This window comes from Coffea eugenioides, chromosome 6, assembly GCF_003713205.1.
Source record: "Coffea eugenioides isolate CCC68of chromosome 6, Ceug_1.0, whole genome shotgun sequence".
NCBI lineage: Eukaryota > Viridiplantae > Streptophyta > Magnoliopsida > Gentianales > Rubiaceae > Coffea > Coffea eugenioides.
Window position 1 is genome coordinate 4,792,925 of NC_040040.1, and position 126,678 is coordinate 4,919,602.

General features: G+C 36.7%; 9 protein-coding genes across 21 annotated transcripts; 7 read left to right on the plus strand and 2 right to left on the minus strand.

Annotated features, from left to right (window-relative positions):
* Positions 1-9,142: 9,142 nt before the first annotated feature.
* LOC113774943 (serine/threonine-protein kinase D6PKL2) lies at positions 9,143-14,160 on the plus strand. 2 transcript variants are annotated; one of them, XM_027319608.1, is made up of 4 exons: positions 9,143-9,363; positions 10,535-12,725; positions 13,055-13,935; positions 14,029-14,160. In XM_027319608.1, the coding sequence occupies exons 2-3, from the start codon at positions 10,747-10,749 to the stop codon at positions 13,899-13,901; spliced, it is 2,826 nt and encodes a 941-aa protein (XP_027175409.1). In that variant the 5' UTR covers positions 9,143-9,363; positions 10,535-10,746; the 3' UTR covers positions 13,902-13,935; positions 14,029-14,160. The 2 variants fall into 2 exon arrangements, with proteins under 2 accessions (XP_027175409.1, XP_027175408.1); XM_027319607.1 differs by having other exon boundaries at positions 13,055-14,160.
* Positions 14,161-21,720: 7,560 nt separating this feature from the next.
* Positions 21,721-33,350, plus strand: LOC113773064 (double-strand break repair protein MRE11). 2 transcript variants are annotated; one of them, XM_027317591.1, is made up of 22 exons: positions 21,721-22,077; positions 22,312-22,447; positions 22,820-22,977; positions 23,398-23,488; positions 23,885-24,004; positions 24,101-24,169; positions 24,248-24,339; positions 24,460-24,562; positions 24,646-24,753; positions 24,856-24,918; positions 24,989-25,060; positions 25,761-25,838; positions 25,926-25,988; positions 26,078-26,138; positions 27,258-27,340; positions 27,811-27,924; positions 28,046-28,123; positions 29,133-29,204; positions 29,316-29,545; positions 30,907-31,024; positions 31,923-32,120; positions 33,015-33,350. In XM_027317591.1, exons 1-22 carry the CDS (start codon positions 22,061-22,063, stop codon positions 33,045-33,047), a joined length of 2,157 nt encoding a protein of 718 aa, XP_027173392.1. In that variant the 5' UTR covers positions 21,721-22,060; the 3' UTR covers positions 33,048-33,350. The 2 variants fall into 2 exon arrangements, with proteins under 2 accessions (XP_027173392.1, XP_027173393.1); XM_027317592.1 differs by lacking the exons at positions 21,721-22,077; positions 22,312-22,447; positions 22,820-22,977 and having other exon boundaries at positions 23,434-23,502.
* Positions 33,351-34,514: 1,164 nt separating this feature from the next.
* LOC113776228 (BTB/POZ domain-containing protein FBL11) lies at positions 34,515-48,054 on the plus strand. Its single transcript, XM_027321342.1, has 19 exons — positions 34,515-34,733; positions 34,869-34,919; positions 35,057-35,177; positions 36,364-36,505; positions 36,632-36,681; positions 36,795-36,883; positions 36,972-37,065; positions 40,539-40,575; positions 40,673-40,824; positions 41,074-41,608; positions 41,965-42,243; positions 42,358-42,503; positions 42,626-42,976; positions 43,624-43,867; positions 44,061-44,116; positions 45,341-45,421; positions 47,067-47,111; positions 47,220-47,288; positions 47,672-48,054. Exons 1-19 carry the CDS (start codon positions 34,555-34,557, stop codon positions 47,843-47,845), a joined length of 2,895 nt encoding a protein of 964 aa, XP_027177143.1. The 5' UTR covers positions 34,515-34,554; the 3' UTR covers positions 47,846-48,054.
* A 1,826-nt stretch (positions 48,055-49,880) lies between these two features.
* On the plus strand, positions 49,881-57,496 carry LOC113774640 (ABC transporter G family member 39-like). 7 transcript variants are annotated; one of them, XM_027319218.1, is made up of 20 exons: positions 49,881-50,239; positions 50,330-50,450; positions 50,763-50,851; positions 50,936-51,020; positions 51,139-51,429; positions 51,515-51,605; positions 51,900-52,800; positions 52,955-53,115; positions 53,342-53,445; positions 53,554-53,719; positions 53,828-53,932; positions 54,270-54,403; positions 54,610-54,942; positions 55,049-55,339; positions 55,447-55,530; positions 55,680-55,813; positions 55,900-56,127; positions 56,310-56,481; positions 56,713-56,967; positions 57,092-57,496. In XM_027319218.1, the coding sequence occupies exons 1-20, from the start codon at positions 49,881-49,883 to the stop codon at positions 57,359-57,361; spliced, it is 4,374 nt and encodes a 1,457-aa protein (XP_027175019.1). In that variant the 3' UTR covers positions 57,362-57,496. The 7 variants fall into 7 exon arrangements, with proteins under 7 accessions (XP_027175019.1, XP_027175021.1, XP_027175022.1 ...); XM_027319220.1 differs by having other exon boundaries at positions 54,309-54,403; XM_027319221.1 differs by having other exon boundaries at positions 54,312-54,403.
* Positions 57,497-57,907: 411 nt separating this feature from the next.
* Positions 57,908-60,316, plus strand: LOC113774641. Its single transcript, XM_027319225.1, has 4 exons — positions 57,908-58,588; positions 59,242-59,309; positions 59,469-59,648; positions 59,827-60,316. The coding sequence occupies exons 1-4, from the start codon at positions 58,042-58,044 to the stop codon at positions 59,995-59,997; spliced, it is 966 nt and encodes a 321-aa protein (XP_027175026.1). The 5' UTR covers positions 57,908-58,041; the 3' UTR covers positions 59,998-60,316.
* A 2,014-nt stretch (positions 60,317-62,330) lies between these two features.
* LOC113774504 (dnaJ protein ERDJ2A) lies at positions 62,331-69,621 on the minus strand. 2 transcript variants are annotated; one of them, XM_027319032.1, is made up of 11 exons: positions 69,472-69,621; positions 67,861-68,116; positions 67,659-67,754; positions 66,970-67,090; positions 66,748-66,854; positions 66,421-66,638; positions 65,738-65,915; positions 65,536-65,655; positions 65,105-65,191; positions 63,749-63,856; positions 62,331-63,424 (listed from the first exon to the last, which is right to left on the minus strand). In XM_027319032.1, the coding sequence occupies exons 2-11, from the start codon at positions 68,044-68,046 to the stop codon at positions 62,588-62,590; spliced, it is 2,058 nt and encodes a 685-aa protein (XP_027174833.1). In that variant the 5' UTR covers positions 68,047-68,116; positions 69,472-69,621; the 3' UTR covers positions 62,331-62,587. The 2 variants fall into 2 exon arrangements, with proteins under 2 accessions (XP_027174833.1, XP_027174832.1); XM_027319031.1 differs by having other exon boundaries at positions 67,861-68,129.
* Positions 69,622-73,004: 3,383 nt separating this feature from the next.
* LOC113773378 (1,4-alpha-glucan-branching enzyme 2-2, chloroplastic/amyloplastic-like) lies at positions 73,005-92,914 on the plus strand. Of its 3 annotated transcripts, none has more exons than XM_027318007.1 (22): positions 73,005-73,442; positions 74,299-74,456; positions 75,341-75,633; positions 76,678-76,776; positions 77,427-77,469; positions 78,472-78,531; positions 79,890-79,970; positions 81,735-81,851; positions 82,215-82,298; positions 83,045-83,166; positions 83,342-83,461; positions 84,828-84,957; positions 85,066-85,176; positions 85,734-85,862; positions 87,265-87,368; positions 88,204-88,348; positions 89,190-89,337; positions 89,450-89,550; positions 90,817-90,894; positions 91,198-91,353; positions 92,084-92,158; positions 92,255-92,914. In XM_027318007.1, the coding sequence occupies exons 1-22, from the start codon at positions 73,304-73,306 to the stop codon at positions 92,360-92,362; spliced, it is 2,601 nt and encodes an 866-aa protein (XP_027173808.1). In that variant the 5' UTR covers positions 73,005-73,303; the 3' UTR covers positions 92,363-92,914. The 3 variants fall into 3 exon arrangements, with proteins under 3 accessions (XP_027173808.1, XP_027173809.1, XP_027173810.1); XM_027318008.1 differs by having other exon boundaries at positions 73,007-73,442; positions 74,353-74,456; XM_027318009.1 differs by lacking the exon at positions 76,678-76,776 and having other exon boundaries at positions 73,007-73,442.
* A 250-nt stretch (positions 92,915-93,164) lies between these two features.
* Positions 93,165-95,856, minus strand: LOC113773432 (growth-regulating factor 4). The gene is made up of 4 exons (XM_027318081.1): positions 95,601-95,856; positions 95,185-95,409; positions 94,507-94,870; positions 93,165-93,697 (listed from the first exon to the last, which is right to left on the minus strand). Exons 1-4 carry the CDS (start codon positions 95,854-95,856, stop codon positions 93,265-93,267), a joined length of 1,278 nt encoding a protein of 425 aa, XP_027173882.1. The 3' UTR covers positions 93,165-93,264.
* A 14,873-nt stretch (positions 95,857-110,729) lies between these two features.
* Positions 110,730-112,741, plus strand: LOC113775061. 2 transcript variants are annotated; one of them, XM_027319790.1, is made up of 4 exons: positions 110,730-111,146; positions 112,002-112,112; positions 112,225-112,314; positions 112,420-112,741. In XM_027319790.1, exons 1-4 carry the CDS (start codon positions 110,898-110,900, stop codon positions 112,492-112,494), a joined length of 525 nt encoding a protein of 174 aa, XP_027175591.1. In that variant the 5' UTR covers positions 110,730-110,897; the 3' UTR covers positions 112,495-112,741. The 2 variants fall into 2 exon arrangements, with proteins under 2 accessions (XP_027175591.1, XP_027175592.1); XM_027319791.1 differs by having other exon boundaries at positions 110,733-111,146; positions 112,225-112,305.
* Positions 112,742-126,678: the final 13,937 nt, after the last annotated feature.

The window sequence follows — 126,678 nt, forward strand, 5'->3', positions numbered from 1 at the left end:
TCGCAAACCGTAAAATAATTGCGAATACCTGTGAATTATATAAAAAAAAAAAAAAATAGAGTCACGTTGCTTCATAAGACAAGAACAACAACATTACTTCACACAGTACTAGCATCAAATTACTAATAATGGACCATTTTACACATTCATTTGATTTGTATAGGTTAAAATAAAATAAAGAATATTTTATCCTTCCTCAATTGAACGCGTGGTAATATTAATATACATAATCTATATAACAACATTAACCATCATCATTTACACATTTAGTACATAAGCATACTTGTATGATTCTAGGCACCCAGCATCCAGCCTCAAGCGCGGCAACATGAGTCGGCTTGATCATTTTGAATGATAACAACAAAAAAAAAAAAAAAAGCATTGAAGTTGTCCGCTACCAAGTCACGATTGCTTACCCTTGTGGACCTTGTAGTACCATCCATGTCCCCTTTACTCGTAAACTTAATCATTCAGGTCCCTCAACTCTTTAAGAATTGCTTTAACTGTAAAACCTTAATGAAAACAGTTGTTCTCACTCGCTTTCCCACCCCCCTTTGCAACAATTGACCTTATACAAAATTGGTTTGGAAGAAAAAACATTAATGCAGATTTGCACCGTCCCTTAATTTCTAAGAAAACTTGGAAGCTAATGCGATGGTACCATCTCATCTGAGGTCTCGGACCCCTGACATTTTTGGTCATTCTACCATCAATCCCAAGGTTTTCCGATTTCCGTTGTGGATTCAAGAACCCTTTAAAAAAGAAAGAAAAAAAAAAGGTGAAGGCGTGAAAGCAATTGGCTTGGGATTAGTCAAAAAACATGAAAAGATGTTAGGAAGAGGGGACCAATTTGCCTATTCACTTCCAACCTGCGCTCCAAAATCATTTTCTGTGAGCATGGAAGTTAGTAGTATTTCTATTTCTTTATATCACGCACAGAACTTCCTATGATACACGCACATTCCATTAAAGCTTTGACCGACTTCTAAAATATCTCCATCCGTCACCATCATAACTACCATGAGCCACAATTTTTTTTTTCTTTCTTCCTTTCTTTTTTATTTTCCCTTCTTTTTCTCAATAATTAACACGTTGAGTTGGTCCTCGATGATCACCTTTGGTATGAATCCTAACATATGAGGCTCTCACACAGGACCAGGCACAGGGAATTACTTTTAACTAATTATTTTATGCTAATCCAGGGTTGTTCGTGAGTTGCAAGTAATTAATTAACTCATAAGTTCTTATAAGGTTCATAAATTTCCTACTCCAATTTAGAGACGGAAAAGAGCATAAGTACCGTTAGAAGAATCTAAAACTTTGAATATACTAGTATTATTGCGATCATGTTCTTCATCGGGAACGCGCAATTCAGAAGTTAGAACATACTTATTTTCAATCTTTTTTCTATCTGTACATTTTATGTGTAGAATTTGCTTTTTGAAAAGTCCAAATGCCAGAAGAGGTAGGGATCCATTTCAATCCCAAGCTTGATATGGGCAGTATTATCACCGTGCAACGAAAAAAGAAAAAAGAAAAATTGCTATTTGTATTAAGTTACTCCCTCCGTCCCACTTTGATAGTCCTGTTTCACACAGTTTAAGAAAAAGTAGTTAACTTTGTTGGAAAAGTAAATTTAGATTGCTATTTTCCTAAAATACCCTCACATTAAATAGAGTACAACTTTACGGGAACTTTAATTGATGGTAAAAAAAAAATCAACTCTCATTAAATGTGGTAGGTTTATAGTAACAACAACTTACATTGAATAAGGGTATTTTAGAAAAATTAAAATACAATTACATTTTTCAATTGGAAAGTGAACTATAATTTGGGACAGACGAAAAAGAAAAACAGGACTGTCAAAGTGGATGGGACGGAGGGAGTATTTTTTTATCGTGAAATCAGATACGTTGCTTCAAAATGTTGTAGACGTAAATAATAACCAGAAGTAGTTCACTATTTGCCGAAAGGGACATATGGTCGAACAAGATTTCTGAAACATGTACTGTGCCACCAAACTTTGATGATAATGAACCCGTCGAAGACCTCAAATTTTACACCGGGCCCCTTATTCCTGACATGTGGAAACAGAGGGCAGGGAGTAGGGCTGAAGGAGCAAGGAATTTGGTGGCCCTTGATAAATGCACGGCCAAAGGTCCAAGGTCTCTCTGCCTCTACACGTGCTTAAAGCATATAGAGACGCTAGCCTATTATCATAGTGGATGGTAATACATATATATCTCTCTGAAATTATTTGGATTTCCCTTTTGAAATGGAGCGTATATATTTTTCTTCAAAGCCGCCAAAAGTGGGAAACACAGAAAAAAAGGAAAAGGTTGTAAGAAATCTAATTTGAAATCTGCTGCGACGAGAAATTTTGATTTTTATGAAAACTCAGGTTCTATTTGATAATCTAATTTAGTAATTAAATTTAATGGATTCAACATATTCAGACGTGTTTGTTTTAACAAAAAACATTAAATATTTAAATTAATTAAATGGTATTAAATTTTTTAGACAAAACTTATTTTAAAAAATAAATGATAATTTATTTACTTATCAGTTAATATGATATGCACTCAAATGTATTATATCTATACTTAATAATTTAATAGATTTATATTTCAAACTTCAAATTTAAGTTTTATCAAATGTATCCTCGTTCTATCTCTAAATGGGTAAATATACATAAAATGAAATTATTTTGAAAAGTCACTAGGATACATTTCAAGTCGTGGAAGCATAGATCCCGAGAAATAGAAATTCTTTGCTTTTTTCCTTTTGTGAATACAACTTCGGACCAAATTTTGCGACGACGGATGGGAGACATGCGAGGAAGGAATTCGTTTTCCTCGATCCACGTTTAGAGTTTTATGTACCAGTTTTTTCTTTTAAAATAAAAGATTTTAAATTTAGAAGAATATTTTATTTACAATTCCTCTTTCAAGTGTTGTGCTTGTTTATGGTGCTAATTATCATCACAATCACGCGCCTTTCTGCATCAGCCGATAACCAGCAGTACATGTGCATGCTCCTGTTTTTTTGTTTTTTTTGTGACTCGAAATATGTCCGACTTGAGTTACTTTAGACTCAAGTCGGCACACCAAATCATGAGATATGCTGCGATCCCTCACAATGTACCCAAATTAGATAGAAGGATTCAAATCTAAAAAAAATTTCAAACTCACGATCTTATTCAGCTCAAGAGCTCGCTTTACTGCCAAACTACCCCTGGGCATGTGCATGCTCCTTGTCCACGTCGTACGTTCCGAGCCGCCAACCATTACTTGGAACCAGCCGGCTGCATGTGCTGAACAAATCACGGTTTACGTGTTCCTTTTTCTCGCTCCTTGAGGATTTAACTGCGTACAAATAAAATTCACCCTCACAAAGCACAAGACCGCCCAAGGATTGCTTGCTTTGCTTCGCGGCCCGAAAAGTGGATCTAATCCTTCGATCCCGATATCGATTAGGATCTCTAATCATTTTGTAGCACTCTCAATTTGTGTATGGATTAAGTCTCTTTTGTCACATTAACAACTTACAAGCATGCATGATGATAAGTGCCTAATTCCACCTAGTCACTGAATACGAAGTCATCCTCCTATGTATAATTTTATCCCCATTATCAGTCATCTCATGATAAGCAATTGCACATCCCCTTTGCTTTCGCGGAACAGTAATTTATTATGCAAAATTATCAAATGTCATGCCAAAGACTATCCAAACATTTTTCTCTCCATTAGATTGATTCTCGTTAGTTGCTAGTCGTACATTCATCAGTATTGGCGTATGGCTATAGTTATTAAACCCGATCCGGAAAGAAATCCGATGAAAAATGTGGGTCAACGGATTACTGGTTCAATCAGAGAATGAGTGGTCCAACCGATGGGTCACAAATATACTTAAATATTATGTCTCATTTTAAATATAATCTAAATTTAATTAGTAATCCACCAAATTTTAAATATAAAATTTTATCTAATTGTAATTATCTAGTTTATTTATAAATTTTAAGTGCAAAAGGTTATTAAGAATAATATTTACCTTTAAAATGAATTATGTAATATGTTACTTTTTAAATCCATTTCATAACTTATAGAATTTGGGAAATAATAAAATTTTATTAAAGAATTTCAAACAAATTTTGTTTTGAAGAAATAAAATAAGAATAAAAGTCTAATATATAACGTAGAAGGACTAAATAAACATCAAATGGGTTGTTGGTCTAGTGGTGAGTACACTTTATTTCTATACTTGAGGTTTGAATCACCAACACAATAATCGGGTTCCTTACAAAACCGTCTAGCCGGTTGAACCGTCGATTCGTTGACAAATCAATGGATTTTTTTGCTCAAACGATCAAATTAGCAACCCAATTCGATTTTATGGCCGATTCACCGGATTGACTGGTTAAACTGCCGGCCTGGTTTCGTAACAATGCGTATAGCCTTCCTTGAAGCGATCTGCAATTCGGCGTCCACGTTTCATCACTAGGTTTATCTCTCGGTCGAATCTCTGGTTCTAGCTTGGAGGACTTACCCCACTATTTATTGTCTCCAAACCTAAATGGATTTGTCTCTTTATTCATGTGGCAGGCATCATCAGGTTCTCAGCTGCCTATCTGGTACAGATTGAAGATGACCTTCTCTCCTTTTGCATCTTGTACAAAGATCTTTTCTCGTAGTTCCAGTATTGGCATGTAGCCCAGTGGTCCTCATCTGTTATTTCACAACTAACAGATTTAAGTATTTTATGTTGGGTTGATAATATAAATCGAGATTTTGACATTGAAAGTTTAAATGCAAAAAATTGTTGTAATCTCACTTTGTAATTAAACAAAATCAAATCTCATGTTCACACTTCACAAGTAAAGCTCTTGAGTTTAAGAATGACGGCAGGTTATCAACAATACATGATAATTGCACTAACTTTCTTGCGAGGCTAAATTGCTAGCATCAAATTCAAATGGTATTGTCATTATCACTTTCTATAATTACTTCATGTCCCAAAAACGCAAATCCATGAATCAAGATTCCTCTTTTTTTGTTCAAAAACCAAATCCCAAATTCCAGATCATATCTCATCTGATTGGATCTTGAAGTTTTAGTATCAAACAAACAAACAAACATGACGAATTCTAAGGCCTGCAAAACTTTTCACAAACACAGCGGCAACGAGATCCATATTCCTTTTCCTTGTAAGATCTTCTTGTAGAGAAAACGAGCAACCTCCTCATAGGAACATATTATACTAATTAAAGATGAAGCAGAGAAGACATAACGACACATTATTGTCACCTTGACTATTTTGAGAAGGCACGACCTATTTGGAAACTCGAAGTTAAAAAAAGCCCAGATCAGTTATTTGGACCCAAATAAATCTTTCTCCTCCTCTGTTCACCCTCACAGACCCTCAAAATCGAAACCCTCCAGAAGAAGAAGAAGAAAATCAAATTTGGTTTAACTAAGTTATGGATTATGGAGCTGGGAAACAGAGGATTGTAGCATCTGATTTGCTCTCTTTGGTGTCCCTAATCATCACATGCGGGAAGTGAGAGGTGAGGAGCTACCCGTCCGGGAAGAAGGTGGTTTTAGGCTTATGAACTGAAAAGCTTCGAGCAAAACTCTTCAGACGATTTTGCCCCGGAAAAGTACGCCTGAAAGCCATATAATGTTGTTGATTCCATCTCCGTCCACGGCAGAATTAGACAAAATTATCCAAAATTTACCATTTAATTAGTTCAATAACATTTTTGTCTACAAATTTTGTTAACCAAAAGTGATATAAATTAATAGTTTCTCTTCTTTAAATATTAAGGTTTTGATTTTCCTAAACAATCTCGACCATAGATGATACCATTCTTAGAGTGTTATACATAGCAAAGACTCTTTTTTTAACTCGTGGCAATCATTTGTACAGCATAAGACACTACTGTCTACCAACATGTACGTATGTAAATAAAAATCTTACATATCCAAGTTCTTACGTGGGTTTGACTTGGAAAATATTTTAGTACATGTTCTTACTTCAAATATTTAGAATTCAAATTGTAATAATCCGTTTCATAAAAAAGATAAAGGAAAAAAAGGTAAACATATCAAAGAATTCAAAGGGAATTGGCGTTGCCAAATTTTCAGAGCAAAGTAGCTTGCAATAAAATTGTTTCTTTTTTTTTTTGGATTGTTTTGTGTCTGTGTTGGGGGGGGGGGGGGGTTCAAAGTAGCTTGCTATATTATGTAGGAGCTATTGTTCATTTGCAGCCGTGGCTTTGAATTATTGTACCAAAGTAGGCAGGAAAAAGAACACCGATTATGTGGACGGTGGATGTGCTGATGTGCAGCAGCAGATGTCATTCTCATCGCTCAGGGGAAAATGCCAAGGGAAGGCAGATCTCGGCCAGCCAGATAGTTATAGCGTGATACTACCCTCTTTCCGCATCCGGCCATACATGCACCTCATTATGCTGCCCACGCTGACATGTGTGTTTCTTGGGTACCATTTAATCGTCCCAAAGTCCCATCAAAATTCCTTTTTCTCCCGAAATAATCCCTAGGGTTTGTTGTGCGGGTGGGGGGAGTCATTGGTACTTTCAAAGAACTAGTATTATTGTTGCATGATATGTATAGTTACTTGTTCACGACTTAGGAATTGGCAATACGGAGTTTCACGTACCAAAATTTCCTTTTGCCAAATTTTTTTATTCAAATGAATTAATCCACCTCCATAATTAGCAGCGAAGCGATGAGTAGTAGTCGAAGGGATTCTTGAGCTAGAATCATAGTTATATAACCCGGTTCAGTCCGGTCTAGCGATCGAACCGGTCAATCCGATGACCCGATCATAGGATCAGGTTGAGTTGCTAGTTAAAATTAATTAAGCAATAAATTCGTTGATCGGTCAATGACTTTGACGGTTCAACTGATGAATTGAAAAATAATCGCCGATTGAACAGTCAATTGAACCACCAACTTAAAAATTTTATTATTTTTAAAATTTAAAATATATTATAACATTATATAATATAACCATTATGCAATCCCCGATTGAACTGCTCAGCCCGCAATTGAACTAATGACCTGATCACATGTTCAGTTGAGTTTCGAACCGGATTTAATAATTATGACTATAGTACTAGATCGAACTTTTGCACGTCAAAAATTAATCCAGCTTGCTCTACCCCATGGGCCACGCCGTGAGCTACCAACCGATATTACGTTGACAATTACTAAATTGTTGTTTAAGAAAAGAAAATATTACCCTAATGATGATTAATGTGGTCCCAAATAAGAGTGATGGCTTTTTCTTTTCCCCAGTTTAATATTACACTGAGATTTGTGCTTGATTTGGAGAATCTTTGAGGTGACCCCCGAAGAATTTTCAGCAAATTATTTCCTCTTCTGGTTGATGCTTTTTATTTGATGGTCATATTGCATTAGGCAACAGCAATCACTATGTATATACAACTGTTATTGCCATTGACACCCAACGACATCGGAGTAGTTTGTTGTACTTCCCGTTGAGCGTAACCGATCGCAGTTTGTACGTCGTTGTCCTTTTCATGTTAAAAAACAATGCTGGCCTAATTTTTTTTTATTTCTGTTGGTGCTTATCGATTTCAGAAACAAAAACAGAGTATCATCTATTCATTTTAATTAAAAATTTTAACTTACAATTTCCTTCAAGTCATAACCCGAAGAAAAGCAACTGAGTAAATCTGCCATTCTTCAAGCTTACCTTGCTTGCTTGTCCAGCTGCAGAAGGAGGCCGTATAATTGACGGTATTGTGATGGTTTTCATTAATTAAGAATCGTGACATACATAACACAGGAATTTTCCAGGATTAGATGTTTAAAATGCGGATGAAGCTTTTAGTAATGGGGTGTAAGTTACTGTTCATAAATGGTAAAAAAACTTTACTTTGAAGACAAAAGTATGATGTTATCTCTGTGTACATGCTAGCACTTGTATGTACACATTTGAGCACAAATACATCGATTTTAACGTGCACATTTAGGTGTCTATATGCATTTATTAAAGTATATATTTTTTGTCCATTGAGGCGTACATTATGATTCGATGGAGAGTACGCGATAGTAATTTAGTCATTTAATTATAAATTTATTACCTTTTTGTTAATCTATTAATAATAACCCATATCCTGTTTATAAGTCATATAAAAAAATTGCACCTACCTATTTCTAAAATTTGTTCAAAGAAAAATAATGCCAATTTATTCAATACCATTTTTATGTCACTTTTGTTTGTTGAATTTGATGGATATTTTAGGAAATGACAAGTGAAAAAAAACTATTGAAATTCTTATTTTTTTTTCAAAATTGAATAAATCTTATATATACTTATAATGCACACAACCATTGAATGCATGATACATATATAAAAGTTGCAGTTAAAATTTAAAATTTTTATAATATCATTCATCTAAAATTGATACTGTATTCACATTCAGAGTCAGTGCAGGAAAAATAATCATTTAAAATTATCACACACCACATTGCGTCTTATTCATCAACTTTCTGCTCTCATCTAACTCTAAAATCCAGGCATGGTGGTCAAATCAAAGACAAGATTCTAAACGTCTAATCAAATTAGATTAATCTACTAATGATTGTGGGAAAAATATAGCGTGAAGAAAAAAAAAACCAAAAGTGAGCGGGCAATGATATGTTCTTCTACCAAATTAATAAGCGGGCAGTGGGTTTATTAGTACGTGCTGAGTCTGCTGACACTGCATCTTTAATGAGTGCATGCAGACAACTGAGAAGCGGTAACCGGTGAGTCGTCAGAATGGAGTAAATTGTTACTAATTTCGTACCGGTAAAAGTTTAGTATGTGCGGATTCTCCTCGTCTTCTCTTCTCTGAAGTTATTAAGAAAACTAAATATGAAAAAAATAAACTACTATTGATAAAACAACCAATAATATAAAAACAGGAATACAGAATCCAAAGGCTTTTTCATGGGACCCATACCCTCATCATGTCCCTATACAATTACAAAACGGCGGTCCCACTTTCTCAACAGTGTCGTATCCCCGGGAAGAAAGGAAAAAAAAAAAATGTAATTCACGAGGCTCCTCCTGAGTACTAAGGTCTAATCTAAGTGGTAAGAGAAGCGGAGGCTCTCTCCTCAGTCCCCAGTTCCCCACTCTCTCTCCCCACCGAATGCTCACCAGTTCCTTCTCCAGAATCATTACAATACTCACTAGGGTTTTCATTTCAGTGCTGTATACCAAAACTTTTTTCTTTTTCTTCTTTTCTTTCCTGCGGTCGAGTACATTTTCATGTTTTACTTGCAAAGTGCTCAGATCTTCGAATCTTTTGCAGCTCCACTTATCAAGGTAGGAGGTGGCCGCTTTTTTCTTCTTCTTTTTTTTTTCCTTTTTGTTTTTGGGCGATCTACTTTACTTTGATGTTGATCACAGTCTAACTAATCTACTCATTGCTTGCAAATGTCTTTAATTTAAATTCGTTTTAGCTGTAAATTTTTGGCAAAATTGTACTGATTACGTCAAGATCAATACTTTTCATGTTATTTGAGCTCCGAGATTATATTATAGTGGTGGGTTTTGGTTCTTTGGGATAGTTGGAGACGTGTTGAACATATAACTTTTGAATTTTTTTCTTCTTTTGCTTGGAGTGATGTGGGCTGTGGATCTTGTTAAGGTCATTTTAATTTTTTGCTCTTTGATTAGTAAATAAAAGTACAAACGACGTTCTTTTCTTCTTCCTGATTTTGTTTTTTTCGGGTGGGAATATGAGTAATGGTATGCAGCCTGGTTAATATGTTACTATTACTAATTGATAAACTGTAAAATAAAGTTAAAAGAGGAATAGTGGTAAGGATGGATTGCTTCTATGTACTTGAAAGACTTGGCCTTAGGTACCAATATTATTTATGGTATTGGGCCTATCCGTTGGCACTTGGAAGATAAGCTTCGACAAAATTTTGGTTGTTAAGATGAAGCTTAAATTGACAATGATTGATATAGGTTGCGCTTCAGATATTTGGATAGTGATGTTATTAGTCCGTTCTGGTCTATTGCACCATTGGATATGGATGGAGGCACCTTTGCTCATATAATGATAAGTATCTTGCTCATTTTTTAGGGTTACTGTCAGAAATTATTGATAATTAGAGGATTACTGTTACAATCTTTCAAATATTCAACTGTGTGTGGAGGCAACAAAGATGATGGTGACCAAGCAGATGAAATTGGTGCAGATAGGAGTTTCTTTTTAAAGTCTAAATAGTGATGATTGAAACAGCCACTTAATTTATGAGGCACTATACTTTATTATTTTTTAAAGATATGCCTAGAAAATCTTATTCAGTTTTTTCACTTATTACAAAAAGATAATCAAGTTCTCAATCGATTGAATTGACAACTTTTATTCCTGATGTGCTTTTTCATTATATGAATTGTAGTGTGTCTGTGCACAACTATATGTTTGAGAGAATAGAATCAATTGTTTCTGGCTTAAATAATGAGAAATGTGGTGTTCTTACAGGACATGGGTGGGGCGGCTTGCAGTGGCTCAAGTTTGGGTATTTCATAGAGCATATACGGTGAAGCTCCAGTTTTATTTTTAATGCTTTCATTGAGGTAAAACTTGATTTCTTCCAAAGGATTGGAGAAATATGGTCCGCAGTCAATCTGCTGTTCTGTCTTGTCCTTGCTGTGGAGTTAAGTCGATGTGATTGGCGAGCTTTATCAATTGTTATGGGTTCTTTCAGTCGTAGTTGTGAAATTGTTGAATCAAATGAAGAGATGTGCTCAACTCGGCATCCTCAAACATGTTATCAAGCAAAAAGACATGAACGAGAGTGGCAACCTCCAGTAAAAAAAGGATCTAATAAGTCTTTAGAAGATGATATCAATAGGCTTTTTGAGGGAATCAATATTAGGACTTCAAAGAGTCTGGATCTCTCAGACCGTGCAAGTGCAGGGTTCTCCAGAAAAAATGCCTCAAAGAAGCCAATGAAGGTAGGTGTTTCTTATTCACCAGGAATTGGATTTTCCGATCCAGTGTCCTTGAAGCAGGCACTGAGGGGACTTTGTATATCTCAGGCAGCTGAAATGGCTGCCCTCAAAAGATTATCAAAGCCACCAGGATCTCCAGGGGTATTGGAACCTGGAAGAATTACAAACTTGTATAGGTCTGTTGTAATTGAAGCTGGGGATTCTGGTCTTCCCTTAAGTGATGTTAGAGAAGGCAAAGTTGAAATATCTTTGAAGCCTGAAGAAAGCACTTCGAATTGCATTGAGAGGGTCCACAGATCCCTTCAAGAGCCGAAAATGCCGTCTGCAACCCAAAGTGCCTACTCGTCCCCCCGTTTTGGTGTTAAACCCACCATGAAAAGTGTAGAAAACTCTCCACTGCACCATGCAATTTCCCTTGCATCAAGAAAAGTTGAGACCCAAGCATCAGGAAAAATGCGTATTAAAGCAGAAAGCCAAGAGCCTAAGAATGAGTCAGCTGGCCAAAGCACCCTTCCTTCTTCACAACCTGCTGTTGAGCCAATCATAGAGAAGATGGGATTAACTCAGAGAGAAAATGAGATTACATCTACATCCAGGGAAATCGAGGTTCAGCCATTGGAAATGGTGCCCTCTCAGGGGGGAAACCAGATTTTAAGTTCTTCTGTTCCTTCTCCTAGTTATGCTGATGGTAAGTCAAAGCTTGACAAGAACACTTCAGGCACTAACAATGTTGCTAGTGGTCCAAATAGGAAAGTTGGAACTTCAGTGAAAATACTGGGCAAATCAACACCTAAGATAAGACGGAAGGGCAAGTTGCAAATGGTTCCTCCATCTAATGCATCAAAAACCAGGAAAGAAAGCAAGTCAACCAGAGCCACTGCCACTGCATCGAAACCTGTTACCAGGAATAAGAATCTTGCTTTGAAGAAAACAAAGCAGGAGTCATTAATAGCGGCAGCTAAATCCGACGCAGCTTGCGGAGTATATGGTGCTTTTGGTGATAATTCCAGCCAATTAGTTTGCCAGAGATGCAAGTGTTCCTTGAAAGATGTGAAAGAGGAGCTGAGTAAGGAGTCTTCATCACTTGCACATTCAAATTCTGCCTCCATGGTTACCACAAATAGTAGGACCTGTGATACAAATAAGCCTGGTCTCATTTCAAAGGACTGTCAAAATGCTAGCACTCCTGCTGGAAAAGGCAACATGATACCAAAAATTAAAGAGAAAGGGGATTTCTCACAAAGCTCAAAGAGTAGCATGGGTGAGTACAGCAGTTGTACAAGCATGAGTGAGGAGAGCACTGTAAGCGGGTCTAGTTGTGGCAATAGACCGCACATGTCAAAAGATGTAAGGTGGGAAGCCACCAATCTTGTGAAAAAGCAGCATGGCTTCCTTGGTTTGAGCCATTTTAATTTATTAAAGAAGCTTGGCTCTGGTGACATTGGTACTGTATATCTTGCTGAACTGGTTGGAACAAACTCCCTGTTTGCCATTAAAGTTATGGATAATGAATTTTTGGCAAGGAGAAAGAAGATGCCGAGGGCACAAACTGAAAGAGAGATTCTGAGAATGCTGGATCATCCTTTTCTTCCTACTATGTATGCACAGTTCACCTCAGATAACCTGTCATGTTTGGTTATGGAGTTTTGTCCAGGTGGAGATCTTCATGTTCTCCGCCAGAAGCAGCCAGGCAGATATTTTCCTGAAAATGCAGCAAGGTAGAAGAACCAAAGTGTTTCCTTGGCCTATATTTTAAACCCTTAAACCACATCAAACAAAAAGTAGGTACTAGTGGAAGAAGTCATCTATCAGCCATAAGTGGTAATTAATTTTCTTGTAGTACTTGGGTCGGAAATCTGTGCTCAATAGGTCACTATAAATTTCTTGTTTTTTATACAAGGCTTGGACTTTTGTGAACTGCCGACCTGTTGGAAATTAATATAGTGGGTATGCCGTTATTCTAATAGCTCATTTATAAGTGATATTTTTTGAATTGTGCGAGCTTATTGTGGAACCCCTGACCATTACTGACACGTATTGCATACAGGTTTTATGTTGCTGAGGTTCTTCTTGCTCTGGAATACTTGCATATGCTTGGCATTGTGTATCGTGATTTAAAACCAGAAAACATTTTGGTGCGAGAAGATGGCCACATCATGCTTACGGATTTTGACTTGTCACTTCGATGTTCAGTAAACCCTACCCTTATAAAGTCATCTTCACTTGGGTTGGAGCCGCCAAGGATATCTGGTCCATGCGCAGGATCAAACTGCATTGATCCTTTTTGTGCTGCACCATCATGTAAAGTTTCATGCTTTAGCCCTAGAATTTTACCTGCAACTGCAAAAACAAGGAAACAGAAGGCTGAACAAGCAACCCCGTGTAGATCTTTGCCACAGCTTGTGGCCGAGCCAACAGAGGCACGATCCAACTCCTTTGTTGGTACTCACGAGTATTTGGCTCCAGAAATTATTAAGGGAGATGGCCATGGGAGTGCCGTAGATTGGTGGACGTTTGGTATATTTCTTTACGAGCTTTTGTATGGAAAGACTCCCTTCAAAGGTTCTGGAAATGAAGAGACATTAGCCAATGTGGTTTTGCAAAATCTCAAGTTTCCAGACAGCCCAATTGTTAGTTTTCAGGCAAGAGATCTGATCAGGGGGCTGTTAGTTAAAGAGCCAGAGAATAGACTGGGGACAGAAACTGGAGCTGCGGAGATCAAGCGGCATCCATTCTTTGATGACCTGAATTGGGCACTGATACGCTGTGCTATACCACCTATAATACCCGAGTTTTGTGATGTTGGAGTTCCAAAAGTAGTCTCTCAGGATAAAGGAAAGAGATTTCTCGAGTACAATGCTACAGGAGAGCACTTGGAGTTTGAATTGTTCTAGAGCAACTCATTTCTAGGACATGCTGTCTGTTTGGGTAATAATTTGTTCCTCTACTTTGCTGTAACTAATGTTAAGCTCATAATGTATATCCGGAATATCACGGAAAATTTTCTCCTTCCTGATCCAGAAATGTTTAGCAACATACTGAAATCGGCTGTGATATTTATCTGGTCAATATTGCTCTTTCATGGCCAATTATGCGATGGCGAATTCTTTGCCTGTATAAGCATGTCTCGCAGAGTGGCTACCTTGTTCAAAATTGCGGTAATCTGAAAATACATTTTCTTTTCCTTTCTGATAAGTGTTATGATTTGCATCTTTTAGTCACTCTTTCTAAAGATAATGCAACATTGATTAATGCTTCTGTTGCATTCATTTCTTGAAGGTCTGATGTCGATTTTACTTATCAGCCTTTGAAAGCAGGTTAAATTAGACCAGTTATTCATCAGAAATTGTCTCTGCATTCTTGGTGCAACCAAGCTTAGTTGACAATTAAGGAAAAAAATTGTTGGAACATATTGCGCGCTTCAGGAACCTGGTTAGTCTTCAGCATCTTATAAGTTTTAAGTAGTTCTTAAATGATTTTGTGTTTCACATTATAATTAGTTTAGTTGAGGGTGCTTATTGAAGTTGGTAATTTGTAGCAGTATTGTTGATTAAGCTAGTCAAGGTTTGGGCTTGAAAATATGTTGCATATTTTAGTTCTCCAACTTCTGTCGGTACTTGGTATCTAAGAGTTAAAATGCCCTTACAGAAAAGTAAATATTCCAAAGTTTCTTTAATACATTTATTGAGGTCTGTGCATTACCAACTTTTTAAGTGGATTTTTTTCGGGGGTGGGGTGTGCAAGGAGTATTTATTGTATAACGTATTGACAAATTATTCAACGGTCCTCTCTGCCTAATTAACCACGAATTAGCTGCTGAATGTGCAGCTTTTCCATTGAATGCTACACTTGGTTTGGGAGATAGAAGTGTGCTACTCTTGGTTATATCCTATTTTAGGGAAGAGTAAAGATGAGAAAAGGGTTCCTCCAGCTGCTGTACCTTCTTTTATTTGACAAATTTAGATCGAAAGACTCTTCTCCGTACCAAAGCTTCAAAAATGGTAGAAGCATAAACTTGAGATTTTACAATTTCTCCATGAAGCTCCAGAAAAGTTGTTGTCTTTCTTCTTCTATTTCATCATGGTCGAACTTCCGTCGTTTCTGGGATCCAAGTCATCTAACCAAACTTGCAAACTGTGAAAGAGATGCCGCATTGAGCAGAACAAACCCTCCTGTTTCTCACTGTCCTCGACATAATACAGCCTCTGCATCATTATGCTGTCTATTAATTTGCTTGTGTGTCATCTTTAATTCGAGCATGTAGCAAGGCTGCCACTACATCAAGGCTCACCTTTTTCAATTTCAATCTGGGACGATATCTGAAATGCTGCTAATTAGGGAGATTTAGATCAGCTGTCTGGATTGATTTCTTTCATCCGCAAGTCCTGTGTGTTGTGTGTGTTGAACCGTACATATTCCGTCCTAGATGCCATTAGTGGCCCGTGTATGATTGACTTGACAAAACTTCCCATGATGCGTAACAGAAGAAGGTGCTGGTCCTGCATCGGTCATCTCCCGAGTTGTATACCTATGATAATGTACCACATGCTCGTTGCCGGGGTTTTTCAATGGGGTAAAACGTTAGACCATTTTTCATCAGCAAGTCTAGAACAGACCGCCTCATCCTTTTGCCGGAAAGGAAGAAGAGTTAGGACCCGTTTGTTTCGGGTGAAAATCTTTTCCGGAAAAACATTTCCCTAAGTTCCGGTGTTTGGTTGCAGAAAAGCTACTGAAGATACTTTTACCATGTAAAAGATTTTAGCTCGTTCTATGTAAGACAGCGCCCGTCCAAAGTTACTTAAAAGTTGTTTCGTCCCACCGGCGCCGACTAAATATTGTAGGCATCCGTCGACTTTCAAATCTATATGTTTCAGATTGTGGTGAGTGCAAAATCAAGAAAGGCCTGACCCTGCTCGTCACTTTCCCTCTAATCTCTGTGACATCGATCAATTCGCCTTTAACGCCGACACTACAAATTTGCCAATAAGTTGGAGCATTGTCAATTGCGGCTGTCTCTCTTCAATCATTTTAGTTTTCTTTGTAGAGTTTTGTTAAATCAAAATTACATATCTTTGCCTCAGATTTGCCTTGATTTTGGTGCCCGGAGGTTGTTGTTTGATTGTTGGTGTACGGGTTTTAAACCAGATTTTATTTATGCACGACTCCATAAGAGCACCCAGGCACGGATTTAAGGGGGGGCTGGTGGGGGCTTAAGCCCCCCCCAAGCCGCCGGAAAACCCCCTATATATAGGGGATTCCGGCGGCCAGCCCAGCCCAGCCCTTGTTTTATTTGTTTATCGCTGAGGCCTGCATAGACTTCCCCTTGTTATGCCAATTGACACATTTCTATGGATTCAAGGGTGGATGTGGTTTCTCAACGACTGAAAATCAGTTTGTTCTTTGTTTTTAGTACTTGTTGCTTTTAGAACTAAACTACCTACGTCTTCTTCATTCAGGGATGCAAAGAAAAGCCAAAAAGGAAAACTAAAAGTCTCCTCTTAAAGGGGGAGAAGTTTCCAGTTATGTCCAATTATGCAATGCCAAGATCTCCGATCTCCATTTATTTGTGTGGAAGCGAATTTGTGTAGTAGAGACTAGAGACAATGCGGATCAAAGTTATGCACGGAAACTGAAACAAGTACCTTAGATGTCAGTATAGAACTATTATATGTCAGCTCAGTTCATAAACCTGATACAATCAGATTTTACCAAACCAAATAACCAATAATGTTGGACAAAGATACTCCAGGACAAACCACCAAATCTGATGTTAAAAATACTACTGATTTCACAAAATGTAATTAAATTAGATCTTCCACTCAGATAAGAAATCAACGAGATGGTACACTAAATTTATCTCCATATTTCCCCCTGAACATAGATAATGTATACTCTATTTATATAATTCTAGGAGCATATATAGCGATATTTGTTTCCTACGTGTGCCACTGGTGTTAAGTGTCTTGTTGTATTCAGCAGCAACAATTAACAAGCCGTTTGATCACAATTAACAAGTTGCTAAAAAATTTAGCAGTGATTCAATCATAGATGAATTTAGTTCTATGAAAGAGCGTAGAACTCAATTTACTTCTAAGAAAAGATGTTGAAATTTCAAAGTATGTTAACATAACTTTTATCTTTTTTCAATTGAAAATAGTTACATTTAAATTACATGGTTATATATATATATATATATATATATATATTGCATAGATGACATATTGGAGAGCATCTTCTCATAATGTGCAAATTGGATGGTTTGTGATGTTATAAGATATTTAATCAAAGGTTATCCTTTTTGTTAATTTTGTTATGACTGTACCGCATATTTATGAATAGACATACCTTTATAATTAAATTTAATATTTGATATTTTTAGATGTCATATATTTCAATAGAAGAAAATTATTTTGAACATAATATATTAAGATAATTTTATTAGAAAAAATTTTGGCCCCCCCAAAAAAAAAATCCTGACTCCGTCACTGAGAGCACCTAATCATATGGAGAAGAGCTGCGCCTATTTCTTGAACTCGGGAAGATATTCATGCCTTCTCTTCCGCGCTTTCATTGCTTGACATTTTAATCACCAGCCGTTTCACGGTATTGATATGTCTAGCCTGGTGACGTCAATGGACTGTCTTTTTCTATTTTGAGTGATTATGCAATTTTAAGTGGTGGGAACAAGGAATATGGCTTTTCGGGGGTGGGGAAAGCACCTGAAAATCGATGATCCTAAGGTACTTAAAACTAAAAATTTCAACAGAACACAGAAATTATTGAAAAAAGTGAATATTTTCCAGGAAAAAAAATGGTTCCTTGCATGGAAAGTACTCTCTCAAGGAATTAAGGAAAAATATTTTACGTCTTACCAAACAGAGCCTTAACGTGGCTGGTTTTGCTCATCTGAGCATTTCATTGCCTATAAAGAAGACCATTGACTAACCGAAAGAAGCAACCGAGCCAGCTGAAAATGACTGGAGTTTTGCCGGTACAAGGCTGAGACACAAAGAGAAGCTTCTATTTCTTCTTTAATAATACTACATAAGACCCAAATGAGCTTTATGTGTCATCAACATTCTACACAAATACGATGTGATATTTGACAAACTTTTGTGTACTAAAATAGAGAAACTAATTTCTCCTTTGAATAACTTTTGATATACAAACAAATAGTAGTATAGGTTAGTAGGATCTTTTAGTATGAAAAACGTTCCGTTTTCAGCATGCTCCGCCTTCGGCCTTCAAAGCTTTTTTGTTCTTTTTTCTTTTTGACTATTCTGAGGTCCCTGTGAAGTTAATCCGAACTACTTAACCCGAAGTTAATTTTTTTTTCCCTGCGTTTAAGACGGCGAGAGAACTATGACCTTAACGTAATAACAAAAAATTTTACAGCTCTAAGCTATATTACACAAGTTTCCTTTGCCGTTTTCGTCTTAAAGTGACAAGATGATTCAAATCAACAAGAGAGTAGATTCAATTTTTGAACCCAAAAAAAAAAAAAAAAAAAGTCCGATATCGCATTTACATCACCCAATCGATTAGCAGTTAAGCAAGTGTTTGTCTAGCACCGACAGACTAATGGTCCTATTGGAGGCTTCCGTTGTATACGTTTAGGCTTAAGTTTCACAAGTGTGTGTGAAATTCAATATGTCTGTTAGATCTTGCTGATTTACTTGTGACTAAAGAGAGAAAATATAAAAGGAATAAAACTAAACTCTATTGTATCGTGAGAGCTTTCAGGAACTTTGTTGGAAAACAATAGAGTTTAGTTGGCCACCAGAGGAGGGACTAAATCCCCTCCCCCCTCTCCCCTAGCATAGATCAAGGGATCGAACTTTCTTAATTATCTTTTCTCTCCCGAATTTCCTGAAATATGGAATTAAATAGGTTTATCTCTATTCCCTCTCTCCCTACACGACCAATTGTAAGAATATTATAGGGAAAATGATCGATTTCATCCTTCATATTTCACAAAAATATTCTTTTCGTCCCTCACTTTTGAAATGAAGCAATTTCATCCTTGACATTTAAAAACTGAAATTATTACATCCCTAAACCTAAATTTCAGTCTGAATCAAACCACCAATCAACCTGATTACAAATTTTGGGGGTGTAATTGGAAGATCACTTGGTTAACTCAACTTGATATTCATGTGAAATTTAATGAACTTAAAAAGAAAAAAGAAAAAATTATAACATAAAAAAGAAAGATTAATCTTTTCTACATTATCATTGTATACACTGACAGTTTTATGTACCGCCATATCATTTTAATTTAAATTTAAACACCAAATTTTATATTTATGATACACATTTAGATTCGCAAGGGGATATACTAATGGTGCATGAAAAGATTTATCAAAAAAAAAAAATTCTACTATTCCAAGACAAAGAATGGCCTTTTATGTTATCATATTTATTTTTTTGGTTTAATAAATGTCATGTGAATATGATGAAGTTGACCGAATGATCTATCAATTCTATTTTCAAAATTTATTGCTGGGTTATTATATGGTTTGATTGAAAATTAGGTTCAGGGATGTAATAGTTTTAATTTTTAAATGTCAAGGACGAATTTGCTTCATTTTAAAAGTGAGGGATGAAAAGAATATTTTTGCGAAATGTAAGGGATGAAATATGTCATTTTCCCAATATTATATATAGTACTACATTTTTTTTTTCCTATACAAGTATCATACTACTAATAGAAATTAATAAATGAAGGATAGGCAGCATTATTATATCTTCAACTAACAGCGTAACAGGAAACCTACCTTTTCATTCGGCGGCCTTTTATATGAATTATACTTATTAGCTACCAAACTGGAGGCGAGGTATGACTTCGCCTTTTCACTCTCGTCCATTGCACATCTCCTCTATAAATTGTCATATTGAAGTGCTAACGCATGTGGAGCTTGACATCGACGCCCGCCCAGAAAATTTAATAGGGATTAGGACAACAATCAATATCCACCGGAGCTAGCTACCGCGCGCGTCTCTGTTCTGGCCTGGTGGATAATGCATATATCCTACCATTTCATGCAGCCTCGAACAAGAAGCAGCTTTGTCCAAGTAGTCCAAGAAGGAAAACAATAATAATTAATATTACTAGGACGTGCTGCTCCAGGAAGGCGAAAACTACAAGTGTAATGATATTGTATAGAGATTGCCGGAAGAACCATGCAGTGAGTACGGGTAGATATGCAGTAGATGGTTGTTGTGAATTCATGCCGGCCGGAGATGCGGGGAGCCCCGGTGCTCTTCTTTGCGCTGCATGTGATTGCCACAGGAATTTCCATAGGAAAGACGTCCTCCTCCGGGGTCATGACGATGCCTTTCCCTGCGACTGTTCGTCCATGTCCACCACTCCAAAGTAGGGCTCCTGGTGCTTAAAACCTGAGCAATCATTTCCAATTCAGTAACCATATGATGCATCATATTTACTATAATATTTTGTCTCTTAATCTATTTAAAATCTTTAAAAGAAAATCTTTTGCAGTAGTTTTACGGAGTAGCGCCAAATTAAAGCGACGAGAAACAAAATGCTTACTTGGAGTTTAATTTCTTTGTTGTAGTCTTTGGTTAACTTTAACTCATCAGGCATTGGAGTTTGTTGAGTCTTTCTTTCTTTCTTTGTTTTTGCTCCCTTCCCTACTGAATTCGTAATACTTTGTTATATCCACGTAAATATCCGCTTAATCTACAGAAGCCTTGAGATTGCCTATACAAGATTGTGATGCAAAAAAGGGTAATTGGTTTTAAATCAGAGGCAGCTGACAGAAAATCACAAACCCAAAAAGAGAAGAGTATCTAAAGGCACAAATTTAGGACACTAATTAGAACCCTTGTTCTATCGACCAAAAAAAAAAAAGGAAAAAATTAGAACCCTTGTTCTTGACTTTTTATCTGTTATAATTCATAAAAAGGTACAGATGTTATTTGATGCAAGGTATATAGCAGGCGATCACTATGGAATAGAGTATGTTTTTTAACACAGTCAACATATATCCTACAGGCTACAAGTAGCAAATTTTAGCGTTGAAAAATGATGCTTACTAATTTAACAAGTTACATCGACACAGAAGGGAAGGGATGAGTTGATTAATATGAGGAAGATCCACTTACACTTAAAAAATAAAAATGAAGTTACATTGGCTCGAGAGATACATATGAAAATAGCATTTACAATTCAACTAAATTACATTGACAAATTGCAGGGCACTTTTGTCTAGATTTCATGAAGTTAAGATGAAGCATATTTATTATAGAGAAACAAATAAGGCAGCTGATTTCTTGGCAAATATAGCTGATTTCTTGACAAATTTGTTAGATGATGTAAGGGGAGTCTGCTTCCCCTTGAATATTGTACTGAACAATTGTCTTAAGTAGTTATTTAATTGAATATTTGTCCTTTTTCTACTAAAAAAGACATTTTTTTGGGTCAAAATTCAACTTAACTTTTAATTAAATTGAGACGGTTTACTCGAAAAACAAAAGCGGAAGTTGATTTATTCCTACATCCGTCTAGTGAAGACAAAGGTCAGCGGTGATAAGCACGATCGGGCCTTTTCTCTCTGTCGTAGACCTAGACCATTGGGCCCAATTTTGGGTTAGGAATTTGTCAAGACCCATGAATGAAAAGTGCTCGGCCTCCGCGCCGCGACCGAGGATCTTTCTCTTGTCCTGAAACTTTTTCAGTACACTTCTGACTTCCCTTCACTTTTCAGCGTCACATTTTCTTCAACTCTCTGGAGTCTAGACATCGCTCGTTTAAATTCCCCGCCACTCTTCCGACCAGTCTGTCCTCACCGGCTTCCACCGCCGCCGGACACTAGTTTTTTTTTTCGCCATGCACTTCTTTGCCACTTAATTTTGACTCGCTTTTCTTCTTTAGGTACTGAGTAACTCCGTCACTACCATTACCGGCGTTGAGCAAACTGATTTTATATGAGAGTTTAGGCGCCATAGGCCTAGGGTTCAGTTGGTCAGCTGCGGTTGTTTTTTGATTTCTTGGTTAATTTTGCTGGTTTGATCTTGAAAATTGTTGGAAATGAGCGGCTCTTCAAGGTAAAACAACAATTTCCATTCTGTCCATGGTTTCCTTACTGAGTGTCACTTTTGGCAGGTATTCATATGGTGTGCTATTATAGCTTTTTCGAGATTACTGCTTACTAACCTTTTTTTTTTTTTTTTTTCTCTTTGCTTATTTGACTTGTTTGAAAAGAATAGGAGGATTTTGTTATTGTGGTTATGCATGCTAATAAGGAAAGGATTTTTTTCCCCTTTAAATTCTTATTTCAGTGAAGACGCGAGCAATACGCTGCGTATACTGGTTGCTACTGATTGTCACCTTGGCTATATGGAAAAGGATGAAATACGCAGGCACGATTCGTTTCGGGCATTTGAAGAAATATGCTCCATTGCGGAGCAAAAACAGGTATTACCATGATTTGCTTCTGCGACGTGGTGTCTATGTATTGAACCTCAAGTAATATTTTTCTTTTAATGGAACTGTGGTTAATGGCTGGTCTCATGTTTACGTTGGGCAAGTTGATTGTCTCTCATAACAGCTTTGCTCGGTTTAATAATAAGTTGGAGGTTCTAAACCGATCTTCAATATCCTAAAGAATGATTTACTTATCAAAGCTGTAATTGAAACTCTTCTAATGGGAAAGGAGGAACTAAGAAGGCATTTAGCGTCTGTTCCATCTTATGTAACCTTATCAAAGCTACCAGTTTAACTTTCTGTTTTTTTTTTTTTTGTGTATTAAGTGTTACGGCTACTGTTCACATCTTCTATCTGCCTCAGGTCGATTTCTTACTCCTTGGTGGTGATCTGTTTCATGAGAACAAACCCTCCAGGTCAACCTTAGTAAAAGCTATGGAGATTCTCCGTCGTTATTGCCTTAATGATCAGCCTGTGCAGTTCCAAGTAGTCAGTGATCAGACAGTGAATTTTGCCAACTCGTAATGATCTATCTTTGCACTAGGATTTGCATTTGTTTGAATTCAGTTTTTCCTCTTTCTTTGCTCGATCAACACCTTTAAGAAAAGAAGTTGAAAAGTTTGAGCCACTGATCTTTTGCACTTGATTCACTGTGTATCTGCCTTCATACTGTGGCAGTAGTGAGAAATTATTTCTTAAATGTTCTGTGTTTCAAATATCTACTTTCTGCAGCTAGTTTTAGAATGTCGGACTTCCAGGAGTGCTTTGTTTTCAGATATTTCACATCTTTTAGTAGTTTGCACATTTTGTACTTCTTCCTGGTAGAGTATAATACTTTCAATTTGGTCATTATATATTGAGTGCATGTTTTCGCATGAATTGTACAGTATAAGTTCTATTTACATTTTCCATCTTCCTTTTGTACTTGTTGATCTCTCCAGATTTGGTCATGTAAATTATGAAGACCCCCATTTTAATGTTGGTTTGCCAGTTTTCAGCATTCATGGAAATCACGACGATCCTGCTGGAGTGGTATGGAATTTATGGTAAAATGCTACATATTACCTATATTTGCCATTGCATAGAAATGTGGAGTTGATCTATTTGTAGGGAAAAAGTGTGTTATTAAGGAGCTTCCTTGCAATTTGTTTCAAGCAAAATCTGTTGTCTGAGTCTAAGAGCTGATGCATAGCTGTAACTCAGATGCTTTTGCCAAATTTCTATAATTCCTATTCCTTTTGCAACAAAATGATGATCTTATCTGGATATCCCGTTCATATTTGATAGTTTATTCTAGATTTGAATGCTGCCTTTTCTCTTTTGAAAAATTTTAGGTGCAATCCAAAGCCTTATCTTAATATGCCACTTACATATGTATCTTCTTAAACACTATTTTCTGTGGGCTATTATTGTTGTCCACTATGGCAGGACAACCTTTCTGCTATTGACATACTTTCGGCGTGCAATCTTGTGAACTACTTCGGAAAAACGGTCCTTGGTGGTTCTGGAGTCGGACAGATCACCCTCTACCCCATTCTTATTAGGAAGGTCTGTCAGTGTGTCTATTTAATGGATGATACAGATTTGATGCATGTATTTTTTGGAGATTTTGATAAAATGGTCCTCTAACTACATGAATTGTAGGGTTCGACTTCTGTTGCCCTTTATGGCCTTGGGAATATTAGAGATGAACGCTTGAATAGAATGTTCCAGGTACACTTTTTGGGTGCTTTTATTTTTAAATATTCCACTGCGACTAGCTATCCGCTCTGACTTCTCTTGATACTGTAGACACCACATGCAGTACAATGGATGCGACCTGAAGCTCAAGAAGGTTGTCAAGTATCAGACTGGTTCAATATCCTTGTACTTCATCAAAACAGGTTTTTCTGAGGGCACGTGGTATATAATAGTGACGAGAGAAAATATGCTTAATCTTGTTGGTTCATTTTTTCCAGTATCAATTTTTTCTATAGTGATGGAGGTTGATTTCTTGCATTCAGAGTGAAGACAAATCCTAAAAATGCCATAAATGAGCATTTTCTACCACGGTTTATGGATTTCATTGTCTGGGGCCATGAACATGAATGTTTAGTTGACCCTCAGGTAACCCTGGTGTGGAGGTTTTGTATTTGGTTTGCCCAAAATATGTTCTGTATCATGTATGGTTGATCTGCATCAATGTGCAGGAAGTTCCGGGTATGGGATTCCACATTACTCAACCAGGTTCTTCTGTTGCTACATCACTAATTGAGGGTGAATCAAAACAAAAGCATGTACTTCTTTTGGAGATTAAGGTTAAATTTTGGGCCAATTCCTAGAGTTCTCCTGCTGCATATATTCTTATCATTTCTACATTTCCAAAAGATGTTGTAATTATGTGTCCATCTGATGTATAGGGAAATCAATACCGCCCAACAAAGATTCCACTGGCCTCGGTCAGGCCATTTGAATATACCGAGGTAGTTTCTTTTCATGCTGTGTTCATGATTGAATGGGACTTTTACTAACTGCCTAGATTTCCTGGTGCAGGTTGTATTGAAGGATGAACCTGATATTGATCCTAATGATCAAAATTCAATTCTTGAGCATTTGGACAAAGTGGTAAACATCTTATTCTACTGTTTTTTTCTGTTTCCAGACATCCTGATTTGTTAAGAGTTTATTTTATATTTTATTAGGTTTGACCTGAACTCACTTTCTGATGCTCTAATGATGATGACTTCTCACTTACTAGTAACTTATCGATGTAGGCTTCAAGCCTCTCATAGTGCCACATGGTAATTTGATAATTTTACTTTTTCACTGTTAGTTTCATTTTCTAACTTACTAAGAGTTGAATCTTGATCTAAGACAAACAAATTGGGCATAAATATCACTTCAAACAAGTTAACATTTATCAACTTTTAGGCCAACTCCAACCTGCACTTTTTTGTTTTTTTGGTCAATCCAGCTTATCAAGGCAATTTGAGTTGCTTATGGTTTGGGGTTATGCAATGTGTTTGTACATCTTATGGAGATATTGATATCCATAATGTGTAATGTGTAATATGTATGGTTGGTGGTCAACGATATATTTTGCCTATCGCAGTCTTCAGCATGGCACAATTTTAAGATTCATAAATGTTATTCTTGTAATTTTGGTAACTCTTTTGGTCTTCACATATATCAAGCTGTATTGGAGGTTCAAAGAAAAAGTCTGTTGAAAATTTCTTTTAGTTTTCTTTCTTTAGATAGTATTTGTCTTCTTCTTTAACTTTCCCACTAATCTTGCACAAACTTAAATGAAATTTTGATGGAGCAGGTGAGCAATCTGATAAAGAGGTCTGGCCAAAAGGCTGTTAACAAGTCAGAACTCAAGCTTCCTTTAGTTCGAGTAAAGGTGACTCCCATCTTGTATGTGGTTCTCGTTTCGCATTTGTCATTCTTTATGTACTTCTTATCCATCCTGCTCATTTGAGTGTGACAGGTAGACTACTCTGGTTTTATGACGATAAATCCTCAGAGGTTTGGACAGAAGTATGTGGGGAAGGTACCTTCTTCCATTTATTATATTGAGAGAGGAAATAGTATTCTTTTCTTCCTGAACTCTACAGATGCATAATTGTTTTGTGATTATAGGTTGCAAATCCCCAGGATATTCTCATATTCTCTAAAATTTCAAGAAAAGACCAGAAGGAAGGTATTTATAGTCTTATTTGATGTCAGATTATTGGTATTCCGTGGATACTGCATGCCGTCTTAAAAGTGTAACTTCAAGGATGTTAATCTTTATTCTTTTGTTTTAGTTGTAAAAGGTTCATCTATTTATGTCAACTTGCAGGATACTATTATATTATTTCTTGAAAAAGATAATGAGAAGATACTAGATGTGTAATCTGTTCTTACACTATATTTGAAAGTGTAATTGTTACATGAAAAATGCTTAATGGCTTGCTACAAGCTTATGTAGACTATTTACAAAGTAGTTGTATTGTGTTATACTTTTAATCAAAAAGACTTTTTTGAAATTAACTTTCACCATCAAATAGTTGTATTTAGATGTTTTGCCAAATTGACTTGTATACTCATACAATAGAGGTGATGGTTTTGTTCCATATAGTAGGTGAGAGTAAACAATGTTTACCATGAGAGGAACCTTCTCGGTGGCTAATTTTATTATCAACTGAATTTTCTTTCTTCAATACACAATGGTCTGTTTTGTAAACTAAAGTTGTAACGTTTAATATAGCCATAGATACTAAATATAGCTATTGATTCTGGAAGTTTGGTTCACATCAGAATTAGATGTCTATGAATGATAAATATCTACTGCAGATGCTAAATGGCCCATTTCTATGAACCTTCATGTCCTAAATATGTCACCTTAGCATTTTGCTGACTTTTTGAGCGACATACTTAGCTGGTTGCTTGTGTTGTGGAGGGTTAAACATTCAATTTAACTTATTGTTGATAATAAGTTTGTGGCACATGTCAAGGCTCAATGGCAGAACAGGAAGAGAGATAAAATTTGGTTGTGAAAACTTTTCTAGACATTGGAAAAAAACCAAAGTTGGAGTTGAATGCCTTGGTAAATGAAAGTACAAGAGTATGTTCAATTGGTGGGCTGCTCAAAATTCAACCATAAATTTAAGAAATTTTAGATATGCCTTGGGTGCTATAAAAAATGTGGTGTAAGTTATTCAAATAGAATCCACTTTCTTCCTCTCGTGTCCTATCACCTACGTATCTTATATCTGTGATCCAAGGTTACTCCATTTTTTTTGGTGTTTGATTAATTAAGTTTCTCATGTATTACCAGCTAAAATTGATGATTCTGAGCGTCTTCGACCAGAAGAACTAAATCAGCAAAACATTGAAGCTTTGGTTGCCGAGCATAATCTGGTATTAGTTCAATTCTGAATCTTATGATACCTGTTTTACTTCTTAGGTTCAATATAGATTAATCCAACAACTGAGCCTTTTAGTACCTTTCTACTTCTAATTGCAATCCATTCTCATTGCTGAAAGTGGGCTTGTTTCACCTCACAAAGCGTGAAGTATCCCCTCGTCTCTGCTTTATCTTCACTTGCTGCAAAGAGTTGAAGAAATATTCTAACAGAGCAGAGTTTGAACAATGTGATGAAGTTTTCAATTATATTTTACATTCTTTACTCTCATATATCAGCTTCTTTTCATTGATACAGAAGACTTTTATTTTCTTTCCCTCTTATGATTTTTCTTTTTGTTCGAATGTATTACAGAGTAAATTCAGGGTTAACGGTGTTGTGAATTCTTACACTACCTGTTTCCCTCTTTTTGTTAGGTTTTTCCTTTCATCATTTTGTGGTATTTGATGATAACTGTTTACACAGAAAATGGAGATTCTTCCTGTTAATGACTTGGATATTGCATTACACAACTTTGTTAGCAAAGATGACAAAATGGCTTTTTATTCTTGTGTCCGGTACAATCTTGAAGAAACTCGTGTAAGTATTCAATCTGTTTCATTGGACATTGAATTGTTTTTGTTCTGCAAGGTTGCACTGTAGGAAATTTCTTCTCAATGTTCTTTGTACTCTAATACAATGATTTGGTATTATTCAACAGAACAAAATTGCACGGGATTCAGATTCGCTGAAGTTTGATGAGAAAGATATAATTGTCAAAGTTGGAGAAAGTTTACAGGCAAGAAACCTTTATCCAACTTAAATTAAATTGCTGTCATGACCTTTTCATTTGACAAAAGCATTTGCATGAGGTCATTTGCTTTGGTCATAAATTTATCTTACGTTAGTAAATACATTGGTGAGCATGTTTTCCTTTCCATTTTTCTTTGGGAAAAGTGGAAGAAGGGGACTATCATGTGCGCGACTCGTAAATGTTAATAGAACTACAGTTAGATTCTTGAAATTTTTATAGGCAAGATGGTTCATTTTTATATTTATTTTTTCTTTTTTGGGCAAGATGGTTCGCTCAACTATTAGTCACAGTATATTTTGAGTTTGCTGACGAGAGTGTTTCACCTTGTTCTCTGTGGATCAAAACATAAGCTGTCTAAATAAGTCATGATATTCATGACTTGTTGCAGAAACATTTAATTAAGAATGTCAGCGAGTTTGCATGTTAAGCATGCTAGATTAACTTATAGTGGTTTGTCAAAGTTTCATTCTGTGCCACAAATATACATGTATTTTGCTGTTTGTGTCTGCTAATGTTGTAACAGATGGAAAGCTCCTCAATTAGGGATTGTATTCTTTTGCCCATATGAGCTATCTTTGCTACTTTTCGAATTTTTTGCCATGCTCACACTCTTTCTCGGAGGGAGAGCTGGGGGAGGTAATTAGGAGGGTACTTATTGTGCAATGCCAAGCTTGCACTTGGTGATCTAGAGGCCTATGTCTTTCCCTCTTCCTACCCTGCCACAGGTGCCTTGTGCACTGGATGTTTTCATTATGTACTTCCCTTTGCGTCAGTCTGCATATGCATGTAACTCATGAGACAGTTTGGATATTAGATGCTGTAAGTCAACACTACCTACTATTGGTGAGGGCAAGCTCTCATTAAAAGAGAATTTTGCCAGCAGGCAACTGCTCTGTTTGCAGCATGAAATTGGTTTGTGTGGTTAGAGAGTAGCACATTGGTCATAAGTTGTAAAACTACATCTTATCTGCGGGAGTTTGCAAAACATTTGCAGGAACGAGTCAAAGAAAGAGCCTCTCAGACAAAAGATACGCTGCAGTTTACATCTTCTGGACAACTGTTGGAAGTAAGGATCTCAATGCCAATGATGAATTTTTCTATCTATGGATTTTCTGCAGTATATATGGGGTTTATATTACATGGATCTTTGTACGAAGTGTTATTCTGATATTTGTAGGACATGGGAAATACTGGAGTTGGAAGTGCAGTTTCCTTTAGTGATGATGAGGACACCAGTGTGTTGTCTAGTTCAAAGGCCAGGACAAGAGGGTGCAAAGATGCTTCTGATGTTGGTAAGACTACCTCCAGAGGCAGAGGACGAGGGAGAGGGAGAGGCAGAGGCAGGTCTTCTACCAACTTAAAGCAAACAACCCTTGATGTGGCTATGGGGTTGCGCCAGTCGCAGAGGTATGGCCCTGTTCTTTTGTGATTACCATGCTGTTCTTTTGGTTCCTTTTTCCAAGCTGATGACTGTAGACATGCATAGAAGAACTTCTGGTTAGCTTGCTTCGTTATATTTGTCAGAAGAGGCGGGTACCTTTTTGTTACAAGGCTAAATGTATGGTTGGGATATTTGTATGTGACTTGAGGAATTCACTAATTACATATGATGTGGTAGTTCTTGAACTGATATCAGAACTAGAGCCTCCTCACTGCAATCATTTGTGCTTGATGAAGCCTTCCTTGAGTTCTACTCTGATTGACATTAGCTGAAGATCTTGGAGTTGTTACTTCATTCAACAATTTCGATTCAAGAAAGTTATGATGCAACACTTTAATACTAAGATTTTAGAAAGATCTTGCATTTATTGGTTTTCCGTAATTTTATTACATTGTGTCCAAGTTCCTACCTTCTGGTAAAATTTGGTTCTTGCTCTAGTGGTTTCCACTATTGAATTTCTTTTCAACATTCATTGTGTACGTGTGATCTGCTTAGAAATAAAAAGGAAAGGTACTAGACTTGCGAAATGCAGAGAGTTACTTAAAGTCTGCTGCATTATGTAGTTACGATCGGTTTTTCTTTCTCTTTGCTGATTTTTTCATTCTTATAAGTAGACTTGGCAGGAAGCTGAAATACAAGAAGTGTAGTGGATAAAGCTTCCTTCATCCTGATGTTTAGGTTTATTTCATAGCTTTCAGTTACATACAAGACGTAGACTAAGACTTCCTTCAATCTGATTTTCACACTTGTTGGTTGAATTGAGCTGCTGAGCAATGCATTTGTTGGACCTGAATTGAAAATGTTGTGCTTTGCTTGTGAGTTTTGCCATATATTTGAAATAAGATCAGGGATTAAGCTGGTTTTTTTTGGCTGGCTTAGTGGAACAGTTTCTTTGTTAATCATGATACTGATAAAATGACATCATCAGAGTTCAGAAGTTTAGGCACTGGAGTTGGACTTGTTGGTCTTGGCCTGGCTGTCTAGCAATGACTGCTGTCTATGTTTTTTCTTTGTTGCTCCTTTTTGTTCACATTCTCTCTAAATGAACTTTTGTCTGGTTCCGGTAATATTTAGATGTATTTCCTCACTGACTTTGTCTCAACACATCTGATTGATATTGCAGAACTCAAAGCATTATTGCAATACTTTTATAGAATTGGAATTGTAGCTTGTGAATTAGCTATTGGTTTATAGTGCCATGTCCATGCAGTTGAAAGCTATGAAGCAAGAAGTTATTTAGTTTCATGTTCTGTAGTGTGAAGATATAGTCTTCTCCATGAACATCTGGTTGACAGTATGGAGAAATTCTTTTGATGACCTTTTGCAGATCCGCATCAACTGCAGCAATGGCATCCGTGCGGACCATCGCTGAAGATGAGGAGAATGTGGTTTCTTCAAGTGATGATGGAGCAGAACATTGCATAAATGACATCGAAAATAGTTCGGTATGATTTTTTTTTTTCATTATATGGATAAGAAAAACATCCTCTGTGAGCATATGTGCGTTTTATTTTACACTTCAAGGTAGAGACTCTGTCTCTGGTTAACTTGAACTATTGGTGCATAGCATGAGTAGTTCCAACCGATTTACTTGTGCCAGGACTCCTTGAAGTTTCAAGCCAAGTTGCTCTTTTTCATATTGCTATGCTTTTCTATAATAGACTCGCCTGATATCCTTCTTGAATTGGATGCTACTCTGCTTAACGATGGGTTAGATATGCTTCATAATGGCTGGTCCTTTTTTGACTTGTACATGATTTGGCTCTAGATTTGTATGTAGGTTCTGAATTTTAATACACCAACCAGTATTAACATATTTCTGGAATTTGAAAATGTGTTCTATTTAATTAGGATCCAGAGGTAATTAGCAATTGAATATTCTGGATGAGATCATATTATATGCATAACGTGTAATGTGAATTTGACATGGAAACAAAATGCATGTGTAATGTTTACATGATGAGTTAAAAATGATATAAGATAGCACAATATCTCCTCTAACTTAGTCTTGTACCATATAAATGCTTGAGTACAAGAAAAAAGTATATAAAGATGAGTTACAAACTAGTAGAGTACCCAGATCATATCTGCCTGGGTCTAATGTTTTTGCATGTCAAACCGATGTATCCTGTAATTGGGTCATTTATGATTTTCGCACTTAGATTTATAGGTATTTGTTTAGGAAGTGGATACAATTTAAATTGTTTTCCATGTGCACCTCCATGCTTTTGACTAACATGTAGATAAGTATACGCAAGTTTTAAACTCTGTCTCTAAACTATCTTAATAGTATACCAATGCTTACACACCCTTAGCAAATAATTTTGTTTTGGCTTGTTATAGGAAGAAAAATCTGTCCGAGGCAAAGGACAGAAAAGAGCTGCTCCAAGGGGAAGGGGTAGAGGTTCTACAACAGCCTCTAAAAGGGGAAGGAAATCAGATAACGCGTCTTCTTCATTTCACAAGATGCTCATGAACAGAGATGACGATGACGACGATGACGATGACGATATGGCAAAGAAAAATAGATCTCAAACTCGGGTAAGTGACATTCAAAACAAACTCATGTTTTAGGGTTTCCTGCTGCTATTGATGTCACCAAATTCTAGAATATGTTGCTGTAAGAACCAAGATCCCTCTCCTTTCAAAATTATTGCAGTTGAATCTACTGTTGATGCTTTCCTTGTCATGTTAATTGTGATTACTTGCTAGTTCCTTTTGTTGCTTTTGCTTGATGAAAGCAATTGATTCTTTCCACATATGCTTACATATTAAAATCCCTGACCTGCAATTTATTCTAGCATTTTTTCGCACTTTTTAATATGTAATTGAAAGTTGAAACCGTAGTTTGAATGATATGTACAGTTTTACGTGGTCAAAGCATGTAGTGCCTGAATATCCACGTTACCATATTCTAGGAATTCTCTTCGGTGGATGAATTTGATATAAGGAGTATGATCCGTAGTTATTTGTTCTTTTATGTACTTTATGTTCCCAGGCATTGAGCTGCATCATTTTATCTTTAAGGAAAGATGAGAAACTTTAGAACTACAAAAATGTTACAAAAATTGTCATTTTTGTAGAGTAACCATTGTAATTGTTCTTTTTATGCTTTGACTAATTAAAACTTTCATGCATGTAAGCCTCTCCACCATTGGTGTCACCTTTTCTTCCGCATGGTTCGGCACCTAACTTCTTGCATAAAGTATTTATTGCTGATTCATATAACTTTTATTTAGTTTTTTTTTTTAATTTTAATTTGCCACTGATTTGATCAAATATTCTAAAGTTAGAATTTAATGCTTGTAATATACTGGAATAAAAGTATTCCAATATTCTTTGAGTGGAGAGTTTGTCGGTTGAATATGTACAGGTCAGCCGTCAACCTTTCTTAAGATTTTAGGTATTCGACCTAACGAGCAATTCTGATTGTAGGCCACAAGGAACTATGGTGCTTTGAGAAGGTAATTGTCATTGAGGCGCCTCCTGGACATGGATGCAGGCTTCCCCCATCTTTATTTAATTTTCATGTATTTGTACTTAAAACACCAGAACAGTGTGAGTGAGAATTTTGTTGTGGAAACCGGAGCTGTACATATGTCTTCGGTCCAACTTTTCCGCTAGATATCATTGTACTGATAGTAATGGAAAATCCGCTTGTGAGGCCTTCTATTCTCAGAACTCTGGGAGGTTGTTTAGATTAAACAACGCTAGAGATCACCTATTGCAGTACATAATTTCTATTGCTTTAAAATGCAGTTACATCTATAACATCTGACATTTCGGTCACAAGAAAAATCCGGTTGATGCATACCAGAGATGAGAGTGTTTAACAAAGATGGATCATGTGCTTCTTAGGTAATCATCATGGGTTCTGCCTTCGCTTCAAACAAGGGATCCCCTTACATTGCCGGTCCGTGCTTGTCCGCTGCCTTAACTTGTTCATTGAGTTATGATGAGGACTAAGTAAGGACTCTCCTGCTTGCCATCTTCAACAAGTGAAATAGCCATCTTCGAAACAGATTCTACCGACCACTTTTCTGAATCGGATTTCCCAAACTGACGTCAACCCATGCACAGCCCATCCTTCTGCTGCTACGTTGCTAAGCTAAGCTTGTTCCTTCTAGATCTAGATTTTTTAACCACATTTTTTATCTTACATACATAAAATGTCTACAGTAAATTTCCTATGAAACCTCCAGAAAAAAGCGATTTCTAATATAAAAGTTGTAGTTTGCGCTCATGTTTAAAATTTGCCGAATTTTACTGAACCTTCACCGAGGAAAAGTCACCATCGCATTGAGGAACTCACTTTTGGGCTTTAGAGAAAGAAAATGAGGATGGCAAGCCCAGCCCTTCTCATAATTTTGATGGTGACCCATTGTGCAGTTTCGTTTTGCATCTCGAATCAATGATGTGCCCATGGATTTGTGAGATGGGTCCGATTTTTTATGACAACCCAAGAGGTGAAAGCAAGGTCCACTACGTCTTTCTGGGTTTATTCTTTTTCGCGGTACAGCAAACTGCAAAAGGAAGGGAAATTGGACAGCTATGAAGGAAACAGGAATGGTCTCTTTAACTGTTGAAGCAAGTGAACTGTTGGTCTGAAAAAATTTCAATGGATCCGAGTCTAAAAGAGATATTTACCAAAGAATGGGGGTGGGGAAAGTGAATAAAAGCCTCACAAGTTAATTTTGTTTGGACAGGATGTTATTTAAATATTTATTTGAATTAATTATTATTATATTTTTTATGATGTGATGTATGTAAAATAAAAAATAATTAAAAATTATATTTATGATATAAATAAAAAAATTTTGAAACTTTTTTATGCAAGTCTTCCCATCCAAACAAACTCTTGGACCGGCGTCTAGTCTAGGGTTTATATAGCTCTTAAGCCAGTGACTCGGGTCCTTCCCGATCCCGGTTCTTTCTTTTTCACGAGAGTGGAGAGAAATTTGGTAGCAGTGTATTCATGGCGACGAACACCGGCATGGACGAAGACGAGGAATTCGTAACTCTAAGGTGTATGGAAGACGACGTTGAAGATGACGCGGAAGATGTGATTTCCATTTCAACCGCTGAGATTTACAAATGGGACTTGACTTCCATTCTCACTCACAGAATCGTCCAAATCAAAGCCAATCGAAACAGGCAAACTAATACTGACTGCCTCATCTTCCTTCCTTAACATGCTTATAATTCTGTACTGCTATTCTCATCCAGTTCAATTGCAGTTCCACTAGACTCTTCTTTTGGAATGAGTATTTCTTGACAACTTTTCTACAGGATCATTCAAATGTCTTCCTATTTTAGCGGTCTCTTATCTGGAAGCTTTAGGTATTACTGTTCATCACTTTATCAGTAGATTGATCAGAATTTTTTTTTTTTTACCGGATATAAAGTATTGTGATATTTTAGCTCTTTGGTACCTATTTGGTAGCTATTAAAACATTTTTTTTTGTTGATTTCTGCAGTGAATCTTGCCTGGATTTGGTATCAATTCATTGGAACGCACAATCATTTTTGAGTGTTTTGAGGTTCATGTTTGGATATTATGTGGAGATCACCTCTGATAATTTTATTCTTCTCTATGAGGTAAGACCATAAGAGGTTATAACATGTTATTGATTTTGACAACATTTGACAGTTTGGCTTAGAAGCTTCATTTGAACTTGGAATCCTGCTTTTTGTCAAAAATTTATGTGCTTCAAGCTGTCATACGCCGCAAACATCACGAAAGCTTATACATATATATATATATATGTATATATTCCTTCTGTTTGAATGGAGAGTTGATGGTACAAAGTGGAAAGAATGCTCCTAACTTCTTTGTTCAAGATGGATGAAGGGTTTAACTTGATAATAACTGGAAGACATACACTAAAATTGATGCTTAGGTGGACAATAACAGAAACAACGGTTCCCACAAGTGCAGAAGTACATAAGAATATCACGAACACCAACATGTTTCTTCTTGAAGTTGTAGATTTGATCTAACTAAAGTATTTATGTTTCCGTTCGTGGCCCCTTGGCAATTTGGCTCCTCATGAATCTTATTTGTTCAACCAAACTCTCATTTTATTTCTTTGGACAATTTTTAATTCCCTTGAGGTTGTCATCATGATACTCGAACTGAACGTAATTGGTATAGAACTTAAGCAGATTCAGCACCTGCATTTATATTCATCTAGACCTAATCTCATCTAGTAATGCATGATAACTGTGGGAGCCAAACATTCATCATATTGGCCTTCAACAGTTCGAAAGAACATCAAACTTCATAAAGTTAGTGTGTCCATAGATAATATTTTCGGTTAAATTGAAGACAGTGTGGCATTAAGTTGAAGGATTTTACAACAGAATTTTTTCAGTAATCATTGTGCATGTTTTTTTTCATTATTCTGCTTCATGAAAGCATGTTGTTTTTGGAAATTCATCCATATTCATATTTACACCAATGAAAGAATGGTTTCAAGTTTGTTGCTGAAACATGTCAAACCCATTGTGTAATGCAGTTTCTCCTGGAAATAACTTGTTCTTTCTTTATTTGACATCTTTAAGAGCTCTGTATAAAGTCATTTTGAATGGAAGAGTTATATTTTGGATGATAATGACTTGGTGTAATTTTGGGATGACAAAACCTTCATGTATTATGTAGTTTTTTCTGCTGCCACTGTACTACTCTAATATGTTTTATATTTTAAAGTCTAGATGGACAAGAAATATGACTTGTTTCTGAGATGATTCATTTGATTCTTCAAACTTGCTATTTATATATCAGGCTGCTCTATTTTTTGGAGTGGAATCGCTGCTCTTGCAATGTCAGCTTTGGTTGAGGGAAGTAACATCTTCCAAGGACCCATTGACTCCAAAACTACAAGTAGATGCTTTGATCCGTGTTTGGAAGTATGGTGTAGAGCATGGTAAGGAAGATTTTTACTGCTTGGAAACTATGAAAATGGCATTTATAAGATCTTGTTTGTTAGGTTGTGTTTTGACATGTATGTTATATCATTCCATCTTATAGATGAAAATGGAATATGTTGCAGCAAATGATTTGATTCTACATCTTTGCACGAGTTATCTAGCAAGGAACCTCGTAAGTGCTTAGGATTGTGGATTTGTTATCCCTGCCAAATCATCTACTTCCATTACCAATTGTGCTGGTCCCTTCTTTTCTTCAATCTAACTGGGTATATTATACTTCTCCAGAAGTGGGCAATGTTGTGTGACTCTTTTTTGGATGTTCCTTACCAGTTACTGAATACATGCATTCAACATCCCGAATTGACCATAGATAGGTTGGATTTTTTGCTTTTTTAACTTCCCATTGTAGTAGATTAATAGTGTCAATTATAATGCTGATATTAGTTAACCTATCCCTAACAGCGAGAAATTTCTGTGTGATGCCATTCTTCTCTGGCTTGCTGCTAACATCCGAAAAAACGCTATTGAAGATGGTTGCACTGGCATGTTGCGACAGGTATCCTTTAGAGCCATTCTGTTTATGTCTTGGATCGGTAGGTAGATGCTTGTTCACTATCATAAGAATCAGTTAAGAGTTTCTTTTTTTAGTGGTTATTAGATCTTGAGCGAATTGCGCGAAATGTCACTAAACTATTTCAAAGTGCCGGTTCTGGTCACTAAACTTTTTTATTAGCGCGAAATGTCACTGAACTAGTAAATCTGTACCGTTTTGGTCACTCCGTGTATTTGTGCCGTTAGGAGAGACGGAAATCAACTTTTTGAGGGGCAAATTCGTCTGCACAGCCTTTTCCTTGAAGCTTTTACATAATCAATGGTTCCGTATCCGGCAAAGACATAAAGGAGATGGCCGATCTGAATGGCGGCACCGTCAAACTTCAACCAAAAAATGCAGGCACTATTTTTCAATTGGAAATTGGTCTCTGACTCTCTGCCTCTTTCAGTTACCCACTGCCCAGTTTTGATTTCTGTATTCTTTCACCATTTGTAACAAAACCACAGAGCACCAGCTCCAAACGGTAAAAATTGGAAATTGGGATCTGGGATGTGGGGACTGGCTTCTTTTAGATTTTAGATACTCTTGATTCCTTTTCCTTTTTTTTTCCCCTTTTTAACGTTTGGGAAGGGGATTGCCTTCCTCGTGTCTTTATTTTCCCTTTTGTCATACATCAGAACTTATTCAACCTAATTACTTCTTGGGAAATAATTTTTATCCCATTATGCAGAAAAGAAGAAAACCCTTTTTCTTATTTAAGGGTTTAACATGGTGGGTTTGAAGTTTAACTTCGGAATCTGCTTCTATGCGGAAGTACAAAAGCTCCCTAGATGCATTTGCTCAGATCTTGAAGAATGAGGGTGCAAGGTCTCTCTTCAAGGAAGCTGGTGCAAACCTCTTACTGATTTTGAAGAATGAGGGTTCAGGAGTTGGTTTTTTACCTCAAGATTTCAAAGATTAGGCAATGAGAAAATCTCCCATCTCAGAGAAGTTTCAACCTATCCAACAAATCAGAGATTCCAAAATAGTTGGTAAACCCATCTCAGATTTGGGCACAAAATCACAAGAGTCTGATGGAAAGTTCAACTTTGAACATGAAATATGCATCTGTTAGAATATTGAGTACCTTCTACAGCAGTTGTGTCAAGCCTGAATCTGTTAGGTGAAATGCTAACTGGACTTATTTATTGCATTGGTCAACACGGGAAAGACGAGAAGGAGACCTTTGTTAGTGGAAGCACAGTTTACTCGTATGGAAATGCCCAGGCAGTCATTTTCCAGATTATGCCAAGGTCCCCACCATGAAGACTGGCTTTCCATCTCATGCTTTATTTACGGTTGGGAAAGGTAAGTAATGATAAAGGGTGTTCTTTGTTACAAATGGTGGAAGAGGGAGGAGGAGGAAGAAGAAAGAAAAAGGGAGTGGAAGGAGAGTTGAGGTGGAGGTGATGGCGGTGGGTGGCAATGTAGGTGATGGGTGGTTGTGGGTGAAGAAAAATGAGGGCATAAATTTTTTAACAGTTGTGTAGACAAAATTACCCCTTAAAAAGTGATTTTCCGTCTCTTCTAACCACACAAATACACGGAGTGACCAAAACGGTACATATTTACTAGTTCAGTGACATTTCGCGCTAATAAAAAAGTTTAGTGACCAGAACCGGCACTTTGAAATAGTTTAGTGACATTTCGCGCAATTCGCTCTTAGATCTTCCAAGGACTGTAACCAAAATGCATTGTGAGGCCATTTTTTACTGATTGGAATAATAGATATTCTGATTTATAGATCTTCGAAATAAGATGAAGTTTCAACATGCTCATATTCTTTTGTTATCATTATTATTTAAATTTGGTGCAGTGTTGTTCTTCTGCCAAAGTTTGAATGCAAAATCTCCTATGGCAAATCATGGTCTGTAAATAGATTGATTGTCTTTCTAAAGGTTGTTTTTGGGAATTGGGTTTGCTGGTGATGTTAACCATGCAAAATCTATCTATACAATCTTACAAACTTCTAAGAAATGTATCACTTATTCACTGAATTGTATTTTCTCGCATTTAAGTTGTGCATTGCTGCTTGGTTTGAATGACTGAAGACTGCAAAGAGAATATAATAGTAGGCTTTGGATGTCATTGTGATATTGGCAGAATAAGAAGAGTAAACAAGTTTTTTAGCCATAAGATGTCTTTTGATACCCAATTTTCCTTGTTTTACATAAAGAAACTATTCCACTTTGTGAAAGCATCCTATCAAATGAATGGTCAAGCAAGCATATTAGTTTGATTATCTATCCTATTAATTTCAAAATGGAGAAAGAGTGTGGCTCATGCAAAGCTTGGTTACTGGAAGTTAGTGACAGTAACGTGCTCTTTCAAATTGCTAGGTTGGGTAACTGCTCCAAGATATTGTTCTTGTTATGAGTCATGTAGTGAACCACAAGCTATATGCGCATCTGTAGTTTACCAATTGAAATGTATAAATAGTGAGTTCATGTCCGCTAAAATGTTACCGGCAAATTGCAATTTGACCTTAGAATTTAAATTTATTCTCCTGGAAAGTATTATTAAAGGAAAATGGTGCTGGAACAATTTACCTTGCAGGTACAGGAGGGAATAAACTTTGCATCTAATTCATCTACCTCAAGAATGAACGAGTTGAATTGTCTTTCTGAGTTGCTGTTTCTTGACCTAGCAAAGTCGTATTCTTGAAATTACCAGGACTAATTAAGCATATCAATTTCTCCTCAAATTTTTCTTCTAGTGCTGCATTGGCAAAATTGTGGTGTCGTATTCCTTGATATATGTTAACTGATAATATTCATGGGAGCACCCATGATATTTTCCTAGGATAGTGGGTTTGTTTGGATACCGCATTTTTTCAAATAATATTTTGCTTGCATCGTGAATACATTTTTCAACCCACCTTTTATATTCCCAATCATCTTCTTATCTCACATACATCACATCACAAAAAGTGCTACAGTAATTATTCCAAATAATATTTCAAATAACCTCTATCCAAACAAACCAGTTTTTAAAATTGTGGTGTTGTATTCTTTGATATATGTTAATTGATAATCATAACATTGATAATATTCATGGGAGCACGCATGGTATTTTCCTGGGTTCGTTTGGATACCCCATTTTTTCAAATAATATTTTGCTTGCATCATAAACACATTTTTCAACCCACCTTTTTATATTCCCAATCATCTTTTTATCTCACATACATCACATTACAAAAAGTGCTATAGTAATTATTCCAAACAATATTTCAAATAACCTCTATCCAAACAAACCAGTTTAGGCTTGTAGACAATGTAGCATTTCAACATAGATCTCTCCCTATACTGCTCTTAAGTTTCTACTGTTTGGATTGAGTATCTGAAACTAGTGTCATGTTCTACATGGAAATTGCTGATAATGGCTATTAATATGTTTCATCAATATGTTAACTTTCTCTCTCACTATTGTTTTTGCAGATACGGTGTAATTGTTTGCCTCTGTGGTTTCTTGCTGGTAACTGTCTCTAGCGAGGATTTCTTTTAAATATAACTATCTTAATTCATTTTTTTAATCTTAAAAACTAACTTTATCTAAGTTGCTTTTTTCTTAGGTAAAAGAAGATGCTGCTTCTTTGCAGAGTTTGCTGATGAAAACATTGATGCTATCCTTCAGCTAGCTGGACATCCTTCTATCGATGTGGGAAACATATGTGCAGATTGTGATTTGAGTTGTATGCAAATTCGATTAACAGAATTTACTAAGGTTTTACTCATCTGCATTTTTTACCCCTTGTAAATTATGTGGGCCGAAACACACATACAGATATGAGCATGCTTATATGTGTGAATAAAACATATTACAGTATGCAGACACACAGATATCCTGATCTTTAAAATGGGTGAATTGTTTGAGGCTTGCCTTGATATTCTCTTTTATGTCTGTAATGCTTTTGTACATCTGGTGGTTTCTCATAGTAATTGGTAACTTACTGATCCCTAGTTCACCATGCAGAAGGTGGATCTTTCAGGTTGCCCGCAAATTAGGCCTATTCTGCTCTTGTCATTACTTCCTCCTCTATACAGCAGGGATATAATGGAAAGAAAAAAATTTAAGCGACCTTTGCTCAACCTTCAATATCTCAATGTGGATCACTTGCCAACTTTGACTTTTGAAGCTGTAGAAGAGGTGGATATTTCAAATTGTCCAATGCTGGATCTTGAGGATGCTCTCAAGTGCTTCTCCAAGTCCTTTCCATCCTTGAGGAAGCTAAGGGCGGTAAATTATGTAGACTTTGGAACTGAGAAGTTGATTCGCTTGTTGGCAAGATTTCCCCTTCTGTGCAACATTGACCTAACAGTGGATGTTAGCCCTCTTATACCTGCAAAAGTATCCGTTGTATCTTCACAACCTGCTCTATCTCCCCTAGGATCAAGAGAGTTCCCAAATGATGATCACTGCCCTTGGGATGCCTCGTTGAGTAACATGTCCAGACGACAACTTTCAAATATCACAAGGCTCACATTGCAGGGCAGAAGTGATATTGCTGGTGAGATAATCAAACTCACCTATTCCTCACGTGCTTGTTTATTATCTGGAATTGGAGCTGTCGAGCTCAGTTGAAAACAACTTTGGAAATTGATCTCCTCTGTCATGCACCTGTTGCATACAGTTAGAATGTGCTGTTTTATTAAGCCTTTGTACAATTTGTTTGTTTGCCAGTTCTAGATTGTTGAGTTCCAGAGTGTGTTTCATTCACTTTTTTTTTTTTTGGGGGGGGTTTGTTGGTACTGTGCTGTCTGAGTTTTGGCTGTGACTCTTTTTCTGATTGTGTTTGAAACAGTGCTATGCTTCGATAATTATTGAACTGTGCTACATAACTGTCATTTTTTATGTTTTCCCCAGATTCTGACCTGCGTAAGATCACCAAATCATGTGCATCCCTCTGTTACCTTAACCTTAATGGTTGTATGTCAGTAACAGATTCTGGCATATCTTTTGTAATACTAAACTGCATTTTGCTTCGCTCAATCTTGGCTTGTGATACTTATTTTGGGCAAGAATCAATCTCGGCGCTTTGTTCTGGTGTTCACAACCTTGAGGACCATGTAGAGCCACAAGCTAAAAAACCCTTGCACTCGTTTGCTTCTAAGTTCCATACTCTACATATAGGTGGCTGCATGGGTAAGTGATATAATTTTTTTCCTCTTCTGTTGGCTGAAGTTTTATTCCTTCCCATTTAAGAATGTAGACATGTTGCTCTCAAGAATATTATGTTGACATTGTTATTAATTGCAGGGGTCAGTGAAGCATCTCTTTCAGAACTTCTATCTCAAACTCTTATGATAAAGAGTGTATCTTTAAGGGAAACCCACCTTGTGGATGATGCTCTCAATCGCTTTCCAGGATGTTCCTTGGAGATGCTAGATATTTCTGAAACCAAGGTGTGATAACTGATAAACCATATAGGATTCTCTTTGCTGTTTCATGTATGTGGTTTTCAACACTTGGTTTCCAAAGCTTTTCATGGCAATGTCTTTGTTTGATGAGAAAATTTTTCACTTAGGTTTCTAGCCTTGCTCTGGCTCACTTAATCCATCGAAATCCTGGTCTGAAATGCCTGAAAGCAAGAGGCTGTAAGCATTTGTCACTGAATTTTATGGATGCTGAAGGCAGAGAGCCTTCTAACTTGGCATATAGTTCGACAGAGTTGCATTCTGAACTTGGCAAGTCGTGCCAGTTGGAGGAAATTGCAGTTGGATGGGGATTTTCATTCTTTTCTTTGGAGAGCTTGAAACCTGCAATTAGATCACTACGGACATTGGTAGTTGGTTTAGGTGGGTCCTTGGGGCATGATGGGCTCAGACTCTTACCTGCTTTCTCTCCTTTGTTAGAAACGCTGATGATTTATTTCCAGGTAACTGTGGCCCTTTCTTATATGTGTTCAAACCAAATCATATCTGTCATCAGGTGCTGAATCTTCTGTGGCATTAGCTAGTACATAAACTACAAACAGATTGTGAGAGATTGTAGATCAATTTCTTTTTTAATTGTTTGTTCTATATCTGTTACTCTTGGTTCTTTTCTCCTTCATTTGCGTATAATTTCTATTCAGACAAATGTCCAAACAGATATTAATGATGATTGAGAAATTTGTTTACTCATCTTGTGCCTTGACAATGATAGAGAAATGTCTAAGCCAACTGAAGCAGATATTAATTTTGCACAAACCCTGCCCCACTCTCCCCCCACTCACAGCCCAAAAGAAGAAAACAAACACAACCGATTTATATTCTTGCTCAGGACATTGAAATAATTTGCATTTTCTGCTGCAATCTTTCATTTATCTGCAGCATACGCATCTAGTTCACCATCTTTTTCAATATCTGCAGACTTTATATGTACAAATTTTTCCTTTTTGATTTACCTTGACTAGTAACATAATAAGAAGTGATTTTATTTGCTTGCTTTGAAACCATTTGGTTAGAGTAGTTTGATCTCTTGTCCTTTTTATATGTGAAGAACTATGTGAAATTTGTGGGTAATATGTTCTGCTTATAACAGGTGATATCTGACTCTCTTGTCATCAACATTATGAAAACCCTTAGAAAACTGCAAGTACTGGCTCTCTGCTATTGCTTTGGTCAGATTTCCTCACTAAGCTTTCAGATCAGCATGCCAAATTTGAGGAATTTGAAACTTGAAAGGGTTGCAGCTTGGATGACGAATACTGACTTAATTATTCTGACTCAAAATTGTCCAAATTTGGTTGATCTTTCATTGCTTGGATGCAGACTTCTTAATCCAGGTTTGTAATAATGATTGAAATGCATTTTCTTAGAACCTGCATCCTCTCTCATGTTCTTGAAGCTGCTGCAGGTGGCAGATTCTATTCATTGTGTTCTATTTGATTTTGCACCCTATTGTTAATTCAAGTAGAACTTTTGAATTGTGAGGCAATAAATGACTCAAATTTAATTTTTGATTGCTGTTGTTTGTAGAATCCCAAGATATCATTTCATGTGGCTGGCCAGGTTTGATCTCTCTGCATCTTGAGGTTAGTCATCTTTTGTCTAGTTCTTGAGATTTGTATAGGAAGACTGTTCTCAAAACTCAAAGAGTATTTGTAGGATAGTAGCTGGTATGCACTTCCATTTACTTTGGGAGTTGTGTCCTGTGTGCATTTTCTTAGGGGTTGTACATTTCAAATTCCACTTTGTCACATTGCTCTAAAACTTATATCATCCTTATTTTGTCCTTCAGCAATGAGCGTATTGCTAATACATAAATCATTGCACATGTATTTCTCCTTAAACTGTTAGCAGTATTACTACGGAGGAGGAACACTCCCTCGTGTTGCAAAAACAGTGCTTGCTAACAGAATCAGGTCTTGCCTCGTTTTTCTTTTTCATTATTGGATGTGCCTTGGACATTGGCATTATTGTTAAATTCCATATTTACAGTTTTGGTGGTTTGTAGATCCGTATTTCGTAAATTTTCTCCTGACTGCCTTGTTAAGTGGTTGTGAAAGTTTCAAGGTTCTTGTAGCTTCAAAAGTGAGTGCCCACATTCACCTTTCTAAAATATATGTTGCCATAGCTCTGTAACGATTTAGTCCCTTCTGGAAATGATTCCTCTCACCTCTCCCCGCACCCCCTTCCCCCAGCCCAAACAAAAAGAAAGAAAGAAAGGGTTTTATGTCCCAAGGCTCCATTATCCTTATCATAGATGGGCTACAAGCCTTTTAGAATGACTGTCGACTTGGGAATATGTTGGTACAAGAGGGAAACGAGATCTAAGCAATCACTTGTTAAGCTTTTTCCTTTGCCGGCTTTAGGTTTTATTTAGTTCAGTCATTCAGATCATGCACTTGTTACAGCCTCTGTGACTGCAATTCTTGAGCACAAATTGCACATTACTAGTAGTGGAACATTTTGGGGGATGTGATCTTTCTATAGCAGCTATATTTCTGGTCAAAAAATTTTCCACCCAAAGCATTTTACAGAAGAATCAATAGCAAGAAGAGACATTAGGTTACCTATTTTTGATGACCTGGGGTCCTTTAATGCTCAAATATCATTCAAAAGTCTGCAGAGTTTTCCAAAATTCATTATTGACCTCTCAAGGTGTTCTCTCCTCTTTTTGCTTTTTCTATGGTGACAGGAATTTTTTTACTGGTTCTGTCATAATAAATAAACTATTCATCAATTTCTAAACTTATCTGGCTCTCAGTAACTGCCCCTACTGCCTCTCATGTTCAGCAATTCTTAATTTTTATTAGGACTGTGGGGAAGTAACAGCCCATGGTGTTTCATCTCTTATGAACTGTCGAGCCCTTGAAGATCTCTTGCTACGTCATACTGTGAGTTGTCAATTGCCTCTTTCCTTGCTTATCTGTTTATAAAATAAAGGTTCATAGTCAGGAAGAATACTTTATTGCTGTTGAACAATTACTTTTGATTCAGCACAAAATGCTTGAGTTTGTTGCGCATCTTTTTAAGAAATTCGAGCTCGAAAGACTATTGAACCCTTTATTGCTTTCAGGGTTCTAGAAAGTTTGTAGCCTGATTCCCCTTTGGACCTCTAAAGCTAACAAATGAAAATAAGGTGAAATATTGCCAGACTCCCCTTTGTACCTCAGGTCGTGTAAGCAAATATTGCTTTTTTTAAAATTTAAAAATTTTGTTAATGTTTAATGGACTTCCAAAAATGTGGAAGTTGAGCTCTTGAGACTACAGTCAACTTCTTGGAAATCGACTTTTAAGTTGACTTCTTGGAGATTGGCTTTAAAGTTGACCTTAGTTGACCTCGTCTCTTGACTTTACAAAAAACTAAATATACTTCATCGCTGGGTTTATCTACAAAGAGTAATTCTCCTTCCACAACCACAAACTGGTTTAAAAATGTGAGGCAAAACTCACACTGTGGTGAAGTGGTCACTGCCTTGGAAGCTTGCAGAGCTGCCAAAGTTACTACATATGCCCATCTCCAAAATCTTCAAAATTTGTGGAAACTACAGAGAAGGCAGTATGGGTGCCAATCTAGTTATGCCTATCCAATTCAGTTGGAGCAGGCAGCTAAGAATCAGATGCCGCAAGACCATGATCAAGGATTGGAACAAGGTCGTCAAGGCTAAGACTGAGACAGCTATCAGGACATCAACTATGCTGGAGATTATCAGAAGTCCCAAAATTATGACTGGGGTCTTGTCTTGCAAGTTTTCTTCAAGATATTGTAGGATAATTATTTGTCAAAATGAAAATGGACTCACCAAGTTTAATTACACCAGGGGAATTAAGCCTCAAACTTAAGCGGGTGCATTTTCAATTTGAGGAGAAACCACAGACATAAAAGGTTGAAGAGGCACTATAAACAACCAAAATTTTCTCACCAAGACATAAAGTTGATCAAAAAGACTGTATGATCTAGGAAAACAATAACATGGATGCAATTGATATTAGAAAAAAGAAGAGAGAGAGAGAGAGGTCGATTCAGAAGAGAATCCTGGTGGTCAGAATATATATATATATATATATATATATTTATTTAAGTTGATCTCTACTTGAATAGGTGCTATTTGTTCTTATGGTGTTGCCACAGTTTGATTGAGAAAGGGCAAATATGTGAACTAAAACCTGACGAGGAAAGAAGCAAGAGCAGGATAATGGAACAGAGAGGGAGAAGAAATAATAATATGCTTTGGCTCTCAAATAACTGAAGTTGGCTTCATAGAATTCAACTTAAATGTGTTTGGGAACCTAATACAAACAAAATTATGTTTTAAATATTCGACGAGGAATGTAATAATTGGGTAAATATCCCTGGTTCCCTTTGTCCCTGCGATATTTGGCATATATGGAACAGTTTCGGGACAATTTTGAAGTTAATAAAATTTTTCAAAAGCTTCAGAATTCTCTAGATCACCTGTAGTGTGAGATAATTTATCTCTTACCTCTTTTTGTAACAATTCAGTGGGCCTGATCTGAACTTTAAATTTCAAGATGTAGGGCACTGGAATTCCCAAAAACTTTATTGTTCTTATGGCTTCAGAGGTGAGCTTACTGGTTCCATGTTCTTTAAATCCTTTTTAAGTTCCATTTCGTAGTGAAACTGAATTTATGAACTTGCATATTTGATCTGCTTCTGGTTGTTGGCTGCAGATGCCAATGCTTCGGAAAATGTCACTTGATATTTGTGATGCGAGGTACGGTGACTTTGACATTCCAGATGTAAGTTGAGGCATTCTTTTTACAGGTTTTGAAGGTTCTCACCATATTTTTTTTCTGCAATAATAATAATAATGCTGCACATGGAAAATACTAGTGCTTTAAGCATAGATTCTTTTTCTTTGAAATTCCCAATTCAATGATGATTTAAGGGGACAAGAAAATGTTTCAGTAAAATGCAGATAGCCCGACACAGCTGCTAGTGTGCATAGTTTGTGTTGAAGTAGTTGTCTATCAGTGGAAGTTTTAGCTGTCTAGGCTGTTTTGTGGTAACATTCATAGACAATATCATGCATTGCACTAAGGCAGCTCTTTTGGCACGAGACTTCTTCGCTCTTTTACTTCCAGCGTGCACATTTCGTCTAATCTTCAAGTGTCTGCTTCAGTTTTCTGACAGGTGCTTCTTGAGCTATGTGAAGATAGCAAGGTGTAAACTTCAAAGGTGCAGTTTAGACCTCCACAAGTTGGATATTCATAAGACACCTGTACATAAAGAAACATTATTACTGGTCTGGGATAGCAAGAAACTTACTAGAGCGGTAATCAAAGAAAGGCTCTAGTTATTGAAGGAAGGAAAAAAGATGAGTGATAGAAGGTGGAAGAAAAAATAGATTTTTGGGATTTTTTTTACACCCCCATGGCTCATCCCGCCAAAATCAGAATTTTTTTGTCCTAGATCATTCATTCCATTCCACTGAATTTGGCCAGCCTTTAACTCAGTATGTTTTATAGTCACTTTGACAATTGATATCCTAAATCTTATTTCTTATACGCTTGTCCTAACCAAAGCAACTGATGTAGCTGTTCTTTTCCTTTGCTGGAGTAGACTCTTGAAAAGGAAGGGGATTCTTGAACCAGTATTACTAATTTACATGTTGAAAATGCGCTATCAAGTATACCATATGACGGTATAGATTTACATGTATGGATTGAAAATCTAGAATATAACCTATTCTTTTAAGTCGGTGAAGCCCATCTTACTTACGTTTTTTTTGTAGTGGTACCATCTACATATTAGTATGTAGCGCACCTAAAATTCTACACAACTTGTCATGTGTATACATACACACTAACAATTAATACATGTCCTTGTATTTGTATATTTCCCAAATAGATTTTACCTTATAAAAAAATCTAGCATTTGAAGTATATCCTAACCTTTTTTGGGACAGATATCGAGTTTGTTAGTAAAACTAGTTTACACCAAGCTAATCATATAGCTGCACACTTTTACATTTATTACACCCTTTATATTTATACGTTTACTAAATTAATAATGCTCTTACTAAAAAATTAATACCAATCATATCATATGGTGTGTAGTTGTACAGATTCATATTTATTACACCCTTTACATTTAGACGTTTCTTAAATTAATTACACCCTTACACCCTTTTAACAGGAACTCATCAACCAAACCCATAAAATGAAGGGTATGGTTAATTTTGTTACAAGAGAGAGGTTTCAAATATTAGTCTTGCTGTAAAAATATACTAGTAAATTTAGACAAGTGTCTTGATAAAAGTAATCTAATAAATGTGGGTGTTTTCATTCATATAACATGCAATACATAATATAGGTGTCAATGAGTGCCTTGTTAGAATACTTCTAAAAGGAAACCAATAAATGTTCTCTCACAAGGGGAAAATTCTTTAGAATCTTCTTAAATAAATGCTCCCTCTCAACCTTTTAGAACATTGATAATTGAATTCTTTCTTTCATTTTTTCTTAAACAGGTAAATTTGGCAAAGCGATATACAAATAAAGAGATACTTTCGATTGAGTATCTCACCAATAAAATTGAACAATAAAGGATAACAGAGAGAAGCAAAACATTGCAAGGAGAAAATATGTACAAGAATATCTGATAAAAATTCGGAAAAAAAAATTTAAACAAAGTTCAACGAACCCCCGCGAGCCAACCAAGGGGGAAAAAGAAGGAAAAATAATAGGAAAGAAAAAAAGAAAGAAAGGAAGAGACACGAAGCTAGATTTGCATTGAGTAGTAATTATCATCCAATCTCTTTCCCAATCTTTTATGGTTAAAGGACTATAAATGGTAAGATAATCCTGCATGCATAAAGCCGTAATAATGTCAAATACTCCGTTGGTAGCAAGTAATTATATCCGCATTAGAAGCTTCCATTTCCAACAATTGGAGATGTGGTAGTGTCACAGCCGGGCTTCCCGCATTGACTTCATATCATTCATTACCAAGAATACAATTCATTCATTAATCTCCGCCAAGCTATAAATCTCATGCCACCCGCACCCTCAACTTCCTCGCTCGCTCTCTGTTTCTCTCTCTCTTTCTCCATTTTGTCCTGTGAATCCACCCAAAATCTTGCTTCCGCAAGGATTCTCTCTTCAATAACCAATTCATTATTCCCATGCATTTTCAGTAGTGCGTGGACATCCTTCCCAGGAGTGCTTGGTCGTGAGGCGCGATTCTTGAAGAAGTAATATTTGGACAATTTTTTTTTCAAATTGGTTTGAGTAGGTTTTAATCAAACGTGAGGGGTAGCATAGCATCCACTCCGCTGCAGCAGACTGGAAACGCTCCCCAAACGCGCCCTTAGTGTTACACGGTGAACAATGGCATTGGCATTAACGGGTGATGATCTAGCAAGGAAGAGTACTGGTAGCACGAGTTGGGCGTCGGCCAGTTTCAGGGAGGCCTGGCACCCTGCTCCCGAAGTTTTTGGTGGAAGTACAGAACATGAGGAAGATGAGGAGCAGCTCAAGTGGGCTGCCATTGAGAGGCTGCCAACCTATGATAGGTTGAGGAAAGCCGTGTTGAGGCAGGTTCTGGATGACGGGAGGATCGTGGGTCACGAATTGGACCTCGTTAGGTTAGGATCAGACAAGAAGAGGATGTTGGTTAATAATATACTTAGGGTTGTTGAGGAAGATTATGAAAAGTTTCTCCAGAGGCTAAGAAGCCGGGTTGATAGGTTCGCCTTAAATATTCTCATTCAACAAAAATTCTTCTTTTGGTTCTTATTTTAGGATTAATGTTTGTTAACGCTCATGCATGCATGCAGGGTTGGGATTCAGGTTCCAACACTTGAGGTGCGTTACGAACATTTATCTGTCGAAGGAGAGGTTCATGTTGGGAGTAGAGCAATTCCAACTTTGCTGAACGCTATCCTGAATGTAATTGAGGTAAATCACCACGCGACCTACCTTTTGAAATTAGAGGGGATAACCAGTTCGTTCCTGAGAATTCTAACATTTATTAGTTGTGATTTTGCTGTCCATATATCAGTTCAAGAAACACTACTGTTGTCTAAAAACTGAAAAAGTTCATCTACATTTACTAATCTTGTGTTTGATTGAGTAATCATTCTAACGTAGGCTAGAATATGCGCCCAAAAAAAAAAAAAAACATACATAAGCTAGAATATATAGGTGGTACTAATATGTTTTTGTGGTGACTTATATGTTCTCTGTCAATGTAAACTGTCATGGACACAGACTGCGCTGAGATCAATTCGTCTTGCCCCTTCCAATAGGAGAAAAATAACTATACTTAAAGATATCAGTGGAATCGTCAAACCATCTAGGTATCTTTCTGTCCCTAGTTGGATAATTGTTGCTCTGACCTCGGAGTAATCACTTGAAAACAAAAAACTTTATTTTGTTTTCAGGATGACACTACTTCTTGGTCCGCCAGGTGCAGGAAAAACAACATTGCTGCAGGCACTTGCAGGAAAGATTGAAGATAACCTAAAGGTACAATGGTTTTTTCCAGCTATTTACTCATCTATATGGTATTTGAAACGGTGTTTGTTATGATATATACTCCCAGGTATTAAATATTAATAGGTCACTAACCAACATTTTGACACAGACGTGTGGAAAAATTACATACTGTGGTCACGAGATGGATGAATTTGTGCCCCAAAGAACCTGTGCCTATGTTAGTCAACATGATCTACATCATGGAGAGATGACCGTCAGGGAGACGTTGGATTTTTCAAGGCGGTGCCTGGGAACGGGCCGAAGGTACGAAACGCTAGCTGAACTCTCAAGACGCGAGAAAGAAGCAGGAATCAATCCAGACCCTGAGATTGATGCATTCATGAAGGCTGTAGCAGTGGCAGGTCAAAAAAGTAATTTGGCCACAGATTGTGTTCTCAAGGTCAGTTCTTAAGTTTCTACACTGGTTTTCAACATTTGGATTTCGAGTTCGACAAAATAATTTACTAGTCAGATTTCTACTACAGCTTCTTGGATTAGATATTTGTTCGGATATCATGGTTGGTGACCAGCTAAAAAGAGGTATATCAGGGGGGCAGAAGAAGCGTGTTACCACAGGTAAAATCCCAGAGTTTCAGCTTACAAGTTACAACCCTCGTTTTGTGTTAGCATCACAACTGTAATTCGATTGTTCCTCTATTTTCTTTCTGGTAAGAGAAATGTCAATGAGGAATATTGATTCAATATACAGTAATTCTAAAAAGAAATGGAGCACGCTTTTACCTGTCCAAGAGATGACACCATTTGTGCTCTGCCTGTCTCAAGAAATTAGCTGTCAGCTCCCCAGGGGGATGTTGGTTCATGCTTCAAGTGTCTTTAATAGTACGTTGTCTGCATCTCGACTGGATGCAGGTGAAATGTTGGTCGGGCCAGCAACAGCTATTTACATGGACGAGATATCCACTGGATTGGACAGTTCCACTACTTTCCAGATAGTAAACCACATGAAGCACATGGTTCACGTCATGGATATAACAATGATTATTTCTCTGTTGCAGCCAGCACCTGAGACTTATGATCTATTTGATGACATTATATTGCTTTCAGAAGGTCAAATTGTCTATCAGGGCCCACGGGAACATGTCCTGGATTTCTTTGAGCATGTTGGTTTCAAGTGTCCTGAAAGGAAAGGAGTTGCTGATTTCCTTCAAGAGGTGACTTCCAAAAAGGATCAAGTACAGTACTGGATCTGGAAAGACCAGCCGTATAGATACATATCAGTTCCTGAGCTTGCAGAAGCCTTCAAAGCCTTTCATGTTGGCCAACGGCTTGCAGAAGAGCTCAGTGTGCCTTACGATAAATCCAAAACCCACCCCTCAGCATTGGTTAAAAACAAATATGGCCTCTCAAATTGGGAAATATTGACGGCATGTTTTTCGAGAGAATGGCTGCTGATGAAGCGAAATTCTTTCGTGTACATTTTCAAGACAGTTCAGATAACAATAATGGCCATTGTTTCATCCACAGTGTTTCTTAGAACGCAGATGCCACATGGCCAATTGCAAGATGGAGGGAAATATTTTGGAGCTCTTTTCTTCAGTCTTATCAATATAATGTTCAACGGAATGGCTGAACTTTCAATGACGGTGTTCAGGCTTCCTATCTTCTTCAAACAAAGGGATTCCCTATTTTATCCAGCATGGGCTTTTAGTTTGCCAGTCTTTTTGCTTAGGGTCCCTCTGTCTTTCATGGAATCAGCAATATGGATAATCCTCACATATTATACGATAGGGCTTGCTCCCTCCCCTGCCAGGTAAATAAATATTTCATGCAGTCTAATCTCTCTCAGCTATTTCGCTAAATGGAAACATGACTGTAATCTGTGAATTCTACCCTCGTATTTTATGGTGCATTGAAATTCTCAAATCGAATCCCCAGCACTGACAATTCTCTTCCATATGCTGTAGGTTCTTCCAACAGTTCCTGACATTTTTCTGTATACATACGATGGCTCTCTCTCTTTTCCGCTTTATTGCAGCAATTGGAAGAACGCAGGTTGTAGCAAACACATTGGGTACCTTCACTCTGCTAGTGGTCTTTGTGTGCGGAGGATTTGTGGTTGCCAAAGGCGAGTGTTTAAAATTCTCCTTAAAGAATCCTAGAAATCATTCTCACATAGTACAAAATACTTTCACGTCATATTGTGTAACAAAGAACTACGCATTTTTTGAGAGTAGAGAAGCTAAATTAATCAACTTTTGCATGGTATAATAGAAATGCAGTACAATTGCAAGGCAGATTGATTTTTAGGATTACTGGCCGTTGCTAAAGTGTGTTTGTATTGTTGCCTGAAGATGCCCTTAAGCCATGGATAAGATGGGCGACCTATATTTCTCCAATGAGCTATGGACAAAATGCTATTGTCATGAGCGAATTTCTTGACAAGAGATGGAGTGCAGTAAGTTTTCTACATAATCCGCCTTCTACAATCTATCCTCTAGTCTGTTTATTTCTACTGCACTTACAAGTCCTAAATTAAAATCTTAGAACATTTCACTTGATGCAGCCTAATTTGGACCCCCGAATCGATGCTCCCACGGTAGGGAAAGCCCTCCTGAAAGGAAGAGGCTTCTATACAGAGTGGTCCTGGTACTGGATATGCATTGCAGCATTATTGGGGTTCTCCGTTCTCTTCAATGGTTTCTTTGTTGTCGCACTGACTTTCTTAAACCGTGAGTACTACATGTTGGAACTCGCTTATGTTGACTTGAACTTCTCTTTCTCTTTAGTTGGAATAAAAACCAGAAATTGAAGTAGTTTTGCAATGCATTTGTCTTCAGCCTTGGGTGATTCAAAAACAGTAGTCTTGGATGAAAACCAAGAAAAGAATTCATCTTCTGCAAGCAACAAGGAAACATCCGAAGGTTTGGTCTTTGTCTTTAATGGTTCGACATTTTATGATTAATGTTAAGGTGTTGCTAAGGTGTGAATTTTGGGTTTGAAATCTTATGTTGCTGATTACATAATCACAACTGCTCCTTCTTTCTCTAATTATATGGTAATACATCGTGTACGTGAAAACTTGTTTCACGAACTCTAAAGCAATTAGCAACTAAGAAATTAAGCTTCAGCTTTAAAGCTCATCGAATTAAAGCATCTTTTATTGTATATCACATCTGCATGACATGTTCCCTTGCCCCAACCGTATATGAAATATAACGGTTATTGTGTTGTTCATTAATTTGCTGGTCTGAGGTGTATATAATCATTGGCTGATTTCAGGAACTGATATGGAACCCAGAAATGCCTCGAGTAGCACAGAAGCAAATGGACATGACATGAAAGGCATGGTTTTACCCTTCCAGCCATTGTCTATAGCTTTCAACCATATTAACTACTCCGTGGATATGCCAGCTGTAAGAGTTTTAATTTACATCAACCCTTTCATTTTGTGCTAAAACATTTGAATGGATAAAAAGCAATAAAAACAATGCTGCTAGCTCTTTAGTTCAGATTTCATATTTAAAACTCAAACTGGAAATGTCCCCTGGTTCTCCATGAAGAGTCTCAGAATGCCTAAGATGGATCTTTCATGTCTAACAATTTGTAATTGGTTTACCAGGAAATGAAGAGTCAGGGGGTTCAAGAGGATCGTTTGCAACTACTACGAGATGTTAGTGGCTGTTTCAGACCTGGAATATTGACAGCACTTGTAGGTGTTAGCGGTGCTGGGAAGACAACTTTGATGGATGTGTTAGCTGGACGAAAAACTGGAGGATACATTGAAGGAACCATCTGCATCTCAGGTTACCCGAAAAATCAGATCACATTTGCCAGAATAAGCGGATACTGCGAACAGAATGACATTCATTCACCTCATCTTACCGTGTATGAATCTGTCTTATACTCCGCCTGGCTTCGTCTTCCCGCTGATGTAAAAGAAAGCACTCGGAAGGTAAGTGATTCGTTTAGATCTTCAACATAAAAATTGACTGATAATTGTATGCTTCAACCTTTTGCTAACCATCTTACTATTATTTTGCTTTGGAATTTGACTGCAGATGTTTGTGGAAGAAGTAATGGAGCTGGTTGAACTCAATACTATAAGAAATTTGTTGGCTGGCCTTCCAGGAGTTGATGGTCTTTCAACAGAACAAAGAAAACGCTTAACAATTGCTGTAGAGTTGGTTGCCAATCCATCCATAATCTTCATGGACGAACCAACATCTGGTCTTGATGCTAGAGCTGCTGCCATTGTTATGCGCACTGTGAGAAATACTGTGGACACTGGAAGAACTGTAGTGTGCACGATTCACCAACCAAGCATAGACATTTTTGAATCTTTCGATGAGGTAAGAGTGACAACAGTTTACATTAGTATATCAATTTATTCTTTGCAGAGAAACGAGTGGAATCCCCTTGGTTCAGTTTTCTAAACTTAAACATATTTTCATTCTAGTTGCTTTTGATGAAGAGAGGAGGGCGCGTGATTTATGCAGGACCACTTGGTCGCAATTCTCAAAAGCTAATAGATTACTTTGAGGCAAGTGTATCTCCTACCGTTATTTGGTTAAAATTTATCCGAGGGAAAACCAAAGTGTTTGTAGCTTCTTTCCACATATTCTAGCTGTCTTTGAAACTAAGGTCAGCCAGGAAATTCCCGATGGGCTTTGATTTATTGTCCACCTGCAGGCTGTCCCAGGAGTTCCCAAGATTACTCCTGGATATAATCCTGCCACGTGGATGTTGGAAATCAGTACTCCGTCAGTTGAGGCTCAGCTGCAAGTTGATTTTGCTGACATTTTCGCCGAATCATCCCTTTATAAGTAAAATTCGAATGACCGACTTCTCTAAGCATTTCGTCTTTTACCCTTTTGTTCTCTTTCCATGTTTTCATTTGGATAACTTGCAGGAGAAATGAAGAACTTATAGCAGAACTCAGTACTGCTCCACCTGGTTCAAAGGATCTTTATTTTCCAACGAAGTACTCCCAACCCATATTCACTCAGATCAGAGCTTGTTTCTGGAAACAAAGATTGTCGTATTGGCGGAATCCTCGATATAATGCTATTCGTTTCATGTTGACAATCGCCTGTGGCGTTATCTTCGGTGTCATATTCTGGGACAAGGGAGGAAAAATGTGAGTCCACAGTTTCTTCAGATGACTTGCTCGCTCGGAATGACTTAACTTGAATGCTTGTTAAGGATGTCCAAAAATTTGTGATTCTTGTCAAAGGATAAACCCGAGCCTTTATGCATGTGTTGCTTATAGAAACTACTCTAGAAAGTAGGCTCTTATTGATGAAGCTTTTCACTGGGCAGGCAAGTACAGCAAGATCTGCTGAATCTTATGGGAGCTATCTATTCTTGTGTCCTCTTCTTGGGAGCCACCAATGCCTCCTCGGTGCAGGGAGTGGTTTCCATAGAGAGAACAGTTTTCTACCGTGAACGAGGAGCTGGGATGTATTCGGCAATTCCTTATGCCATGGGTCAGGTAAAACTTAACAAGGACACTCTGATCGATCACAGTTGCTCAATTTTTGTTACGTACGTATAGAGGATATATATATATATAATTCATTTTCAGCAACCTTCGATACATGTTGATTTGTCATTATAACTTAGCCGACAGCAAAATAGTCTTTTGCGAAATTCAACGGGAGACACATCAGATAATTAAAAACAGCGACAATGAAACTAACAGGGATTCATGGTTGTTTTGCAGGTAGCGATTGAGGTGCTCTACGTTTCAATTCAGACCTTCGTGTACACTCTTATTATTTACTTAATGATCGGATTCGAGTGGACAGCAGCCAAATTCTTTTTGTTCTACTATTTCTTGTTGACGTGCTACACTTACTACACAATGTTCGGGATGATGCTAGTCGCACTGACTCCAAATATTCAAGTTGCTGCAATTTCAATGTCTTTCTTCATGAGCTTCTGGAATCTGTTCTCGGGTTTCCTCATTCCTAGGACAGTAAGTCAATTCTAATGAGAATGTGGCGGCTTAGCATGGAATACTTGAGACATTATTGTGCATGTTTGGACATTTTATCTTGATCCTAAGACTGATAGATGATTGGTTTATATTATTGTTTCAGCAAATCCCAATATGGTGGAGGTGGTATTACTGGGGTTCACCCGTGGCTTGGTCTATCTATGGTACCATAACCTGTCAAATTGGTGACGAAACTAACCAAGTTGTGGTGCCTGGGTCTCCTAATGTTACAGTGAAGGAGTATCTAAAACACAGCTTGGGTTATGATCATGACTTTCTTCCAGTGGTTGGTGTAGTTCATTTTTGCTGGGTACTTCTCTTCGCCTTTGGCTTTGCTCTCGGCATCAGGTACCTCAACTTCCAGACTAGATAGAAACAGCTCTGAAACATCATTAGGACTTCTAATTTTTTGTGTTGTGTAGACAAGTCAAGTGGTGATGCCCTTACAACACACCCACAATTTTGGCAATGTAGCTTTTCCTTACAGGGATTTATTCTTTTCTCTTTCTCTTTTTTTTTTTTTTTGAGTAAATTGTTTTGATTAGATGTGGCTCTGCACCAAATGTACCATGAATTTCATGATCTAAAATCTAGGAGGTTGCTTTCCTTCCACAAGCGTGAGCGGTGTGTGTTCAAGGTTCTATTTTGACATCCGGGCTAAAAAAATCACCTCTTCCTTTACAAGAGGACTCAATTGACCCACCCACTGCAAAAGCTGATTACAACAAATTTCCCTAAATCTATCTCACTGTATATATAATTAAATTATAATTCAGATTTTGATGTCATTTTTTATAGTTATGAAGACAGTAAAACGTCAAAACAATACGGAACTCAGTGAGAGGCCTCCCCCCCCCCGGCCCCCAAAAGCACAAAACAACAAAATGATGGAGGAGTATAAAAGATCGACCTCACGTTCAACATTCGTAACCAGATTTTTATCGTCCCGTCAATCCCGAATCTACGGCAAAGTCGTGTAGAGGTAGAGCCCCCCATCAATTAAACGATTAATGACCGAACAACAAATGCTGCTGCAACTGCAAGCAAAAGCACATGGAAGGGCGAAATGTTGAAGCTCAAGACCCCAACTCCACCCAAAAACACCGAGTGGTCTGTTGCATAGGTGATCTTCATGGGTACGTGACCAAGCTCCAGAGACTCTGGACAAATCTTGAAACCCTCATAGGCCCGTCTGATTTTGAGTCTGCCCTCGTCATTTTCTTGGGTGATTATTGCGATAGAGGTCCTGACACCCGCAAAGTCATAGATTTCTTGATATCTTTGCCCTCGAAATACCCGAAACAGTCCCACGTTTTTCTGTGTGGGAACCATGATCTTGCCTTTGGGGCGTTCTTGGGGGTCCTTCCCAGGCCCCCGGATGGCTCCCCCTTCTCGGAGACTTGGAAGGAGTATGAGATGAATGAGGAGAGAGAGGGGTGGTATAAAGGTGAGGGCTTTGAGAATATGCATGTGCAGGGAAGGAGATGGGCTGGCAAAATTACTGTCAGATTTAATGCGCTGAAGGGCACTGAGTACAAGGGATCGATTTATGATGCTTGCCCCACGTTTGAATCTTATGGAGTTCCACATGGATCTGCTGGTAAAACTTGCTTCTTGTAGTAATTCTTGGATCCCTTATGATTGTCCTTGCACTTGTTGATTGCTTCTGTATGATTTTCTTTTCTACAGGCGAACTTTTGTGTTTAATTAGCCAATGCCCATATGAATTTGATACTTTGATACTGCTTGAATATATCTTTATTTGGGCACGCTGCATCTCTTTGGGTTTGCATGTTTACATTGATGAGTGATTGTTTTCTCAATGCAAGATTGTATATCTTGGGTCGATGTTGAGTGTTGAACCTATGTGGTATACTTTTGGGCGTTTTGCAAATTTCTAATATATTTGCATTGTCGATCATTTTGTCTGGTCGTGGCTATACCCTATTAATCTGGGATGCTTCTGTTGGCATTCTTTTGTTCATATCATGTGCAAATGGTTCTTCATATATCCACCTATGAAAAGGGGTTCTTTAAGTTAACAAGGATATGAAACTGGCTTGACTGCTTTCTTGTTGACGGTCAGCATTGGCATTATATCTGTTCCTCTAATATTAAGAGTCCTCATTCGTGTAGGTTTTGAACTTTCAATGGTAAAGGTCGCTTCCTTGCCATAGGTCATTACTTTTGTAGCTTTTGATTTGTGAACTTTAATTGCTATAGTTTCTCGTCACAAAATTCTATGTTATTCAGATTTGATGAAGGCTGTTCCTGATGAACATAAAAAGTTCCTTGCTGATTTGGTTTGGGTCCATGACGAGGTACTGTTATTGCGCCAGTATATCTCTTTTAGTGAGTTTGCTTTGGTGACTAAACAACTACCACTAGACTGAATAAACCACTTGAGCTTCCATTACTGTTTTTAGGTTGTAACTCCATACGAGATATAAAATTTCTGTTTTATGGGTTGAGCATTACAGGATAACATCAGCATAGAGACTGAGGAAGGGATTAAAAACTGTAAATTGATTGCTGTACATGCTGGTTTGGAGAAAGATAAAGAGATTCAAAAACAGATGGAATCTCTGAAAGCCAAGGACACGAGGATTTCTAAAGTGGAAGCTCTCAGTGGGAGGAAAAATGTCTGGGAAATTCCTCAGGTAATTGCTTATTAGTGCATTGATTCACATTAGATAGATTCACAATCTTCAGTTTTCAGTTCTTAAAGTTATCATGTTAATGTGTTTTATAAAATGATTACGTTTCTAGGACAATTTACTTGTAGCCAGTAGCATGAGAATGTAACGAACACTTGTGTTTGTTCTACCACTTCCGTAGGAACTTACTAAATCCCCAACGATTGTGTTGAGTGGTCATCATGGAAAGCTCCACGTCGAAGGGCTTCGGTTGATAATAGATCAAGGTGGTGGACTGGAGAATAATCCTGTGGCTGCAATGGTGCTTCCGTCTAGGATGGTTGTCCGTGATACCGACGATTTGATAAAGTAATTATAACTCACAGGTTCAGGGCATCACCTTCGTGCTTGTAGATTGAGCACATTCCAGCTCAACTAATGGAGATACTGAGCCTGCAAGGCTGGAACTGTACCATGTCTTTACGGCGTCATGTAATTGTAAGTTGTTAGTAACGGTCCAATGTTAGAAGCCATCACCTCTAAAGGGCTGGCATCATCATGCACTTGCCCAACTAGTCATTAGAAATTGTCCAATTATAGAAGTCTGATTATGCTCCCTCCGCCCCATTGACAGTTCGGGATATCTCAGAATATTTATTGTCTTATCAAAGTCAAAGTAATTTTTTATCTCTTTTTTCAATGTTATTTTCATCTTTATCTATATTTCACTTTAAATTCAAATTTGAATTTTTGAGAGTAATTTTGAAAATAAATTCACTAACTTCACTATCAACCTATTTTTGTTAAAAGGCTGGAATCCCAAAATGTGACAAATATTTTCAAACAGGGCGAGTATTACTTGTGAAAGGCTGGCGTCCGTTTGGTTGGACGGAAAATATTTTCACTAGGAAAATATTTTTCATCGAAGTCATTTTCCTGGAAAATCACTTCCTTCTCCATCATTTTCCATTGTTTGGTTATTTAGTGAAAATATTTTCCAAATTCCTTCTTTCATAATTTTCCGGTGTTTGGTTTATCAATGAAAATATTTTCTGACTTTTTTTTTTAAATGTTTGTTGATATGTTGCAAATGTTTTTCTATTCTCAAAACATTCATCTCATTACAAGTTATTTTTAGTTTCTATCCATTATAATCATATTATGATTTTTATAAAATATTTATTCAAACTCTTCGACCTATGTTTCACTTAGCCCATCTTTGCATCTGATTTACCATTATCAATCTGCAAGTTAAATTCTTCCAATTCCCAAAATTTGAATTGAAAAGAACTCATCGTATCTTTTCAACCAATCGCATAGAGGATGCAATCTCATAAAACTTGTTTCAGCAATGATTTAGTCATTAATTGAACCATCACATGAAAAATTAGTGCTTCGATGTTGATGCTTATAAAGGCTTCTGCTAAACAATCTTCCCGAACCTCATCTCCTTCACTTGTCCAAATTTCCTCCTCTGAAAAAACTTCTAAAATGGCAAGATTCATTGTATATCTTTCTGTATTTTCATAGATGTTTTTATATGTAGTTTGCGACAACGATGATCTATTGTTTTAATCTCTATGTTTCTTTAGTATGGGGTGGATAGTTATAATTGAGATGTATCATACCTAAGCAACAGCCATGAATACTGCTTAGGATAGGTACAGCGTCAGATTTATTACAGTAAATTCTCAAGAACTTGATAACATCTCCTAGCTCTAACTGCTTAAATTTGCCAGCTTTTAAAGTCAGTAGGTCCTGGGAGCACAGTGAAATCTATTTCACTATATCTCCTGTTTCTTTCTTTCTTTTGCGGATAGCTAGCCTAGTACGGTAACTCCTGGGTCCAGACCTCAAACGAAGACTAGTTGATGAATTTTACCCCCTGAATCACAGAGGTGGACTGGTTGTTTGATGGACTGTGTGGGGCTCTTAATGCTTGTATCTAAGGCTACTTTTCAACTTGGAGCAAGTCAGACTGTGTTACCAGGGTAAAGTTGATGAGATTGATGAGTCGTGAAACTGTCCGAAATTAACTTCAGTAAAGTTGTTGTGGAAGTCATTTTCCGCCCAATGGCGTGAAAAGATTTTCCAGGGTAAATAATTTTCCAACCTCTTTTGCTGCCAAACACCAGAAATTCTGGAAAACTTTTTCCGGAAAGCATTTTCAGTCCAAACAAACAAACCCCTAATGTAAATAGTTTGTTTGGATGGTTTATTTTTTGCATAATTTTATTTACTTATATTAGAAACACATTTTTAATCACTTTTGTATTTACATACATTACATTAAAAGTGCTGTAGTATTTTTTCAAGAAAGTCTACCAAATAATCTCCTATTCCAAATGTAACCGCGGGATAGATATAGGCTATAGACCTAATCTGTGGAATTCTTTTAGCTTTTGGAAACTGCGGTTATAGCTTTCAGGTCCAGATAGCACAAATCATATCTCGAGAAAAATACAAACCCAACCATCAAGGTTAAAGGCTACGGTAACCCAACTATCAAGTTAGATTTAGAATAAGAGCTTATGAACAGCGTTTCGTCGGCATTTGAAGCTAAAATATTCAATAGGCATCAAAAGTTTTAGCTTCGTAAAAAAATCTGTTCCGCAAACATTTGCAACATGTCCGTTCAGTCATTGCTTGCACTTCACTTGTCAGTCTTTACATACTACGCCCAACTCTAAAAAGATATAACACTCAGGCAAATTATGCAATTAACACGTTCATTTAAGAATTTGAGTTCATAAAATGGGCAATTAGCAATTTTGAGGTACAAATTATGCATATTTCTTCTTTTCCAGGAGGTTCAAGTACTGGTGAAACGTAACAACTGGAAAATTTAAGATTGTAGCACGAAAATTCCCCCCTCTCTCAAAAAATTAAAAGACAAAACTGTAAATGAAGAGGAAAAACAAGATGCTGGAGAGAACAGATATGATGAAAAAAATGTAAGGCGTCTAATCTTCCTCACTTCCTGAACTATCAGAGCTTGAACCATTACTTTTACTGTGAGCAGAACCATTGGCTACAGCCCCTCTGCTCTTTGTGTCTTTCACGTCCTCTTCGTCTTCACTATACTCACTCTCATAATCATCATATTCTTCTTCTTCCTCCTCATCTTCCTCCTCAATTCCATCCTCCACCGTCGGTACCTCATCCGTTGAGACAACGCCCCTTGTACCTGCCCTGCTGCGTTTCAAAACCTTCAACTTCAGATTTGACTTCACATCACAGCCAATCCAGGAGTCGCACAAGCAAAGAGAAGTCAAGTTGTAGTTTCCCTCAGCTGGAGCTTGGAACTTGCCCATTACTAGCCTAGATCCCTTTTTAACCTTAGCAATTGCTTCTTTAACAGTTGCTTTTACATCCCTTGCACTAGCACCGGAGCCTTCTTTCAACTCTTGAATTGCTTTTGATGCAGCAATGATGGCTGTAGCTTCATCCATAAAGTTGACCCTCTGGGATATCCAGACATCATTTGACAGAGAGTCCGCAAGCAGCAACCAGAAATTCTCCTCTTTGTCGCAGGGAAAATATGGAGCATGTGGAAGGGCACGAATCAAACCATTGCCACGCTCAAGAGTGATCCAAGCATGCAGTGTGACTATGTCACCCTCTTGTATCCCCTCTTCACCTTCAGTCTCACACGAGATATCAAGTGAAATTGAAGGCATCATTTGAAGAACCTTCTCCACATCTTCTGATTCCAAAGCAGAGAACCCAGCAACCTGACTGAGAAGCTCCGCACGCTCTTCCAGTTTCATATCTCGGAAGTCTTGAAATGTGCGAATTTTCTAAAAATATAAACAGAAATGCATAAGGATCTACTGCCAACATCAGAAATATAGCAAAAGAAGGGCAAAAGAGGAGGAGAAAAAATTCAGCACAAAAAAGGGTTTAGCAAGGCGATAATCAAACCAATGATGCTGAGCCTGGTTGGGCCAAGTTTACTAACTATGCCTGATTTGTCAAGTGTCAACTTAAAAGATTATAGAATGGCAATCACTAATCTGCTTGGTGACTGCAGTGAAGTTAAAGATTATAGTACTAATCTGTGTTTTTCTTTTTCTTTTTTTTTGGGGGGGGGGGTGTTGGTGGTGTTGAGAGAGAGAGAGAACCTTTCTTGCAATCTTTTTCACCACTGTCTCACTGAAATGTGGCAGCTGCAGAAAAGGTGCATAGCCCTCACTAGATCCAGTTGCTTTTCTTGCGCTTAATGGAACTGCCTGGATTCAACAACCCACATGCAGACAAAATAACTACCAAAGGTATTCCTTCAAATGAGGGAAAATAACAAAAGAACCTAGATAAAATAGCAGACAACTTTTCAGGCACCAGAACTATAAACCTGACGAAACCGAAGGCAGCATGGTAATCATTTGATGGACAAAGCAACCATGTTAGAACTTTCTAGACAATTAAACCATTAGTCGTGGTTGTAACATGAATGGATGCTCATAGTTACAAAAGCTGCTTTCAAAAAATGGCCTAAGAAAGCTTGCCTCAAATAACCGCATGCTTAAAATGTCAAAAGAAATGAAGAATTGATTCTCTTAGCAACCTGACATAATCAATCTCCTCAATAATTTGAGAAATCATTTATGCAAAACAAAGATTTGCAATCAACTTCACAAGCCAATATCTACAAACTTGGCTGGGAAATAATGTGAATCCCAAATGACACTCAAGCTAATCAATATAGTGGGAGAAAACATCTAAGAAAAATGAACTTGCAGCAACGTATCCAGGGAAGATTAAAGCCTTTTCTATCTTCTCTATCATTTAATAACTAGTCAAAACAATTCTAGAAGTGTTGTATCTTTTCTTGCTTGCCAGATACAACTGAAAGCATTTTGTATATAACTCCATTCTAAATGTTATCAACATCAGCTGAGAATAAAGATATCAGGGTTAAATAGATATAAATTCAAATAAAGAAACTATCTAAAGACCTGGTTTTTTCGAAAGTAATTCAGGTCCTCTGGTTTCTCTATCAAACAGAGATAAAGCCTTCAATAGTGCTGATGCACCCAAAAGTGCATGCTAAAGAGTTAAGATTGAAGTCAGAAGTCAATAACATGAGACTGAAATGCATGCTAAAGAATTAAGATTGAGGTTACAAGTCAATAACATGAGACCCCCAGTATCTGTTTCTTGCATGAATAAAGATTGAGGTTAAAATTCAATAACATGACACCCTCACTCCCTGTTTCTCTCTTTTTCTTTCATTTGTAACAGAATACTTAGAGTGAAGAGTCTAAACAAAAGACACCAAATGACAACAGGTGAACGGGGTGAAAAAGGTGTAAGCAAAATGTAATTTGAAGTTACATACAAAACCTTGAGTTAACGTTCCTTGTGCAGCTATAAAATAAACATGAAGGCTCAATGTCAAAATTATGATTAGAAAATAAAGATTGGCAACATTCAGCACCGACATACAGTTAGTGGTTGTTTTTGTAAATTATAGAAACCTGAACGATACACTGGGACAGTTCAACTACGCCAGTTGCGGGTCTCAGCCATCCATGCCCCTGTGCAGTGCGAGGTATGAGTGTCATCTGCACCAAGAAGAATTTCATGTAAGTAGGCCAAAAGATCACAGCACATATTAAATCCTGGAAAGTGAAAAACAAGAAGAATATTTCCAGAAAACCTTATTCATGGTAAGAAACCACAAAGATGAGTATCCCAGTAGCAAATCATTAAGACATTCAAATCATTCAGGCATGACTTCAAGAACATACCCACTTAAATAATCATCAATGATTTCAAGAACATGTTTAAATAAGTTGTCTAAATACAATTTTAAATGAAAATACAGCACGTAGCAACATCTTATTACCAAGTCTAACAGCAAAAAGAACAAATAAAAAAGCACAGATACGATAAGAAAGTATGGTACCTTCATCAATTCTTCAAGAAGACGAGGAGCAAGTTCAAGCACCCGTTTCAAATCACGTTGCAAGTTTGGAGATAAATCTGATGTTTCACGAGTTAAATGAGCTTGAATCAATAATTCAGACTGCAAATAGAAAACAGAGGACAGACTGTGAGGAAAGAAGAACTTCATGGAAAACTCAAAATGTATATGTTAGACACGTGACCTTCACATAGCCAGGATGTTGCTTAAAGAACTTTGCTTGTTCTTGGCGGATGTTCTTCACGTCTAAATTCAACTCACTCCTGACTAATACAAAAAGTTTCTGAAGAGGCTCTTCATCAATCCGATGGACAGGAGTGTCCCTGTACTCAGTAGCCTTCACGAAGAGATCCAAGACTTTACTGTATCACATGGCAAAATCACACACAGTATTGAGAGACTTAAACTACATGTTAATTAACACACAGACATTAGTAGCTCAAGAGTCTCTATGAAAGACAAAGACTTCAGCAATTACTCATGCATAAGAAACACTAAAACATCTGCTTCGAAGACAGATTACGGACAAAATTGTAAATCTACGTTTTTGTCAATTTACCTGATGATGTAATAATACATAACATCCAAACCACATTGCAGTGTTAAACAAATTTATATATGAAACATTTGTTGGGGCAATTGCAAAGCAAAGCTTCTGCTTTTTCTCTTTTTCCTTTTTTTATAGGGGGTTAATAGAAGAGAGGCAAAAAGCAGACTCCAATTCCTCGAACCTTAGACCGACATTCATGACTCCAAACAAATGGAAACTATATAAAAATTCAATTGCAACCAAGCAGATACATAGTTGAGGTCAAAGTTTTGATCTTGATATGGAGCACACTAGCAGAGCATTAGAGGATGCCTTACCTTGGAGCTAAAGACGGCTTCATGCTGATGTAATATGCATAGATCGTTGAGTGCATCACATAGTTTCCAGTATATTTTGCAGATCTTGATAAATATATGACAGCAATCATCAAAGGCAAAATGATGCAAACTCCAACTATGCCAAGCAAAAGTATTCCACCAGATGATCCGTCAATGTCTAGCAGGAATTTAGGAAGGGCTATGCCCATTTGAAGACCCTGAAAATCAGATTTAATTGACTTCAGATCACTATTCTAGAAATTCAAATTTCAGGTAAACTTGAAACCATTTCACATTTTCTTCTCCATGGTAGTAACATTCTATTACCTGCCTTCCATCAGGATGACCATACTTTTCAAAGTTCTCACGTGATACTGGGTCTGTTAAAGCTTGATAAGCCTTTGAAATGTAATCCACGAAATATTTATGTGCCTCTAAGAAAATTTAATGAGAAATCAACAAGATTAATGCAATCCAGGAAAAACATCAGGGCTCTCACTGGCTTGAGCTCAAAGAAAATAGAATGCAAAATATCAAAACACCTTCAACCTGGATCTGGATTTTTATCAGGATGGTACTGAATGGAAAGTCTCCTATATGCCTTCTTAATTTCAGAATCAGAAGCTCCAGCTTCCAGTCCCAGAATATTGAATGGCTCAAACACTTGGATCTGAGTGTTAAAAAAAAAAATAATTGAAGAATGATCCATTTGCAAGAAGCATCTTAAACAAATGTTAAATAGAGTGCCAAAAAAATGTCCAAATGCAACAAAACATGAAACAATAGATAGGCAAGTGAAGATTTTATAATATTTTCATTGGGAACTGTAAGAAAAAAATATATACTACTAATACTTCTCAGTATTGATAGTATCGATGCAATACAATACTAGAGTTTTTGTGATTGCATATCATTCTTTCATACAAGTAATATAATTCATATATCGTGTAAACATCATTTCAGGTGCACTAAATTGCATGTTTAGATAGCCTCTCTAAGTTAGCAGTTAGAAGCACATTAATTAGGAAATGAAGTATTTGAGAAAAACCCTTGGAACATATTATTTGAGTCATTAATTCAATGTAAAATTAAAAAAATTCAACGTCAAATAAATGTTTGACCCTGCACACTAGCATTATCAGAACAAACCCCAAAAAGGGAAATATGTGTGTGTGTGTATCGTGTGCCTCATTCTTGACATACTTCTGCATGAAATTTTCATGGAAGACAGAAATTACCTCGCTGCTAATATGTTTGATGTAATAAGCCAAAACTGCCATGATGACCCACAAGAGTACAAGTGTCAAATTACTATAAGTCGAAAAGTTTGAAATCTGAAAATTAACACAGGAAGAATTAATGTCAGTTTGACAGTGACGTTTCAAGCTTACAAATCCAATGTAGTAAAACATACTAAAAAACTAAAGACCATCCACTAACCCGCTTGAAGATTGATTTGCGATATTTCCCAGACCGAAAACAAACTGAACACTGACAGTTAATGTTTGTAGTTTTCTTTGAAACAGCATGGAATAACTTGATTAATGTGTACGGTACTAGAGGAAAAGCCATTAGTGTCAATATAAATATTGGGAAGAGAGTACTATTCTCTTCTGCTGCAGCCATATTCAGGTCTCTTTGTCAAAATTTGAAGAGATGCCTAGTTTATGCTCGTGGAGATGTGCTTCCAGTACAGCTACATCAACAACCTCGAACAGAAATGAACCAATCAGAATTTGCATAGCAGGGTTAAACAATGGCATGAATAACCAAGACTGCACAAATAAAACTTCACTAGTGGGACAGATCCTTGATTAGTGTATTCTGTCAGCCATCAGAACCTTACATGATAATATAAGCTACAACAACCACTAGTGAACCTCTCATAACCACCTTTTCAACAAGGTAGAAATAACATGGAACAGCACATTTGCAGAACATGCTTATTGAGAAGGTCCAAATTAAACCTTTGTGTCAACTGATACTATTGATATGTCTCTTCATACCACCTGTAGTAATGGAGCTCAGTAATTCACCAACATGATCTTCTCTCTTTTGCATTTAAACCATGTGTGACATAGATTCTGTGTCAACTTAAGAATATTAATTACTGCAATTTTTTGCTAGATAATGCGATTGGCTTTCCATACAATAGGATTACTCTCTGGTAAGCTCTAATATTGACCCTACAGACAGAGGAGATTATAACCTGCAGAATATAGCATCCTTACTGTGTCCTATGAAGGTAATAGTTGAGCACAGAACATTTGGAAATCTGAGTAGAAGACATGATTAATAAAAGAAGATCCTGACTTGAATTGTCAAACATCGCCATACAGATCATACCAATTTCTGTTTGTCAATCATTCTGAAAAACTTTTTTCTTCTCCAGTTTTCTCCAGCTCTGAATGCTACTGAGGAACTAAAATGATCTCCGGCCACAAACTTGAGCAGCCTAAATAATTTTCATTAACTTATTGTATTACAATTCGTTTATTTCCCTGATTTCATTGAATAGTTCATACAAACATATAGCGCATCACGAGTTTTGTAAATTGCACCTAAATTTGCAGGATGACGGATTAATATGCCACCGATAACATCCTTCAAAGTCATATTCTCGACTTCAAACTTACATACAACATTACATTCAAACTTCATGTCCTTTAAATATGAGAGAAGTCAACCAGCACAGTTAAATTCCTAGACATTTACCTTCAAAACATGAAGAACATTCAGTATTTTCTGTCAATCTAGTTGGTTCGACATAAAGCAACGCATTGAATTAACGAACCTACACAGTTCAAATATTTAAAGAAATCATTTTGATCTACACAGTTCAAATATACCTCATGTATGTGCCTGCCGGTGAATTCATTCGTTTAATTTGATAAGAACATTTCCAACTTAAGAAGACGAAAGCACTAGTCAAACATACGCATATGCACATAAGAAAGGAAAAGCAAACTCGATGCATTTGGCGAAAGTTCTTGAATCAATTAAAGTTGTGCAGCTATTAATTGTCATGTGTAATCGGACACGAGGAAGTACCTCAGCCGGAGATGCTGCCGGAAAGATTAACCGAAGCTTAAGAACTCAGCTCGGTCGGAAGAGGAGAGAGAAGGCTGAGTCTGTTATACTCGGTGTCCCCACTCACCTTAAATAAGCCCTAGATTTTTAGGAAGGCGTGCGAGAAAATATGTACCTCGCTAAAACGAGTCAAATTTCTTCACCACACTTGGGAAAATGTTAGGTACTCGTGGCTTGTGACCGATGCTAGCCAGTAGGCGCTACAACCATCTTGGGCTTGATTTTCGAAGATTTGATCGCGTCGTAAAATGGGCCTGGGCCTTACAATATTATTTGTGCGTTATAGTTTTCTAATTTTCGTTGTTTTTGGACTGGATACTTCCACATTTATGAGTCCAGACGAGTTGAGTTAATAAATGAAAGGAAAACGCAACACCAGATTTGAAATCATTGAAACTTTTATTGACGAAAAGCAAGGAAAATGCATTAAAATTTTTAATTTGAATATTTGTCATGGCAAAGTTTGATTAATGTGTTGAATGAGAATGCATAGGCTTTGATAAATGACAAATGGTGAGCAACTTAGCGCAAGACAAGCCAAACCATCCTAAGGTGCATGCCATATCCAAAAGCAAATAAAATACTGATCACAGATACTACATCATGTTTTCATTCAAGATGCGAAGTTGAACTTATCAAATGTGTGAAATAAATCATATTTTTGGCTGCAAATGGAAAGAATATTAAGATAAGGACGTAAGAATTTAACTAGTTTTGTACACCAGTAATTGTGCAAGTAATCTTGTGATATTACTCAAAATCAAAATTTTTATCTCTTTTTTTTTGTGAAATGTAGACAGATACTTATTGAAACTTGTAACACGTTCAAGTTTTGATACAATATTTTTTATCTTTATCATCGTTGTAAGTACTTGTTATGTAGTGAATTCATTTGAATGTTTTTTTTTAAAGCATGTTAATGTATTTTGTTATATGCATGAGATGGGGATTTTTATTTTTAAAAAAGAGCTATTGCGGAAGTTTGGCAAATCTTGCTTGGATTGTATTTTTGAAAAAGTTTTTGGGAAAAGTTACTGAAGTAATTTTTTGAATGTAAATCAGTGTGATGTATATGAAGTAAAATGGTAATTGAAAATGTGTAAAATGAATATCCATGAAAAATATAAAAAGTTTTTTGCAAAATAAATATCTAAACAATATATGAGTTATAGACACTAGAGTAAATGAACAAAGTGCGGTTCAAATTTACGTATAATCCCAATTATGAATAGTCTTAAATATGAAATCATATGCTATTAGTGTTTCGTAAAAATTAAATTGATTATGCGTGCTCCGTAGCTGTTTTCTTTTAACTTTTTTATTCAGTTGTGGAAGTTGGCTATTAAGCCAACCTAGAAAAACCATGGCATTTTAATATGAATTAATCAGTGTATGTATTTTCACAATTTGATATATAATACATAATTTGAATTTGAATTTGAAACTCGAATTTTACCCATGTATTGTACATCAAACTCACAGTGATAGTGTAAACACTATCAGTGTATATAAGATATATTATTTTAATATTTGTAACATTTTTATTACCCCATTTGTCCCGCGTTTATATGTTTGCCGCATGAATATATACATGTTCTTTTCAACGAGCTATCTTTAATGTCAGGCGTTCTTTTTTTTTTTTAAGAAACTTTAATACTAAGTTTGAGGAAAATTGTGGAAATGAATACATTCATTAATCCAAAGTAAGGATCCATCCTTTTTTTTTTTTTTGGGTCTAGTGTCACAATTTATGCCAACTCATACTCTAACCTATACTAAGTGGATGACACCATTATCGGATCATATGGGTATGTACGGGTGCATTAAAGTAAGGGTCCATCTTTTTTATTTTTTTTTTCTATTGTCACTGTGTATATATACTTCTTTTTTTTTTATCTAAAACTGAGAAACTCAGACTTTTTGAATTAATAAACCTAATCCCCGAATAACCTTCAAAAGCCGACAACTTTTGAAGGCGTCCGGGGACTTATAAACCCAAAAACCCAACCCCCCATTTCGATGTGGGATAGGAAACCCCACTAAGTGTATATATACTTCTACTTTAACCTATAACCTATACTAAGTGAGTGACACCACCGTGGGACCAAATGAGTGCGTACAGATGTAAGGAACCTTAACCTTCCTGACCAACTACTCTGAAAAGATTAATAGTTGTTTAGCAACGGTCCATCTTATGCGACACTTGTCTAATGTACTGAGCTTATGTCACACGTGTGCGTTCTTTCTTTAAAAGGAAAATTGACAAGTACCGTTCACCTGAGATGAGGCGCCTAGTCATGGCATTTGCGCACCGAGGTAGAGAAATTTCAAATATAACGCGTGCACCCGTTAGAAATATTCGGTATTAAATCGTTATCAGTTCGGATATTTTATTTCCAATTTCAGGTTGCGGAAAATAATATAGGATTGATAAGAGAATATTCTAAAGAGATAATTTCAGAAACTTCTCCTGAAGTTTCTAATAATTTCACTTAATACTTTTAAAGGTTCAAAATTACACATAGCTCCCTTATCTATTTAAAATAACAATATCAACCATAACATTCTAATAAAACTCCATTACTTGCTATGCTTATATAGCGAATGAGTTTTATAATTTTTTCCTTTCCATTTTTATTCATTTCTCTTTATATTTCATTAGAAAATATGACAAACTATGTTATCTTAACCTTTATCTAGGTCAAATGTGAAACTAGTATCTTTATTTTTTATAAATTTTAATATCATCTAATTTTTTTGCAACTCTTTTTTTAATCAAAATTAGGAATAAATCAATAATAGCCTAAAATAATGGTCCAAAATTACTACCAAACTATGATAGTTTCATCAGTGAACTAATCTACAAACTAAAAAAAAATAAAATCAAGATAACACATTATTCTTTATTTTAAAAATAATCTATATCCCCAATAAAGTATAAAAAGTAGCATACTATAGCGATATATTCATTGTTGTAGTTGGTTATCAAATTACAAATATTGGCATAAGAAATTTGACATTCATTAATTTTACAATTGTGTTAAGTTACTTTATAATTGTTTAGAAAAATAATTTAGATTTTGTAAGATAAAGGCATTTTAGAATATTCATTAAAATTTTGACTATTCCAAGGTTTGGTTAGAAGTATCAAATTAAGGGAGGAAAGTATATTTTTAAAAATTTGAGGAAATTAAGTGAAATAGGCAAAAACCTTAGGGGAGGTTTTTAAAATTATCCTTATACCCAAAACTTTGCTGCCAGCCGGTTCGTGGCCACAAAAGTGCAAATTGCAAAAAGAACCTTTCTCTAGAAATCAAGCAGTAAATGAAAAAGTAAAGACTAGAGATGGTAGCCTTTCGTTCCTGATCTTTTTGGAGATTCATGCCCTGCCCACCCACGGCCACGTGCAGTGGGGGAGGCCCATGGCGAATTTCAGTTTCAAGTCGTCAGCAATTGAATTGACGATCCAGGATATTGAAGAGGAGTCTAACTGGACCCCACGCCCCATATCCCCATGCATGCTGGCTGCAACATCTCACACATATACACGTATTATTGCTGGCTCCTACACTCAAGTTCTTGGAAGTACTCAATTATCACTCAAAATCCCATCACCATCCACCTCTTACGTCTACTGCTACTAATGCTAATAGAGGTTTTTCACGGTTCTCTCGGGCGCTGGTAGTAGATTAAAGTAGCACTAGTGTCACTTCCACGAGCAATAGATCTACAGCTTTTTGCCGGACCAAGTAATAAACCCTAAAATTATATTGCTGGAGAGGAAAAAAAAAATATGGTGTACTCGTTATCAGGAGTCCGCTTTCCCACTGTTCCGTCTTCGTCGTCACTGAACAAGTCGGTTCGAGCGAGTTTTAATGCTGACCGGAAGATTGATCATCTTTCTTTCTTCTTGAGAAACCGCTCTTCTTCACGTAAACTCTCGCTTCTTTTTTCTCTCTCTCTCTCTCTATTTCTATGTACTTCTTATGGGTATGTCGGATTGAGTGTTTTTGTTTTTATTTGTAGTGTTTTGCCTGTGGTGTTAGACTTGTTGGGTCTGTTTTTGGCGAATGAATAGTTGTAAATGGAACGCGTGAAGGTCCGTGTGGCTTTTTTCGTACACGGTTTCCTTTATTTTTGTCTCAATTATAAATTATTTGTTGCGACGCAGTGTGCGATGCGGATTACTTCCGCCTTTTCCTTTATTTTATTTTATTTTATTTTTGATTTTTGAGTGTTGCTCTGACAAGGATTTTACTCTGTCAACCCCAACGTTTAGTCTGGTATTTGACTGAATTGAAGGTCCATTGACGTTTTGATATCACTTAAGCATTTAATAGTCTTGGGTTACACATACAATATCTTGTAACGAATTGGTGGTAGCGTTAAGGAAATGCAGTATTAAGATGTGAAGGGCTGTATTGGTGTTAGAGTTCAATTGACATTGATTTTCAAGGGAAAAACCTTGAACTAGATTTAGATTGCTGTCTGAAAAGTAGAAGAGCAACATTATGCATATGATGAGGTAAAGTTGAGTATTTTCTGCCAGGTATTTTTTTAGTTGAAAGAACCCTTTTGCCTTGAGGGCACAAAGGGGTTAATTCGGCTGAAGTGTTTACTTCTAGGAAACCTTCCCAACTTACTACCTGAATGGATTGGTTTATTTCTTTTGGACCACCACTTAAAGAAGACTTTTCCGCTTTTTCTGTACATTTGGTTCATTTTATGTACACCATTATGCTTTCCAAGATGGGGTAAAGTTGTAGCTGTTGTGATGTTCTTTTCTAGGGAAGAACCTTCCTAGCAGGTTGGCTTTTGACTCTGAATCCCCTTCCTCTACAGTTGCTGCATCCGGGAAGATTCTTGTTCCAGGCAGCAACGTTGATGATTCCTCATCATCAAAAGAGCCATCAGAGGTTCTTCAGACGGTTTTAGAAGATCCTCAGGTATGTAGTCATGATATTATCCATGTTGAGCAATGCATGCTAGAAAAACATTGAAATCATGTTCAGGCCCAAAGTATCAAGATGTTGATGCATATATCATATGTCATGGATGTGGATCAACAAATGTTCGAGAAAATTTTTTATGCAAATTACAGAAAGGATAATGAAATAGGTTATACAAAGCTTATACTAATAATGCTAACATGCTTAAAAGAAGAAAAAACAGTTTTCTTTTATTCAAGTCATTAGTGCAGGACTCTTTTCTTGTTTGCAATGTATATCTCACCTTTATAGTGTTGAAAAGGCTGAATTGTGTTATTCAGGGTTCATAAGTGTGTAATATTTTAGGTGGGAATGAGTTCGATGCTGTTTAATGAATGTTAATAATCTCATACTTTTGCTATTGTGATCTAATTTTGTGTTTGTTAACTTGAATTTGTTATGAAATAGAGAGTCTCTTGAAATTCTTTCCTTGCATTTGTTTTACTTGTTTATTCTGCCTCACTGATTGGATGCATAGTCTTTTAGTAACCTGCATTGGGAGTCGTAATTGTGTTGTTGCTTTTGTAGATTATATCTAGTTTTTGTACTGTGTAGTAGGGAAGTTTTTCTAACTAATTTCTTGGAAAGCCTTTGTCTTTCTGTTTTGCAGCGCACTTGTATTATGTTTCATGTAACTAGATCCTTTCTTCTACCGTTTTGTCTTCTTCCTCTCTCTCTCCCATTTCTCCTCAAAGTTCCCATGTAAAGGCTGCATTTGCACTTCAAACTTGTGCTCATCAATGTCCTTAAATCCTGACTTTTTTTGTTTTGATAAACAAAGTTCTCATATTTTATTTCCTGCTTCATTGGTATTTGTATTTTGACTTTGCACTTTGTTTCAGGCTTCTATTGACGCTTCAAAGATGGGAAATGAAAGTGAAATTGAAGGTGAGGAGAATTATATTGACCACACAGGTGGGTATGGTGAAGGTGATGAAGTGCAAGATTCTGCATCTTCATTGCCTGTACATGAAGATGAAAAGGTGAAAGGTTTAACAGATTCGGAAGTGGAGGAGATGATTAGTAGAGAATCAGAACAAGTCAGAAAAAGAACCATTCCTCCACCTGGAAATGGGCAGAGGATATACGAGATAGATCCTCTTTTGAGAAATTTTAGTGGTCATCTTGACTACAGGTTGGAATGCTAGTCCCATTATCCCTCCACTCTCTGTCGTTGTTTTTCATCATTTTCTCTAGTTTAAGCATGTGGATCCTTCAATATGCCAAATACCTGGACTTAGTCTATGTTTTTTATTCTTGTTGAAGTAGACTGTTATCCCGGAAGTTAGTTGTTTCTTTTGTATCGTGTAAGATGTCTCTCAGCCCCCTGAATCATGCATGCAGCAAAACTTTTTTGGAGATTCAGTGAAAAATGAGTTTCCAAATTCCCTTGAAGTCAATCAACAAAAAAAGACTATTGTTTATTAGTTAAATTCTTTCTGTGTTGATGGTCTTATGGTTCCATACCTTGCTGGTTATCTCTAATACTTTTTGTAGGATTGTGGCACGAAACTATATTACATTTCCCTTACAAGGATGGGTTGGGTGGGCTTAAATGTGGGGAAATACTTAAAGTTGTGCATTTTAAAAGTTTACTTTCCCAATCATTTAAGATTCACTTTGTTGTTTTATTGACCATATATTATTACTAGGAATTGGCTTTATCAGTGCAGATTGTCCTCTTATCTCATCCCTAATGATGTTTGTGGAATTAAAATCTATCTATTCTACCTTTGAAGCTGTAATGTCTCATCCCTTTTCCGGTTATTAGAAAATCATAAAACAGAAAGAGTTCTTTTCTGAAATCTTCTGTTGGTTTCTGTTATGTAACTAATTTAGCAAGTTTTAATTTGAAAATTTTCTTTTTCCCCCTCTTTGCCTTGAGTAAATGTGTCTTTTATTTTTTGTTACTTTCTCTTAGTTAAAGTAAGAGAGAACAAATCCACTAAATAGTTGGCACAAATTGTCTTTTTGCCTTCCAATTTTCAGCTTCTTTTGTGCACTGTGGAATGTGATACATTCTCTTAGATTTTAGTTTTTTCCTTTCATATCTAAATCTCAATTTTATTGGACACACTTGAGTTATTGCCTACTAAACTAAAGATTTTGCCTATTTTAGTTTGTTTTGTTAATGCTTCTTTTGTCCTGAACTGTGGCCTGATGTGGTGTCCAATCAAAGGTATGGTCAGTACCGTAAACTGAGAGACGCAATAGACAAGTATGAGGGTGGTTTAGAAGCATTTTCTCGTGGTTACGAGAAATTTGGTTTCACTCGCAGGTATTTCTCCTGATGTATTACTGTGCTACCTAGATTATCCTTTAAAAGTTCTTGCACACCTTGATGTTTACCATCCTAGAGATAAGGTGGAACCAATATGCCTGCTTTTGACGCCTTTGCCTTTGTTACATGTTATTTGTGTCACAATATTATTGAGTAATTAATGATCGTACTTGGCTGTCGAATGTGTACTCCTGTTGAGCAATCAGATAGAATTCAATTTGAGAGATGGCGCCTCTTGCTCTGATGCCCTTGGACATCGTTTTGCATCTTTAAGTATAGGTAACTAGTAGAAAGCCTTTGGACCCTGTGGCATGGGAAGGTTACTTGCCTGTCGTAGGTTGGTCCTATTTGGGAAAACTGAATTTGTACCTTAACCTAATTACGATGCCTCTTAAACATGGGTAGAAAATCTTCATGTTGTCTGGGAACATCATTTAGAGTCCTGATGATTGCTTAAATTTGTGTACAAGGGAGTCTAGACTACTGATTCTGTGCATTCTTGTGTTCAGTTTATGTTCCTTCTACTCAAGCTGTTTCCTATGTCCAATCCAGAAGTTTATGTTGTTTATGCTATTTTAATGTCTTGAAGAACATTTTTTCATGGTTACAGTGAAAAGGTTGAGGTTCTTATTTTATTGTGTTTCCAGTGCCACAGGAATCACTTACAGGGAGTGGGCTCCTGGAGCCAAGGTTTGTGTCCTTTGTACTCTCTTTGCAATAGCCAAAGTCCCTACAGTTTACCTTAGATTCTTTATCTCTGTCAATATGTGCTGCTCTGCCTTTTCAAATCTTATTTTGAAACCTTACAGGAAAAGCTGTTTATTTGCATAAAAGCATGTCAATAGATGTTTATGGTTGGTGGATTGCAGTTTAAATTGCTGGGAACTAACTTTTTTGTTTTTTGGAATATCTCTCCTGTTCATCTTTCATTGAATTTTTTATCTAGGATGTGGTGCTGGGAAGAAAATAATGTTTCCATTTTGGTTCATGGATGCATTTCATTTGATTATGGATATATCGGCTTCAATGCGTCTTCTACAACAAATAATGCTTATTGAATCCTAATGCATTGAACTTCATCCTCTCCATCTGCCAGATTATTACTTGTTTAACCAAGTAAAATTAGGATGCATGGTGGATACTTAGATTTGCCTCGGGTTTTGTGAAGCATATAAAGTGGTCTCTGCATGTTGTGTGAGGTTTCATTTCTCTTCCTAGCACCTGAAATAGTGGGAGCTTTGTGCTGGCATAGCCTTTTAATGCAGTTGAACGACAAGTCTAATGAAGTAGTGTATATGTGAAAGTTCTGACTAATCAGGGTAAAGTTACAAGTTTTAATCTAGCTTGGCTAGTTTTCTTGCTATGTATCTGATTATTCTTCTTATGTGCTGTCCAATATGGTCTATTTGACTAAATGTTTTCTTTTTCTTCATGATTACTTGTCCATTAAATCATCTTGCTGATTCCCAACAAATGCCAGCTATTAAACTGTTTCTGACTTTCTAAATGAGGGAAGAAAAGTGTTGACAATTTATGGCCATGTTATGTTAACAATGGCAAATACATAGGCAAGCAGCACTAGATAGAGTATTTTTTAATTCATTAAATGTCATGAAAAAATCGAACCTTTTTTGCGTAACTTGTTGGATTTCATTTTTGAGTTGTCAGTTCCTTACTTTATGATGCTTGCAGTGGGCAACACTAATTGGAGATTTCAACAATTGGAATCCTAATGCTGATGTCATGACTCAGGTATGCTAATTACTCTGTATATCTTATTGCTCTTCATATATTTGTTTAGCATGCTGTAGTCCTGTTTTGGACAATTGTGATCTGTGTGATGCCACTGTTGTTTGTATTGATAAAGGTAATGATGTCCTGTGTGGTGACCTGTAATGATGTCCTGTGTGGTGACCTGATTGTGACATGATAATATATGAGTCTTAAGATCTTCGGATGGGGTATGCTTGTGAATATCAATGGTGTATATTGGCGACCCATGCTAGTGAACAGATCTCAGTGAGCTTTGTATAGCGATGTTTAGCACAATCCATCAGTAGTAGGTTTTGATTCCCCCTCATACCGGTAGGGAAAAGTGACTAAACAGTCATCTATTTTTGTTCACTTAAAACTGAGGTACTGATGGAGCAATGAAAACCCTTTATCAAATTTGAGGGGTATTTTGAAAATCAAATTATTATTTGGGATAATTTCATAAACCTCCCCTGAGGTTTCTAACAATTGCAGCCACCTCCCTTGAGGTTTAAAAAATTACACTTACCTCCCTTAGTGTTATGAAAAGACTATAATAGCCTTGACAACTCTACAAATCCTAAGTATAAGTGGGTGTAAAGAAAAAAGAAAACCACATTTTGCAAATATTTCTTTATTCAAAAACTCTCACCTCATTTCACTTAATACATTATATTCAATTCCTAGGTCATTTAATTGGACTTCTTTCTTAGTTTTATAAATAGTTGACTAGTAGGGATGCATTTGTTAAAAACAGTTTCTTCACTACTTACTTAGCACCAAAAAAAAAAAAAAAGAAATCCAAACATTAAAAAATAATGCCTTAAAGCATGGCCTAAATTTTGCTATAAAGAACTACCTTAAATTTTTTTACTTAACAAGTAATGCTGATATTTGATTTCTTTTATCATTCAATTTGTTTTGTAAATCAAATAGGGGTGAAATAGGATATTCATTGGATGTTTTGTGCTTGCATCACCATTTGTTACCAAACATACTTTCTAGGGGAGGTTTCAGTAATTTTTCAAATCCCAAGGGAGGGACTGCAATTGTTAACATTCTCGGGAGGTTTCTGAAATTATCCCTTGTTATTTTAACTCTCAGTGAAGGATGGATATGTCTTTCCATGTGAAGGAGGTTTCCCTCTCTGTTAAAATGCTTGCGTTCGAGCAGAAAAATTCTGACTTGCATATTTCCTTAGCATACTATGATATGCAATGTAAAATTGGCATACCTATTCCAATAGCATGCAAGATACTTATCCCAATAACATGCAAGATTTTCTCCTTCATTTGTTATAATTTAGTTTTGTTGAATCTTCTAATGGAACATGGCACTTATTGATTATTTTTATACAGAATGAATTTGGCGTTTGGGAGATCTTTTTGCCAAACAATGCTGATGGGTCGCCCCCAATTCCCCATGGCTCTCGTGTAAAGGTGATTCCTGGATACATTAGAGGCAGGACACCTGGGTTTTTGTCATTGAGGTTTTTATTTTATTTTTAAATTTTATATTCACTTGCCTATTTCCCTTTGCCAACTGCTTCAACTTGCAGAAGTGGATTGTGGAATATATCACAGAATTTTTTTGGTCACAACTGTAATTGGAGCAGTCCACCATGTTAAAGGAAGTTATACCTGTTGAACACGTACCAAACTGAAGCTTGTGATAGCTTCTAAGCTTGATAATCTAACCAATCGTAGAAGAGAAAGTCTTGCATGAGCCTGTTATTGAGAACATTTTGACATGTAAAACCATGAATACATTTTTGTTTACAACAAACAAGCCTGTTATTGAGATATATTGACATGTCTTTTGCCCTAGTCAGTGCTGATCCAATTAGAATGCTAATCCCTGAAAATAGGTATGCAGTAGATGCATGGTGTTACATGTACAATACCATAAATTGTGTTCCCTCCATCCCATTGATAATGTCATGCTTTCCTTTTTGGCTTGTCCCAGAATGAATGTCACATACTAAATTTGGCAAACAAGTTTTCCCACCATTTCTCTCTCTGCCCTTGCATTCAGTTGTCACCTTACATCATCATTGTGGGCCTTGGAGTTTGCAGTTATCATTCAAATGTTTACCTGTTGCAAAAGCATGCATGGTTGACACATGTTTATTTGGTTGGGGTGTGAAAAGCATGCACTAGGCATTTGGGAAACATAACAAACTACTGCAGGCCCAAGTTTGCTTTTCATCACCTGATTTTAACTGAAAAGGTTCTAAAAGTGCCAGTATCAAACAAGCATAGAATTTGTGAACAAAGCACAATTCATCCATTCAAATACACTATTCTTAAAAAGCACATGTTCTGAAAAGTGACAAACTTTTTGAGACAAAGGGAGTAACTGCAAACCAATTTAGGCTCCTCCTCCAACTGCATTAATTATTCCACTGTTGTTATCCATGTGAAACTTTATTATGTCATCCTTGAGCTAGTGAAAGTAATGGCTATGGAAATGCTATGTTGTGTTAAATGCTTTGTTTTTCATTCACTCTTGAAGCTTACTAATGCTGTCCAAGATTTGTTCTCTTTTTGCTTCATTGATTTAGTTTACTCCATAGAGCTCATTACTTGCTTTGATTGTTCTAAGTATGCAATATCTGTTCTATATGCTAATGGTAATTGTCTTAGCTGATTTGTTGCTGAAATATTCATGTAAGGAACGGAAGGCTTTATAAGTTTCAAATTGGGATGCCCTGATGAGAGTGGTCTTAGCAATTTCTGAACGATAGGTTTTTTGGAGGATTTCTGAGTCATCCCTTCTAACATGGCTGTGACCATATTCCTTGCCATGTTTGCTACTGTAACTTAACGGCTTCTAACAGTTTGACAGATGATGAAATTAGTCTTAGCAATTGCTCAAGGTTAGGTTTCTCGGGGAATTTCTATGTCATACATGTTACATGACACTGACAGTATTGCATGCCATATTAACTAGTGTAACTTAACTGCTACTAGCAGGTTGACAGTTTTGGCTTGTGAACTTGTTGCCTGATTATCACTGTGGAATTATTATATATATGCACTAATTGCATCTCCCCTTCTATCCCCCTTCCTAAAACTAAAGCAAAATAGCGTCCCGTTGTCTGTTTCCCTTGTATGGAGTAGTTGAGCACTTATATTGTCAATTCGTAGAAATGCAATTGGGCTACTGTCCAGATAATATTATTTTGCATTTTCCAAATTTAGGTACGTATGGATACTCCATCTGGCCTTAAAGACTCGATTCCAGCATGGATTAAGTTTGCTGTTCAGGCTCCTGGTGAAATTCCATATGATGGGATATACTACGATCCTCCAGAAGAGGTACTTTTTTGCCTTATTATTTTTTTACTGCCTAAGTGGTAAACTTGTGGTTTAGGAGGTTTCATGGTTATCGAAATGAAAAATGGTTTACATTTAGATATTGTCCAGCTAGGCATATTGTTATAATGCCTTATAACTTTTTAGGATGATTTACTTGTGCTTTCAAATGCCTTTTGCCTTTCCTTTGTTTATAATACCATAAACTTGCAGCTTATTTAATTTTTAAGAAATACATCATACTTATCTTATAAACTGGACGTTTTTGCTTTTAACCAGAATGACTTTTTTATATTTTTTTTAACTTAAATCAATTCTACTTATTGACCTCTCATGCTCATAACTTTTGATAATGTATTTCAACAGGAAAAGTATGTATTCAAGCATCCTCGGCCTAAAAGACCAAAATCACTCAGGATATATGAGGCTCATGTTGGAATGAGTAGTACAGTGTGAGATCCCTCCTCTCTTATGTAATGATTAAATTTTTCTTATTTTCTCTGATTGCTATTATCTTGTGAGTCAAGATGTTTATTGAGCTATGAACCTGTATGTACAAGCTTTCCATAAAATGATGGTAGTGGTCCGTTTTCTCCTATAATTGAAAACCTAAGGGGAACTGTGGCAGCTGATAGGCAACTATATGGCTATAAATAAAGTGATAAAGATATTTGGCTCCGCTGAATTGTATCCATGATTCAGATGTGTTAATTGACAGTGGAAAGTGAATAATTTTTGTGAACAAAATGCATTTTATTGTGTTGTATTGTATATGACTCTTTCTATTTTTGGAGAAGCCTTAGTGGGAGTGTGGATTCTATGGGCCACCAAGTATTGATACAAATTTTGCAAATCATTTATGAACACAGAACATTGAAATCTTGACTCCAAGAAGAATTACTCTGTTTGGCTTCAGCTCTTTTTTTAGTAGTATGTTAATGGGATCCTAAATGTATGAGGTTAAGGGTAGATTGCAACTGATGTTCACTCTGAACTAGTGTTCTCACCGTGGACTATTAGGTGGCATTTGCAACTTTTCGATCATATAAGAATTTGGTGTATAATTGTTCTGTTTTCTTCTGGCATCACTTGGGGAGGAGATGACTAATGTTGCTCCTATTTAGATGTCAGAATAGTTCTCAATTAGTTGTATTTTCCTTCTTGTCCTAACAATGTTATCGACTTCGTGAATGCAGGAACCTATCATAAATACCTACGCAAACTTCAGGGATGATGTGCTTCCCCGTATCAAGAGGCTTGGTTATAATGCTGTTCAGATCATGGCTATCCAAGAGCATTCATATTATGCTAGCTTTGGGTAATTCTTTTGTTCTATTTGGTTTGTTCAGTACATATTTGTGCAAAAATATCCTGCAGCTGTGGTGCAATTTTACTTTGTCTTTTATGGTGATTTGCAGCAGTGCTCTTGGATGTTTGATAGTTTGATTTTCACTCTAAGGGGATATTGTCTTTCTTTTATTCATATGCTGCAGTTATCATGTCACAAATTTCTTTGCACCTAGCAGCCGTTGTGGGACTCCAGATGATCTTAAATCTTTGATCGATAAAGCACATGAGCTTGGTTTGATTGTTCTGATGGATATTGTGCACAGGTAAGACTTGCACATTGATTTCCCGAGCAGACTTCGTCAGACTTGAATTGACCCTTTTGCATCTTCATTTGATTTATAATAAGATTTTCTCCTAGAGAATAATAATATTTCTTTCTCTGATCTTTCTTCTCCTCCTCCTCCTCCCCCCCCAAACAAACAAACAAAAAAAGAAAAGGAAAGAAGAGAGAACATTGTTCATTTGGAATTTGTGTTTTGCTCACAGAAATACCATTTTGGTTGATTAAGTATCCACTTTGTGCTTTGTTGTGTTGTGTTAATATCTTTTCGCTTTTGATAATGTAGCTACCAGTATTGACTCAGATATGAAGAATAAACATAAATAAGAACTTGTATTATTGAACTGTTAAACCACCCTTTATAACCTTACTTTTGCACTTCCATTATACCCTTCAACAAAAAAAAGGCACAATGCATTTGAATTTTGAAAAGCAGAAGCTTTCTCTCCAAGTCATTTACTATCATATTATGCTGTACTGGAACATGATATCTCAAATTTTGGATGTTGTCTAATTGATCAAAAAACAATTCCACTTGTTTCACTTGGATGGCTAAGCTTATACTTATTGAAATATAGGTTACCTTGCACCTTTGAATTGTAGAAGGTTTTGCTTTGCTTATGTAGTGTTTGATTGCAAAGGGAATTGTGGGAATGTTAGTAAATTTTTTATTGGGTTTTTGTTTCGTGAGGAAGTCATACATTTGTGTCTTTCAAATTTTGACAGAAAAAGTTACTTCTAACAGAATATCTTAGTAAGTACAAGTTGCAGAATTATTTACAGAAGAAATTAGTTTCACTTTTCTTTACTTCAGTCTCGTTTCTCATAAACCTTCCCTCGATCAGTGTAGAAATTACGAGGTCATTGTGCACCAAAATGTGTATTTTAGAGAAGCAAGTAATTTTATTGTTCTTTTCCAATCTGGCAAGAGCCATTTGGTCTTCTAAGAGGCTAATTATCTTGGATTATGGTTAAGGATGCTCTCAACTGGTTTTGAACAGGTAGTGTTTATGATCTTTGTTTCATTGCGTTATTGTTGACGTCTTATGGTTTCTCTTTTTTGTCCATTGGATGGTTTGGTACACCATGTCCCTTTTGCCTCTACATGTAAGGTCCAATTTGAAGTTGTCAGCGAAACTCTTTTCTTAGGAAAACGGAAATGGTTTTTTCAGGGCTGGGCAGTTTTAGGTTGTTTGTTTGAATTCAAGTAAACTCGCAATACATTTGTCTCTGGTGTTTGACATCTAACAGGCTTTCTTCCTTTATCCAACTGTTATTTTTGCAACTTAAATGCTAGTATTTATATTTTTACCTGAAGGAATCTAACTAGAAGTTGCTTTTTTGTTTAGCCATGCGTCAAATAATACTTTGGATGGGCTAAACATGTTTGATGGCACTGATAGTTGTTATTTCCACTCTGGCTCGAGGGGTTATCACTGGATGTGGGATTCTCGTCTCTTTAACTATGGACACTGGGAAGTATGTGCCATCTTGCCATTTTGGATTCATTTGCGTGAAATATGTGTCCTTTTTGCCCCCTAAGAAAAGCTAGTTTTGAGGTTTGCATCAAATCATCTTCTGTTATAGGTGATAAGGTATCTTCTCTCAAATGCAAGATGGTGGTTGGACCAATACAAGTTCGACGGCTTCAGATTTGATGGTGTGACTTCGATGATGTACACTCATCATGGCTTGCAGGCATGTGTATATACGATGCTTTGGCTACGATATCATTATCTATAACATCATGATTTTTATTAAATGCTGCCCCTTCAAAAGTGTTTAGGACTACTCCTTGATGCCCCTGAAATATGGTTGTATTTGTAGAAAGATATCTAGAATCCGGTGACTGTGCTCTTTGTCCTACAGTCATATCCTTAGCCACTTATTCTCCTCTTTCTCCTGCTTTATTTCATTGGAAAGGTGGATGTGTTAACTGCCTTTGATTTCTTTCATGTATTTATGCAATTATTTGAGTAGGATAACTTCACATCAATCATTTGATGAGCCAATGTTACTGTAATTGTTTTAGGTTGCCAAATCAAAATAAGCAGGGTTTGGTCTTGTCTGCTGGACATGTGCACAACATATTGTCCCATCATTTTGTGTTTTTCATACCTTGTATATGCAGACCTATTCTTCATTTGGGGTTTTCCATGATCACAGTTCCATGATCTTTTGTGGCAGAAACCCATGCAGATAAATTTCTTTACCAGTATATCACTACTTTATCTGACATTGTTTCACTTTATTAGGTTGGATTTACTGGGAACTACAATGAGTATTTTGGATATGCAACTGATGTTGATGCAGTGGTCTATTTGATGCTTGCAAATGATCTCATTCATGGGCTCTTTCCTGAAGCTATTACCATTGGTGAAGATGTATGTATATATGTTTATTATGCTTGTAAATTTGGCGATTGTTTTAGATGTGATATTAGTTTCCATCAGTTAATTGTTCTGCTTTTACTGGATTTAAGAATCTTATATATGTGGATGCTTGGGTCTTTGTACAATAAGAAATAAGCAGGTCTTTAACCCCCGGGGGGGGGGGGAGGGGGGAAGAATACTATGTTAGAGGTTGAAGTCAACAACAATAACATCTGCGAAATGTGGAGAAAGAAAAGGTAAGGTGTAGTTTCAAATAGAGTAGAAAAGGGGAGAAACAGACCAAAAAGGGAAAGAGCAAATAGTAAACAATTTTCTCATCTGTGAGATGAGGTTCACTGTTCATATAGTGGTGGGCACTATAAGAATTATCTTAATTATAGAAGTAATAAAGGTTGGCTTCTTCAATATGCAACCAATATTACTGTCAAGGTGTCTTGATGTTATACCTGGTTCACAAGAATTCTTTCAGATTTCTTGTGCAGCATGTCTGTCACGGTCCACCATAACCATCCTCTGTCTGGAATTCATGGAATAGCTTCTAAGTTTTGACTTTTCCAGCGCATCAATGTAGATTGATGCTTGGACCTTTTCTTGTAATGTGGATTTTTTTATTTTTATTTTTAAATCTAACAACGATACTTTGTAAACTTTAGTCCTAGGAGAAAGGAAAGTGATAAGTGGATCAGTCATGATGCCTTTACAGGTGAAGAGCAGATTTAATGTCCCGGGGCCCCTAACTTGCTGAAATTGTTTGCAGTCATGAGAATCTTCATGATTCTATTTTTTCAACTGCACTCATCTGTCACACCTACTACTTGGGCAAGTCCATTTCCATTTCTTGCTACCTCAGGAGAATAAAAAATAATAACAAAGAAAGCTCGTTATCTATCCTCTTTGATTTCTGGGGTACCATATTCTCTAGAACAGAATAAGTATGCTTATGAGAAACTTATGAACTTATGTCATCATAATTTCTCGTAACTCTAATGAAACAGTGTGTGGAAGGTTCCTTAGCACTTGAATTCATATGAAGCATCATTCTCTGGCAATATTCAGCCAGATGCCTCTAGATTCTCTTACTTCTTGCACATCAAGGTTCACAATCCTCCTGAATTTGATACTTTAATGATTTGTATGCATCAGATCTTTTGTCAGTTGAGTTCAATAATAAAATCCAGCAGTATTGCTTGACTCCAACATACCAGAAATGTTTATTTTGTTGTACAAAAATCTGTTGACAGTAAACCATCTTGTTGTTTGGTTCTCTTTTTAGCTGATTTTGATGTTGATTATTAAGCTAGCTTGTACTAAACATTCCTATTACATTACATAGCTACCGTTCTAGTCCTTACAAGTCTGGATACTGCATTGCTGATCTGTTTTCTTATCTCAGGTCAGTGGCATGCCAACATTCTGCATTCCCATTCAGGATGGTGGGGTTGGATTTGACTATCGCCTTCACATGGCTATTGCTGATAAGTGGATTGAGTTGCTCAAGTATGTTACCCCTAGAAGTTCAAATACTAGTAATGCTTTATAGATATTGAAATAGGCTGCATTTTTTGCTGTTAGTGCTTAGCTTAAAAGAATCAAAAGGTTATTCGACATAATGAATCATTTCTACCTTGAGGTCATATAAAGATTTAACTGTAGGATTTACATGAGCATCCTCTAAATTTTTGGGAAAACTGCCAATGGCACATTTGTCATTTGAATATAAGGTTAATCTTAACAATACTCCAGTTTATGCTTTCAAATGCTTGCTATTTGAATGTAATACTGCAGTTCTGTTCAAGGCTTTTTTGTTTTTCTGGCATATGTAAGTTCTTCTTTTGAGGGAGATATCTTGTTGAGCTGATCAAAATGCTTCTGGTTTTCAAGGACCTTATACAGTATTTGGTGACCACCTTCAGCTTGTTCTTTGTAGTGCTTTGCAGTGGAATAGTTTGTTTCTACAAAACCTTGATGGCCATCCTCATCCTTGAGCTTGAAAACACTTTGGGAGTCCACTACTACTTGCACACTGTCCTGCTTTAAGCTTAATACTGTCAGCCTTCTTAAGTGATACGAATAACTCATGATGTTAGGTTCCTGTGATAATTTTCATCAATTTATTCAGCTTTAAAATTGCACTGTTTGCACATATTCATGCTACTTTTCTGTGATCTATGTTAGATAATCTTTATCCTGATCAAGAATGTGAAGCATTTGTACTACTTGCTATATGTAGTTAGATAATGTGATTGTTGCTAAGTAGCATGCTCGTTTTGACTTTAATTATATGTCATCTCAAGCTTATTTAAAGCTTCTGGCTTTGCTTCACGTGGCACAGGAAGAGAGATGAGGACTGGAGAATGGGAGATGTTGTTCATATGCTAACAAATAGAAGATGGTTGGAGAAGTGTGTGGCTTATGCTGAGAGTCATGACCAGGCTTTAGTAGGCGATAAAACTATTGCATTCTGGTTAATGGACAAGGTTGAGTACATATATTTTGATATATCTTGTAATGGCTTTCTTTCGCTTCATCTCCCCCCCCCCCCCCCTTCCCTCAAAAAAAAAAAGGGAGGAAAAATGAAGGTAAGAAGAACAAAATGAAGAGATAAGGGAAAAATAAAGTGCAGTCTATATCAGATTAAGGGACCAAGAATCATTGAGATTTGTTGCTCAATTTCCTGAAGAAGTTTGCTTCCTTGAAAAGATGCCCAAAAGGATATGGAATTTACAAAAAAATGGATGTTATGTTGAGAACAAGTGGTGGGCATGGTTTGCCCTGCTCTCATTGTCCTTGTATCATACTGCATGATAGTTCTGCCGATCCAAGTCAATTTTTTTCTTCTACCAAAAACTAAGATTGACCCATTTGTTTTATTAGGAGTGTTATTTTTTTCAGTTAATATGGTTGCTAGCCTTGTTAGTAAGTTGACTTCTGTCATTTTAGACATGAAGTTTATTAGGCGTTTCTTCTATCTGAAAGCATAGTGAATTTGCATCAGCTGAATAAATCTATGGAAGGAACAAATTTAGGTTAAAGTATTCGAATAATTACTAAATGAATTTCCCTTTCTTTTGCTCTTCTGGTCGCATGCTTCAGTTTGACTTTTGCTTTATCAGATTTCCAGAAGGGTTGGGTTGATGGGAAGGGCCTAGTTAAGTGCTCAACGTGGTTGACTTTCTTGTGGTCAACATGGCCAAAGAAATTTTTATAATCTGTTATTCCAGGACTTTGAACCAGATGCGTATATATTTCCCCGACAATGTAATTCTATGGCTATCTGCGCGTAAATTGTTCATATATCCTTCCGTTTCATGTTTGCAGGATATGTATGATTTTATGGCATTGGATAGACCATCAACTCCTCTAATTGATCGTGGAATAGCATTGCACAAAATGATCAGGCTAATCACTATGGGGTTAGGTGGAGAAGGCTATCTAAATTTTATGGGAAATGAATTTGGGCACCCTGGTAATAATGAATCTGGTTTTTCCAACTTATGCTATTTTGTCCAGAAAATAATGTGAATTTTGTATTGTTTCATGGTTTATAGCAAATTATGATTTTTGCATTTCTTTATCAGAGTGGATAGATTTTCCGAGGTTTGATAACCGTCTTCCTGATGGCAAAGTAGTCCCTGGAAATAATAACAGCTTTGACAAATGCCGGCGTAGATTTGATCTGGTATGGTTCTTCCCTAGCTTTGCCTACAGTCAGTACCTATTGTTTGCCTTGCATGTGGGTCTATTTTCTTGTGTCTATCTTTGCTGAGTTCTGAGAGGCTTAGATTACATCTCTGTTTAACTTATGTGGGAAGTATTAGATTCTTTTACAACAGCTAAATTGGAAGTGAGACAAGGTCAATTTAGTCAATTTTAGATTTCTGTGTGGGGATGCCTTTGGGTAACTTGCTATTTGCCAAAAGTTGATTTGTTGAGAAAGAGACATTAACTGCCTCAATCTTAATAAGTAGGTGAAGTTACGAAAGTCTCTTTATCAAGATTTCTCTAAAGATTGGAAAGAATGACCTTACTGAAGTTATCCATGTGAGCTTTCTGCTGACAAAGCATGATGGCAGTAGGTAGTCCTTGAAATGTTTAACTGAGTTTTTTATTGTTAAATTAGAACAATAAGTAACCTCTTAACATAAATTTGTCACCTGGCCTGCCAACCGAATTGAAACTGCTGTTCAAAAACCAACTCTGAGAAGGTAGAAGTAGGTGGGCGTGCATCTTTCTGCTCCTCGCAAGTGATAGAATGAACTTGGACTTAAACCTGTTTAGTGGTGGTTCTTTTGGCAGTGTGGGTAGAATAGGGCTGCTCATGGTACTACTTTTAGATTTGGCAAAACACTGTTATCAGTTCAACAAAAGTGCCCTAAAGTTTCATATGCAAGTAGCTGCTGCTTGTTAACGTGCTGTCTTGGGCCGGAGATATTTTATTGAGTTTTATTGGGGAAAAACCACTTAAAGTGACCATGAAATTCTAGCTTTGAATCGAAAGGCACCAAGTTAGTTTGACCGTACAAAATTCACAATAAGTCTTTTAGAGCACATCTGGAGCATAACTTCTTACGTTGATGCTTTTTTGTCAAATTAGTTACATCTGGCTTTAAATGCTTGTAAATCATGTAATATTCCCCAAGGTCTTCCTGAATAGGCTTAATGACGGGTTCAGAGAGCCAAGATCACTCAACACTCTTCTCTTTCCTTTAGGATGTGAACTGATCTACTTAATCTTTACCCTTAGTGCATTACCCAAGCTCTCTTTAAGTTTTCTTGTTATTTTAATTTACTGTTGATTTGCTACATACATTGCCAAGAATTGTACCAATGAAACTTGCATATGTAATAGTACATTGTACTCCATTTTTTAATCCAAGTTTCGATGTATGCCTTTCAGAATATCTTAACAGATGTGCCTAAAAATAAATCATGTTTGAATAATCAGGGTGATGCGGGTTATTTGAGATACCGTGGAATGCAAGAGTTTGACCAGGGAATGCAGCATCTTGAAGAAATCTATGGTGTATGTTGTGCTTTTTGCCCTATATACCTGTCTCTCTCTTTTTAACTGCTAATACATATATGTAGTTATATGTAAACAGCTCTGAAAGCAAGGGTATCAGTGTCAATATGAATTTCAACGTCACTCCAATCATTTCAAAACTCACCACTAGCTGTTAGTTGTATTAGTTCACTGACCTCTCATTCCAGTATTATTTTCAAGGCATAAGTCCATGATTGTACCCCAGACATCGCATTTTATCCTTCTTCAGCATCTAGATTTGGATTTCTACATGTTAATGGCATCTCTTTTTTGTACATGCAGTTCATGACTTCGGAGCACCAGTATATATCACGGAAGAATGAAGGAGATAGAGTAATTGTGTTTGAAAGAGGAGATTTAGTTTTTGTCTTTAACTTTCATTGGAATAACAGTTATTCAGACTACCGGATTGGATGCCTCAAGCCTGGGAAATACAAGGTTAGGTCAACTAATGCTAACACAGCTCAGTGTCTCGCTTTTTCGCTTCTTAACCATTGGTCTATGATCTACCTTTTCAAGAATGCTGCTTTACCTCTAGTGAAAATGGACTACTTAATTAGTATTTCAGATTAAGAAGGATACTCGAGTAAGATGATAAAATCTCCCAGTTGAACAACAAATTTGAGATGTGCCCTACATGATCTTTGGTTGGACTAATGACATGGTTCCTGGTGTCTGTCCCTGGTTGTGACTGGAAGAAGTAATACGCTATTTGTTGATAGAAAACAACTCAAGGATAGAGAACTGGCATCCGGAAGAGAAAATAATGCTGGTTCTGCAAGGCTGGTGAAAAGTTGAATTTTTTTTTTTTTTTAAATGTAAAAAATATCTATTCAGGTCCCAGTTTGAAGAAATGATCATGGTTATGCTTATGGTAAGAATATAAGGAAAATCGTGAACTAACTTGAAGCAGCTTTGCTATATAGAATCTATGTAACTCAAACATGAGAGATACACAGCATATGTGAAGTTGATAAAATAAGAATGCCTCGTAGTCTTACTTTGAAGCAAACTCCTTGGATGGTTTGTAAATTGCTAACGTAGCTGTTTTGAATAACTGGAATGACCAAATTTTGAAGTGTTATGGGTTCAGAGAATGATCGATCATAAATAGCAATGGTGTCCCACTTGTTCCACTGTCCAGTAACGAAGTCAATATTGTTTCCAGGTAGTCTTGGACTCGGATGATCCACTATTTGAAGGTTTCAGCAGAATTGATCACAATGCAGAGTTCTTCACATCTGTAAGCTTATTCGATACTCTTTAATATGTGTGTGATGTATTTTCCAAAGAAAGAAAATAAAGCTAGGAATGTATTATTTTTCATTGCCTTTTGCAGGAAGGATGGTATGACAATCGTCCTAGATCATTTTTGGTTTATGCACCTGCTCGCACAGCAGTTGTCTATGCTCCAATAAAGGATGAACAGGAGCCTATTGATGGATAAATGTCCGGCGCCCTGGTTGAAAAATGCCTTGGTGGTTGTTTTGGCAAATAACGAATTTGAAGTCGGATATATGTGAAAGATGGTCGTTTTGGAGCGCCATTGCCAGACTGGCAATTTCTCTTGCTCTGCTCTTTGAAAGGGGATATGACGAAGGAGACGTGAGTTATTCAAGGCATGGAACTGATAATAATGCTGAGCTTTAGAGCCTAATAAGTCTATTGTAGGCATACTGGCAAAGCTCAGGAGATATCATGTAAATCATCTTTTTATAGCATAGCCAGGTAGTGAGTGTGAGAGCAGCGATTTGTTAGTTTGACCTTCGTACATAGTATAGCAAACTGGACTTGTTGGTTTTGAGGGTCTTTTGGTGGGACCGTGGTACAAGCATCAGTCTTGTATTGATGTTTCCTTAGGCCCATGCGTCAGGATGTTTTATTTTTGGATGATGTTTCTGTTTTTGTTTTCATTTTGGGATATTTGCTTTCCTTTGTTAGGTTTCTGCCGTTTTGACTCCACCCTTCCTAATAACCGAGTCATGTATTTCGTGGTTTCTATCTTCCCTCTTTTAAGATTCTGGTATCTAAGCAAAACTTCATATGGCCCGTTTATGCTTTTATTAACCAGCTTGACATGTTTTAACAGAATAAAGACAATTATCAGAAAAAACATGGAATGCCAAACGGGCTTCGTGTGATGCAGCCTCAGGAAACCAAGCTCGACGGCGGAGAACGTGGCAAAATATTAATCTGCCCGAATAAAATAAAAAAAGAGAAAGCAACGATCTATGTTGTACAGCAGATCAGAGTGTTCAGCATGGTAAGACATAAAAAATTACTTAAATGAAAACAGCACAATAATAATAATAATAATGGGAGGATATTTGTATGCAAATTAAATTCGTATCAAGTGCTGACGTAGCTGGTCTCCGAAGCAGAGCGCCGTTGCAATTGATGTAGAACGCTGGTTGGCGAGGAATTGGACGTTGATGATCGTAAGGCCTCTGCAAGTGGTCCGCCCATTGGAGCCACTTGGTTTGCTCCCCAGGTACCGGTAACACCCCAGTTTGATTGGCTTCTCTCCCACTCTACGTTTTCAGCATCAGTAGTGTCATCTCCATCACCGGTGGAGAGCTTCAAAGAGAAGTCGGATGTGGTGGGGTTGCCTGAAACTGAGATTGAAAGGTTAGTGGTGGCTGAAGTCCCATTGCTTCCTCCATCGTCAGATTCCTGGAGTGATCGAGGCCAGTCATCAAAAAAATGCCGAAGTATCTGCCCACTTGATCTAGTATCATCTCCGTGCACATCATCCTGGGATCGAACTATTGATTCTGAGGATCTACTAAAAACAGTAGTGTAGATTTGGAGTCAAAGAGGGAAAGAAAAAACGAAATAGACTTTAAAAAAGAAAAATACTACTCCTACCATAAAAAAAAAAAAAAAAGAGGGAGGGTGTCCTGCCATAAAGATATTAATTGGGCCAAGAACAATCCAAAGTAAATTGACTTAAAAAAGAGTTAGATGACCCTCCTCGCCTCTCAGTTGGACAGGGTAAAAACTGAAAAGCAGCTTTAATTTCCAGACCTAAAGGCTAAAGCTCATCCATTCTGCCGCCCCAGCATGCATATTTTACTTTACTTTCTTCCTTTCGGGGGGGGGGGGGACATGTATTCCAATTATTAGCTCATGGAAATTATCCCAACTCTTATTTGATAATAAATGAATCCATTATGTTATTGGCTATACGTGACCAAACAGAACACCATGTTGATAGGAGCTGCTGATGTTTTTACTTTTTATGAACCCGCTTTCGTTTATCTCTGTTTCGCTTGCCTGTTTTCTTTAAGAGAAGGAGAAGAATACGAAGGGAGGAGGAAACAAAGGTGTGATCGAGCGGATGAGAGAGAATTTAGATCTCGTTTTAAGATGACCAAAGAGTCAATCGTGATTTAATTATTATATTCTGGAATAGTATTCTCAAGACTAGCTAAAACACACTTATGAAACGGTGATCTCCAGAGGGAAGATTGAAGCAAGGAACAAAAACTTGAGTCGTCAACAGTCTTGTCGTAATAAATGTTGGCTCCAAATCAGGCCCGAAGCTTCTTTGAAGTAATTTTTCATTGCTGCTGGGTGTTAAGGGAATACCTTTGACTGAGGTGCAGAATATCAATGGACGGTGATGACCCAGAAATTGCAGAATGAGGAGTATCGCCGGCGACACTACCACCAGCAGCCATTGCAGATCCTAAGGATTGAGCAACAAGGAAGCTGCTGTTTTTCAGGATTCCGCCGCACACATTAGCACCGCCATTACCAGGGGTAGCGGTACGAGTAGTGGGGATTTCCACAGGCTTTCTTGAACGGTTTCGGCCACGGTGCATGTGGCGCTCGCAGTACTTCTGCCCAGCCACCACATCTCTAGAGCACCTCCATTTCTTGCCATCTGTCCTCCGGCATCTCCCTGGCTCCGGATCCATGGAAGCTCTTCCCCAGTACCCCGACTGCAGCACTGTACATTCCAGAATACAATGCATATGTATATAATCAAAGGACAACATTAATATTTACAAACACTACTATTAATATAACTAATTAATTACTGTACGAAAGACCTCTTTCTAACAAAGGTTGATGCAATGATGTTGGAGTCCTGCGTTATCTAGATCTCAATGCCGAAAGATTTTAAGACGGAACCCTTATTCCAAGACGAGGTGTAGACAGACGTTTTAGCATGAGGAGGAGGAGGAGGTGAGATCACCTCATCTAGATGAAACACGTTGACTTGATGGAGTGCAGATGTAAGAGAATGTAGGGACAACTTACATGCAGATTGGAAATGAGGAGGATAGTGATGACGATGGTGGTGAGGGGCGTAATAAGGGTGATGATGATGAGAAGAGTTGAGGAGGGTTTTCTTGACAAGGTGGTGGAGTAATTCGGGAGGAACAGCAGCACCAGCTAGCATGTGTCTGAAGATCAATGCCTGCAGTTCAAGCTCCTGCCACTGGGCCAAGCTAAAGTAATAACTCCCCATCCCTCCTGCTTCTCCTGATCGCACTAAATATCAGCGAAAAAGAGTGAGAAACAATGCGTGTACATACTTGGTTACTTAGAAGCAACAAACAACAAAGATACTTTTTTTAGCGGGAAGTAGTAAAACTTTCCTGAGTAGTAGCTGAGACGCAAAAGAAGATGCTACTACTAATAAAGTAGATAGAGAGAGGTGTGTGTGTCGTTACCGGGATATTTGGTGGGAGTGGGAGTTGAATCAGTGGGGTTTGGGTATGGCGCTGACAGGTTGCTGCTGAGCTTACTGATACTGGTTGGTTCAGTAACAAACAATGGAAGGGCAGACGAGTCTCCTGAGGGTGGCTGATGCTGTGGGTAAACAGAGTAATCAAGGTGAAGTCTTGGTATCTTTGCACAAGGCGTAGTGTGTTCTTGGTCTGACTCACCCTGATGATGTTCTCTCCATTGCTTCAGATTGAAGTCCATGGAGAGATGAGAAAAAGAACGAGGAGATGTGGGATTTGTTTTGTGAGTGGTTTGGTTGATCAAGTAGCTTTTGTTTGTGCTGTTGGGGATTTTTAAGAGAAAGTTTGTAGTAAAAGCACGTGAAATGACTTTAAGTGGACACCCTCCTCCTTAATATGCCTGCTCTTCTCATCCGTCTTCCCCTTAGACCTTTAAAAATCTGTTTGTGGTCAGTGGACCAGTGCAGAAGCGTCAGGGCACTTGAGAAAAAGACCGTCAGACAAGACAGTTGAGAGAAGATAAATGAATAAATAAAAGATCACCAGCAAATATCATAAAAAACTCAACGAAAGAGAGAGAGAGAGAGGGGGGGGAAGCTGCAGCTGCAGAGAGAAAGCAGTGTTGATGTTTCTTGAAATGTAATGACTTCGGAAACGGAACAACAGAAAGAAGCAGCGGTTAGTTTTTGGGTACAGTTTTGTATTGCAGGATTATTTACGAGGGGGGAGTACTAGGGACGGGTGCGAGGACGAAGAACAGGACACAACAGCTTAAATGCCTAATCCAATTTGGAGATTTCGAGTTTTGGATTTTGCTGAGCTTTTTCCCATTTTGTGGTTGTGCCCTGCATTTGCTACAACAAAGTCACGACAGTCAAGAACGTAAGCCAGCTGAGCTGACAATGCAAAGTTCCATTTCAGCCCAAAGCCAGTTTTTGTCTTGGATATTTTTCCATCAACAATCACCTGGCTCTTCTGTTCCCTTCAGGTTGTTTCTTTGTTTATGTTAAAAGTGGAATTTTTAAAAAAAAACGAGCACAGATTTAAAAATCCAATTCCTGTTTTTTCAGGGTTTAAAAGGAATAGCAGAATTTTGATGAATATATTTCCTGCACAAGAAGGTTCCATCTATTTACGAAGCTCTTGGCCAAAACATGCATGCATCTCTCTTTTCATCCTCTTATTAATTTTAAGACTGGAAGAAGTGAAACGAAGGAAGCCTCAACACCCGTGGACTGGAGCTTTCTTCTGAAGTAGTACTACTACTTACTTACTTAATAAGCAGTACTACTACTACTAAGCATCCACTGCTGCTATATTAAATTACTAGTAACTTGATAGCAGCCGCGATTACTTTACAGAAACCAAGATATTCGGGGCCTGGCAATTTAGTAGTGTTGAATATGGGTTTCTCTCTAGGTCTTATATTATCAGAAAGCGATTGGATTTAAACTTTAAAGGCCTTGCCTTGTCTGGGGTCTCATAAACTACAAATTTTTGCCCATCCACATATATGACATTGTCATGTCTTCCCGTTTTTAGTGATCTGGTCAAGTCTGTTTTAATGGGACTCTGGGTTTAAAGGCCCCTTATACCCTTTTTATTTTGGTTTACATTAAATGGGACTATCTCTGTCTGCGTTTTGGACGGTAAACAACGCGGACGTTTTTATGTTTTTTTTTTAACATATTTTTTAATTATATATTTTAAATTTATATATATCAAATCGACAATCGCTACAATACATATTCTAAAAAAAAAAATCTAAAAAATTGCAATTCAAACAAGACCTAAATGAGCTTCCCAAGTTTTCCACTTTCAACTCTGATGCAATGAATCTAATTGACGACAGGTTTTACTTGTAAGTAGAGGTGTCAAAATCGTTGATTTGGACGGGTTTGGATTGGGTAGAATGGATAATGGATATAAATGAGTACCCATCTAATTAGATGGGTATAAATAAGTAAGTCAAAAAATGAATTGGGTAACCCGATTACTTATTTATTTTAACTTTTTGTAAATTTATTTTTGCAAACTAAGTTATCAATTTATACCATCTTTTGCATCCATCATTACTTTTAAATATTTACTTATAATGCTCAATAAGCCTAATTATCAAATTTTTCCATCCGTACTCCATGTCGCAAAATTACATATTATTTAATAATTAAACAATATGAATATAAAATTTTGAACTAAGTACTATAAAAGTTAACATAAAAACTTAATCCAAACATTTTGAACCTCTAGCATTTTTTCGTGTGTAAATTTAAAATTTCATTTTGAAAAAGTAAGAAAAGATGCTAAAATAATTGGTAATGCTAAAAAATGAGTAAGTTAACAAGCTAATAGAAAATAAAATGATAAGATAGAATCATCAAATAATAATAATAATAATGAAACAGAAGTAATTAACATCATGACAAAATGAAAATTTTGAAAAAAAAAAGGTGGGGGAAGAGAGGAGGTTTGGGGGAAGACAATTCTAAATTGGTTAATTGGGTTTGATGGATTACCCAATAATATCCATTTAATAAATGGGTATTATTGGATAACTCATTTATATCCATATACAAAATTTTAAGATACTCATATCCATCTATTCATAGACAGATGTGGATAAATTTAGTTAAATGGGTTTATTTGACAGCTATACTTGTAAGTAAGAGATTACGAAGTTAAAAGAGTGAATAAGGAATCATAATTCATTTTCTTAAAAAAAAGAGAGAAATAAAAGGAAAAACATATATATCTACGAAAACTTATACAAGAGTGTGTAGAAAAGAAAAGTAAAACTTCCGTCACTAATATATTAAAACTTGTAAAGAGCGAGCATCTTTGCAAAATGCATGGGAACCCCATCAGCTAACTTGCAAGCGTCTAGCTTAAAGAATAAAAGAAAAGAAACTTGTATTTGTCTTATTTGTCAAATTTGAAAGAAATTCATATAGTATATTTATTCATAAATGAGTTTGAAAGAGTGAAAAAAAAATGATTGGAAAAATGTGTTTGAAATTTATTTTTCCAAAACACCTTTATATAGGTAAGAGTAAGACATTCCCAAACAAACTGAACTAATATAAGTTGCCTTTGTCTTCTGATTTGCATGCGCATAATGCCAATTAATGAAAGAGCATGAGATCAAGTAACAACTAGTTCACTTATATAAAATATAGGATATTAAAATGTATATTAAAAAATACGTGTCATTCTAGACACTAGTTTCATTGTTGTTATAGTCACTAGTGGGCCCCGCGTGAATGGTCCAGCGGTAGCGCCTCTCACCGGTGATCCTTGAGGTCCCAAGTTCGAGTTTCCGCTCTGCTGGATTCCTCCGCGCACTTATCGTGTTCGGGTCGGGTTGGGGCGCCGGGCCCGGTCCGCAGGGGATTAGTCGGGCCCCGTAAGGATTGATCAGGATACCCCTGTGTCGACAAAAAAAAAGTAGTCACTAGTGTATTTGGGTATGTGATTATTTTTAAACAAAAAAAAACTTGCGTCACAAATATGAGTTTTAGTAATTTTTTATTGCTTTAATTATTTTTTATTTTATATACATCATATCACAAAAAGTGCTATAATAAATATTCTAAAAAAATTTTAAATAATCTTTGGTGCACACACATTTTAGGATCATTGTCACGCCACAGTAGACATTTGGTGGACGCTTTAGAAAACATTCTAATTAGAAGGCGAGGGCACCACCATAGTCTTTAAGGCTTAATAGGACAGGAGGTTAAAGTTTCAAATTTTACCTTCCACTACTTGTCACTTTAAGTGCCTTAAATGTATATGAATGCGCAGTGTACCCACCTGGTCCAATAGTGATTCTCCAATAGGTTCAGTTGGATTCTTCCTTTTAAATTATATGTTAGAATAGATGTAGACTAAACAAGTGAAGATTGACAAAAAAAAAAGAAAAAAAAGAAGGAGAGGGCAAAAATGGTAGATGAAGAAAGAGAAATCAATAAGCTGAGGGCAAAAGAGTCAAAATATCTGACGAGTGTTAAAATAGCACTCGATGTGATCAACGACCGTTTCAATGCGACGCGACTACTCTTTACCCGCTTTATGAATATGTATGTATGTATGGGCCCTTCTCTGGGCTGCTTTCTTCTGTTTTGTACTACACAACTTGCCCTTTTTTTTCGCACAAGGCCGCAAACCTTTCTTTAATTTGGCGTTTTTCATTTTCCTTTCTCTTTATTGGGAATAAATTCATAGTATTCGTAATTTTACCAAAATATACTATTTTATCTTTAAAAAATCATTCAAAACGTCCATCATATTTTGCTTAATAAATTTTTCCATCTTTCATTTTTAAAATATTAACTTTATGTAAGTTTTCGATCAATTTTTGAGCTAAAATCACCACGTGACCTATGTGCACTCATTTTTTACGTATAAAAGGTTAGATCCCATTATTTTAATGACAAAAAATGAATACGGATTGGATGCGATTATACTTTTTTAAGGAAAAATAAATATGGTTCATATCAAATATTTTTTCTTTTTGTTTAGAGATAAAAATGAATATGGATCGAGTCATTTGTTTAACTATATTTAGGATCATGTGTGGGTCACGTGCTAAATTGGAGGTGCTAAATTGGAGGTGAAAAGTGATCGAAAACCTAAATTGGGATCAAAGTTTACGTACTTGATTTTATAAAAGATATAAAGTTAACATTATAAAAGTAAATCTGTTCTTTATCTTATCTCATTCGGCTTTAGTACGGTAGTGTCACTATGTTGAGTATCTCTGCCTTAATTGCTCAATATTTATATTTGCTACTGTTAGAGGTTTGATATTTTGATCATCAAAAATTGCCAATCCTACCTCAAACACAGCGCTATTATTAAATTGAAGGTTGCATAATTTTTTCTTTTGTAGTGATTCACAGCAAAGGTTCCTATGTGGGATAAAAAAAAATGTAATTCAGAAATGAGCTTAAGAAATATGTAGTGAAAAGCTTAAAGGTGCATTCAAAATAATTATAAGTATATTTAGAAAGGGGTAGGTGACTGGAGTCTCACATGCATCTCTCTTGAGTTTGACTGAAATTTCTTCCGCTGATTCGCATCAATAAAGAAGAAAGGATAAAAGAGAACCGTGCTGAAAGGAAAAAGAATGGCAAAGCACACTGACATCCTTTCTTGCCCTCGGCGAAGATTTCACGTCCAGCTTCTTGTAACTATTAAAGCAAACTGACATCCTTTCCAATATTGGAAAATATTTTAATTAGGGCCAGATAAGGTAAGCAGGCCAACTCATAACTCCTTAATTTCAAACATAAAATCTCGCCCATCAATTCCATTCACCTCTTTAAACAACTACCTTTTACCCTTGGAGTAGTTGGTCACCGGACAGAGTTTTAAGGCTCTTCTTGGATGTAGGTCAAGGAATTCGATCCCTTTCTTGCAATCATCTTCAAGATTTTCTTAAAGTTTTGCCAATGGGTACAAAGACATCCGATTGAATCGATGATGGTTCAGTCTCTTTCAGATTCTTCCTTAGCCCACTTGGACCCGCCTCATCCCCATAGTACAGAGTAGGAATATGAGCAAAATAGCAAAGTTATCGGGTCGACCAAAAAAAAAAAAAAATTCCATTCAGCTCTTTACCCCACACTCCATCATTCATTATTGTCACTGATTTTCTTGTACCAAAAAGAATTTTTTTTTGGGTTTGACATTCATCTCAATGCATAACTTTTCTTTAGTTGGGCTAAAGGAAGCAGATGCTATGCTCTTTGCTCTTTGAAGTAGAAATCAATGGCAAACAATTGTAGCAAGCCATTAGGTAACAAAAATGAAACAGGAAAAGATATGGGTTGGCTTCTTTATTACTAGAGTATTTAGGTAAAAAGGAAGAACAGCAAAATACTGTGGGGGGCGTACAACTAGTACGATTAAAAGGAGAAGACGAAGAAGAAGAGGTAAAACAGAGAAGTGTAGGAAGCAGCAAAGAGAGAGAGCGGGATTCCTTGGATCAGCTGTTGTTTGGTACGGTCCGTCTATGCTAGCCGTCCAAGTCACCTATTTCGTCCTTATTTAATTAATTCAAGGAATGGTACTACTACTATCTAGCATAGCAGTGGTAATTTCAAAGAAGTAGTAAAAGAAAAAGAAGAGGGCCCAGCTCACACCCAGGCGGGAGAGGTACAAACTCTCTTTCCTCCGACGTCGACACTGACGGCCTGTTTGGTTATGTCAGAGAAAAATGTTTTCTTTTTTGTCAGAGCAAATGGAGAGAGACAGCTGCTCACGTGGGTCCCCCGTGGACCTTTTGTTTTCTCTCTGTGTTTTTTTTTAATTTAAAAAAAACCTGAAAGATAAAAGCAAAAGCACGCCGGCACGCGATCTATCGCCCAGGGATAACTCACGTGAAAACACGTGACTCATCTTCTCGAGGCACTCACCATTTCTTTTCTTTTACGACTAGCAAAATGCACTACTGTACTATCATCAATTCCTCATATCCCAAAAAAAAAAAATAAAAAAATAAAAAAATCCTCATATCCTTCGTCCCTACAAACTCACGTTAAGATGCGTGGGCTGAGAGTCTTGACCTCGAATGTCTTTATTGTTCTAGCAAAGCCCAATATATTTGACCCCCGAGACCCAATGACTAAGCGTCCAACACTCTGATTGTCGTGGGCTGAGATAAGTTTAACAGAGTCCGACAAAAAAAAAAAAGAAAGAAAGAAAGGTACTAAACCATAGGCTACAATATTAAAAGATCTTTCCACAAACAGCTTGGGATCTGGGCTTCAAGCATGCCGAAGTGGATCCACCAGGGAAGCACAAGTCATCTCCACGTACTGTCAACAACCTAGGACTTGGCTCCTCTTCAACGAATCTGTCAACATATTGTGGAAAATCAGGAGAGCTTTTCTGTCGGGTTTAGGATTTGCAAGTTATAATCACTTTCGGAGGGAGGAAGGGAGGGAAATTCCTGTGCGGATGGTTGGGCTAAATGATCAAGTGTTAATTAACATGCAAAAGTAGGGGTGAACTTGACTTGACCGGCCACGCCAGTCCGTAAAATATGGCCAGGCCATCATGCTTAAGAGGAGGTCCAGTAGGCCCAATTCTCCATGGGCCTTCGGTGAGTGCTTTCTGGATTAACTTAAAGAGTGTGTAGTGCGTTTTTTTTTTTTTAACTCGTTGATTTTCCGTTTCTTCCGGGAATGATGTTTGCTTGAATTGATACCCCCATATTATTGCCTGCATTGTCGACTCGAGCATGAAGGTGGGGAGGGTACGTCGTCGCCGTCGGCATCCGACTACAGAATCCAGCTTAACTAAGTTAAATTACTTATACAAGCTAGATAGACATACATAATATTTGGTCAAAAGCACAAAGGCTAGCTATATTCGATTAGAAACAACTGAGACAAATCTGATATGTTTTCTTGTAGTATATTTTTGAAATTTTATTTTATGCAAAACAACTTGGAGTGGAATAATTCATTATGATAGAGAGTTAAAATTAGTGGTTACTAGAAATTTATAATATCATCATCCAACTTACATCAGCAATGAAGAAAAATATCATAGAGTAGAGTAGACAAATAGGAATGCAGCTACCACCACGTAAAGAATTTTTTTTCTTTGTGAGATGAATATCGGTACACTCGGAACTTCAAATTTTGTTTGGCTTTTGGACAAAGTAAATTAAATGTTTTTGAGGGGTTTTGTCTTATACCATTGATAGATAGGACAAGAAGAGTACCGACACACACATGTACATCTATATATATAGATGGCAACGAGGCGGATTTAGGGCGGGGGATCCCTCCCTCGTCCTCCGTCTTGTTGCCATAAAACTCCCCTCGCCCTCGCCCCGTCCCCCACCTCCGTTTCCCCCACCCCGCCCCGCTTCACCCACTGGTATCCGCAAGTGATAATTTGATTTTTTTTAGAAGCTTTTATTCAATAGATCAAAATTAAATTTAAAGAATAAAATAAAATACGGAACTGAAAAAAGTGAAAAATGAAAAATGAAACAAGAAAAGTGTTAAAATAAAACACTAAGAAAATTAAGAAACTTAATTGGATTGTATAAATAATATTTGTGAATACTCATAGAACGAGTAATATGCTTGTGCCAAATATCAATTAAGAATTTGGATAGAAATGAGATAAAAGTTATGCTTAGTTGCCATTCCTACATATATATATATATGAGGAAGGTATTGGATGTAGGTAACCAAAGAATAGAAATTGTCGGATAATGTGACGGCAATTGCAGGCCACTGGAATCCGGAATCTGCTAATTGTCGTTATTAAATGTATTAAAATTCGGGAGGGGCAACCAAAAAAAGTAAAGAAAAGAAAAAATCGCTATCTGATGGATGAGTCCAAATGGATGCAGGTACTTGCACAACGTCAAATGAATGCACATCACTTTCCATGTTACGTCTTTCAGTTTTTGAGTAAGCCATACTCTTACTGCCTTTACCTTTAGTAGTATAACTATAATTAATGCATCAGCGGTGAATGATCTCTGGACCTTCCTTCCGGTATCGAAGAAGGCTTTTGCCAACTTGTTTGGTCAACTATAAGTTAGCTCTCCACTGAGTATTAATTGTTTATAGGCATATTGATACTATTATACATGCAGGACTTTGAGACACGCGAGAGCATCAAAAACTCAACAGTTCATCCATCTGGTGTAAGAAAGAATCTCTTCTTATCAACATTCAACAACTTGATTTGCCCCCAACAAAACATGTACCTTTCTAAACCCCACAAAACGGTCCAATCCTTTTTTCTTTTTCCTTTCTTTTTTGGCAAAGAGACAGCTAAGATAACAATTATATGATATTCAACGATAGCTATTTCTGAAAAATCACCAGAACGTTTCTGCAAGAATGTCCAGAAATACTTGCATAGCAGTCCATCTCCGGGACCCCATCTTTACCCCCTCCCCCTCCCCCTCCCCCAACCCCAACCAACAAAGAGAAAACACACACACACTCTCTAATAAATTATGCTGTTTTTGAAAGGAAATATAATAATTTGTCATGCTGTAGGTGTTATTTGTGGCCGTGATATTTTTTATGGTCGCTTTGCTTTTATCTTCTACCTATGGTTGGAGCGAGCATCTTGGTGGCTTGTGCTGTGTGTTGTTTTTAATGTCTTATCGGGGCATAGTATAGTCTTCGTACATCATAGCTCTTCACTTGCCAAATAGACTTGGAGGGCCCATGAGGAGGGTATTTCCAGCTCGCATAGTGCTGGGGTTTCGCCCTGCCGCACTACTGGAACCCCCGCCTCGGCAGTCACTCGGGCCATGACTTCGGCCCAGCTGTCACCTCGGCCTGGGTCTTCTATCATAAGGCCGAGGCAAAGTATAGAGACCTGACCACCGGAGCCGCGAGACATGACCTCGGACACCTCTGATAAAGCTGCCCTGACATGCGCCGCCTGATTCTGACAACTGTTCCGGCGCGCCTTTTCGCAGAAGCCCATCACATCAACTTGATATTCTGCAATGGCGGATCTCTAGGGACCCGTGCCAGCAGTCCCTCTTTCCTGTCCATCCTTTATAAATACTCAAGACTTCTACTGAGAATGGGGATGACCAATTTCCTGGTAAAAAATCATACACTGATTCTCTCTATTAAACTATTTCTCAATCCCGAACTGACTTAAGTTTCGGAGTTCTACCGGGGGATTCAGCCCCTCTTGTAACTTAAGCAGGTGACCAAGACCGCTGTGACCTCTTCAGCTGCAGCACTTTCAGCCCTCAGTTCACTATCGCCGGTCAGAATTCACCTCTTCAATTCACCTCTTCATTTTGTTCCAATTCTACAAATTAGTTGTTTTTGGTAATGACTAGTAAAATGACTCGCAAAAGTATTACTAGTATTGAATCCATGTGCTTCCTTCTTTGGCTATAAATTTGTGAAAGTGCTAAAGACTAGGACAGCAATTTAATGTAATGTTACACCACTTCAATTTCCAGCGCTTAGCTGAGTTCAATTAATGGTTTCAAGGGAGCCAGCATGCACGACGTATGTCATTGTTTATTGGTTCTATAAATAGAGAATCCTTCTTGTTACTTATAAGTATATGGTACCCTTGAAGCAATCATGAGAGGCTAGGCAGCAAAATTTATGATAAAACCGCCTCCAAGCCCTATGACTCCGAGGTAAGTGCTGGGGTGGATGATATATCAAGAGTGATTACTTTTTTACTTTACTTTCCTACCAAATTGTCAAAAAAGTTTTAGGCAAATTTCTCTTCAACTGTACTTTTGAGATTGGCCTGAGTCCGGACAAACCCCGAATGATTATGTCCGATTGCATATGTCCTTTCCAAACTCTGCAGAGTCCCTACTAATATGATACAAGCAACTACATTAAATTTAATTAGGTACTTGCTACGGGAGTAACCAATCTGCTACTGTTAGCACGCGAATTGACATGATTACAACCCCATAATAAAAATGGTCCAGACATGATCGCATTTGATCGCGCAATCGCAAGCGTATAATCCTCAGGCTGGCTGCCTATCCAGAAAAGAAACCTTCTTGAAAAGGTCCCCCCACAGAAAGAGAGAAAAAAGAGAGACAAAAAGAAAAGAAAACCAAACCCCCAATTAACTTTGTGTGATTTTAACGTTTTAAAATGTCTAAAAGTAACGGCTTGACCAAATCATACCAACTAACCCGATGTACAATAAAGCTCCAGATAATAACAAATTAGAATAGAAAAAAATTACCTATGCTGCCACCCAATTATTCTCGGGGCAACATTTTGGTCGATAAGTTACTAATAATAAGCTTTTGATCTCATATCAGTAGGCGTTTGGTTCGCTCATTGGAATTGGATACAAATTTAAAATCATTCATCTTGAATTTAGAATAGAATCAGTCATTTAAATACATCTGTTTGGTTTAGTATCAGGAATGTATATCATTACTATAATTGATATTTGGTTCGTTGGCTCTTTCGAAATGGGATATAAGAAATTTCCACTAATTAAATGTATTAGTAGAAACTAATTAATAATTTTATTAGTAAACATATATAATTATCAGTATAATTAATAATACCAATTATATTACATATACTAATATACATTATATAATTATACTAATACTTTAATAAAATATATTATTATAATTATAAATGCTATTTATATATGTATATAATTACATATTATTTTTTTTAATGGGTGGCGGAGTAGGCCCAGTTTCTTCCCCCCCCCCCCAACCCCATTAGCTCCCTGTGGGGCAGGTGCCCCAATTACCATCTCTAGTTTTCGATAAATTAGATAGGAATCAAATTTGGGTTTTGTTCAAAACCCTTTAGGTTATTAGGGAATTCCAAATTTTTAATATATGATTCCAAAATTTGAATTCCGATAGTAGCAATCCAAACAACAATTATAGAATTTATTCAAATTCTCCATTCGGAAACCCTCTTAACAAACGCCACCTCATAAATAAATAAATGGTCATTCCGTCTGTTATAGCCGTTACATTTCTTTAATTAGAGAAAGTTCGCGGGCATTAATGTCCATACATCCCCAATTTATTGGTTCAAATATTTTTCTGTATTTACACTTCATTCTTTTTGTGTTATACTTTGATATGTCTAGGCGTGAGCGTCACTAGACTTAATGGAATAGAGGAGACTTAATTGCGAAAATGGACGGAATGGCCAGTAGTTTACGAGTCAAGAAGAAGTTAAGTTTTATTGAGACTTTTAATTAGTTAATAATGGTTAGAAGTACGGGATCGTAATAGTCTTTAATGCCCTCTGAGATGTAGCACACCTTTTTCAATTAGTAAATCATAATAAAAGAAGAGATTGGGCCTTGGAATTTGGATATCGAAATTGGAAAGGGCACTCTCCTATTTGTCAAAAGGTAAGCAAAGTCGCTGTCTGTTGGAGCAGCTGCTCCGCTGCTACTTGCTTCTTAAGGCTTTCCCCTTTGTATAGTATCGTATTGTATCAGCGTAGGTGGGAGTCAGATAACCCTTTCCGTCCACTCCATACCAAACTTTTCGCTTAAGCAAGTGATAGGATTAAAAATTCATCAGTACAGATATCTGAGGGTCATTTTAGTGCGAAATTCTTCTCCCAGGCCAGGGCCCAGGAGTAGAAGAAAACCTTGAGCGGTAAAAAAGAACTGATCAACCTACAATTCGCTCTCCTGAGGGAGAGGATTTGACGTTGAGTCGCTCGAAAGCGCTCACCAATAATTTGTTCAAATCCGTCATTATTTTTGAATGGATCTGAATAGATATCCAATTAAACCCATTTGATGATGGATAGTGACTTAATTCGAGTCGTTTATTTATACTCATTTAAAAATAATTATACATTTAATATCAACTTTTTAATGAATGTCGAGCAAATAAATATCAATTTTTTATCAATTTAATAATAATAAAATATCGTTATTTTTTTTCATCAAACAACATGCCAAAAAAAAAGAAGAAAAAATAAGTAGAATTTCAAGTGACCATAAATGAGTAATTGAACGTACCCATACCTACTATTTATTAAATGAACATTTATTTAAATGCATATAAATAAAATGATTCAATTATATCTATTACTCAATTATGATCCGTCCAGATCCACGACGAGCCACCCGTTTTGACAATTCCATTTGTCTTTAATTAATAAGGATAGATCTGTAGCTTTTCAGTCCCTAATATAGTAATTCCGTACCGTACTTTTTTCCTTAGGAATTGATGATGTTCTTGAGCACGACTCAGAAATGGGCGGGCGTTGTGGCCGTGTCTCTCGAGAATCACTAGTACTGCTTTGTCACCCTAGCAATCACTATAGCTCTCTCTTCTGGCAGAAAAGGAAGAGCAGAGCAGCAGACAGACGAACTGGTTTTATATATTGGAAGGTGAAGTGAGCTGCTAATTTAACACATCAGATTAGAGGAAGGAGGCAATCGATCTCAAGAAAAAGAGGAAGCAGGTAATCCGGCGGGATTATTAGCACGGAAAAGAAGGAAACAAGAATTTCAGTAAGAATCATCAACCTTTAGACTTTGAAAGCTTTAGCAAAGACGGAAGCAGAACACTCAAGTGCACATGTCAAGCTGCCCGTCTTTTGGGCAGGCAAAAAGATTGCGTCGCAAAATGGTTTTCCCTTTAACTTGTTGGATCGGTAGAAGATGCCTATTTATGCAGATTTTTACAATAAAAAGCAAAATACTAGTGTGTGTGTGAGTGTGTATATATATATATATATAGAGAGAGAGAGAGAGACAGAGTATACCGCCATAATACTAGGTAGGAGTAATGAGGATAAATCAAGGGCTTCTGTCAGTGGTGACACCAAGTGGAAAGAGCAGAGAATAAAAAGTTTTAATAATAGTTGAAGTTGCCATGGTACCAACTCGTGAGAATAACTGCCTAGCATAGACGCACTCATCATCCATGATCCAATGTGCATTGCTCAACAAGTTTTCTTTTCGTACGAGCAGAAAATGTGACCTCATCTTACAGATTTTAATCCTTCTCTAATCTTGAAAAGTTCCTCTAATTTTTATTTCTTCTGCAATATGTGAAATGTTTCGTGGTGTTGTTCCAATTAGAGAAATCCAATACTTTTTTTATTTGTCGGCAACAATAATATTTGTATAATCTAATCTATAAAGACTGAGTAAGAGATTAATAAGTTGATTTACAGACCGGACTAGACCAAAAGAATGTTCTGATACTATCTTTAAAATTTTTTTTTATTACAAGTAAAATTTAAATTTTCGACTTATAACCTAAAGGGGGGCGGTAAGTCCCTTTTTTTTTTGTGGCCACTGAGCTTTGGCTTAGTGATTAATTAGAGAAATCCAAATTAAGAATTGAATAGTAAAATCATCGCCGCCAACAGTCTATGACTTGATTACTGTGCCCTGCCTTATCTGTACGAACAATGGGTGCTTCCCGTAATTTTTTCACTAGTATTTATTTATTTGGAAAGAGAAAAAGGTTGGAATTTATAGTTCCAATACCTTGTACTACCTCCGAGGTTGAGCTTCCGTTTGGTCTGTGTCACTCGTGAAAATTGGGCCGACATTCGTTAAAATATATTTTAAATGTTATATTTTTTAAAATATAAAATTAATTAAAAAATAAATAAATATAAAAAATATAGATTAAATGAAAAACATGTATAAATGTAAGAAATGATAATAATTTTAATATATATGTATATAAATATGATAAATTATGTGAATATTTTTGTGTTAACGGGTGCCCAAGGCACTTGTTAGAAAAATCCACGAAAATTTTACAAAAACAAAAAGTTTCCAGTATGTTTTTAAAGCTACCTCTTTATTACACATATTAATTGATCTAGAACGCTTTGGAATAATATATGTATGCTATCCAAACAGATAATAAAATTCTGTGTCATCAAAATGTCCTACGCACATTTGTAACGTCTTTGCTTTGAGAGGGAATTTCCCATTGGTTATCAAAATTTAACAAAATAAAATAGTATATTAAGAAACTTGAAATCTTTTAATAAAGTTCGATTTCTAAAAATTAAAAATTAGATACGCAAATCCCAAATACGCAAAGCACCGTGAAGGCTGAGTAGAACATTTAGACCTGCCCCACCACCACTCCTACCACCTCCCTCCTCCCCAGCCCAAAAAAAAAAAAGAAAAAGAAAAAGGCCTTCATTCATTGGGGGATTTTTATTTATTTATGTTTTCCTCAGCAACGGTAACATCCCTTCATTCATTAGGGATGAGCGGCGGCATAGACACATTTCTGGGCAGTTGAGACTTGGTGGTTGGGTCATTTCACTTTTGTGCTTTAGCAAATGACAATATGACATTACAACTTTCGTAATTTATATAAGCTTTATTATGAAAAAAGAAAAAAACAAATTATTTATTTAGTAAAAAATATTTTAGACTAGTACTTTGGGGAGGGGGGGGGGCGGGGTATAAATAAAGAAAGGAAAGCTAAGCTGGCTTGACAACTTTAAACGCCAAGGCCAGCCAGCCAGCCAGCCTGACTTGTTCATAAGCACTTGCAAACAGGAAAGAAAGAAAAGATAAAACAAACCCACAGGCCCCGGCCCCCCCTTTTACCCCCCACTCTCCACACACCACAACCCCCCCGCCCCCCCGGTGTAGAAAAGCAAAAGCAAAAGAGAGGAAAGGAAGAAAGGAAAGGAAAGGGAAAAAAGACGAAGAAGAATAGCAGAGAAGATAATACTACTAAGAGGAAGAATTGAGGGAAGAAGAAGGGTTTGTTTCTTCTTTAGCGGCTGCTGTCTTGGAGGAAGAATGACTCAAACTCAGAGGCAGGGATCTGAGCAGCTGCAAACGCTGATGCAGTCTGGTCAAATTTCTGGGAGCCTAAGCTTTAATGGGACCTTGAGCAGAGAAGATGAGGAGATGTCAAAGTCTGCTCTCTCTACTTTCAGGGCTAAGGAGGAGGAGATTGAGAAGAAGAAGCTTGAGGTCAAGGAGAAGGTTCAAGCCCAGCTTGGCCGTATTGAAGAAGAGACCAAGCGCTTGGCCACTATCCGTGAGGTGCTCATCCTTTCTTTTTTCTTTTTTAATTCAAGATTTTGTACTGATCTAGTAATTTTTCTGTTAAAGAAGACTGCATGCATGATTTTAATTTGTCTCCGCCCCCCTTCCCCTCCCCCAAAAAAAAAACCTTAAATTTGACGAAAAGAATTACAGAATTGGGGCGTATTGGTTATTTCCTCACCGCCTCAAGTATAAACTGAAATTCTTCGTGATTAGTCTGTCTCTGTTGAATTAATTTGTGTTTTTACTGTTATTCCTGTGAACTTTATTTACGGCAAAGGCAAGCACCTTTTATATTGTGTAGAATTAAATTTTATGGTTTTACCCTAGTATGAAGGCGGATAATTTCTGGCATAAATTATTTGTTTTGGGCATGGGTTTCAGGCGCCTAGAGAATTGAGGTGAAATTTTTTCACAAGACCCGACTAATTGAGGTGGTTTTCTGTAGTCTGCCAAGGGGAAAGAGTATATCTGCCTAGAAAATGTAAAATTACATGAAGTCTGCCTCTTTAATTTTGGGGGTTTTTCTGTTTTTGCTAACAGTAGGGTCTGGTCTGAGTGTCTCACATCGTATTCCTGTCTATAATTGGTATTACAACAATCAATTCATCAATTACGTAGACAAGCCGTTCCTTCTGATTTGCGGATTTTGAAAAGTGTGACTTGCTTCTGGTCAATTAAGTGCTGGGATCTTGCAACAAAGTTTCAGGGTGTTCTTTTTAGGCATCTCAAGTTAATAACTTGTGCCATCGATTTATCACTACTATCCGCCTATTTTTCGTGGTATCTGAAGTAATTACTTCTGGGCTGTTCTCAACACTTACCTTGAATGAAACATGAATCAATTACCAGGAACTAGAAGCGCTAGCAGATCCAATGAAGAAGGAAGTTTCCGTAGTTAGGAAGAAGATTGATGCTGTCAACAAAGATTTAAAACCACTGGGCCAGACTTGCCAGAAGAAGGTGAAACATGTCACTAGTGCCTTCAAAAATTTGGGCATTCTTATGATGTTACGTGGAGCCTTTATCTTGCATTTCAAGAAATAAAGGGTTAACTTCATCATCTGTTTCTCAGGAGAAGGAATACAAAGAAGCTCTGGAGGCTTTCAATGAGAAGAACAAGGAAAAAGTACAGCTGATTAGCCGATTGATGGAGGTGAGCAATGTAATACTCTGGCCGATAATTTGTGTGCTTTTTAATTTATGCTTGAATGGTAGCCTTAGCGGTTTATTTGTCTTCTTATGTCGAATTGGGTTTATTTTACTGCAGCTGGTCGGCGAGAGTGAAAAGTTGAGGATGAAGAAGTTGGAAGAATTGAGCAAGAGCATAGAAACAATACGTTAAGATAGCCCAAGGTCAAGAACTAGTTAATATAGGTTTGTGTGATGTATTCTAAGGAAGACATTTCTGTTTATGCACGGTTGCTTGGAGTTTGGTTGTATTTTCTGCTTTCGTCGTCTGTAGTTCTTGATGGACCTTTCTGATTGTAGGACAGGGATATATACCCACCCCAGTGAACAGGTTTGTGACTAAAATTGTAAAACAGGTCTCTACTTTGCATTCTTCTCCACTTTCGTTTCTTTTTCCTTTTTGCGTACCATTTCAACTCGTCTCTCGTCTCATGTCAAGTGTTAATAGAGTGTAGTGTGCAGGGAAGAAATAATGTTCGCATTTTCTTCTGTTGACTCTCTTACTTTCTCAAGGTTTTGGTTGCCCTTCTTTCAAAAGCTTGAACTGGTGGCTGTGCCGTGATGAGTATGGCGGCGAATCCAGTTCCAGTTTATTGGGACGTGGATATTTGTTTCTAAAATCTCTTTCAAGTTGATTGACCGTTGCATGTGCGGCCGAGTTGGTGCTTGTTCAATCATTATCAGCTAGTTGTTGTTCATCAATGGTTATTGAACGCGTGCATGGACAGTTTTTGGCTAGCCTACTGACATGTCTCATCTGATGTTAAATTCTGCAATTGCAATTTCACAGGGTAGTCTGTTAGAGAAGGACACAAATTGATGTGGTCCTTGAATGGGGGGGGGGGGGGGAGAGAGGGTCTTTCTTTGTTTCCCTGCCTCTCTTGGCGTTAGAAGCTATAAGTTGCTATCCAGCATGGCTTGTGGTACCCAGAAAAATCTTAATCAGACTTACAAGAAGTTACGTGTAGCTTCAGGCGTCATCCTAATCTGTGTGGCATATGAATGAAGGCCGAAAGATACAAGGGACCGGTTAAAGGAAAAATCAGTAACTAAAGAATGTAGCGAGTCAAGAGGGGTTGGTTTAGGGGTCTATTTTACGTTGAGACGGATAAGGATGGCAAACTGCCAATGAGTTTTGGTGTATATCTGATGTCGAAAAATGATCGTTAGAATTCGAGCAACAAACAGACAAGAGGGACAGCCAGGTGCTTTGCTGGTATGCACCTGCACTGAACCTGAATTATTGCTGGTTTACTAGCTTAGATGTCTCCATGTACGTACGTACAATAATGCTAATTAATGATGAGCTTTACAACGAAAAGAGGACAAGAAAAAGGATGGAGATTAGCTAATTTATGGCATCAGTAGCAGCATAAGATAAATATGCGTAGTCACAATAATTATGGGATCCGTCAGTTTTTTCAATCTCTATCCCGATTGAGGATTCTAAGCACGCATTCAATGTGTTGGTTGTTTTATTTCATCTCATGACGAAAGATTTACCAACAGGTGTCCGGGTCAGAGCTTGGCAGGTGCAACGATCAATCAATTACTCTTCCAAGGCTGAGCTCAACATGGAAACGGGGCAGGAGCGGCTGTTAATGGCCATGATTTGGCCTCAACAAATTGTGCGTCCAGATCACAAGTTGTGCATCGATTTTTATACCGTGTGTGGGATCCACAAAATTTTGTACTAAAGTTACACGTTGTACAAATAAAGTTACGCCGTGTGCAACTAAAGTTAGGCGTTATTGAAAATGGCCAAAACCGTTGGGACGTGCCACCGTCCGTGGCCCTTGTCCAACAAACATATGTGGTTGTACTATTACTACATATGCAGCGCTATCGTTAGTTTTTTGATATTTATAAAGAAAGGAGGAGTAGAATATGATTAATTTGCGGATTGATTGGTCAACTGTTATAACCACTCCAACTACTACCCCCTAAAAGAATTTTCTTCTTTATTTTTTTGAATAAACTTCTGTCTAAACTACGAAAAGGAGGCAAGGGTACTGAGGAACCCGCATGTAAATCTTAGTTAGAGTGGATAAGTAAGACAAAGCTGAAACATTCCCCAATGCTAATAATTGTGCGGCGAGTGCCTTAGCCTTTGGTCCACCCCTCATTCCCTCAGAGAAGGAACCGAAATAAAACAATAGTGGGAAACACGGAGTGGCCCCTCCGGTTGGTGCTGTGTGCGTTTCAAAAAATGCAAACATCCCTTCCTTCCTTCCTTCCTTGCATTTACAAAAAGCATTTACAAAAAGGTGATAAACAGACTTGATCAGGTCAAAAATTTTCTCAAGACACATATAGGTTACTGTTCTTGTTCCAAAATAGACTAGAATTTTTTGGTCCGCTTGTTCTAAATTCTAAAATTCGACCCAAATGGACCGCTTTAAAGCTGACCAATGCTTTCAAGTCCGCGTAGAATGACCAACATTTATTTTCTGGGAGCATGAGGAGATGTAGAACAGTAGAAGAAAGGGACCGTGCACTTTGGTTCAAAAACAAAGGCCGCTGTTGTGTACTTGGTACTATGTTGTTTGTGCATCGTAACGGCTATAGAGGAAAGATATTCGGTACAGCACCGGCTAAGTAGAAGTTATTATCGCCATATGAATGGCCGTTATGCATCTTGTGAAGCCCTTACAAAGAATTACAATTATCGGAAAATTAAGAGTCAACCTCAGCATTCACCGACTCTTGCCGCCAAACAGAAGGCCCAACTTACATTGCTAAAGTGCTAATCCCTCGCCCAAAAAAAAGGGTTATTATCACTTTACTCTCTTAACATTTGACATTACTATCAATTTCCCCCATAAAATTATTTGTAGTCATTTTACCCTCAAAATTAACGATCAAACTTAACGGAGTTTATTAATTCAAGTGATAAAACATGTTTAACTTTTAAAATTATTATCACTTTACCCTCATAAACTATAACCTTATTATCAATTTACCCCCTATAGTTATTTTTTAGACAATTTATCCCATCAATAAATCAACTGGACTAGTTGAAAATCTTGAGAATATAGTACCCTCTCTTTTGTATAATAAAAATAATAAAAAATTTAGAGTGGATCTTCTCCTTTTTAGTATCAAGAAAAAAAGTCAAAACATTAATCTCTTTCTTCTTGACAATCTTATTGATATTGAAAAAATAGAAAAATAGGGGAGGAAGAGAGAGAGTTCAATTCTTTGTTTTAATACAAACAAGAAAGAATTCAATATTTTTATTATTTTAAAATTATTTTATTTTTCTGTTTATTACCCAATTCCAATCCTAATCCCGAGGACATTAAAGTAATACGATAATAGTATATTCTTCCTAATTTTCTTTCTTTGCAGGTATTAATAAGTGTGAAAAAATTTGAAAAACCCATTTTATTTTTATGTTTTTGAAATCTTAGAGTGAAAAAAAAGGAAAAATAATTATTCCGTCTTATTTATTTTTAATTATATATAAAAAAAGGTTAATACATTTAAACATTTTTTAACATACTTTTTAGATTAACAATAGGGTAAAATACTTTTTTATGTTTGGATAGATCAATTTTGCCAAATAATATTTGACTTGCATCACAACCACATTCCCAACTCACTTTTTTATATTATCAATCACCTTTTTATCTCACATGTATCACATCATAAAAAAATACTACAGTAATTATTTCAAATAACATTCAAATAATACTCTATCCAAACACAATATTAGAGAGTAAAGTGATTATATTAGGGGGTAAATTGGTAATAGTGATATAGTTTAAGGGAGTAAAGTGATAATAACCCAAAAAAAAAACCTTACTTTTTCCCTACAAGATTTAAGTGTATGAATGTTCCAATGACTTCTAGCAAAAGAAGATGGCTGGGTTGGATAGTAAGGTAGGAAGGATGGTAGGTAGGAGGTTTTAAATTCAAACCTTTCGTTCACCCTACTCCCCAAAAAAAAAAAAAAAAATCTAGCAATTGGTCAGAAAGGTGGTTTAGTAAGCCCACTGATGAAGCTCCATCTATGTCACTGCCGGGAAATGATGCAGGCCCATAATGCTTGGGCTTTTTCAAGTGGCTGTCCAGACTTTTACAGTGACTTAATGCGAGACTCAATATCCTGTTAACCGTAGCCTTGGGTTATTTTTCAGAACTCTGGGAATTTGGGAGGAAAGCAAGGTTGAGATCGGTGCCTTAACTCAAAAGAGAGTGGTGAAAGGCTTTGATCAACTTTAAATGTAGTGAATAGTGTAGCAGGATTAGGGGATAAAATGAGAATGAGTTGTTGGCCAGGCAGACGTGCTTATGCGATGATAAATTGCACGGTTTCAGGTCCGCCCAGTTCAATCAAACTATAAAGAAAGGGGCTTTGTCCAATAAGATTTGGGCTTTAGAGATGGAGACGGTCTCAAATACAGCGCCCGAAGGACTTTTGTAAAAAGGCCAGCAGAGGATCACTCAAAAAAAAAAAAAAGAGTTTCTAAGCGACTGCTGCTCTGTAGATTGAGCTTTGGGTCCGACCGGGAAATTCTACCTCCGATCGAAATGGACTTCTCTATCTCCACAAAAATCTGTTGCTCTCTTTCGAGGGGTTAAAAATATGTTTATTTGAGTCACTGCAATCTTTTCTTTTTTTTTTTCGAAACGATATTGGATAATATTAATTTCAAAAGCAATACAATTGTGAGCAAAGAATCGAGTTAATTTTACAGTCAGTGTACTTGATACTGAGGAAATATGATATTTCTTCATCTAGTGTGATGTGTAAAGCATGAGTGCTAATCTTAGAACTGATATGATTCTTATCATTTTTAACTAAACAAAAGGAGTACATTTGAAACTACTCTGATGTCCGGTGCCTTGTGTGATCGAATGTGGTTGAGCCATTGCAATCCATTTGATTTCTTTTGTTACCTACAACACCTGAAGGCAGGGCAGGCGGGGGGTTGTAGTACTTCATTTCGTTGTCTTCAAAAATCATTGAGCCAAGTTTTAATTAGCACCGCCACCAGCACCAGAGCTCCAAATTCAGATTTTGTGCCAATAATTACCAGTTGACGTGAAGTATCGTCTGAAACCCTTCTTCGTTGACAAAATAGTACTACTAGAGATCTTTAAACTACTGCCCACTCAAGATGTTCTTCCTTAACTGACGCTGCTTTAATTTATTGAAATAGCAGCATCTTACGGCTTTAACCCCGAGAATAATTGAAGGTGGCTTCGAACTAGAGACAAAATGGCATGTGAACATATCGGTCAATGGCCATGACAAAAAATATATATTAGGGTAATTACTACTAATTAGTGGAGCATGGTCTAAGCAATTGCTTGCTCTAAACTAAATTCATCAGCCAAAAATGCTCGTTTGGTCAGGTGGCACTAGCCGCCAAAGGTACCATTTCTTTCATTAGATCATGAGGTATGGTTAGGCATTCCTATACAAGCCAACCGTCCCATACTTTATGAAGACGTCCAAAAAAATCGTAATTGTGGCCTTATAACACGAGTAGATGTCAATTTCTCTCATCCTACCAAATTTTTGTGCTCCAAACACAATTTGGGTGAGTGATGGAGGTAGTCAGCTGCTTTTTCCTCCTTTAATTTTTTGCCTCCTTCATTTATTTATTTATTTTTATCAACAGAGTGGGTGTTCGGATCAATTCTTACGGGGCCCGATTAATCCTATTCCGGCCCGGGAGAAGAGGCCCCTTCAACCCGAACACGGTAACCACTGGGACTCCATCCCTGATGGGAGAGTTGGACAACGAATTTCAAGGGACTGCCGTGACCAAACGAGCTGCGCAGGAGGGGCCTCCTTTAAGGGGATGCAAATGTATGCTCGCATGGTAGAAATTTCTCCTCTTTTTTTTTTTCTTTCTTTTGCGTTCTTTTCATGTCAATGAAAATCTCTTTACGCTCTTTTCTTTTCCAACTATTATATTATATCCAAGATTCGAATCATAAATTTCATAATGAAAAAGAATTTTAAAAGCCATTGACGACCTCATGATGACTACATGAAAAGACCCCGTTTATGGTCGAATCGATCGGCTACATTAAATTGAACGTGTGCATATGTCCGAGAGAGTATGTGAGGACAAAGTGCGTTGTCGTTTTGCTATTCTACGGAGGATTTGCATGTCTCCTAGGAGAGAGACGTGGTTTCGCATAAAAAATATAAAATAATCTTGCATCTGAATTTGTGCAAACGTTTTTATTTTGTTGTTGTGTCTCGTCCTTTCCGAATGTTAGATGAAGCACAGATTGAAAAAAAATGCTCTTCTCTTTTTTTTTTTTTTTAAAAAAAAAATCTTTAAGAAAAAATACTGCCCAGATTTGGAAACTTCTTGCATCTGAGCCAGGTTGATTATTTTGACTTGGAGTTTAACTCTACTGCACCCCCTGCCACCAGGTGTTACCTTGTAGTTTTTTTTTTTTTTTTTAAAAAAAAAGAAAGTACGTTTTTATTCTAGTATCTTCACTAATAGCAGCAAATATATGAAGTATAACACAAATTCACACGGATCTTAAATCAAATGCTACGACGGATCTAAAAAAATTCATAAACTTGATCATAAAATTGAAATCCCAAGAATGTTTTCCATCTAATGATTTGATTTTTAATGTAACCAATTGAAAAAAAAAAAATTACTCTCACAAGGAGATTCTAGGGAAAAAAAAATAAAACTAATACTAGAGAAGATCTAGAGGATAAGAAACTTAGACTGGAAAACCTTAGGAAAGAATTTATTCGGACAAAAGGAAATAAAACTAGCAAAAGAGACATCTGCCATGGGAGAGACCAAAGCCCAGCTTACGGGGGAGAGATTATCTCTCGTTAGGTATTTCCATCATTATCGTGCTAGAGAATATAATATAGAAGAAAATGCACTCCGTCATTTTAGCTATAGAAAACAACCGAGCAGTAAAATACTTCCAAGAATTCTCGGAGTCTTCACCCTCAAATGGGAATCGTATATGATATGAACATCGTGCAGCAGCAGAGAAGCAGCAAAGTTTTGTTTTGACATACCTGGTGCGCGTGCGATTGCTGGCCTCCGCCACCCAAAAAAAAAAAACATTGCAATTGGCCAAAATAGAAAATGGCGCAGGGAAAAAGTGAAAAGAAAGCACCACTGTGACTGGTACAAGAGTACAAATTTAGGAAAAAGAATCCAATGTGTAGAGAGGGTTACCGCTTTGACCTTGGTGTGGAGTGTGGACAATAAAAGACCAATGTATTGTGGAGGTCCTAGCAAATCTCCGACATCTTCTGACACGTGGACAGAATTGACCCGCGTACACGTGGGAAATAGACCACCGGATTTTGGTAGGGATGAATGCACTGAATGACGGTGCATTTGTGCAATGAGACAAAGTAATTTGTTTTTTCTTTTGCTAATTTTGCTATTTTTAAAGGGCCCACAAGGGTAGGATAGCCAGCCCTGCATCAAAAATTGGCTTTTTATTCAAATAGGGAAATCATTAATTACCTTTTATTTCTCTTGGAGATGAAATATATTATCTAGGCATGTCAATAGATAGAATTTGTATTGAATTCTCTTGTTTCATACTCAAATTCATTAAATTTAGTGAGATCCAAATTCGGATTCAAACCCATAAAAATTATCTTAGTTAAATTCAGTTGAAACTCGATTCAGTGACATGCGTACATGAATTCTAAACATGTAGAGAAATTTTACAATGCAGCGTCACTATATATGAAATTAACACGTACGCTTCTTCTTTTTTCTAAAGAGCGCAGCAATAGATGTGGGTAACTGAGGATCGGACTTGTTACACAGAACACGAATAGCTTCACTATTATCTTTTTATTGTTTTTTTTTTCCTTTTTTACATAAGAAATTGAATTTTTAGGACCACAAAAGGTTCAATCTTAAATTAATAGTTATATTGTTCATGTAGATAGTGTGACTAAACGGAGGACCACATGGATATGACTTGAAACCGTTATGTTGATGGAAATTATAATCTAAGAATATTTCAAATATCAAGAATTAATAAAAATGAAAAGCAAGATGTGAAGAACCTGCTTTCTTATTAGATTTGTTTGGTGTAGAACATATTGCAAACAAAATTTGGAAGTAGTTATCATTTCAATTTGCTTGGATGACATCAACCAGCAAAATATATAAAACGTCAGTTGTTATTAGCATATCGAGCAATTTCTTCGAGTGCATGTCTAAGTTTAGATTGCTAATTTAACAAAATTCGCATTTCCATGAATATTTTTTTTATACAATTATCATTCACATTTTCCACTTCACATTTTCTTTTCTTGATTTTACCGTTTTGATGCAGGCATCAATTTTCCACTTTTTAAATTTCTGAGTATCATTGTACAATGCGCTACAGTTTACGGTAGAAATAATTGAAATTTGGAATATTAAAATTGTTTGGATAGGGTATTATATGAAATATTATTTGGAATAATTATTGTAACACTTTTTTTGTGATATAATGTATATAAAATAAAATGGTGATTGATAACTTCCAATGCAAAATGATACTGCAGTTAATCCAAAACTAATTATTGTTTCTTTTGTTGCAGGAGGCAAAATTCGTATTGGCCACATGGTTCTAGAAATGATGGGAGGGATATGGATGAGATGGTTTGAGGGGAGGGAGTCCGAGCCGTCTCACTTACTTACACTATATATATTTAAAACAAACGAAAAAAAAAGAAGGCACTTTTGAAAAGGTATTCTTTCGATCCGAAAGGTTCGAGGAATGACCAATCGAATCATCATGAGTTTCAGATCAAGTGAAATGAGGACATAAAACATGACACTTAGTCAAAGAATCTGATGCAAGAGCTCCATAGATTTAACTAGGTTGCATTTAAAAAAAAAAAAAAAACTAGGTTGAATTTTGTTGCAATTAATTAGGATGCTAAGTACATGGATAATTAAAGCTTCGTTTACGCTGCCGACGACAAATAGAAATTTAATCAAGTAAATAAACGCAGAAAAGGACAAACAACACGAACATGGATGATTTATTTCCTTCATACTTAATGTACCAGTTGGACTAGTTGGTCCGTCAACGTGGAGACCTCTTTGCGCCCTCCGTCCAAACTCCCTCTTTAGGTGTCAACCCTACTTCTGCTACGTGACGAAAAAAATTACGCACATAATTGCTGACACACGCTTCAAAAAAAAAACGTTGCTGCAAAGTAGAGACGGATACAAAGTGTGGGGGCAGCGAGGGAATTGTCCCTACTGACCTCACTAAATTTTTATTTTTTTATATAAAATTATAGTTTTATTTTTATGCTTAAATAAAATTACTCTCACTATCCTTCAACAAATTACTCTTACTATTCTTCAACAAATTACCAATAAAGAATTGACTTTGAAATGAGGGAAGAGGGATGGATCAGGTGATTTAGATGAAAGGAGTATAAGTGAGAGTTCGTGATTTGAATTCTCGTACTTGTACTTTAAAGAAAATGTTGATCAATTCCAAGCAAGAAATACCAATAAAGAATTGGCTTTGAAAACTGCAACTTTTTGTATTGTATCATGATCTTTAAATGTTTTAAAATTAACTTATGAACTTATCCTACAATTTGATTACATCTACATAATATATGGCACATACAAAATATACCTACCCAATAATTATTATAGTTTATAAAAATTAGTGAATATCAATTTAACATCTATAGTTAGCATTTTCTAACAATTCTTTTAGGTAATATTTCAAAGACCCATAAAAATATTAAATTCGTAGACATAATAATGTATTATAAATTAGTTAAAAATATGTATTTTTAAAAATAGATAAAAAATAATTGTGTAAAGTACAATATATGTAATTTTTATGAATAATTTATATAGCAATAAATATGTATCTCGCCACACAACTGTAACAATTACCTGGCGTAAACCGTGACTTTAAACCATAAATACAATAAGCTACTGTATCCGGCATCGGATCCTCTTTGCAGATTGCAGACGTAGAGGTGCACGAGAGAGAAATATTTAAAACATTAAGGAAATATAATTAGTATATAACTAGCGACCCGCATGGACAGTTCGTCCCGATCACTGAGCCCTTAGAACCAGTACCGCACCTCTCTGCGTTTAGCATGTAGATATGCCCCCCATATGGAATTCAGTTGATAGGTTAAGTAGCAGTAGCATTCTCCAGGTGACCAGTGCGGAGCGGGCAGCTTTTACCTTTTTCTGTGGTTAAATGGAGTTATAATTTGTATTTGGTACTCCAAAAGCAGCTGCTTTTGTCGCACGTCCAGCTTGCTGAGTATCCAATCTCAATAATGAAATGCAATCAAGATAAAAGTTTTTCACTTTTGAGATGTAGAGCGCATGCAAAAGGGTCCAGGTGCTAAATTATCCTACTTCTATGGTCTTTTGTTTTTCTGGGAGGCGGGGTACTATTGGGTAAAAGGAACTTTGAACATGTTCATAGGAGTTTGTTTCCAGTAGTCTTTGCTGTCTCCTACCTCCTAGTTCCTAACTAAAATTGTATAGTGATCTGGATCTGCTTTGAAAGGAAGAAAAGAAACACTCTGCCGCAACTTTTGGTGCGACTTCTAACTCATGGAAGCTACAAGTCGTCAACTATATATATAGCTAAGCTAATGACCAGCCAAGAACTTTCCGTGTCTGCCAATCATTGGAGAAAAATAGTCCTTTAAATTCTAGCAGTCAGTTACTTTGATTTGCATCTTCCAATTAGTTTTCCTCATCCACAAGAACTTGTGTGCAGGTTCAAGAATTCTTTGAACAGATGTCTCCTCCACAAAATTGCAGTTTTGTTTCTCAAAGTTCAGGCATTTTAGGCACTGTACCGAAATAGTTACCAAAATATTGAAGGAAACAAATTTGGCACTGTAATTGGCTAAATTCAATTCAATCAGTTTGGTCAGAATTTTGAGGTATCAGAAGCCAGATTTACATTATTGTTGTTTGAAACCTTGAGATCACTTCGGTGTCGTACCCAAATTTTTGTAACTAAATAACTGCACTCTCGCCCTCCTCTATCTATCTTTATGTAACTTCTACTTTCTACTTTTTCTCTTTCTAGAAATTAGAGACAAAGCTTCGGAGCAGGCAATTGTCTATTCCAATTACTTTGAAAGTAGGATACGTACTTTTGGGAGTATCCTCCTTCTTTGTTTTTTTTTTTAAAAAAAAAAAACTCTGTGGCACGTATGAATTTATCGAGAGGTGAACTAATTATCCTTCGTCTAGACCACCGTGCAAACTGTTATTACCTCTTCGACCAGACTTTACTATAAACCCATCACAAGTTTATTTTAGAGTAAATCCTCCAGCGAGCCCTCAAACTACTGCGTTTATACATTTTTGATCCCTCATCTATTGTTTTAATGTTGTACAGATAGTTAAGCGTGTCTTAAATTTTGTTCAAATGACATTAATATTATATCGTGCAGAGAAATGATCGAACTGGCAATTGTTTCTGTCCCTTATTCATGATGATGGTTTCGGTTTCGGCGACTAGGACATGTCTTTTTTTCTTCCATTATTTTTTTCCCCCTTTTTTTCTGTTGTCAAAGGACGAGCAAAAAATCGTCCGAGTGTCAAAAAAAGATAGGTCCTTAGGTTGTCTTTGTAAGTTCTACGGCAGTCCCCAGAGTGACAGGTGTGTCGCAAGTTATGAATTTTGAAGAGAAGCGGGAATGCTTAGGTTGTCTTTTGGATTGCATTTTTCGTGATTTTTCATGAAAAAATTACTGTAGTGATTTGATGTATGTGAGGGAAAAAGGTAATAGAAAAATGTGATCACGAAAAACGACATAATTTTTTGACGGAAACCGACAATCCAAACAAGGCCTTAACTTTACTACTAGTATTAAGTAGTTACTCTCTGTTTTAAGCAGACAGTAAAGGAATGTGGGTTGGTGGGTAAAATGCAGGGTACAGCGTGATTACGTTGGGTTGGGAGTTTTCGTTCATTGACAACAAAGTTCAAAAGAAAGTTGATTGACAACTACAAGACAGGATGAATCCGGACAATCTAACGCTGTTATAATCACAACACTACTAACATTCATGTTCCCGGCTGTAAAAAAGGACGGACATTAACTAGAAAATAGCAACTGGGCGTGTTTTTTCCAACGGAGACGTTCTTAGGCTGCCGTTTTAATGACCAAATAACAATAATAATAATTCTTTAGTTCCACTTTGATGGGTTTAATTCTTTTTCACACAATTTAAGAAAATTTAATTTAATTTTACCAGAAGAATAAATCGAATTCACTACTATCTTGCTAAAACACTCCTACATTAAATGAATATGACTAATTAACTTTGTATTAAATGAGTTAAATTGTACTCAATAATAATCTACATTAAATAAAAATATTTTTTAAAAATTATAATTTGAAATGAAAAATATTAAATCTATTAAAATAGGAAGGAGGGAGTAAAAAAAAAAAAAAAAGGAGGTTGGTGCTTGTAATTTACTACTAGTACGAGTCCCTTAATTATCAAAAAGTGAATGGGATAATAAATGATGATTACAATCAACGGGACACGTTAAAAAAGAAAAGGAGGAGATGGACCCAACAACCTCAGAGACACATACAAACATTCTCAAAGTAATAAGTTAATGAAAAAAAAAATTTGTTTCCTGGTAAAAAAATCGAAGCTGTAGAAGTAGGCGCCAGCGGAAGCTGTTAAATCGGGAAGGGTGGGGGTCACGCGTCACATTCTCCAAGTCACATATCCCAAATACAACAACAACTATCAATATCAATCAATTAATTGATACTCCCTCCGTCCTACTTTAATAGTCCTGTTTTTCTTTTTCATATGTCCCAAATTGTAGTCCGCTTTCTAATTGAAGAATGTAGTTATATTTTAATTTTTCTAAAATGCCCTTATTCAATGTAAGTTGTTGTTACTATAAACCTATCCCATTTAATGAGAGTTGATTCTTTTTTTACCATCAATTCAAGTTCCCATAAAGTTGTACTCTATTTAATGTGAGGATATTTTAGAAAAATAGTAATTTAAATTTACTTTTTCAACAAAGTTAACTATTTTTTTTTAAATTGTGTGAAAAAAGAAACATGACTATTAAAGTAGAACGGACCGAGTACATGCATATGCTGCTACACATATATACTACACTATCTTTTTTCTCTCTAAGTACTGACACTGCACGGCACTGCACTGCACTGGTAGTGGCAGCAGCAGCAGCATTTCAATTCAATTTCCATATCAATAAAATAAAATAAAAAAAGTGTGTGTAGTTTGGTTACAGGAAGAAGGTACACTGGCACACTAAAATAAGAATTCTTTAGTTTGAATTAAAGCAGAGGTCTCAATGGTGTAAGCAACTGAAGTGGACTGGACATGAGGAGGAGGTACGACCTGTATTCAAAGCCACGTTCACGCAGGGACGGACAGTGATACTAGTGCTCCTCCTACTATTTACTACTACTCCTACTAACTAGACTAGACTAGTACTAGTAAAATGTCTTTTTCTTTTTCTTTTTTGTGCGTAGAGAAGCAAGTACTTTACCTGAATTAATAATGTTGCTGCCAATTCTTCAGAAAGCAGCTTCAAAAGAGCTCGAGTGCCCCCTTTGACCCTTCGAATCATTTATTTCGTGTGTATATATATATATATAGGTATATATAAAGCTTATGTGGAACTAATACAATCAAAACTTTTTGATTGTTTACGTTCGGATTTAACCCCCACCACCGTGACTCGAAAAATAGTTCAATCAAAAAAGGAGGGACAAGGACTCAACAACAAAAAAAGTTCCAATTCTTTTTGTTTTTCTTTAGTGCTAGTTGACTACCGTAATGATTTTCCATCATATCCTCTCTTGTTTGTGGACTGTGGGTCCGATTTATGCGCATCAATATCTGCTTGGATTCGGTGAATTATTCGCTAATAATAACATTAGGTTTGTTTGGATTGAGAATTATTAGTCAAAATTTATTTACTTACATGATTATTACAATTTTCAACACATCTTTTTATCTTTTCAATTACCTTTTTATCTCACATACATCACATCATAAAAAGTGTTACAGTAAAAATATCTCAAATAATTTACAATCTAAACATATAATGCAGAGTATTCCCCATTTAAATTAACAGTGAAATAAAGAATTTTTTTCCTTTTTCTGGTTCAAGACAAGATTCTAAAAATTGACACTAAATGCTCTTTCTTAAATCAAACGCTCCTTCTTAAATATTGATGGGTTGCAAAATTAAAAGTTTAAATTTTACCTTTTATCACTATTTTTTTTTTAATTCATACGGATATGTATACTCATTTAATCTGACATTGGTTTAATCTCCGTTGATTTTCATT

What these genes read in the sequence shown, in the direction of transcription:
- LOC113773432 (XM_027318081.1), bottom strand. Translation starts at nt 95,856, where the DNA reads ATGGACTTCAATCTGAAGCAATGGAGAGAACATCATCAGGGTGAGTCA. An exon ending in TCCTCATTTCCAATCTGCAT is followed by an intron (nt 94,871 to 95,184) that starts GTAAGTTGTCCC and finishes TGGAATGTACAG; the next exon opens with TGCTGCAGTCGGGGTACTGG. An exon ending in ATTCTGCACCTCAGTCAAAG is followed by an intron (nt 93,698 to 94,506) that starts GTATTCCCTTAA and finishes TGTTTTTAGTAG; the next exon opens with ATCCTCAGAATCAATAGTTC.
- LOC113774640 (XM_027319218.1), top strand. Translation starts at nt 49,881, where the DNA reads ATGGCATTGGCATTAACGGGTGATGATCTAGCAAGGAAGAGTACTGGT. An exon ending in AGGATTTGTGGTTGCCAAAG is followed by an intron (nt 53,116 to 53,341) that starts GCGAGTGTTTAA and finishes TGTTGCCTGAAG; the next exon opens with ATGCCCTTAAGCCATGGATA. An exon ending in TAAAAGAAAGCACTCGGAAG is followed by an intron (nt 54,943 to 55,048) that starts GTAAGTGATTCG and finishes ATTTGACTGCAG; the next exon opens with ATGTTTGTGGAAGAAGTAAT.
- LOC113773378 (XM_027318007.1), top strand. Translation starts at nt 73,304, where the DNA reads ATGGTGTACTCGTTATCAGGAGTCCGCTTTCCCACTGTTCCGTCTTCG. An exon ending in GAGAAACCGCTCTTCTTCAC is followed by an intron (nt 73,443 to 74,298) that starts GTAAACTCTCGC and finishes GTTCTTTTCTAG; the next exon opens with GGAAGAACCTTCCTAGCAGG. An exon ending in AAATGAATTTGGGCACCCTG is followed by an intron (nt 89,338 to 89,449) that starts GTAATAATGAAT and finishes TTTCTTTATCAG; the next exon opens with AGTGGATAGATTTTCCGAGG.
- LOC113774943 (XM_027319607.1), top strand. Translation starts at nt 10,747, where the DNA reads ATGGGTTCTTTCAGTCGTAGTTGTGAAATTGTTGAATCAAATGAAGAG. An exon ending in TTTCCTGAAAATGCAGCAAG is followed by an intron (nt 12,726 to 13,054) that starts GTAGAAGAACCA and finishes TATTGCATACAG; the next exon opens with GTTTTATGTTGCTGAGGTTC.
- LOC113773064 (XM_027317591.1), top strand. An exon ending in ACAGTGAATTTTGCCAACTC is followed by an intron (nt 22,978 to 23,397) that starts GTAATGATCTAT and finishes TGATCTCTCCAG; the next exon opens with ATTTGGTCATGTAAATTATG. An exon ending in GCTTGAATAGAATGTTCCAG is followed by an intron (nt 24,170 to 24,247) that starts GTACACTTTTTG and finishes TTGATACTGTAG; the next exon opens with ACACCACATGCAGTACAATG.
- LOC113774641 (XM_027319225.1), top strand. Translation starts at nt 58,042, where the DNA reads ATGGAAGGGCGAAATGTTGAAGCTCAAGACCCCAACTCCACCCAAAAA. An exon ending in AGTTCCACATGGATCTGCTG is followed by an intron (nt 58,589 to 59,241) that starts GTAAAACTTGCT and finishes TATGTTATTCAG; the next exon opens with ATTTGATGAAGGCTGTTCCT. An exon ending in TGGTTTGGGTCCATGACGAG is followed by an intron (nt 59,310 to 59,468) that starts GTACTGTTATTG and finishes TGAGCATTACAG; the next exon opens with GATAACATCAGCATAGAGAC.
- LOC113776228 (XM_027321342.1), top strand. Translation starts at nt 34,555, where the DNA reads ATGGCGACGAACACCGGCATGGACGAAGACGAGGAATTCGTAACTCTA. An exon ending in ATTTTATTCTTCTCTATGAG is followed by an intron (nt 35,178 to 36,363) that starts GTAAGACCATAA and finishes TTTATATATCAG; the next exon opens with GCTGCTCTATTTTTTGGAGT. An exon ending in ACATATAGGTGGCTGCATGG is followed by an intron (nt 42,244 to 42,357) that starts GTAAGTGATATA and finishes TATTAATTGCAG; the next exon opens with GGGTCAGTGAAGCATCTCTT.
- LOC113775061 (XM_027319790.1), top strand. Translation starts at nt 110,898, where the DNA reads ATGACTCAAACTCAGAGGCAGGGATCTGAGCAGCTGCAAACGCTGATG. An exon ending in GCCAGACTTGCCAGAAGAAG is followed by an intron (nt 112,113 to 112,224) that starts GTGAAACATGTC and finishes TCTGTTTCTCAG; the next exon opens with GAGAAGGAATACAAAGAAGC. An exon ending in GATTGATGGAGGTGAGCAAT is followed by an intron (nt 112,315 to 112,419) that starts GTAATACTCTGG and finishes ATTTTACTGCAG; the next exon opens with CTGGTCGGCGAGAGTGAAAA.
- LOC113774504 (XM_027319032.1), bottom strand. Translation starts at nt 68,046, where the DNA reads ATGGCTGCAGCAGAAGAGAATAGTACTCTCTTCCCAATATTTATATTG. An exon ending in TGATAAAAATCCAGATCCAG is followed by an intron (nt 66,855 to 66,969) that starts GTTGAAGGTGTT and finishes AAATTTTCTTAG; the next exon opens with AGGCACATAAATATTTCGTG. An exon ending in AACATCCTGGCTATGTGAAG is followed by an intron (nt 65,656 to 65,737) that starts GTCACGTGTCTA and finishes TTCTATTTGCAG; the next exon opens with TCTGAATTATTGATTCAAGC.